General features: G+C 41.9%; 1 protein-coding gene and 3 non-coding genes across 6 annotated transcripts; 2 read left to right on the forward strand and 2 right to left on the reverse strand.

Moving 5' to 3' along the window:
* The first annotated feature begins 31,609 nt into the window (after positions 1-31,609).
* On the forward strand, positions 31,610-87,418 carry SNX6 (sorting nexin 6). 3 transcript variants are annotated; one of them, XM_059056531.2, is made up of 15 exons: positions 31,635-31,876; positions 32,030-32,077; positions 41,894-41,998; positions 42,619-42,729; positions 44,514-44,635; positions 46,596-46,719; positions 54,811-54,906; positions 57,208-57,313; positions 64,101-64,176; positions 65,677-65,716; positions 70,048-70,134; positions 80,529-80,688; positions 80,769-80,854; positions 81,715-81,771; positions 85,751-87,418. In XM_059056531.2, exons 1-15 carry the CDS (start codon positions 31,871-31,873, stop codon positions 85,802-85,804), a joined length of 1,278 nt encoding a protein of 425 aa, XP_058912514.1. In that variant the 5' UTR covers positions 31,635-31,870; the 3' UTR covers positions 85,805-87,418. The 3 variants fall into 3 exon arrangements, with proteins under 3 accessions (XP_058912512.1, XP_058912514.1, XP_066884686.1); XM_067028585.1 differs by lacking the exon at positions 85,751-87,418 and adding an exon at positions 82,316-82,377 and having other exon boundaries at positions 31,651-31,876; XM_059056529.2 differs by lacking the exon at positions 81,715-81,771 and having other exon boundaries at positions 31,610-31,876.
* Positions 87,419-90,377: 2,959 nt separating this feature from the next.
* Positions 90,378-90,541, reverse strand: LOC131754209 (U1 spliceosomal RNA). Its single transcript, XR_009335239.1, has one exon. It is a non-coding gene; the product is annotated as a U1 spliceosomal RNA (small nuclear RNA).
* A 6,234-nt stretch (positions 90,542-96,775) lies between these two features.
* Positions 96,776-96,939, forward strand: LOC131753874 (U1 spliceosomal RNA). The gene has a single exon (XR_009334943.1). It is a non-coding gene; the product is annotated as a U1 spliceosomal RNA (small nuclear RNA).
* Positions 96,940-101,695: 4,756 nt separating this feature from the next.
* On the reverse strand, positions 101,696-101,785 carry TRNAY-GUA (transfer RNA tyrosine (anticodon GUA)). The gene is given in 2 exon segments: positions 101,696-101,731; positions 101,749-101,785. It is a non-coding gene; the product is annotated as a tRNA-Tyr (tRNA).
* Positions 101,786-105,848: the final 4,063 nt, after the last annotated feature.

Genomic DNA, 105,848 nt, shown 5'->3' on the forward strand with positions numbered 1-105,848 from the left:
GGTAAACGATTAAGGCTTCTGGCAATCTTGGAGCTTTTTCTGCAGTCTTTGAGGCCTAGAGTGCCCTCTATTGGTTACCTTCCAGAAAGCCAGGCAGCTGATAGTTTCACAGAGGACTCAAATTATTGGAAACACCATAAATACAACACTTTATCTCTGTAACTTTCCCATTGAGCGACCTTTTTCCAAAGGCTTATCATCTGAAAGAGAGAGCGTAATGACTTTTTTTGGTACCAGCTTGATTCCTTAATCAGAAGTGTGTCTGACATACCATTTTAAATGTGATCAACTCTATTGGATCCTAAGTATTAAAGTAATCATCATTTCAGGGACTTCCCTGGTGGCGCAGTGGTTAGGAATCTGCCTGCCAATGCAGGGGACACAGATTCGAGCCCTGGTCCAGGAAGATCCCACATGCCCCAGAGCAACTAAGCCTGCGAGCCACAACTACTGAGGCTGCGAGCCACAACTACTGAAGCCTGCATGCCTAGAGCCTGTGCTCCGCAACAAGAGAAACCACTGCAATCAGAAGCCCGTGCACTGCAACAAAGAATAGCCCCCGCTCGCTGCAACTAGAGAAAGCCCGTGCACAGCAACGAAGACCCAACCCAAGGCTTCCCTGGTGGCACAGTGGTTAAGAATCAGCCTGCCGATGCAGGGGCGCCACAGCTGCTGAGCCTGCGTTCTGGAGCCCGCAAGCCACCTGTGCGCATAGAGCCTGCGCACCGCAGCGAAGAGTAGCCCCCCCGCTCTCTGCAACTAGAGAAAGCCTGAGCACAGCAATGAAGACCCAACGCAGCCTAATTATTTTTTTTAAAAAAAGAGTATTAGCATTTTTTTAAAATGTGCAACAACTGAAATTTTGATTTTTCTATTCTTTTTCTTTCCCTGCTCTCCTCTTGCTCGTGGCCAATAGCCCTTCCTGATAGTCCTTGAGGAACCTGCAAAGATCTAGCCAGAACAGGTATGCCCATGCTCATCGGCCATCAGAGTGAACCGGACTTCCAGTGTGAACTAGATTACTGCTTTTGTGTGTGTGTGTGTGTGGTACGCGGGCCTCTCACTGTTGTGGCCTCTCCCGTTGCGGAGCACAGGCTCCGGACGCGCAAGCTCAGCGGCCATGGCTCACGGGCCCAGCCGCTCCGCAGCATGTGAGATCTTCCCGGACCGGGGCACGAACCCGTGTCCCCTGCATCGGCAGGCAGACTCTCAACCACTGCGCCACCAAGGAAGCCCTAGATTACTGCTTTTCATACATGTGTTTAAAAGCAGAATTTTTATCTTCTAATGCAGTGTTACCCAGAATTTATCTTTTCATTTCAGAATTTACTTTTCATTCATCCATGCATTCATTTATTCCACAGTTATTGAGCACCTATTACGTGCTACACAGTAATGAATATATGTCGCTCCTACCAAATACGGGTCTAAAATTCAGTCACATTCCTTTTTTTTTTTTTTTTTTTTTTTTTTTTTTTTTTTTTGCGTTACGTAGGCCTCTCACTGTTGTGGCCTCTCCCGTAGCGGAGCACAGGCTCCGGACGCGCAGGCTCAACGGCCATGGCTCACGGGCCCAGCCGCTCCACGGCATGTGGGATCTTCCCGGACCGGGGTACGAACCCGTGTCCCCTGCATCGGCAGGCGGACTCTCAACCACTGTGCCACCAGGGAAGCCCAGTCACATTCCTTTTAACATTAAAACTAACCCCCCCCCCCACACACACACACCAATCCTAGGAAAATCGGTTTTTTTTTCCCTTCCCAGAATTCCTCTCAGTAATAAATCCATGAACATCAGAGGGTTGACTCAGGCTGGGACCCAGGCCTCCACTTGGCCTGCCTACTGGTCTCTGCTGGGAGTTTGGGGACTCAGATTTAGGCTGGTTTCCATCACCCCCAGCATTGCCTGGATTGTCCTCCACCTCAGATACCTGCAATGGGTCCTAGAAGAGGGAAGGAGGATGTTCTTCCCTACGCAGTGTTACTGCACACAAAGGGCAGAAATCCCAAACTTCTCTTTAAAAACACACGCACACACACACACACACATATGAAAACCCACCTTTCCCTAGAGGACCAGCTGCAGGAATACCCAGTTTTGCATCCATGACCTGAGAAATCTCCAGAGCAAAGTAGCCTGTCCTTGATTTGGACCCCTCAGTCATATCCTTGGTTATCTTGTTCCACATAAATCTGACAGCACAGCTGCCCTAGCTGGAGTAGAGATGGGGCTCTGTCTCTTTCCTCCTATCTTTCCTTTGCTTCTCTCGCCTCCCCTGCTGGTGGACATTGAAGTACCTCTGTGAAAGGGGGGGGGGGGTTGAAATACAAATTGAAAGCCACTGATCTGTTTTAAAACTCATACCTTATAGGTGAGAAAAATGAGGCCCAGAAGTGTTGTAAACTGCTGATCTGGAACTCAAACTGAGATCTCCTAATTTCAAACCTCTTGCTCTTTCTGTTGCTTTGTGTTGTTTCTTTTTTATCTCTATGAAGATTTATTTGTCCTAGCCCCACTACCATTGGGTAGTTATACCTTGTAAAGCAATCTCATAATTTATAATTGGATGTTTATGGCCAATAATAGCTTGGTAAATTGCTTCTATCAAGGAGTATCTGTCAAAGTCTCAGGAGGATGGCATGCTCAAATTAGGATAATTCAAGGTGGGTTTAATAAAGGTACTATTTACACAAGTGTGTGTGTTATGTAGGGAGAGACCACAAGGAACAGCAGTCCCAGGGCTATCCCCACCCCTAGTCCCAGAAGGATGAAGGGACGGAGCAGCTTCTCCAGAGAGACATGGAGCTTGCCAGAAGAGGAGCCGTGACCTTTGGTCAGGGGACCCCAGCAGCCCAAGGTGACCTTTCAGGGTTGAAGTTGGGCAGTTATAACAGCACCTTCAGGACTTCCCTGGTGGCGCAGTGGTTAAGAATCTGCCTGCCAATGCAGGGGACACAGGTTGGAGCCCTGTTCTGGGAAGATCCCACATGCCGCGGGGCAACTAAGCCTGTGTGCTGCAACTACTGAGCCTGTGCTCTAGAGCCCGAGAACCACAACTACTGAGCCGGCGTGCCACAACTACTGAAGCCCACGCACCTAGAGCCCGTGCTCCGCAACAAGAGAAGCCACCGCAGTGAGAAGCCCGCGCACCACAACAAAGAGTAGCCCCCACTCTCTGTAACTAGAGAAAGCCCATGCACAGCAACGAAGACCCAGTGCAGCCAAACATAAATAAATTTTTAAAAATAATAACAGCACCTTCACTGTCCACTCTTCCTCTGATTTCTCCTGGGGATCTTCATTGGTTGAACCCAACTAGAAGTCAAAAGCATTGAACTAGTCTGTACGGGTCAGCCACCCTACAAAGCAGGGTGAAGAAGGGTGGAGAATGAAGCTAGGAGGCAGTGGAAACTCCCTTTCTACAAGGTGATTAAATAACATTCATATTTTATGGCAAGATAAGAAAAATTTAAACATAAAATTTTTCTTTCCTGTTTGGGCAGCCTCCCTTCCCTTTGGTGCATGTTGTGCGTCTGCTTTGACCAGACTTCTTTAGGAGGTAACATTCTTTCTTAATCTCATAAACGAGATAAACTTCCTTCTTAATCTTGTAAAAAGGGCCAAGACCCATGTGTAAATCTGGATTGTGTAAACTGTCAATTGACTATAGCCCTTTGTCTCAAAGATAACTGTACTTTGACCTCTAAAGAGGAAAACAGTCCTCAGAGCTTTCTAAAAGACTGTCTTCCAGGTTATAATCCTCAGGTTGCCACCAATACAATTTTCCATTTTTTTCTTAGATCTACTACTGATTAATTTTTTCATTGACAAAGTCACATGCAATTTAGTAAGGGACTCCTGGAGTCCCTAATAATGATACACTGTGATATTGTTATTCATAATCAGAAATATATATTTGGTCATAGTCCCTTTTTCTAGCACAGAGCTCCTAAAACCCTTGGAATTTCCCAAGTGAAGAGAGTGACCAAGGTGTCTTTTGTGATGTTAATGGTGACCTTTGGACCTCACATCAGATTGAGGGCAGTAGGCCAGGAGAATATGGTTGATTCTCCTGGCCTACTCCTAGAGGGTTGGAACTTTCAGTCCCACGCCCCCATCTCCAGGGAGGAGAGGGGAGTTAGAAGCTGATCAGTCACCAGTGGCCAATGATTTAATCAATTGTGCCTAGGTAATGAAGTTTCCACAAAAACCCAAAAGGATGAGTTTTGGAGAACAAGAATGCTTCTAGGTTGGTGAACAAGAGTGCTTCCACATGCCACTGTGCTTGGCCCCAAACTCCATGGGGACAGAAGCTCCTTTGTTCGGCACCTCCCCTATATATCTCTATATCTGGCTGTTGATTCGAATCCTTTAATATCCTTTGTAATAAACAAGTAATCTAGTGAGTAAACTGGTATCTGAGTTCTGTGAGCTGCTCTAGAAAATTAATCGAACCCAGGAAGGGAGTCATGGAAACCTCTAATTTATAGCTGTTGGGTCAGAAGCACAGGTAACAACCTGGACTTGTGATTGGCATCTGAGAGGGACAGTCTTGCAGGACTGAGCCCTTAACCTGTGGGACCTGATGCTATCTTTGGGCAGATAGTGTCAGAATTGAGTTGAATTGCAGGACACTCAGCTGGTGTCGGAGAATTGCTTAGTGTGGTGGGGAGGGGGGGGGGGGACCCACCCATCAGAATTAGTGCCTGAATCAGGCTTATCTAATAATGGGATCCCAGTTTCCGTGGAAAAACAAAGGAAAAGCAGTCTCTGGAAGGGAGTTTTCCCAAGTGCCCCCAACTCATACCACACAGCTTATCCTGAAGTGAACCTTACTGTGGTCTATGCTCTATGTTTCTTTGAAATGATTCAAACACAGGGATTTTTTTTTTTTTTTTTTTTTTTTTTCTGCACTGCGTGGCTTGCAGGATCTTAGTTCCATGGACAGGGATCAAACCCCGGCCCTTGGCAGTAAAAGCACAGAGTCCTAACCACTGGGCCACCAGGGAATTCCCCACAGGGATATTTTTCTTTAATTTATTTTTATTCAAGTATAGTTGATTTACAATGTTGTGTTAATTTCTGCTGTACAGCAAAGTGATTCAGCTTTACATATATATATATTCTTTTTCACATTCTTTTCCATTATGGTCTAACTCAGGATACTGAATATATAGTTCCCTGTGCTATACAGTAGGATCTTGTTGTTTATCCATTCTCTATATAGTAGTGTGCATCTGCTCACCCCAAACTCCCACTCCATCCCTCCCCCACCCCCCCTCCCCCTGGGGAACCACAAGTCTGTTCTCTATGTCTGTGACTCTTTCTGTTTCATAGATAAGTGCTTTTGTGTCATATTTTAAATTCCACATATAAGTGATATCACATGATATTTGTCTTTTTCTTTCTGACTTAACTTCACTTAGTATGATAGTCTAGTTCCATCCATATTGCTGCAAATGGCATTATTTCATTATTTTTTTATGGCTGAGTAGTATTTCATTGTATATATGTACCACATCTTCTTTATCCATTCATCTGTCAATGGACATTTAAGTTGTTTCCATGTCTTGGCTATTCTGAATAGTGCTGCTATGAAAATAGGGGTTCATGTATCTTTTAAAATTATATGCCCATGGGTAGGATTGCTGGATTATACGGCAACTCTATTTTTAGTTTTTTGAGGAAACTCCATACTGTTTTCCATAGCGGCTGCACCAATTTACATTCCGTCAACAGTGTAGGAAAGTTCCCTTTTCTCCATGCCCTCTCCAGCATTTCTTATCTGTAGACTTTTTAATGATGGCCATTCTGACCAGCATGAGGTGGTACCTTATTGTACTTTTAATTTGCATTTCTCTAATAATTAGTGATGTTGAGCAGCTTTTCATGTGCCTGTTGGCCATCTGTATGTCTTCTTTGAGAAATGTCTATTTAGTCTTCTGCCCATTTTTCGATTGGGTTGTTTTCTTTGTTTGTTTTTGTTTTTATTGAGTTTTATGAGCTCAAACAGGGATTTTTATTTATTTTATTTTATTTTTATTTATTTTTTTTTTGGCTGTGTTGGGTCTTTGTTGATGTGTGCAGGCTTTCTCTCTAGTTGCAATGAATGGGGCTACTCTTCGTTGCGGTGTATGGGCTTCTCACCGGGGTGGCTTCTCTTGTTGCGGAGCACAGGCTCTAGGTGCACAGGCTTCAGTAGTTGTGGCACAAGGGCTTAGTAGTTGTGGCATGCAGGCTCCATAGTTGTGGCTTGTGGGCTCTAGAGCGCAGGCTCAGTAGTTGTGGTGCACGGGCTTAGTTGCTCCACAGCATGTGGGATCTTCCCAGACCATGGCTCAAATCCATGTCCCCTGCATTGGCAGGTGGATTCTTAACCACTGCGCCACTGAGGAAGCCCCAAACACGGGGATTTTTACAGGGAAGAGTTATAGTTTCTTAGGTTCACACAGGTAGCTAGAAAATCCCTCACAGTACTGCCTGAGCAAAGAAGGAGAGCCTTATTTAGTTTATTTTATTTTTAATATGCATTTATTTATTTATTTTGGCTACACTGGCTCTTAGTTGTGGCACTTGGGATCTTTAGTTGTGGCATGCAGGATCTTTTAGTTGTGACATACAGGCTCATAGTTGCAACACACAGGCTTCTTAGTTGGGGCATGCAAACTCTTAGTTGTAGCATGCATGCGGGATCTAGTTCCTCAACCAGGGATTGAACCTGAGGCTCCTGCATTGAGAGTGCGGAGTCTTACCCACTGGACCACCAGGGAAGTCCCCAGGAGAGCCTTGTTTGAGTCAAAGCCATAACGGGTCCAGAGGCATGCACTGGTTCCAAGGGCAGAGCCTGCGTTAAAATAGAAGAATTGCTAAACTTCCAATAAATGTTTCTTCAAAGTAAAAACTAGTTATTCCCAACAGATTTCTGCAAAGTTAAAAAGGAAACCTTTTTCAAAAAACAAAATCTCGGGGCTTCCCTGGTGGCACAGTGGTTGAGAGTCTGCCTGCCGATGCAGGGGACATGGGTTCATGGCCCGGTCTGGGAGGATCCCACATGCCGCGGAGCGGCTGGGCCTGTGAGCCATGGCCGCTGAGCCTGCGCATCCAGAGCCTGTGCTCCGCAAGGGGAGAGGCCACAGCAGTGAGAGGCCACCTTAGGAGATTAATGTTACTGTTTTTTCTTGGCTAATTTCTTAATGGGCATATGTTTAAGTTTTATTTATTTTTATTTATTTTTTTAACATCTTTATTTGAGTATAACTGTTTTACAATAGTGTGTTAGTTTCTCCTTTACAACAAAGTGAATCAGTTATACATATACATATGTTCCCATATCTCTTCCCTCTTGCATCACCCTCCCTCCCACCCTCCCTATCCCACCCCTCTAGGTGGTCACAAAGCACCCAGCTGATCTCCCTGTGCTCTGCGGCTGCTACCCCCAATAGCTATCTAATTTACATTTGGTAGTGTGTATATGCCCCTGCCACTCTCTCACTTCGTCACAGCCCACCCTTCCCCATCCCCATATCCTCAAGTCCATGCTCTAGTAGGTCTGTGTTTTATTCCCGTCCTACCACTAATCTCTTCATGACATTTTTTTATCTTAGATTCCATATATATGTGTTAGCATATGGTGTTTGTTTTTCTCCTTCTGACTTGCTTCACTCTGTATGACAGACTGTAGGTCCATCCACCTCACTACAAATAACTCAGTTTCATTTCTTTTCATGGCTGAGTAATATTCCATTGTATATATGTGCCACATCTTCTTTATCCATTCATCTGTCAATGGACACTTAAGTTGCTTCCATGTCCTGGCTATTGTAAACAGAACTGCAATGAACATTGTGGTACATGACTCTTTTTGAATTATGGTTTTCTCAGGGTATATGCCCAGTAGTGGGATTTCTGGGTAATATGGTAGTTCTATATTTAGTTTTTTAAGGAACCTCCATACTGTTCCCCATAGTGGTTGTATCAATTTACATTCCCACCAACAGTGCAAGAGGGTGGCCTTTTCTCCACATCCTCTCCAGCATTTATTGTTTGTAGATTTTTTTGATGATGGCCATTCTGACTGGTGTGAGATGATACATCATTGTAGTTTTGATTTGCATTTCTCTAATGATTAATGATGTTGAGCATCCTTTCATGTGTTTGTTGGCAATCTGTATATCTTCTTTGGAGAAATGTCTATTTAGTTCTTCTGCCCATTTTTGGATTGGGTTGTTTGTTTTTTTGTTATTGAGCTGCATGAGTTGCTTATAAGTTTTGGATATTAATCCTTTGTCAGTTGCTTCATTTGCAAATGTTTTCTCCCATTCTGAGGGTTGTCTTTTGGTCTTGTTTATGGTATCCTTTGCTGTGCCAAAGCTTTTAAGTTTCATTAGATCCCATTTGTTTAGTTTTGTTTTTATTTCCATTTCTCTAGGAGATGAGTCAAAAAGGATCTTGCTGTGCTTTATGTCATAGATTGTTCTGCCTATGTTTTCCTCTAAGAGTTTTAAGTTTTGATTTAAAGTAAGTCAATTGGCTCTTAAAACCAGATTACATCACTGATGTCTTAAAAATATTGTTTAAGTAGCTTAAAAGAACATATGAAATGCAGACTACATTTTTAGGGTTTCTTCAAATAAATAGAAAACCGCTGTTGTGAGAAAAATCTTGAAGAATGAAATATTTTAAAGAACACTTAGTTTAAGGAAAACACCCACATACCCCCTGAGTTATGGGAAGATATTTATAGCTAGTACTTATTATAAATCCACGAAGTGCAACTAGGTAAATACATTTATCTTGGATAAAAGAGTGAGACCTTCAAAGGGAGATTTCTGAGCTGAGATGCAGAAGTAGCATGAGACTGACTCTTTCTTCAGCAAGTAGTCAAAGCTGGGGAATCTATAAATATGGCAAGATTCTAGAAGAAAAGAAACAACACAGAAATCATTTTGGTCTCTACCTTTCCTGCCACAGGCGATCAGCCACTTAATGGAGGCAGTTCTATCTTTTATAAACACTGCTTGATCCCGATGACAAGTAGAAATTATAATGGAGTAATCGCAGTTCAGGCATACAAAAATGGAGTTGGGGAGCCATTGAGGATCTGGTCTCAGACAGTCTCTGCACCACTGAGAACCTGAACTTTACTGAACTATAGCAGACCCAAGGACACCAACAGCTGTCTTCAGAACAACACCTGCCAGCTGCAACGTTATGGTCTCAGGGTCTCCCCGAACTAAGACGCCATCCAATCCTTAATAAGCACCCTTACTTTTTTTTTTTTTTTAGGGGGGTACGCAGGCCTCTCACTGTTGTGGCCTCTCCCTTGCGGAGCACAGGCTCTGGACGCGCAGGCTCAGCGGCCACGGCTCACGGGCCCAGCCGCTCCGCGGCATGTGGGATCCTCCCAGACCGGGCCATGAACCCGTGTCCCCTGCATCGGCAGGCGGACTCTCCACCACTGCGCCACCAGGGAAGCCCCACACCCTTACTTCTTGCCAACTCCAAATTACAATTCTCGATAAAAACTCATGGGCTTCCCTGGTGGCGCAGCGGTTGATAATCCGCCTGCCGATGCAGGAGACACGGGTTCGTGCCCTGGTCCGGGAAGATCCCACATGCCGCGGAGCAACTGAGCCCGTGAGCCATGGCCACTGGGCCTGCGCGTCCGGAGCCTGTGTTCCACAACGGGAGAGGCCACAACAGTGAGAGGCCCGCATACCGCAAAAAAAAAAAAAAAAAAAAAACTCATTTAACTGACTGTAACCTTGCAGTTTTTGCCTTTATAAGCCGCACTTTGTTGTACAGCTAAACACAATTCAAGTGCTTCTAGAATCTGTGTCTCCCCGGATGCAGTCCTAACAAACCACAAATAAACACTTTTTATTTCAGTCAGGTCTCCACTTCTGAAGTTTTGGTTAACAATCTGTTTCTCTAACCTCCAGCTTGATTGCCATGCAGTTTCAGTCCGTACCACCTCATCCTTGGATGGTATGATCGCTCCCTCACTTGTGTCCTGCCTTTAGTTTCCCAGCATCCACCTCCTTCATCCAACTTCCACCTCGCAGGCAGAATTATTTCTAAGATGCTAGTCTGACCATTTACTTCTCTATTTAGTAACCTTCAATGACTTAACCTTACCTCAATACGTTCTGTATCAGTAATAAATTATACTAAAATGTAGTGGCCTCAAACAACTGCAATCACGTACGGGTCAGGAATTTGGAAAGGGCTTGGCCAGGAAACTCTTGCTTGGGGTCTTCCACGAGAAAGCAATCATATTTTGACTGGGGCAGCTGTTATCAGAGGCAAGGATCACTGGGGGCTGTCTTGGAAACTGACTAGTACACACACCTAGGATAACATCTAATCTTCAAATGTCCTTCAAGGCCATTCACCCTTATCATCAGGAACAAGGACCTGCCATGTCCTAGTACATCTCCAACTTTGCTATTTCAGAACTAAGGGTTAGTTTTTCATTTACTCCTAAGGCCCAGTAATTAGAGGTGAGAGCTCTACTCCAATTGGCTCATTTATTTTAATTTTCTTACGGAAGCAAGGGTGAGTACCACTTAAAAATAAAATATTCTTTGGTTAGTATTACTGACAAATACAAAATTATCCCAAAGTCATGTATATAAAACAGTATACATTAAATTAAGTATGTATATTTAGAGCAACATAATGTGCTTAATACCTAAAGTTTAATAATATTTGATAAGTATAGCAGTCAATATTTAAATACAAAGTTCAGTTAATAAAATTAAATGTACCCAAAATTTCTCATCTTCCTAAGACAAGATGGACACAACACTCTTCTTTATTTCTTCCTAACGCACTTTTCAGCCCAATTCTTAGCATACAGTAGGTGGTCATGAAATATTTGTTGGATTGGATTGAATAGTACCAGGAATAAGTAATCCCCCAGCCCCCTCTTTGTAGTTCCTTCTGAATTTCTTCAGAGCAGGAGACAGTACTGTGTTCCAGACACTATGCTAAGCACTTTACATATATTATTTCATTCAGTCTTCACACCAATCTTATGATGGTGGTACTTTAATTTATCCATTTTGTAGATGAGAAAACTAGGCTTAGAGAAGTTGGTCTCTACTATTCATAGCCTTACCAAATCTTTATATTCCATAGTTTGAGTCCAGAAAAAGACTATTCAATTAACCTTATGCCTAATTTTGAATGTACTGATTCTACCGTTTCTATTTGAAAGCCAATTTTGCATGTATTTAGCAACACTATTATTGAAATAACTTTTTCTTCAGGATATAGAATAATGTGCTGTAGAAGACCTAAACAAAAAGTACAATACTCCTTACTTCTAAGATACAGTTTTATTGTTCTCACTTTAAAGTTCCGAAATCAGGATGGATATAGCCTATTGCTAGTGTGAACATTTAATGCACTGCCGTTTTTGTTTCTCCCAAATGCTGTTGGTGTACCTTAGAATTGCAGAAATACATTATGTCAAAGATGTGGCCCATGCCTCTGCTTCCTCCTGATCTGTTAAAGAATGTGATACAGGGCTTCCCTGGTGGCACAGTGGTTAAAAATCTGCCTGCCAATACAGGGGACACAGGTGTGAGCCCTCATCCAGAATGATCCCACATGCCATGGAGTAACTAAGCCCATGGGCCAAAACTACTGAAGCCCGCACACAACTACTGAAGCCCGCGTGCCTAGAGCTCACACTCCACAACAAGAGAAGCCACCGCAATGAGAAGCCCACGCACCACAACAAAGAGTAGCCCCCACTCTCTGCAACTAGAGAAAGCCCGTGCACAGCAATGCAGCCAAAAATAAATAAATAAACAAATAATTTTTTAAAAAAGACAGTAATGCATTATTTTAAAAAAAGGAAAACTATGACAACTTGAAAATATAGAAAAAACAAAGAAGTGATGACAACATATGCTTCATAAAGCTGGGCTGACATCCTGTTGTCTTCCAGGAACTTTCTGGCTTTCTGCCATACTTATACATTTACAGAATGCATCTGCAGAGTTCAGCATTTTTAATTTTGAGAGCTTAAAGCACTTTAGAGACTCTGGTTTCTATTCTGTGGTAAACAGGGGTATAATATACAATCTCTTACACGTCAAAGAAAGGACCTTTGATTTTCCTGCAAAAGACCATTTTTCTCCTCATGTAATAACTTAAGCATATTTACCTAAGGGCTCTTGTCATTATCTGCATCATCACCATCACTGTCACCATCATAATAATGTGCACGTAGTGAGGGAAAAAAATTCAACACCCCAGTGTTCCTTTCAGAGTTATAATTATTAAAGTTGAAGAGCACATTTTTAAATTAATTATGAAGATGAGACCTTTGGGAATAACTTGGATGGCTTGGAGCCAGTAAAGAAAGAGCTAAACTGCTCTATAAGAAATGAATGAGAATCTGGGGGATTGAGGACCAGTAGGTTAGGGAAGGATGGGGGCTAAAGCAAGATGAGGGGGAAGCTAAGGCTGAAATCTGGCCCACTTTCTGCTGTCAAGCTGCATGTTGCAAAGCCTTCTGAAGAAGGGCTGCCTTTTTCTAAATGTGCACGAAGATGTCATATGGGCCAGCAGTGACCCCAAGAGGGACCCAGCACAACGTGGATGGAACAGGTACAGGGTGATTTCTCCATAAGAAAGAATGGATCAGGGATTTTTAAGTTCAGAAATGTTAAAATCCTGTTTAGGTCATTCTGCCCTAGAACATCATCTCCTCCATGGCTCTCTTCCTTTGATAATATATGCTTACATATAGTGTGGATGAGCGAGCGATGCTTCAGGGAGAAGAGATTGGGGCAGTCTCCAGGGACAAGGTGGGGAAAAGCAAGAAGAAACACTGAGTAGAAGGGCTCTAATGTTGCTGGAAGGAAGACCTCAACCAGAGGACACCAAGAAGAGACTAAGCCCCAGAGTATCCTCAGAGACACTGGGATTGGGTATTTGAACCAAATGTTATCTGAATTTCAAAGGGCTTGGGAATATCCATGGAGCTGACATTTATATTGTGCACATATAAATAACATTTAAAAGCATTTGAGTTTTCAACAAATGTTGCTGGAACAACTAGACATCCACATGCAAAAAAGTTACTCTAGACACAGACCTTACACCCTTCTCACGTACACACACAAAAACTCAAAATGGATCATAGACCTAAATGTAGAATGCAAAACTATAAAACTCATAAAGGATAGCATAGAAGAAAATCCAAATGACCTTGGGTTTGCTGATGACTTTTTAGATACAACACCAAAGGCCTGATCCATGAAAGAAAAAATTGGTAAATTGGACTTCATTAAAATTAAACTTTTCTGCTCTTAGAAAGATGCTGTCAAGAAAATGAAAAAAACAAGACATAGACTGGGAGAAAATATTTGCAAAAGACATATCTGATAAAGGACTGTTATCTGAAATATACCAAGAACTCCCTTTTTAAAAATAAATTTATTTATTTAATTTATTTTATTTTTGGCTGCGTTGGGTCTTCATTGCTGCACGGACTTTCTCTAGCTGCGGCGAGTGGGGGCTACTTTTCGTTGCAGTGCATGGGCTTCTTACCGTGGTGGCTTCTCTTGTTGCGGAGCATGGGCTCTAGGTGCATGGGCTTCAGTAGTTGTGGCTCATGGGCTCTAGAGCGCAGGCTCAGTAGTTGTGGCCCACGAGCTTAGGTGCTCCGCGGCATGCGGGATCTTCCTGGACCAGGGCTTGAACCCGTGACCCCTGAATTGGCAGGCGGTTTCTTAACCACTGTGCCACCAGGGAAGTCCTGAAATACATGAAGAACTCTTAAAAACTTAAAAATAAAAAAACAAACAGGGCTTCCCTGGTGGCACAGTGGTTGAGAATCTGCCTGCCGATGCAGGGGACACGGGTTCGTGCCCCAGTCTGGGAAGATCCCACATGCCGTGGAGCGGCTGGGCCCGTGAGCCATGGCCGCTGAGCCTGCGCGTCCGGAGCCTGTGCTCTGCAATGGGAGAGGCCACAACAGTGAGAGGCCCGCATACCGGAAAAAAAAGAAAAAGAAAACAAACAACCTGATCAAAAAATGGGCCGAAAACCTTAACAGATAACTTACCAAAGAAGACAGACAGATGGCAAATAAGTATATGAAAAGATGTTCCATATCATATGTCATCAGGAAAATGTGAATTAAAACAACAATAAGATACCATTACACACCTATTAGAATGGGCAAAATCCAGAACACTGACAGCAACCACATGCTGGTGAGGATGTAGAGCAACAGGAACTCTCATTCATTGCTGATAGGAATGCAAAATGGTACACCCACTTTGGAAACAGTTTGGCAGCTTTTTAAAAATAAACTAAACATACTCTTACCATACAATCCAGAAACCATGTGTCTTGGTTTTTACACAGAGGAGTTGAAAACTCATGTTCACACAAAAACCTACACACAGATATTTATAGCAACTTTATTCATAATTGCCAAAACCTGGGAGCAACCAAGATGTTCTTCAGTATGTAAATGGATAAATAAACTGTGATCATCCAGACAATGGAATATTATTCAATGCTAAAAAGAAGTAATCTCTCAAGCCATGAAAAGACATTGAAGAACCTTAAATGTATATTGCTAAGTGAAAGAAGCCAATCTGAAAAGGCTACATGCTGTGTGATTCCAACTATATGACATTCTGGAAAAGGCAAAACTATGGAGCTAGTAAAAAGATCAGTAGTTGCCAGAGTTTAGGATGGCAGGGAAAGCTAAAAAGGTGGAGTACAGAGGACTTTTAGGGTAGTGAAACTACTCTATGTGATACTATGGTAGATACCTGTCGTTATACATTTGTCCAAACCCATAGAATGTACAACACCAAGAATAAAGCCTAGGGTAAACTATGGACTCTAGGGGATAAAGATGAGTCAGTGTAAGTTCATCAGTTGTACCCAATGTACCACTCTGGTGGGAGATGTTGATAATGGGGAAGACTATTCATGTGTGGAGACAGGGGACATATGGAAAATCTCTGTACCTTCCACTCAATTTTGCTATGATCCTAAAACTGCTCTTAAAAAAACAGTCTAGAAACTGAAAGTGGGCGGCGGTGGCCTCAGCTATAGCCCTGGCAGAGACAGAGGAGGGAGCTGGGCCCAGAGGCACGGGGACAGGCCACGGGCCCTCAGAAAGAGTTTTTTTCTTTCTTTCTTTTTTTTCCTCCCTTTTATTCTGAGCCGTGTGGCTGACAGGGTCTTGGTGCTCTGGCCGGGTGTCAGGCCTGAGGCTCTGAGGTGGGAGAACCAAGTTCAGGACATTGGACCACCAGAGACCTCCAGGCCCCATGTAATATTACTTAGCAAGGGCTCTCCCAGAGATCTCCATCTCAATGCTAAGACCCAGCTCCACTCAACGGCCAGCAAGCTCCAGTGCTGGACACCTCATGCCAAACAACTAGCAAGACAGGAACACTACCCTACCCATTAGCAGACAGGCTGCCTAAAATCATACAAAGTTCACAGACACCCCAAAACGCACCACCAGACGCAGTCTTGCCCACCAGAAAGACAAGATCCAGCCTCCTCCACCAGAACCCAGGCACCAGTCCCCGCCACCGGGAAGCCTACACAACCCACTGAACCAACCTTACCCACTGGGGGCAGGCACCAAAAACAAAATGAACTACAAACCTGCAACCTGCTAAAAGGAGACCCCAAGCACAGTAAGTTAAGCAAAATGAGAAGACAGAGAAATATGCAGCAGATGCAGGAGCAGCATAAAAACCTACCAGACCAAACAAATGAAGCAAAAATAGGCAGTCCACCTGAAAAAGAATTCAGAGTAATGATAGTAAAGATGATCCAAAATCTTGGAAATAGAATGGAGAAAACACAAGAAACGTTTAACAAGGACCTAGAAGAACTAGAGAGCAAACAAACAATGATGAACAACACAATAAAGGAAATTTAAAATTCTCTAGAAGGGGCTTTCCTGGTGGTGCAGAGGTTAAGAATCCGTCTGCCAATGCAGGGGATATAGGTTCAGACCTTCGTCCAGGAAGATCTCACATGCAGCAGAGCAAGTAAGCCTGTGTGCCACAAGTACTGAAGACTGTGCACATGACTACTGAAGTCCGTGTGCCTAGAGCCCATGCTCCACAAAAAGAAACCACCATCATGAGAAGCCTGTGTACTGCAACGAGGAGTAGCCCCCACTTGCTGCAACAAGAGAAAGCCTGCGCACAGCAACAAAGACCAAACACAGTAAAAAAAAAAAAAAAAAAAAAAAAAAAAAAAACTGTAAAAAGAATCAATAGCAGAATAACTGAGGCAGAAGAACGGATAAGTGACCTGGAAGATAAAATAGTGGAAATAACTACTGCAGAGCAGAATAAAGAAAAAAGAATGAAAATAATTGAGGACAGTCTTAGAGACCTCTGGGACAACATTAAATGCACCAACATTCGAATTATAGGGGTCCCAGAAGAAGAAGAGAAAAAAAAGGGACTTAGAAAATATTTGAAGAGATGATAGTTGAAAACTTCCCTAATATGGGAAAGGAAATAGTTAATCAAGTCCAGGAAGCACAGAGAGTCCCATACAGGATAAATCCAAGGAGAAACTTGCCAAGACACATATTAATCAAACTATCAAAATTAAATACAAAGAAAAAATATTGAAAGCAGCAAGGGAAAAGCAACAAATAACATACAAGGGAATCCCCATAAGGTTAACAGCTGATCTTTCAGCAGAAACTCTGCAAGCCAGAAGGGAGTGGCAGGACATATTTAAAGTTATGAAAGGGAACAACCTACAACCAAGATTACTCTACCCAGCAAGGATCTCCCCTTCAGCTTTGACAGAGAAATTTAAAACTTTATAGACAAGCAAAAGCTAAGAGAATTCAGCACCACCAAACCAGCTTTACAACAAATGCTAAAGGAACTTCTCTGGGCAGGAAACACAAGAGAAGGAAGTGACCTACAAAAACAAACCCAGAACAATTAAGAAAATGGTAATAGGAATATTCATATCGATAATAACCTTAAATGTAAATGGATTAAATGCTCCAACCAAAAGACATAGACTGGCTGAATGGATACAAAAACAAGACGTGTAAATACACTATCTACAGGAAACCCACTTCAGACCTAGGGACACATACTGAAAGTGAGGGGATGGAAAAAGATATTCCATGCAAATGGAAATCAAAAGAAAGCTGGAGTAGCAATTCTCATATAGACAAAATAGACTTTAAAATAAAGACTATTACAAGAGACAAAAAAGGACACTATATAATGGTCAAGGGATCAAACCAAGAAGAAGACATAACAATTGTAAATATTTATGCACCCAACATAGGAGCACCTCAATACATAAGGCAAATGCTAACAGCCATAAAAGGGGAAATCGACAGTAACACAATAATAGTAGGGGACTTTAACACTGCACTTTCACCAATGGACAGATCAACCAAAATGAAAATATATAAGGAAACACAAGCTTTAAATGATACATTAAACAGGGTGGACTTCATTGATATTTATAGGACATTGCATCCAAAAAAACAGAATACACTTTCTTCTCAAGTGCTCATGGAACTTCTCCAGGATAGATAATATCTGGGTCACAAGTCAAGCCTTGGTAAATTTAAGAAAATTCATATTGTATCAAGTATGTTTTTTGACCACAATGCTATGAGGCTAGATATCAATTACAGGAAAAAAAAAAACTGTAAAAAATACAAACACATGGAGGCTAAACAATATGCTACTAAATAACCAAGATATCACTGAAGAAATCAAAGAGGAAATCAAAATATACCTAGAAACAATTGACAATGAAAACACGACAACCCAAAACCTATGGGATGCAGCAAAAGCAGTTCTAAGAGGGAAGTTTATAGAAATACAATCCTACCTCAAGAAACAAGAAAAATCTCAAATAAACAACCTAACCTTACACCTAAATCAATTAGAGAAAGTACAAAAAACCCCAAAAGTTAGCAGAAAGAAAGAAATCATAAAGATCAGATCAGAAGTAAATGAAAAAGCAATGAAAGAAATGATAGCAAAGATCAATAAAACTAAAAGCTGGTTCTTTGAGAAGACAAACAAAATTGATAAACCATTAGCCAGACTCATGAAGAAAAAAAGGGAGAAGACTCAAATCAACAGAATTAAAAATGAAAAAAGAGAAGTAACAACTGACACTGCAGAAATACAAAGGATCATGAGAGATTACTACAAGTAACTATATGCCAATAAAATAGACAACCTGGAAGAAATGGACAAATTCTTAGAAAAGCACAGCCTTTGGAGACTGAACCAGGAAGAAATAGAAAATATAAACATACCAATCACAAGCACTGAAATTGAAACTGTGATTAAAAATCTTCCAAAAAACAAAAGCCCAGGACCAGATGGCTTCACAGGCAAGTTCTATCAAACATTTATAGAAGAGCTAACACCTATCCTTCTCAAACTCTTCCAAAATATAGCAGAGAGAACACTCCCAAACTCATTCTACAAGGCCACCATCACCCTGATACCGAAAACAGACAAAGACGCCACAAAAAAAGAAAAATACAGGGCTTCCCTGGTGGTGCAGTGGTTGAGAATCTGCCTGCCGATGCAGGGGACACGAGTTCATGCCCCGGTCCAGGAAGATCCCACATGCCACGGAGCGGCTGGGCCCGTGAGCCATGGCCACTGAGCCTGTGCGTCCAGAGCCTGTGCTCTGCAACAGGAGAGGCCACAACAGTGAGAGGCCCGCGTACCACAAAAAAGAAAATAAAAGAAAACTACAGGTTAGTATAGCTGATGAAAATAGATGCAAAACTCCTCAACAAAGTACTAGCAAACAGAATCCAACAGCACATTAAAAGGATCATACACCACGATCAAGTGGGGTTTATCCCAGGAATGCAAGGTTTCCTCAATATATGAAATCAATCAATGTGATACATCATATTAACAAATTGAAGGAGAAAAAAACATGATAATCTCAATAGATGCAGAAAAAGCCTTCATCAAAATTCAACACTCATTTATGATAAAAACTCTCCAGACAGTAGGCATACAGGGAACTTACCTCAACATAATAAAGGCCATATATGACAAACCCACAGCCAACATCGTTCTCAGTGGTGAAAAACTGAACCATTTCCACTAAGATCAGGACAAGACAAGGTTGCCCACTCTCACCACTATTAAACATAGTTTTGGAAGTTTTAGCCACAGCAATCAAGAAGAAAAAGAAATAAAAGGAATCCAAATTGGAAAAGAAGTAAAACGATCACTGTTTTCAGGTGACATGTTACTATACATAGAGAATCCTAAAGATGCTACCAGAAAACTACTAAAGCTAATCAATGAATTTAGTAAAGTAGCAGGATACAAAATTCATGCACAGAAATCTCTTGCATTCCTATACACTAATGATGAAAAATCTGAAAGAGAAATTAAAGAAACACTCCCATTTACCACTGCAACAAACAGAGTAAAATACCTAGGAATAAACCTACCTAAAGAGACAAAAGACCTGTATGCAGAAAACTATAAGACACTGATGAAAGAAATTAAAGATGATACAAACAGATGGAGAGATATACCATGTTCTTGGATTGGAAGAATCAACAGTGTGAAAATGACTATATTACCCAAAGCAATCTACAGATTCAATGCAGTTCCTATCAAACTACCAATGGCATTTGTCACAGAACTAGAACAAAAGAATTTCACAATTTTATGGAAACACAAAAGACCCTGAATAGCCAAAGCAATCTTGAGAAAGTAAAACAGAGCTGGAGGAATCAGGCTCCCTGACTTCAGACTATACCACAAAGTTACAGTAATCAAGACAGTATGGTACTGCCACAAAAACAGAAATATAGATCAATGGAATAACCCAGAGATAAACCCATGTACATATGGTCACCTTATCTTTGATAAAGTAGGCAGGAATATACAATGGAGAAAAGACAGCTTCTTCAATAAGTGGTGCTGGGAAAACTGGACAGCTACATGTAAAAGAATGAAATTAGAACACTCTGTAACACCATATACAAAAATAAAATCAAAATTGATTAAAGACCTAAATGTAAGGTCGGCCACTATAAAACTCTTAAAGGAAAACATAGGCAGAACACCCTATAACATAAATCATAGCAAGGTCCTTTTTGACACACCTCCTAGAGTAATGGAAATAAAAACAAACAAACGGGACCTAAGGAAACTTAAAAACTTTTGCATAGCAATGGAAACCAAAAACAAGACAAAAAGACAACCCTCAGGGGTTTCCCTGGTGGCGCAGTGGTTGAGAGTCCGCCTGCTGATGCAGGGGGCGCGGGTTCATGTCCCGGTCCGGGAGGATCCCACATGCCGTGGAGCGGCTGGGCCCGTGAGCCATGGTCGCTGAGCCTGCGCATGCAGAGCCTGTGCTCCACAATGGGAGAGGCCACAACAGTGAGAGGCCCGCATACCGCAAAAAAAAAAAAAAAAAAAAAGACAACCCTCAGAATGGGAGTAAACATTTGCAAATAAAGCAACTGACAAAGGATTAATCTCCAAAATATACAAGCAGCTTATGCAGCTCAATATCAAAAAAATAAACAACCCAATCCAAAAATGGGCAGAAGAACTAAATAGACATTTCTCCAAAGAAGATATACAGATTACCAACAAACACATGAAAGGATGCTCAACATCACTAAATCATTAGAGAAATGCAAATCAAAACTACAATGAGATGTCACCTCACACCTGTCAGATTGGCCATCATCAAAAACTCTAGAAACAATAAATGCTGGAGAGGGTGTGGAGAAAAGGGAACCCTCTTGCACTGTTGGTGGGAATGTAAATTGATACAGCCACTATGGAGAACAGTATGGAGGTTCCTTAAAAAACTACAAATAGAACTACCATACGACCCCGCAATCCCACTACTAGGCATATACGCTGAGAAAACCATAATTCAAAAAGAGTCATGTACCAAAATGTTTATTGCAGCTCTATTTACGATAGCCAGGACATGGAAGCAACCTAAGTGTCCATCAACAGATGAATGGATAAAGAAGATGTGGCACATATATACAATGCAATATTACTCAGCCAAAAAAAAAGAAATGAAACTGAGTTATTTGTAATGAGGTGGATAGACCTGGAGTCTGTCATACAGAGTGAAGCAAGTCAGAAGGAGAAAAACAAATACCGTATGCTAATACATATATATGGAATCTAAGAAAAAAAAATGTCATGAAGAGATTAGTGGTAGGACAGGAATAAAACACAGACCTACTAGAGCATGGACTTGAGGATATGGGGAGGGGGAAGGGTAAGCTGTGATGATGTGAGAGAGTGGCAGGGACCTATACACACTACCAAATGTAAATTAGATAGCTAGTGGGAAGCTGCCGAATAGCACAGGGAGATCAGCTGGGTGCTTTGTGACCACCTAGAGGGGTGGGATAGGGAGGGTGGGAGGGAGGGTGACGCAAGAGGGAAGATATATGGGAACATATGTATATGTATAACTGATTCACTTTGTTGTAAAGGAGAAACTAACACACTATTGTAAAACAGTTATACTCCAATAAAGATGTTAAAAAAAAAAAAAAAAAAGGTGAAGGGACTTCCCTGGGTGATCCAGTGGTAAAGAATCCACCTTCCAATGCAGGGAATGCTGGTTCATTTCCAGGTCAGGGAACTAAGATCCCACATGCCGCAGGGCAACTAAGCCCGAGTGCTGCAAACTGCAGAGCCCTTGTGCCCTGAAGCCTGCGCGCCACAGGTAGAGAAGAGAAAACCCACACTCCACAACTAGAGAGAAGCCTGTGCACCACAACTAGACAGAAGCCCGTGCGCTGCAGCAAAAGATCCTGCAATGAAAATCCTGCATGGGCTTCCCTGGTGGCGCAGTGGTTGAGAGTCCGCCTGCCGATGCAGGGGACACGGGTTCGTGCCCCGGTCCGGGAAGATCCCACATGCCGTGGAGCGGCTGGGCCCGTGAGCCGTGGCCGCTGAGCCTGCGCGTCCGGAGGCTGTGCCCCGCAATGGGAGAGGCCACAACAGTGAGAGGCCCGCGTACCGCAAAACAAACAAACAAACAAACATAAAAACAAAGACTAATAGCTAATAAGTCAATAAAGGGGATAAGATGGAATCATAAAAATAGTGAATTGATCTAAAGGAGGCAGAAAAATAGGGAAAAGGAAAAAGAGAACAGATAGGACAAAGAGAAAACAAATAGCAGACTTCCCTGATGGTGTAGTGGTTAAGAATCCTCCTGCCAATGCAGGGGACACGGGTTCAATCCCTGGTCCAGGAAGATACCAGGTGTCACGGAGCAACTAAACCCATGTACCACAACTACTGAGCTTGCGCTCTACAGCCCACGAGCCACAGCTGTTGAGCCCATGTGTCACAACTACTGAAGCCCATGAGCCCCAGAGCCCATGTGCCACAACCCCTGAGCCCACATGCTGCAAGTACTGAAGCCCATGTGCGTAGGGCCCATGCTCTGCAACAAGAGAAGCCACCACGATGAGAAGCCCGCACACTACAACAAAGAGTAACCCCCACTCGCCGCAACTAGAGAAAGCCTGTGCACACCAAGGAAGACCCAACACAACCAAAATAAATAAATTTCTTCTAAAAAAAGAAAACAAAGAGGAAGATGATTGATTTAAATACAGCCCCATATCCCATATCAATAGTTAACATCATATATAAATGGCCTAAATACCTTAAAGAAAAGGAAGAGATTATCAGATGGGGTACAAAGCAAGACCCAACTACATGTTGCCTACAAAAAAACCCACTTCAAATATAAAGACACAAATAAGTTAAAATAATGGAAAAATATATACCAAGCTAACACTAGTCAAAGGAAAACTGCAGGGGCTACATCAATATCAGGCAAAGTAGATTGCAGAGCAAAGAATATTAAAAAGTATAAAAAGGTTCATTTCATAATGAAAAAGAGACCAGTTCCCCAAAGGATAATCTTAACTGTTTATGCACTTAGTAACAGAGTTTCAAAATACATGAAGCAAAAATGGATAGAATTGGAATGAGATATAGACAAATTCCACAATTATAGTCAGAGTCTTCAACATCTCTCTCAATAATTGATAAAACAAGTAGAAAAAAAGTCAGGAAGGCTATGGAAGACTTGAACAAACTATCAACAAATGTAACCTAATTGACACAGAATACTCTACCTAGCCAAAGCAGAATACACATTCTTACTTAAGGACACACAGAATATTTATCAAAATAGACAATATTCTGGGTCATAAAACAGGTCTCAATATATTTTAAAAGATTCAATAATACAAAGTATGTTTTATGACCAAATAAAATGAAACTAGAAGTCAATGACAGGACTTCCCTGGTGGCACAGTGGATAAGACTCCACGCTCCCAATACAGGGGGTCCAGGTTCGATCCCTGGTCAGGGAACTAGATCCCACATGCACGCTGCAACTCAGGGTTCACATGCCACAACTAAGGAAGCTATGTGCTGCAACTGAGGAGCCCACCTGCTGCAACTAAGACCCCATGCAACCAAATAAATAAATATATATATATTTTTTTAAAAAAAACTAGTAAGGGAGAAAGAGAGAGAGCCTACTAGCCAAATGGAGTCTTAAAAAAAAGAAGTCAATGACAAAAAAAATTTGAAAAATGCCCAAATATTTGGAAACCAAGCAACACCCTTCTAAGTAACTCATGGATCAAGGAAGAAATCAGAAAGAAATTATAACATGTGGCTTCTTAATTTACATTTCCATTCAGTGAAATAAATTTACTCCTCAAATGCTAATTTATTACACTTCTTAAAATGCTTTCTATTTTTCATATCCAATCATCATGTGGAAGCAATCTAGTCATGATTCTTTCAGGTTTAATGTATGTATTTTATTTCTGGAGATCTATTTTCTGTCCCTAGTGAGAAGGACAGTTTTATCATGAGGTATCTTTGTACAGTGGGTTTCAGGGAACTGAAATGCAACTCAAACCAGCTTAAGTAAAAAGGAGGGTTTGTTGGAAAAATCCTGGAATAGCTCACAGAATTGAGGAATGCCATGTATATTAGTTTCCTATTGCTTCTGTACCAAATCACCACAAATCTTAGTGGCTTAAAACAACACAAATTTATTATCTTAAAGTTTTGAAGGTCAGAAATGAAAAAGAGTCTCATGGAACTAAACTTTAGGTGTCAGTAGAGCTGCTTTCCTTCTGGAGGCTCTAGGGGAGAATCTGTTTCCTTGCCTTTTCCAGCTTCTAGAAACCAGACACATTCCTTGGGTCATGGTCCACTTCTGTCTTCAAAGACAGCACTGTTGGGCCAAGTCTTTCTCAGACTGCCATCTCTCTGGTTCCCCTCTTCTGCCTCTCTCTCCCACTTATAAGGACACTTGTGATTACATTGGGCCCACCCAATATAACCCAGAAAATCTTCCCATCTCAAGGTCAACTGATTAGCAAACTTAATTCTATCTGCAAACTTAATTCCCCTTTGCAATGTAGTAACATACACACAGGTTCCAGGGATTAGAACATGGATCTGTTTGGCGGCCATTATTCTGTCTACCACACCATGTAAACTGCTTGGATTTAGAAGTATGCCATGCAATGTCACCTATATTGGGGACAGGAAGCTGTAGTCTGTTTCTGAGCGCAGCTTTGAACAACTTTACTGGAAAATGAACTTGGTATCTTTAGGGTATCTTTAGAGCTGCAGAAAGAAGTAAGTTTTTGAGTACTTCCAGATCTTTTATAGGAGCACCCAAACAGCAGGCCCATTTATCCTAGGATTATCTTATCAGCAAACTTAATTTCTACAAAAGACATGCAGAATACTCTCATACTATTTCTTATTCGCTTAAAATTTATGAAACAGGAACTTCCCTGGTGGTCCAGTGGGTAAGACTCCGCGCTACCAATGTAGGGGGCCCGGGTTCGATCCCTGGTCAGGGAACTAGATCCCGCATGCGTGCCGCCACTATGAAGAAGTCCGCTTGCCGCAACTAAAAGATCTCTCATGCCACAATGAAGATTCCGCATGCCGCAACTAAGACCCAATGCAGCCAAAATAAATATTTATTTTTTAAATAAATATTTAAAAAATAAAATTTATGAAACAATGAAATAATGAGCCAGTTGATACAAAAGCCATTATCATATAAATGTGCTAGTGGAAGACACTTTTGCACTTGCATTTAATTTGGGCCTTATTGAGGTACCCAGCCAGTGCTACGGTTCTTTGGTCCACTCAGCAGAAGCGTTAATATAATCTCACAACACATATGGCTTAATGAAGGCTTCCCATCCCCGTAGACTTTTTCCTCTGCTGGGGGACTGAATCAGACAACTGTGATAAAGGACAGCTTATCTTTCCAAGATCTCACCTCCCAGTTACTACCTCACCTTCCTTTGTTTCCATACAAAAGGAGTTAGGAGGAGGTTTCCCACTCCCAGTAACTATTCACAGGGTCATTCTAGCAATTCCAAATTTTCTTTTTCCCATAATTACCTGGTGTTTAGCTTTCCAGTCTCAAGACAAGGTTCCCTGACTCAGTGGTGGCTTATGCACTTGGTTTGGAGCCTTCCCCTCCAACTTGAGTACTGTCATTATCTTTCATCTGCTCCTCTCCAGTGACCTTTGCCTCCATTTAGTTTTAGCCACTCCCTTTCATGGTCACACCCCGGGAACTGCTACCCAACTGGAACAATAGATTCCAATCCCCCACTTTCTGGCCACAGCATTCTAATCTTCCAGCTCCCTCACCCAGCCCCTGTTTTAGTCTAACTTCTGTAATAAACAAATTAAAATCTCTGTGATTCCATTAGTTAGTCATTGCTATGTAGTAAACCACTCTAAAATCTATTGCCTTAAAACAACAGTTATTCATTATGAACACAGATTTGTGGGTCAGCTGGAGTTTGGCTGATCTGGATGAGCTCACCGCAGTGGCAGAGACAAATGAGTGCAAGTGGAAGCACAAGCAATGTCTAAAAGCCTAGGCACACTGTCAAGTCACTTCCACTCACATGTTATGGGCCAAAGCAAGTCCCGTGGTCAAGCCCAACATCAAGGGGCCAGGAAGTACAAAGGGCCACAGCAAAAGTGTGGACCCAGGGAGGGTGGAAGCACTGGGACCAATAATCCAGTCAACCACAGTAATTTAACATAATAAAAGATTTTTCTCCCTTATTTCACAGTTCATACAGTGTGATCCGCAGGGAAACTCTGTCTACCCAGTCATTCAGCAACCCATCCTCCTTCTATTGTGTGGTTCTCTCATCTCTTTGGGCTTTATCATTCTCTGCATTCAGCTCGAAGATGTGGAAAGAGAGACAAAGTGTGTAGGAGCACTGTGGTAGGCTGAGTAATGGCCCCCAAGGATGCACGTCCTAATCTCTAGAATCTGTGAATGTTACATTATTTTGCAAAAGGAAGATGTGATAAGGGTCTTAAACTGGGGAAATTATCCTGATTGTCTGGGTGGGCCCTAAATGTAACCACTAGTGTCCTCATATTAGAGGGAGGCAAGAAGGTCAAAGGAGGAAGAAGTAAGTAGATGCGAAGATCAGAGATGTTGGAGTGATGTAAGGAAGGAGTCAGGAGCCAAGAAATGTAGCAGGTGGCCTCCAGAAGCTACAAATGGCAAGGAAATGGATTCCCCACCAGAGCTTCCAGAAAAAAACAGTCCTGATAACACCCTGACTTTAGCTAGTAAAACTGATTTGGGACTAATGGCCTCTAAAAATAAGAAAAAGTTTGTGTTGTTTTAAGTGACTAAGTTTGTGGTAATTTGTAACATAAGTAGTAGGAAACTAATACAATTACATAAGAGGCTCTTCAGGGGCAGATGTGCACATCATTTTCACTCATAGCTCATTGAATTTAATCACACAGCCACTCCCATATGATGGGGTCTGGGGAATGTAATCTCCTCGAATGGCCAGGGAAAAAAAAGAAAGAGGGTTTGGTGAATATCTGGCCAGTCTCCTCCATAGCCTTTCATGGAAGCTTCCAAACTATGTATCCCACCAGGCAAACTGAATATCTTTTAGCGCCTCAAGAGCACCACACCCCTGCCCCACATCGGACCGTTATGATTACTGCAGCCTCAGTCTCACAGTGAATCCTGTGGGGCGATGATGGTGGTTTTCACCTGAATTTCTGAGACCCTCCCATACCAAGTGAATACAATGGCTCCATTCAGTGAAATGCAAGAGGGCAAAAGAAACACCTTTAATGACTTAGAATTTAGTGTATGCTGCCAAGATGAGTTTAAAATTAGGATACGCATGTTCTGACTTTCCTTTTTAGAAACTGCAAGCAAGGCAAAGGAAATTGTGTAAATTGCAAGGTCAGAGAAGTGACTAAAGAAATGTGGTTGTAGAATATAAAAGAGTAAATAATTCAGTACCTTTTCTGAATCAGCAAAAGCAGAAGGAAACCTCAACAGGTCATTTAGCCCAACTCTCTGCTTCTGAGAAGGCCCAGATGGAAATCATCCCAGATGGGGTATGGGTGGGGATGGAGACAGGAAGGTATCATGTGTTCTGTTCCAAGATCTTTAAGCATGGAGAAGGTTGTCCAGACCTTTTCAAACTTTTGTCTGAGTCCTCATGGCCGACATACTCAGTACTAATATCTGCTAGGTAGGTGCCTTACCCATGAAAGACCTGCTGGCACCCAACTCAGCAATCTTCTGACTTTGAGGAAAGCCTAAGGGATGGGGAAGTTCTGGGTCTCGATCATATCCCAAGGAAAGCTAAACCTCAAGACTTCTCTCTTGCCTGGTGGGGCTGAACTGCTAGGTTAGCAAGGGGGCAGCCCTCTGAGCCCTCAAACTCAGCAAGAACATCTCCCTCCATCAGTGTGTGCTCCAGGCATCTGATACCCCCAATCTCTCCAGACCCAAAGTCTGAAGAGATGAAATCAAGACCCACGTGACAATCCACGCCCTCCTCTTCCCTCACTTCCCTTTCTCCCCATCAGGGCTAAGAGGGGCTGGCAATACTCTCTCCCTCTCCACTCCAGCCCCATGGGAAGGTCTTAGGAGCAGGTAAGAATATCAAGATATTGATATTCTTTTTTTTTTTTTCTTTTTTTTTTTTTTTTTTTTTTTTTCTTTTTTGCGGTATGCGGGCCTCTCACTGTTGCGGCCTCTCCCATTGCGGAGCACAGGCTCCGGACGCACAGGCCCAGCAGCCACGGCTCACGGGCCCAGCCGCTCCGCGGCATGTGGGATCCTCCCGGACCAGGGCACGAACCCGTGTCTCCTGCATCGGCAGGCGGACTCTCAACCACTGCGCCACCAGGGAAGCCCAAGATATTGATATTCTTAACCACTGATATTCTTAACCACTGGGCTGCCAGGGACTTCCCTTCACGGGCTCGAACCCGTGTCCCCTGCATTGGCAGGCGGATCTCAACCACTGTGCCACCAGGGAAGCCCACCCCTTATGTCTTGATTTTTTGTTGTGAGATAATGTTTCCTTACTGCTCAAGTTTATTTGAATTGGCAGTTTCTGTTACCTTCAACTAAAAACATCCTAATGATATAGTGTACCTTGGAAAAAAATAGCATAGTATAGTACAACAATCTTCGGTAGAGAATTTTGTTGTAGCATAAACTCCAGGGAGAAGGAGGGAAGAATTAGGACCTAAAGTTTGTCCAAAACCAAAAAGAATCTCCTAGAATTTGAGGAAGTGAGAAACTGGTAAAAATACATTTTGGTGAGGACTTCTTTGATCAGGACATGATAAAAGGAATTAGTTTTCTTCTCCATCTAATTAAATAATTACTGTTTCATGTTTTTTTTTTTTTTTTTTTTTTTTTTTTTTTTTTTTTTGCGGTATGCGGGCCTCTCACTGTTGTGGCCTCTCCCGTTGCGGAGCACAGGCTCCGGACGCGCAGGCCTGGCGGCCATGGCTCACGGGCTTAGTTGCTCTGCGGCATGTGGGATCTTCCCGGACCAGGGCACGAACCCATGTCTCCTGCATCGGCAGGCGGATTCTCAACCACTGCGCCACCAGGGAAGCCCTGTTTCATGTTTTTGAAGTTTTTCTTCTTAAAAAAAACCTTGACTTTTGTTTGGCAAATATGTTCAACATCAATCCAATTTTTGATTTCCAAAATTTTAAAGTAACTCATTCATTATTCTCTAAAATTTTACTCTTCTTTAAAATCTTCCAATGCATGTCTTTTGAAGTACACTATTGGGAAACTATTCACTATTACAACATTTTACTTTCCTATAGCTAAATCTATGAAGTAATAAAACTGTGATTCAACATAATTTGCTCATGAAATTTATATAAAGTAGGTAATTTCATAGAAATCTATCAAAACAAGATGAAAAATTGATTATTTGGTTAAAAGTATTAGAGAAGTGGTTTAGCTTTAATATCTTCTTGATTTATTTTACAAGTAGTAGAAAAATCAGTTATGTGAGCTTATCTTCTTTTCTTTTCATATTCCTTAACTTCTATAACTGGCTTTTTGATAGTTGTTAGTATCAGTTACTGATCACTCCTTTTTATCATTCACACAATATATCTTGAGACCTTTGGTCAGGAAGGAAGGCTCAGATATTAATGAGCAACTTTATTATTTCAAGGTTGGGTTCTCTACTCCTGTGAGTTTTCAGCTATTGATTTTAGCTACAGTAATTACTATATGTCTGTTTTTCAGAGCTAGTGATCTTAAAGTTTTGGCATTTGAGAATTTTAATGTTTCTGTACAATGTTCCTGGACTTGGCTTAAATATTGAAATTTAAAACACTTGGTTAATGATCAGAAACATTTGACGTTGTCCTATGTGGCACTTCTTGATCTTTGTCCACAAGGATACACCTGACCCTTGTACCGGGTGTGTACAAATCCCACTCATTAACTGTAACTCCCGCTCTTCTGTCTCCATCTAGGAAGTGTAACCTTATAGGCATTACCTTCAAACCAAAAACAAATTATTGGGAAATACTGGCACCTTTTATCAGCAACAAGTTACTGGAACATTCCTCCTGACACTTCATCACACTACATGGACTCCACATGATGCCTCATGACTCCCAGTGAAAAACATTACTCTAGTACTTACTACAGTGCACTGGGAAATAAGAAACAAAAGACCAAAAAAAAGTCGTCCCCCTCATGTTGGAGAATAACCCTTGCTGGCGCAATAACTTAACCTCTCTATGCCTAAGTTCTCCTTATGCACAAAATGAAAGCTACAAGTTCTCATGAAGATGTCTGGAAGTTTAACATTATTGTTTTGTGGGAATCCGCTGGCAGCCCAATGGTTAGGACTCCATGCTTTCACTGCAGAGGGCATAGGTTCAGTCCCTGGTTGGGGAACTAACATCCTGCAAGCCACACAGCATGGCCAAAACCCCCCCAAAAACAACAGCAAAAAACCCATTACTGTTTTGAGAGCTTCAATTCAATAAGATAGGATGGGAGGGCCTGGCAAAATAGGGAATCAAATGTGGAGGGCCTGGAATCACAGGCCGCGGAGTTGGACCTTCACGTAAGGGAGACTTGGGAAGATTACTGAACAGGGTAGTAGCATAATCATCAATACCTGTGTCTTAGGAGGAAAACTGGCAGCAGTGTATAGAATGGTGAGAGAGAGATGGAACTAAGAAAAGTTATGAGAGTATTGAAGAGGGCCAGACAAGGGTGGGGGGGGGGGATAAATTAGGAGTTTGGGATTAACATATATACAATACTATATATAAAATACATAAACAAGGGCCTACTGTATAGCACAGGGAACTCTATTCAGTCTCTTGTAGTAACCTATAATGGAAAAGAATCTGAAAAAGAATATATATATGTATATACATGTATATATATATAAAACTAAATCACTTTGCTGTACACCTGAAACTAATACAACATTGTAAATTAACTCTACTTCAGTTTTTTTTAATGGTTTTTAAAAAACGGGCCAGACAAGAGATGCTGAGGGTAATTGCTGTGAAAGGGGGTTGGGAGGAGGAATGAGACCAGTTTAAGAGGTAATAGCACATGATAAATTACAGATGTAATAGGATTTGGTTACTAGATGGTGTAACGAGTGAGGGAGAGGAAGGCAGGACTTGAATAGGACTTAGGTTTCTGACCTGAACATCTGAAGATACTGATGCCATTAACTGAATGGGAGTACAGGATTGCTTGTTTGTGCGTGTGTGTAATAGAAAAAGTGGGGCAGGGGGTAAGGAATGATTTTTGTCTTGTCTCAAGTGCCTGTGGACTCCCGTGTGGTGCTCTACAACTGGACAGTTAGAGTAGGTCTGGGGACATTTCTTGGTATAAAGAAAAGGAATACCCTTGTAATGTGAACAGCTCATTTACATAGTGCTCAACCATTTAGTGCCTCGCTAGCAGTAAAAGCTTGATTACAGCCCCTGACTGATGACGGTGTAAAGGGCCTGGGTTCCCACAACTTCTACAGGCAAAATATTAGTTGTCATTAATTATCGTGTGGCACTATACAAAGACTAGATGATTTTCTGTGGCTTCCGGAGGGCGCTTGCTTGGTTTTTCGCCGCAGCTCTCAGAGAACGGGAACTGGACAGCTCCCCAGATGGCCTTCGGCCCTTCTGGGATCAGAGCCGCCCAGCCGCGAGCTGTCTCCAGACACGTGAGCCTGGGCCTTCGGGCCCTCTCGGCCTAGTGTGCTTCGACCTTGGGCGGAGGACACTTCCTTCCTTCTTCCGCTCTCTCGGACCCCGGCCCCGTCGGGGCGGGCGGGGCGGGGCTGCTCCTCTCTGAGGCCCCGCCTCCGGCCCCGCCCCGCTTGCCAGCCGCCGCCGGCTCCCTCCGGCCCGCGGTGCGGTGCGCGCCTGCGCCAGCCTTCTCCTCGGAGCAGCCATGATGGTGGGTGTCCGCGGCGCCGAGCCCTGGGCGCGCGGTGGGGGCGGCGGGCGCGGGGCGGGTGCGGGGGCCGCGCCGGCCTGATACTAATGTCTCCCCTTGTGTCCCCCCCACTCCATCCTCTCCCCGGCGCGCCGGGCCCCGCCGACCTCGCAGGAAGGCCTGGACGACGGCCCCGACTTCCTCTCGGAGGAGGACCGCGGAGTAAGTTCTGCTTCCTTCTGGCTCGCGGGACCCTCCCTCCCCCGCCTTGGTCCAGGGGTGTGGCACGGGAGGGGGGGTCTCCGGCCGCGCGGCACCCCCTCCCCGCCGGCCTCCTTTCGATTTCCTCGCCGCACCGCGCCCCGCCCTCCTGCAGCCCTTCCTCCCTTGGGGCCGTTCGGTTCTGATTTCCCGGGGACCCGCGGCCGCTCTTGGCCCCCGCCGCGGCTCCGACTTTTCGGTTGACCGCCTTCCCCGCCCGGTCCGGGTGCAGGTGGGGAAGTGGAGGTGGAGGCCGGAGCTGGACACCCACCGCCACCACGTTGGGGGCTATGAAAACCCATTGTCAGATCTTCCTGCCGGCACCTTCAGTTTCCCCTTGGGGACCTCTCGAACCCGCCCTCGCCCACCTTTCTCTACCTCTAAAACATTATAGTACGGGCTTGTTCTAAATTACGCTTTTGCACGGGATTTTACAGTTGCCGAATCTAAACTCTTCTCCAGTATCCTACCAGATTTTGTAAAGTGCTGGTAGCCCACAGTACCTTTACTTTTCCTTATGTGCAAAAAAATACATCTTTTGCAGAGATCCCTTGGTGGTGAATTTGAGGCAGTGCATTTCAGTTCAGAAAGGGCCTTCAGGGCTGTGATTCCTCCCTCCCATTCTCTCTCCCCATTTACCTTGGCCGAAGGGTAGTAATCTGTATAGTGCCTTGTACAAGTGAGCACTTGAAAAATATTGGTACAGGATGACTGCAGCTCAGCAACGTTCCATGGTTCCTTCACATTTAACAGTTTACACTTTAGTTTTCCGTTTTGCTTTTACTTATTTATCTTAGACAATGTGAGAGATACATCTGTTAGTCGATTTGGGGCAGGTGATAAAATATTCTTATAGGATGTTATTCCTGTTTTTTTAAAATAAGAGATAAGGTAGTTAGTATTAACTGATGACCTTTATAAAGCTTTAAAATGGTAAGAAAGATGCAGAAGATGCTGCATATTTTTATAAACGATGAATTAATAAATTTCTCAGTTTACACAAAAGCATCATTTAGAATTACTAGTTAGCATGAGAGCATCATGTAGGATTTCTGATTATTTCTTAAAATTCTAGGTTCTAGTGAATTTTAAGACAAAGTGCATGTGTATGAATCTGTATATGTATCTTCCGGGGTAGGTGAATCATAGTAATAGTCATATCTGGGCACTGTGTTAGCACTGCATAAGCATTGTTTCATTATATCCTCTTATCATCCTTGTGAAGCTTTTCGTATCCCCCATTTACAGATGAGAAATCTGAACCTCAGAGAAACTAAGTAAGTAGTCTGAAGTCACACAGCCAGGGAGTGAGAGAGGTGGACTTTAAACCATGTTGCTGACATCGAAGCCAGTGCACATATTTCTCAAAGTCGCCTTGAAACACTTGCATAAGAATCACCTGGGGTGTTTGAAAAACTAAAGTCAAAAGTTTCTGGGCCCACCCTCTAGTAAATCAATCTCTTGAGGTAGGGAGGACAGATAACTACTTTGTTAACAAGCAAGAAGATTCCATTGTACACTGAAGTCTGATTATGGCTGCACAAAGTTATCCTGCTATTTTCTCATTGCAGGAACAGAAATTTCAGGCCTGTTTAAATTTCCTTATATTGTGTTTGTCCTCATAGAAATAGATTGCCATAAATAGATTAGAAGCTTTAGGCATTGCACTTTTAGTTTAGATTGTCTTGTTCAGCCTTTTAAGAAAGTCTTGATAGAGAAAAAGCATGAAGTACATATTTGATACAAATTGTAGGGGGGACATCACAGATTCAAAAATAATAGTGCAAGCATTTCATTCAAAGCAGCAGTAAGCAAAATTAAAGACAGCATTTTTAAATACATTTTTAAGCAGTCTTAAATTTTTCATTATGATATTTGGAACAGAAGAGAGTCTTACAGCCTTAAGAAAATACTGTTTCGTGAGAAACTTAAAAAGCAGACTTTAAGAATACACAATATTGAAAATTATTGGCCACTTTTTGATCTCTTCGGTTACACCTCTACATAATAGGGTATTTTATTCTTTCCCAAAGGAAGGACAGTAACATATTATTTAGTAAACAAATGAGCCCTTTGAACTGGACACATTTTGCTCTGATGTGCTTGTTAAATAGAGCAGTATGTGCCAGCATGATGGCATAATTCTCTTAGCATTTGATTTGAATTCTAAATAATACGTTTTTTGTTTTCAGAATTACTTCAGGTGAAGGAACTGCACCTCTCCTGGACTCCTAGCCTTGCTCTTCCCTCTTATTCCTTATCTTCATTAATGTCATTTCCAGTCCTTCATGCAAGAAGCTTCTGAATCATAACCTTCATCCCCATACCAGAACAGTCACTGAGGCCAGATAATTTCACCTCAGAAATGTTGTTAGCCCATCTTTCATTTACATGGCCGCAGTTAAGGTCCCTCTATCTCTTGCCTGGACTGTAGCAGTATCTGTCATTGGTTTGTCTCCAGGCTCTCTACTTCCTAGTCCAGACTGCACATGACTGGTAGTTACCTAACTGAAATGATTAGATCATATGGCACTAATAGTCACAAGGACTTACGGGGACCCAGTTCTTTTTGCAGTAAGGTCCAAACTCCTTATGCTAGCATTAAACACTGTTCATAACCCTTTCTGGCTGACTTCATTTCTCAAGATGCCCCTGCCCCATACACACACACACACAATAGGCATATTCTAGTCTACTTGTCATTGCCCAACCACCTCTACACTTTAATGTCTGCTTTATGCATGATTCTCAATGTTGTGGAGTGTTTATTTTTTTCCCTTACCTTTTTTTTCACATGAAATTTGACTTATCTTTTAAGACTTGGCCCAGATGTTTGCATTTTCTTTTGTACCTACTCAGCATTTAGCTTGAACACATACCACATTTATTGATAGTTATTTCCGATAAAAACGTGACATAGATTTTGCTGGCAAAGGATAAGATGAATGTTGGCAGAGGAAGAAGAGAAAGTTCCTGCCCTGGGGCCATGGCAGCGTAGTGAGGAGCTTACAAGTGAAGTGCCATGGGAGTACGAAGGAGAGTGAAGACATAATGATAGCTACACACTGATGAAGTGTTTGCTGCATACCAGGGACTTTCCACACATCAACTCAATTCTCAAATCCCTGTGAAGTAACTGCTACTATTATTCCTACTTTGGAAAGGAAAAGTGAGGTTCAGAGAGATTAAATAACTTGCCCTGGTTCATACAGCCAGTATGAGCTATATTCAAACTCAGGGAGTCTAGCTATAGGTACTGGGCTGTTAACCACTGTGCTGTTGCCTACAGGAGCTAAGCCTTAAATGTTGATTATATAGGCTCCCAGGGATGGGGAAGGCTTACCAGTAGGGAGGGTAACATGTATAGGTAGGTCATTAGGTTCTACCTGGAGCACTTTTTCTTACTGGAAGCAGGAGTAGATATGGGTAATACAGATAAAGTGCATAATGTGGGAAGTCCTGAGGGATCATCAGCTAGGAAGGACATATGCCCAGATGAAAATAGCATTGTAGATGACTCCGATGTGGAAGGTAGATTGCTTCTTCCTTGCAGAAAGCAGAGAAACCAGTTACTAGACTGTTGCGGCAGTCCAGATAAGAAATGTTAAAGTTAGAACTAAGGCAGTGGAAGAAGGGATGAAGGAGGGGACATAGCAGAGAGATGTTTAGGAGATAGAATGCACAGGGCATAGTGGCTGAATAAATACATGCGCTAGACAGAGGAGAAGGAGATGAGGAATATACGAGAGAATAGCGGAGTTAGCAGGTAGATAATAAGTTTGGTTTTCAGATATGTTGGATTTGAAGTGCCTGTGAAGTGTCTAATCCCTTCCCTGCCAAACTAGAAAGTAAGATCTGAAAGGGTGAAGATTGTGTCCTTTCATTGCTCTATCGTAAGCACAGCTGACAGTGGTTGGCACATTGAAGGCACTCAGTTGTTTAATAATACATCCAGGTAGATATGTCTAGTTAGTAACTTGAAATTATGATTGGAAACTTAGAATAAGAGATGTGAGTTGAAGGTATAAATTTTGGAGTTATTAGTCAAGAACGGCTGAGTTTGCCAACGCTAGATAGTACCCAGTGGGAAACAGCATTCACAGGCCAAGGAGAAGAAATGGACTAACTGATGGGGCTGAGATGAGTGGGGAGAAAATGAAAAGAGTCCCCAGAAGTTGAGAGAGTTTTAAGGACATGGTCAGAATGATCATTGAGGCAAAATACCGAAGAGAGATCAAGAAGACTGCAAAGTATTGGATTTGGAAATTAAGTCCTCAGTGTGTGGAGGTGTTGTGAGACCAGGGCTAACTTGACTAGAAGAGCAGTGTACGAGCAGGTTCTAGAGCAAACAGGAAGATTACCTGCTCAGGTAGCCGGAGAGCTCTGCTCTCCATGGGACACCACTCCTTCTGAGAATGCAGAGGAGATGGTGAGTACAGATCTATTTATAGAAAGGCTTATTGATGAGTCTGAGGGAAAACAGCTGCTAGTGTTTATTTCTTGGGGATGTGGGAGACAGGGTCACTTGTTGAGCGTAGGGGTGGAAATGCAGCCGAGGGTTGAGATAGTAAAGCTTTGGAGTGGTTGCTCAGGGAATTAGAAGGGGAGCTGAGCAGATCGGCCCTGGACTGTTGAATGGTTTTAAGAGTCTAATGCAGTTGGGAGAGCAATAATTTGTAGTGGACAAACACAGACAGTTGTGACTTTTCTCTAGCCATACTCAGCTCAAAAAAGCAAAGAAAGTTGATGATTGAATTGATCCTACATGTGGGAATTCGCAAGCCAAGTACGGCAAAAGAGCAATGGGAGTTGACAAGACCAGCAAGAAAGGCATTGGAGTGACATCATGCGACTCTAGTAATGTTTTGTTATTTCTGGTATGATGGATGAAAGGAAATCTAGTTTCTGGAAAGTTTATGTATAATCAACCATTGATTTGACTGCTGAGTATACAGAGTATCATAATGGAAATAATTTATTACAGGACTTCCAAAATCATAACTGGTTGTAAATCAACTGTACTTCAATAAAAAATTTTTTTAAAATCATAACTGGACTAGGAGTAAAATAGATTTAAATTTTGGCCTGAGTTAGTGAACTTAACAGAATTTCTGTCTGCCTCATGGGGTTTTTCACTGATTATACTGTTATTCACTAGAAATAGTTTCTTAGCTCTGTATGGTTCACGCGTTTCTTTCAGGGCTGCAGTGAGCCAGAAGAATAGGGCCTGGGGGGCCACTGTAAGGATTAGGCTTTTCTGTAAGTGGGAACCCCTTAGGTTTTGAGCAGATGAGTGATTTCTAGTTTAGTGGGATGGTTCCAGTGGCCATATAAGGAATATAGATTGAAGAGGGAAAGAGGCAGAAGCAAGAGACCAGTTGGGAGGCTGTTGGACTAATCAGTTATTTTCCTTCTTCCTTCCTCCTCCATCCATCCATCCATCCATCCATCTCTGTACATGTACTTTTCTGGTAAAAGATTAACAGTTAAGTTTTTAGGAGTGTCATAAGGTTGATATTTTAACATGTAAACACATCAGTGTAGTAAACTAGTTAGTAGAATGTCCTCTTTACTAAGTAATTATATGTGAAGAGTTAATCTGTCAGCAGTAGGGCAGTGTCTTTCGATTATTTTTCTAAGGATAGTGTGTTTGTGTTGCTTAATCATTTTCTCTGCCTGGGCTTTCTCTTGACCATGACACAAGTGTTTAACCTAGTCAGTCTTTGACAGAAGAAAGTACAAACTTTATTGGCCCAGATAAGGATTAAACTGGTGAATGTAGTCCAGTTAGAATTTCCTCAAACTGATCTCACTACTTGCACAGTTAATTAAATGTTGATGAATCACAAGTTGTTTGCTTTGACTCTTCCCCTTAACGAAAACTGTCTAAAATTATTGACTTTTCTGTAAACAAAGAAAAAAATCCACCTGGAAAATCTGTGGACATTTTATGTAATTAACACTAAATTTATAGGAATTCCCTGATGTCCAGTGGTTAGGACTCCGTGATTCCACTGCAGGGGGCCTGGGTTCCACCCCGGTTGGGGAACTAAGATCCTGCAAGCCACGCATCATGGCCAAAAAAACAAAAGCAAAAAAAACCACACACTAAATTTACAATATGATATTTTATTAAATCTAAGGTGCAGTTGGTTGGAAGACATATTTTCCAGTGCTTTAATATGCTTTAATAAGGCATACAAGAGAGAATTTATCAAAGAAAGTAGAAAGTAAGAAGTAGAGGAATAAAAGCAAAGGAGGGAACTTCTGGGGCTGATGGAAATGTTCTATATATTAATTATGGTGATGATTACAGGGGTGTAACCTACATATTTGTTTACACTGTTCAAACTATATACTTAAAATCTGCAGTTCATTATATGTAAACTATACCTAAAAAATAAAGTACAAGACCAAAAGTGGTAAATGTATAATACAGGAATATTTTTTATTGATAAGTTACAATTTTAAAAAGCCAGGTGTTTTACTATCAGACAAAACAAAGCAAAAAAAGGGGAATAGTGTATTTGGTATAAAAGGATAACGAAATGGAAGAGAAATACTTTAATAATCTAAAATAATCTTTAATTGGAAGAATAAATAACAGCCCTTCATATGTAGAAATCCTGAAAGGTGTGTTTCCAAATTGATGGCTCAACAGTTTAAAAAAAAGAAAATAAACCTGAAAATTAAAATATACTTAGAGATATGAAATCTGGCAGAAATATTTTATATAATCATTGAAGAGAAAATATTAGCAGTTGAGATGAAGTTTTGACAGAAGACAAAGACAACCTGGAAAATCTAGGCTGGTGTTCCCAAGTACGGTTTTTAAGGCTCATTCTGAAGATTCTGTTTTGATATGTCTGGGATAAGGCATGGGATTCTGTATTTTATTTTATTTTATTTTTTGCGGTACGTGGGCCTCTCACAGTTGTGGTCTCTCCCGTTGTGGAGCGCAGGCTCCGGATGCACAGGCTCAGCGGCCATGGCTCAGGGGCCTAGCTGCTCCACGGCATGTGGGATCTTCCCGAACCAGGGCACGAACCCGTGTCCCCTGCATCGGCGGGCGGACTCTCAACCACTGCGCCACCAGGGAAGCCCGGATTCTGTATTTTTTAACAAGCATCCAGGTTGAGTCTTATGAGTTGTGTCTGAAAAATCCTAGACTAGGCAGTGAAAACAAACGGAGAACTGCCAAGGTTATTATTCCAAAAACCATATGATAAATTTATGAGTTTCCTGTGGCTGCTATAACAAATTACCGCAAACGTGACGGGTTAACACAACAGAATTTATTCTCTCACAGTTCTGCAGGCCCGAAGTCTGAAATCATTATCACTGAGCTGAGATCAAGGTGTTGGCAGGGCCATGCTCCCTGAGGCTCTAGCGAAGAATTAGTTACTTGTCTCTTCCAGCTTTCTTGTGGCTGCCTGCAATCCTTGGCTTGTGGCTTTACCACTCTAATCTCTGCCTCCGTAGTTAAATTGCCTTCTTTTCTTTTGCCTGTGTCAAATCTCCCTCTGCCTCCTTATAAAGATACATGTAATTGTATTTAGGACCCACCTGGATAATCCAGGATAATCTCCCCATCTTTTTTACCATATTAAGATAACATCCACAGGGATTTGGATATGGATGTCTTTGGGGGAGCTGTAATTCATCCCACCACAATAAACATCTTAAGAGTGGCCTGAATGTGAGTAAAGAGAAATAAGGAAACAGATTTCCTAAATTAGAATTAAGATAAGGGGTTAGAGAACAGGTAGGAAGGACAGTTTGAAGACATAAGACTAAATAAAAGCAAGAAAACCAAAGAACAAAGTACTCTCTAATGTTTCCAGTACTTCAGAAGCAATGAAGATAGTTGGAAAATGAAAAAGAATACTTCTTTATAATTCAAAACAACCTTTAAGTTCATTTCTTTTATCAGACAGTGGGCTACATGTAGCATTGAGTACAATAGCAATTTTTTAAACATTTAAAAATATTTTTATGTAAGTTTATAGTATTAACTTTTAAAAATATGATTACTGATTGAAATTTATTTTAATATAAGCTTATTAAAGTTATCAATAAAGTTTTCATTAAGGGTCATGCAATTTAAATAGTGATTAATTTCTTCTGTGACTCTTAAGTTAGATTGTATGTAATGGTATTTATTTTTTTAAAACATGTCTAGTCAATACGGAACCAAAAGAGCAAAAAAGAAATAGTATGTTACTTTCATTACTAATAAACAACCCTATTTAATGGAAAACTTCACAAAATTCATATTTTAATAAATCACAAGATTTCTTAAAGTCTTATTTTTTTCCTATTTATAAAAGTAATATATGCATATTGTGGAAAGTTGGGAGAATAAAGGAATATACAAAGAAGCAAATCCACTGCAACTCACATTTTGTTGTCTTTCCTATAAGCCTTTTATGTATGCATTTTTTAACATCTTTATTAGAGTATAATTGCTTTACAATGGTGTGTTAGTTTCTGCTTTACATCAAAGTGAATCAGCTATATGTATACATATATCCCTATATCTCCTCCCTCTTGCATCTCCCTCGCACCCTCCCTATCCCACCCCTCTAGGTGGTCACAAAGCACCCAGCTGATCTCCCTGTGCTATGCAGCTGCTTCCCACTAGCTATCTATTTTACATTTGGTAGTGTATGTAAGTCCATGCCACTCTCTCACTTTGTCCCAGCTTACCCTTCCCCCTCCCTGTGTCCTCAAGTCCATTCTCTATGTCTGCGTCTTTATTCCTGTCCTGCCCCTAGGTTCTTCAGAACCATTTCTGCATTTTTTAAAATATAATTGAGATCATAGAATAAACAATTTTGCTTCCAGCATTTTTTCCATTTACATTGTAATTGAAATTTGAAACACTAATGACTAGGTAAGATTCCAAAGTCAGTCCTGGCTTTTACAACTAGAGTATTTGAAGCAAGCTACTTAGTTACACTTTAAATATTTCATATCTTTGCAGCTGGCTGAGACTTTATCTTTTAGTGTGTTTGCTTCTTTTGTAAATCTCCAAATTACCCAAAGATGTTAGAATGTTTATTTGTTTAAAGGGGAAGAAAAATGGATGAAATTTAAGAATTATAAGTAGAATTATGATTAGAATTATATGTGGAGAAGTCTTCTCATAAATGGGTAAATAGAAATGGGTGTATAGAGTAAAATTTAATTTAGAAGAATTAAAGAGTACTGTAGAGTAAAATTTAATTCATATCACAGGAGTTAATTATTGAGTATTTATTATATGTTATCATTTTTTAGCACTTTACATATACATAATATATGTAATATATTTAATTATCATTAATAGTTTTATTATATATTCCTGAATTAAAATAAGCAATAGAGTTTAAATGATTGGCCAATATTCTTTTTATTATTTTTCTTGTTCTTAAAGGTAGATACATTTTAGAACACTTGAACTTTTAAAGGACCATGTTCTTGGAAAATAGTTTACTTTTTGGGTGAAACTGTAATTATGTTTAGCACATTGACTCATACAAAGCAAAGTATAGTTGCATGGTGTAGAATGAAAATTGGTTAAGATAATAACATACCCAAAGCACCTCCCCCCAAATAGATGGATAGATAGATAGATACAGATATAGATATATAGAGTAAATGAACTTGAATACTTTTTAGATTTCAGATTCTTTTGTTTAGTTTTGTTTTTGCATTGTCTTATTGTCTGGGAGAAGAATTAAATTGTATAAAAGCCTACAGAATTTTCATTGAGTTATTATTTTCTTTTTCTAGCTTAAAGCAATAAATGTAGATCTTCAAAGTGATGCTGCTCTGCAGGTGGACATTTCTGATGCTCTTAGTGAGAGAGATAAAGTAAAATTCACCGTTCACACAAAGGTAAATGGGATTTTGTACTTCTGTTATTTTAGTTATTGTGCTCATGTTACATATGTATAATATATTGACTAGAATTTTGGTTTTGAACATAATTAGAAATTCTATTTTAGTTTATAATTCACTGCTGTTATTTTAACAAAATGTTTTAGGGAAATGTACTTTTTAAAGATTAACATTTGAGAATTAATCATAGAACTTAGACATAGTACAAATTTAATTTTCTCTAGACTTTTAATATCTTTTACCATTCTTGTTATTTTCGATTTTGTTACATTCCTTCAGTTAAATTACTGTTTTAACAGACTGTTTTCTTTTTAGATTTCAGTTCTCAGGCACATTTTCAGATTGTGATCTATTTTTCTTTGTTTGAATAGTTGAGTTTGATATATTTATAGGATAACTTTGTAATGGTAGAAGTACAATATAATAAGAGGCTGTCAGCTTATTTTCTCAAAGATCCCAGGATAATTTTGTCTGGGTGTCTCAGGGTTTTCATAATAGAGTGTAAAAGCACTGAGAATCTTTTATAAAAGACTAATTTTTAAAAATAAGGTATAAAATGTTAAAAGCGTTTTTAGTGTAACTTCGATTTTTATTTGAGAGAATCTCTTTCTTTGCAGAGTTCGTTGCCAAATTTTAAACAAAATGAGTTTTCAGTTGTTCGACAACATGAGGAATTTATCTGGCTTCACGATTCCTTCGTTGAAAATGAAGACTATGCAGGTTACATTGTAAGTGTTGCGGTTCCATTTTAATCCCATTTTCTAGGAGCTTTTTAGATACTTTATTGTGTGTTGAAATCTTATTTTGCACTTCTAGTCAACTGAGGTAATTTTTTTAAATTGCCAGCTACAAAACATAATTGGCTACCACTTTTATCCTGAGTTGTCTTGTTTGGGAGTGTGGGGATATGGATATGTTATTCTCCCTCATTTAAACTTAAATTCTTACTGTTTATTAGAATAGAAATGGGCTTGTCCTAGGGGGTAGCTAAGGGGGTATTACAAACCATACTGGTCTTGAACCCTTAGGTAGACATGTTTAGAGTTGGAGGGCTCCTTAAGAGATTATCTAATATAAATATGCACTGGGTGTTGTGCCTCAGCTGTTGACCACAGTCAGTTTTCTGAAGTTTAGTTTCATTTGATTTCCTTGAAATCATCCTGACCTCACCTGATTCCATCTTTATCCTTGTGGCCCCTCCTTCTCAGTCATTCGTTTTTTTTTCTTTCTACAAGTTGAGTTTGGTGGACAACTGGCAGTGCTTTTTCTTTTTCTTTTTTCTTTTTGGTTAATTACCAGTTTATATAAAGGATACAACTCAGGAACAGCCAAATGGAAGAAGAGATGCATAGGATGAGGTATTGGGGTGGGGGGTTGACACAGAATTTTCATGACCTTTCCAGGACGTACCACCTTCCATTTTCCTAGCGTGTCAATGTGTTTACCAGCCTGGAAGCTCCTCCTGTTTCCACCTTTTTTTCCCTCATCTTGTGTGATGACATCTTCTTACTACATTTTTCTCCCATAGACTAAACACTCCTCAAAGATCAAGACCATGTCTTATTTATCTTTATATGCCAGTTGTTCAGTATCATGCTTGGCACATAGTAGATGCTGTGTGTGGGCATCAATGAATGTGTGCTGATCTGTATTTGATGCTTCCTTCCCTATTGCTTTCCTTGGTATAATCCTTTTCTTCAGGTCATTGTTATTTTTACTTCCCACTACTTCCCTTTTCTTCCTCTAACTTGCTTTCCATCATTTCCCCTTAACAGTTCTTACTTGTAGGCTCTTCCTCCTATGACAAACTTTTTCTTATATCCTTCCCTTGAATGATATGTCTCTTCTAGATCTTATATTTTTATTTAAGGTAAGTGCTTACTTACCCACTTACTGTGGGTGAATAAGATGAGGTTAGTCGTTAGTCTGTATCTTGTTCTCTTGTTTTCAAGTCAGTGCTTTCTGCCTCTGGTACACTCTAATCATACCATTTACATACTTTTGAAAAATAGTATACATATTTGCTACACATTTATTTAGTGTGTACTCAAAGCTTAACGCATATAGACATTTTGAGGACTCTAGGTTGCCACATCTAGAACCTGCAGACTAAAGTTCGGGTACAACTGTTCTAACACCAGAACATAGTGCTCTGCTCTTGTTTCTTCCTTGGTGTAAAGGATCTCAAGGATCTTAATTTCTAGACTTAATCAAATTCTCTAACCTTAATCAGGATATTCCTGGTATCCAGTTCATTCAGGATGACTTTAGCTCTCTCAGACAACACTCTTTTATTGTGGCAGTAGTACAATTGCTGCAAGAAATTAAAGTCTTTAAAACTAGTGATTTGGGGGACTTCCCTGGTGGCCCAGTGGTTAAGACTCCGTGCTTCCACTGCATGGGACATGGGTTTGATCCCTGGTCAGGGAACTAAGATCCTGCATGCCGTGCAGTGCGGTCAAAAAACAACAGCAAAAAAAAAAAAACCAACAGTGATTTGGTTCCATTACAGATCCCTCCAGCACCACCAAGACCTGATTTTGATGCCTCAAGGGAAAAACTACAGAAACTTGGAGAAGGAGAAGGGTCTATGACAAAGGAAGAATTCACAAAGATGAAACAGGAGCTGGAGGCGTATGTGATTTTTGTTGTTAATTGTGCTTGTTTTAATGCCCTTTTTGTTTTGTTTTTGTTTTTTTTGCTCTCTGATATCCCATCCTTTCAATTATTTCACCATATTGACCCTTTCTGGAAGATACAGGTTTAAGCCATACAATCAGTGTTAATGATCATGATCAGAGCCTACAGGAAAATTATAGAGTAATTGTCTGCATTGTAAAATTCTTTAAATTACAGTTTTAAATAGACTCTGAAAATTGAAAACAGAGGATCCAAAAGTTTATAAAAAATAGTAGAAAGGGAAATAATGACTTTTTTAAAGCACGGTGTAAATCGTTTCATTTTTTATTTACAAGGCCTTAGTCACTACTCACCTGGTTCTCTTTTTGTGACAAGTGCATACTACCAAGACTTCTGTTTCTCATAGAAGTGTGCACTGAGCAACTCTGAATATATTCTGCTTTCTTTTTCAAAAAGTGTGTGTGTGTGTGTGTGTGTGTGTGTGTGTGTGTGTGTGTGTGTGTGTGTGTGTAATTTTCCCCCTCCTCTTTTCTCTGCCTGTGGCTTCTGGCTAAAGGGAAAAGAATAGGAGCAAAGTAACGAGAGAATAGTTTTTTAATGTTTTTTATTAAATGATTACTAGTTTCATATATACTAGACATATTAAATCCTTGAAAAAATTGAGATAATTTCTATTTCATTTTTAGCATATTTGCTGAAAATACAGTTTTTCCTCTTTTATTAAACATTCGAAATAATTTTGGATTTGCTATATATTGTTTTTCTGTATTTTGAGAGTTATACAAGGAAATAACTTTCCTTGCATTATCATCCCCTTCATCACTCTTTTTCTGGTCATTTCTCCCCTTTGTGCATTTCCTTTTCTCTTCTTGCACTGAATTTCAGTTTTTAAGCATATTTTCACAGTGCTACTAGACTCCTTCAGATGCTAAACTCTTGACAAGGTAGATTAACAAAGTAGGTCTTCTTTGTTAAAGTGTAAGTGACAGATATTTTAAGAATTCTGTCCATACTGAGTGCAAGCAGTAGTCTGATAGCAGACAGATATATAATTCTATAGTTTATAAGACTGAAAGCTGGAAATTAGCAGAGCACATTAATATTGAAAGAATCAGTGGTTTTCCAGTGGCCCTGATCATGATTCTTTTGTGGTCTGGTTAGGGGTTGGATAACAGAGAACCTTGGGTTTATTCTCCTGCTACCTCCATCCTCTGCATCCTTCTTTTTTGTCTTCACTGAATGACTACCCTCACAGAGATCAAACTTCTCCCAACATTGGTCCTGCTGGTTTGCTGGTATGTAAAACTTATCCTCCTTGCACGTAGTTGAAGCAAGAATATTGGACCTTTTCCTTGAGTGTTTTTTCGAAACTGACATGTATTACTATATGATCGCTGTGATTCACTGATGATAGTAAAATATTTTAAACACAGTTCTTCAATTGTAATGGCAAAAATTAGTCTCTCCATGGTGTGTTTCTTTCTTGTGTGCTTGGGTCATTAGATGAAAATAGTTATTAATGTTGAAAATATGATTACTGAGGTTTGGTTTCCTATTTTTTTTTGTATGAAGGTGTTTAAAAGCAGTAATTATCTAGAAATTGAATTATTAAAGTTGTACAGTATAATTTGTAGTATACTTTCTCTGAAGCTAAAAACAAAAACCCCTATAGTTACCTTTAACATCAACATGCATAGGAAGAAAGGTTCATAAAACCTAAAAATGTTAACATTTAAATGTAATAAATACTATTAACTAGCGTGAAATCTTTTCAGAGCTGGGTTTTATATATTGAATATTTCATTAACAGTTCAACTACAAGCTTTGTTTACATGGATTATATCTTTGTATCTCTAATTTTGCATTTAGAATAATTCAAAGAGTATTTGCTGAAAAAATTGTTGCAGATGTTTTTCTGCAGTATTTTACCTTTAATTTTGTGTATTGTTTCTAGTGAATATTTGGCAATATTCAAGAAGACCGTTGCGATGCATGAAGTGTTCCTGTGTCGTGTGGCAGCACATCCTATTTTGAGGAAAGATTTAAATTTCCATGTCTTCCTGGAGTATAATCAAGATGTGAGTATTGATCAAAGTAGTGATCAAGGTTTATTTTTAAAGTGTCATTGGAAAGAGTAGGGAGTTGTTAGAAAAGGTTTAAGGCCTTATAAAAACATTTTATAAAATATTCTTATTTTTCAAGCAGTTTAAAATGACTTTTTCATGGGACCTCTCTCATCAATATATTCTCCAATGAGATTCATGATTCTGCCCAAGGTCTCAGGGCCAACAGGAATTTTGACTGGTGCACCAGAATCCAGGACTTTGTGGCCTCTAAACAAGCCTTCCGTCCATGGCAGTGGTCTTTGCTGTGCTTTCACCCAAATGCTGGGCCACCTCCAAAACCAGCCTGGTCTCCCTGCCTTGCACTTCCAGGGCGTTTAGGATGGGTGGCAGTCCCTCATCAAATTGGACATCCACCGCTACACCAATGACCACGACAATGTGCCCAGTGGCGGTGCCTGCCTTTGGCGAGGGAGATGTTTAAGTGGCATTGTCTCTGGCAGGCTGGAGCGGCTCCCGGTAAGAGCTAGGCTTGGGGCAGCGGCACTGAAGGGCTGAGTCCCTGAAAGGCCCCAGAGGCCGGGGCAACGGCCACACTACCCACAAGACCCAACATGGCGGAGCACAGGGTGGGGCTGGAATTAAGAGCATATGACTTTAACACCTCACCTCCCAGTCAAGTGAGAAAAATCCCTGCTAGGTTCATCATCTCAGAAAAGAGTCTTTTGGATTCAACACAAAATGTGATGCTATCGTCTGGAGCAGAATGCCATCCCTAAGTCCCTCACATCTCTAGGTAGAGCTGAGATGCTGGGCAAATTCACGACTCTCACTGATGTGTTAAGGGCTTAGATCTTGATCAATCATCTTAAGTTATTAGTTGTAGAACAGTGTATTTATGCTGTTGCACTATATAAATCTGATTTCTTTATTCTGGTGTGTAAAAATTATTTGTTGGTATAAATAATTGGTTATATCAATTTGCTGGTTTTACTCATCTGTAAATCCCATCTCTAGAAAAATATATATATACATAAAATTTATTTGATGCAAAACAAAAGATTCTTTTTCAGCGATAATGCACTGTTTCAGTAGAACTTGAGTGGATTAATTTTTTAGATGATGGTATATTATGTTATTACTGGGATATTGATTTTCATCCTGAATTGTGAACTTCTTAAGAAGTAGGGTTATTGGGCTTCCCTGGTTGCACAGTGATTAAGAATCTGCCTGCCAACGCAGGGGACATGGGTTCAAGCCCTGGTCCGGGAAGATCCCACATGCCGCGGAGCAACTAAGCCCATGAGCCGCAACTACCGAGCCTGCACTCCAGAGCCCACGAGCCACAACTCCTGAAGCCTGCATGCCACAACTACTGAAGCCCATGCTCCTAGAGCCCGTGCTCCTCAACAAGAGAAGCCACCATAATGAGAAGCCCACGCACTGAAACAAAGAGTAGCCCCCACTCAACTGCAACTAGAGAAAACCCACATGCAGCCAAAAATAAATAAATAAATATTTTTTAAAAAAGAAGAAGAAGAAAAAGAAATAGGGTTATTAGGACTTCCCTGGTGGCTCAGTGGTTGAGAATCCTCCTGCCAATGCAGGGGACACGGGTTCGAGCCCTGGTCCTGGAAGATCACACATGCTGTGGAGCAACTAAGCCTGTGCGCCACAACTACTGAGCCTGTGCTCTAGAGCCCACGCTCTAGAGCCCGCACGCCACAACTACTGAAGCCCGCGCACGTAGAGCCCATGCTCCACAAGAGAGGCCACCACCATGAGAAGCCGTCACACCACAACGAAGAGTAGCCCCCACTCGCTACAACTAGAGAAAGCCTGTGCACAGCAACGAAGACCCAACGCAGTCAAAAATAAATAAATGAAATAAAATTTTTTTTAAATTAATTTAAAAAATAAATAGGGTTATTAAATTTATTAATGTTCTTAAATTTGAGTTTGGAGCCTTCTGAAGCCTTATGGAGAATTCCAGAGAAGTACTTGAGCTAAAGAATTCAATACTACTTTTGGGTTAATCATTGACTCTTGATCTGTTTAACCTGCCTTCTTCAGTGCTGATTGCTCCTACTTTTCCTTCCTCCTTCCCTCCCTGCCTGAAACCTCTGTTATAATGCAAAAAGAGATTTGAGGTGGTTGAACTTTGAAAGTTTCTTCATTTGTGGTGCTGGAAAAACTCTTCAGTGGATGGGTGATACAGGTCTTGGGATCTATATTTGGATGACAAGATTAACTCATAATTTTAGTAGAAAACAAATGTAAACATAGTGGTTTGTTTGCTTACAAGTCAACATCAAGATCAAAGAATTTCGTGTATACAAATTTTCCCTCTTGGTTTGGTTTTAGTAGCTGTGACAATAAAATGACCTAAGTCTAGCAGTAGAGAAAACTTTTAAAAGGGTATGAAAGTGTAACTCAAAATGTAGCACTTTAGCATGGGTACTCTCATAAGCATAAGTGTAGTATGTGGTACTGGCCTGTGGTCACTTAATAACTAGAAATTGTAAAGAATGCTGGCTATATTGTGAATTTTAAGAGTCTAAAAATGATTCATTAATAGAGTTGCTAACAAACACATGATAGAATGCTGTCATCACTTTTTTACCTTTATGAGTTTGTTTATGTTGGCCCTTATTATGGCCTGGGCTAAAACCTTAACAATAATTTGGTAGAGCAACATAGGTGTAAAGTGAGGCATGGTGGTACCAGCATAAGGCCACCTTAGTACTCAGGTTCCAAGTACTCTATCCGATTGCCACCGCCCTTAGTACTATCTGAAATTATATATCTGTATTTATTTATTTGGCTGCATTGGGTCTTCATTGCAGTTTGCATGCTTTTCTCTAGTTGTGGAGAGCAGGGGCTACTTTTCGTTGCGGCGCATCGGCTTCTCATTGCAGTGGCTTCTCTTGTTGTGGAGCATGGGCTCTAGGTGTGTAGGCTTCAGTAGTTGTGGCTCACAGGCTCTAGAGCGCAGGCTCAGTAGTTGAGGTGCACGGGCCTAGTTGCTCCGTGGCATGTGGGATCTTCCCAGACAGGGGCAGGCTAGTCTTAACCACTGCACCACCAGGGAAGTCCCTATATCTGTATTTTAAAAATTTGTTTATATATCCATTGTCTATCTCCCCCTACTAAAAAGTAAGCTCTCTGACTTGAATTTTTCACCATTGTATCCTCACTATTTTAGAATTGTGCCTGACCATTAAGATGTAAAATTAATATTTGTTAAAATAATAAGTGAAAGATATTAAGTGTTTAGTTCAGCTTTATAAATAGCTTTCATAAATCCTAGGATTTCATAATTTTTTCCCCACCAAGGTAGATTTATTTTTTCCTTACAAATTTTTAAAATATATTTGTTGTTGTTTTTATTTATTTGTTTGTTTATGCTTGCACCAGGTCTTAGTTATGGCACGCGGGATCTTTTTAGTTGTGGCATGTGGACTCTTAGTTGTGGCATGCGAACTCTCTAGTTGTGACATGCATGCTGGATCTCGTTCCCTGACCAGGGATCGAACCTGGGCCCCCTGTATTGGGAGCGCGGTGTCTTAACCTCTAGACCACCAGGGAAGTCCCTCTTCCTTACAAATTAATATGTGCTTAATAGAGATGATGATGGTGATGCATTTTAGTAACCCTTTTAATATCAGCAAATGGTTGTTTTGGAGAAAGCCTAGAAAGATGGACTGGAAAGTGTTTTGCAAATATTTTTAAATTAATTAATAACAAGGATGTTAACAGGTTGTAGAAGATCATAGGCCCAAAATTAAAAGGTTTTTCTCAACCTTGTCTGTAATGCTGTTTCTCAGATCTTTACTCTGTTCAGTGGTGCTGGAAAAGAAATCTGTCTGTGCTATTCTACTGTCTGAGCTTCAGAGGGTCATGGGACTGATGAGATGCTGAAATAGAAAGTGTCTTGAAGTCTGAAAAGGCTGGGGGCATCTGGAAGGCCTAGAAAATCTTGTTCCAGCATTTAGTCTTATGAGAAATGGTCACTGCTGCAAGGAATGATTACCTGTAGTATTGCTTTCCTTATGTAGCTCTGCCCCTTCTGTTTCCAGTACCTATAGCTTTAGTCTGCTTAGCAGTAGATTAAATATTTAACCTATTCAACACCCTAATCTTCATTCATTTCTTCCTGCCACATCAGTGACTACACCCAGGACCTTGTCTCACCTCTGAGTTCTTTTTTTCTTTTTTTTTTTAAATAAATTTATTTGTTTATTTTTGGCTGCATTGGGTCTTCCTTGCTGCACGCAAGCTTTCTCTAGTTGTGGCGAGCTGGGGCTACTCTTTGTTGCAGTGTGTGGGCTTCTCATTGCAGTGGCTTCTCTTGTGGAGCACGGGCTCTAGGCACGTGGCTCAGTAGTTGTGGCTTGCGGCCTCTAGAGCACAGGCTCAGTAGTTGTGGCGCTCAGGTCTATTTGCTCCGAGGCATGTGGGATCTTCCTGGACCAGGGCTCAAACCTGTGTCCCCTGCATTGGCAGGCGGATTCTTAACCACTGCACCACCAGGGAAGCCCCACCTCTGAGTTCTTAAGCCCTAATATTATAGACTCCAAACATAGCCTTCTGTCCTCACAGCTCCCTCTTTCCCTGTTCCCCTTATAGTAGTTCTTTGACTCACTGCTGCATCTAGACCCTTGACCTCTCCTGCACTTTGACCCTGTCAGTAGCCCTTTTGTCTTTCTCATCTCACCTAAAGTGCCTGCTCTGTTCCTTATAACAAGGTTATGACTTTAGACAGGTCTCTCCCATTTTCCATTAAAGCTGATTTCAGTAATTCTTCTTGATCAGATAGTGGCCTTGTTCACAGGGTGGGGTCACCAGTCAGAAATCAAATCCCTGAACCACCTGCATCCCCTCAGCCTTCAACCACCTTGGTGGCCACACTCATTTAATAGCTTCTTTTCTTTTTTCTTTCTCCTTTCCAATCTCAATTCCTTTTTTTCCTTTGCTTGCATAACTGCCCCAACTAGAACCTCCAGTACAGTATTAAATGGAAGTGACAAGAGCAGACATCCTTGTTTTGTCCCTGATCTTAGGGAAAAAGCATTCACTGTTTCACTGTCAGGTATGATGTTAACGGTGGGTTTTTTCATAGATGCCATTTGTCAGCTTAAAGAAGTTCTTTTCTATTCCTAGTTTGTTGAGTGGTTTTATAATGAAAAAGTACATCTATTGAGGTGATCATGCGGTTTTTCTCCTTTATTCTATTAATATGGTGAAATATATCATGCTTTTCCATGTTGACTAAAATATCTTTCTAGCTATGCTGGCTCCCATGTACTTGTGGATCTATGGGAGTCTCTCTTGATGTGTTTTCGTCTTAACTCTAAAGCTACTTCCCAGTCTCTTTCATGGGCTTTATCCTCCATATATCCATTCATTTAAATCTGATTCTTCCAAGGTTCCTCACTGAGTTCTCTAGAAGTCTAAAAGTTCCTCTAGACTTCTAATTCTGTAAATTCTAAGTCATATCATCTACTCCTGTGGCTCCATCTACTCTAATATGCTCTTAAGTTAGAAATCGATGGGAACTCCCTGGAAGTCCAGTGGTTAGGACTCTACGCTTCCACTGCAGGGGGCACGGGTTTGATCCCTGGTTGGGGAACTAAGATCCTGCAAGCTGTGTGGCACAGCGAAAGGAAGGAAGGGAGGGAGGAAGGAATCTATATCACCCCTGGGTCCCCTTGGCATTTTACCCTCAGCTGCACTCTTTTTACATTCATGCCTCCTTTTGTATTCTCTGTATATCTCAAAGAAGGTATCACTACCTCCCAGTCCCTTACACTGTGAAAATTACTCAGGATTCCTACTGTCTATTCAGGAGTCACCAAGTTCTCTCTGTTTTATGGATATTTTTTTTTTTTTTTTTTTTTTTTTTTTATGGTACGCGGGCCTCTCACTGTTGTGGCCTCTCCCGTCGCGGAGCGCAGGCTCAGTGGCCATGGCTCACGGGCCCAGCCGCTCCGCGGCATGTGGGATCTTCCCGAACCGGGGCACGAACCCGTGTCCCCTGCATCAGCAGGCGGATTTTCAACCACTGCGCCACCAGGGAAGCCCTCTCTCTGTTTTATTTTACTATATTGGGAATGTGTCTGCGTCCTTCCATCACTAGACCTAAAGGTTAGTCGTGACTTTCATAATCTTTGCCTGGGTTTTCGAAGCAGTCCCTGACTGGTCATTCAACCTCCAGTCTTATCTTTCTCAACCCCTCAGTCTGTATTAAGTTCCTTGGGTGCTCCCCTAATGCCCCATGGATATCTTTAACACTGTACTCCTCACACTAAATGTAATTATATGTTTACTTCTCTGTTCCTCCTCTGCACCATAAGTTACTTTAAGAATAGGGACCATCTCTTAATCATCTTAATATTCCTAACACCCAGTAACAGTGCATGGTTATAGTATACATGCATTATGGTTTGTTAAATGAGCGAATTAGTGAAATAATTAATATCAAAAATTCAGTAAAAAAAAAAAAAAAAAAAAAAAAACCTAGAGTGCTTTGGGAGGCCTATGATAGAGCAGTAAATTCTAACTGGGAATTTGAAAGGGTTACATGAAGAGATGCCTTTTAATTTGAATGTTAAAGCCTGAATAGAATTTTTGGTGGGGGAATTCCCTGGTGGTCCAGTGATTAGGACTCCAAGCTTCCAATGCCAGGGGCCCACGTTCGATCCTGGTTAGGGAACTAAGATCCCGCAAGCTGTGCAGCATGGCCATTTGAAAAAAGAATTTTTGGTGAAAGAGGTATCATTTCAGATGCAGAGGAACCTAAAAGCTCAGAGCTTCTTTAGACAACAGTTTGGAACATAAGGCTCTCTAGGGGTAGAGTGGTAGGTGGAAAGGTAAGTTGAACCAGATTTTTCAAAGTATTGAGTACCGTGCTAAGGAGATTGGCCTTCATTCTCTGAACATTATGAAACTTTGTAAACTTACTAAGTTTCCAAAGTATGATGTTGGAAAGTTATCACAAGCAGCAGAATGGATTGGATGGAGGAGATGAGGGATGTTAACTAGTAGTCCAATGTAGTAGTCTAGGCAAAAGATAATGAGGACTTTACAGAACAGTGGGAGTGGAAAGGGACAGATTTCAGAAATTTGCTGGTAGAATTTGAGTTGTGAGAGAAAGAAAAATTGTAGATTACTTCAAGATTTTTAATGAAAGGTACGGGGCTTTAGGGAACATACGAGAATCTGAGAGACTGGTTGGATGGGGCGGGGGTGTGGTGCATGAATAGGGAACCAGGAAGAGGGAAAACTTGTAGATTAGACTATAATGAGTACTCTTTTTAAGATTTTTCTAATGTGGGGTTAGCAGAATCTTTGTGTAAGGATATGATGTAGGCAATTGGAAATAGGATCTAAGATTCAGGAAAGAGCTTAGGGCTAGTGAGAGAGATTTGTGAGTCACTTAGGTAAAGGTGGGCATTGAAGCCATGGCAGTAGATAAGGAAATTAGATGGGATGTTCCTTCATGGGGTCCCTGATGCAGCAAGTAGTAAAGTCAAAGAGCTAGCTGCTTCTCACTTTTGCCTTTAGATATACCCTTCATGCCAGGCAGAGTCATCTTTTGTGTCCTTTGTATCATGAGTTGCTGACCCCAAAACAGGTGAAGAGATGATATTTGGATGGGTTTGGAGTGAAGAATTTGCAAAATGTATTTTCAGAGCTTTTACAGAATCATATAATGGTATATTGTACTCCAGTAAATTTTGCATGTTCAAAGGAACTCCTTCTTGAGTTAATATTTAGTTGACTTTGTATGTTATAGTAGTGTTTGACAAAGTATGAAGAGAAGGTTACTTACAACAAAATTATCAAATATACTTATCAAATTTGGGAAAGCTAGGCCTTATTGTAGATCAGCTGAACCTGAATCTTTGGGAGTGAGGCCATATTCCTCTTTAATGTCCCAGAATTTGAAAATCACTGATATACATGATGAAATTGCCACTTTATTAAGTTTAAAAACTGGAGTCCTTTTGAGATTGCTATTTTGATATCAGAGAATAAAGGAGGCATTAACTTCTCATTTGTAATCGTAAAAGAAATGCTGACTTAAATTAACCTTTCTTTCAGTTGAGTGTGCGAGGAAAAAATAAAAAAGAGAAACTTGAAGATTTCTTTAAAAACATGGTTAAATCAGCAGATGGAGTAATTGTTTCTGGAGTAAAGGTAAGACTTTATTTAATTAACAGAGGTGTTGGTTTTAGAATTTACTTCTTCTAAGAGGGAGATAGATTGAGATTTCAGATGTGCGGATGATTATACTAGAGTAAAAGAGAAGTTTGGATAGTAGACTTCTTAGGCCTGAGAAAGTTGGCCCCTCGCCCTGGGTTCCTCAAGAGCTCCCTTCTCTAAGGCGTAATAGGTCTGCAGGTCCAAGTGGATTTGCCCACCCAGAGCCCATGCCCCTTTCCTCCAAACCAGACCATTCTCCAGGTATCTAGAATCCCATATTTCCCTGCTCAAATCCCAAGCCTTCTTTCAGGTCTTGCATGGGCTTTTTCCTTGAGTTCATCTGCCGGTGGGTAGACTGGGCCGCTGGTGGCTGTCCTCTACAGGTGGTCAAGGAGTAGAGGGAAGGCACGGGGCAGAAGGTCAGTATGCAGGGTGGAATGAACGTCCAGCCACGTGCACATGAGGTGCCTTACAGAGTCACAGGGTGGGGCACAGAGGGTCTGCCTCCATTTGTACACTTACCCAATTGGCCTTACAAATGTTAGGGGCAGACCTGGGTTCAGATTTGGAGTTAGAAGAGCTCAGTTGAGGTTTGGGGTTTGTCTCATAGTAGCTACATGACCTTGGAAAAAGTCACTTTCTTTCTCTGAATCTGTTTTCCCATTTTCAAAATTTGGTTAGTAATGCCACCTAGCTCACAGGATTGTTAGAAAGATTGAATGAGATAATATGTGTGAATATACTTACAAAGTTAATTATTTACCAAGGTAACACCTAAATTTTTCTTAATGATGTTCTGAAAATGGTACAAAAATGGATTTTTCTGAAAACTCTAACCATTAAAATATGAGAAAAATGTTTATATTACATTATTAAGTAAATACTAATAAGAGATAATGCTTTGTCATCATTGCCTGTTTTTATAAATACATCTATAGTAAAACTTGGGTGTAAAGTACTATTTGATTTATACTGTAATTTTGCAGAGACAGGTCATTTGATATGTTGACAGTGCATGTGCTGTCACTTTCTAATAAAGACTACTTTCTAATAAAGACTCAGCATGGGAATTCCCTGGCAGTCCAGTGGTTAGGACTTTCAGCAGATCCCAAAACCACGCGTTGTGGCCAGAAAAAAAGAGCTTACTTCCATTTTGATACTTCTGCATTAATGTTGAACTTTTTTCTTTTTTTTTTCTTATTTATTTATTTGTTTGCTTATTTATTTATTTAGGCCATGCTGGGTCTTAGTTACAGCACACAGGATCTTCACTGTGGCATGTGGGATCTTTAGTTGCAGCATGCAGACTTCTTAGTTGAGGCATGCATGTGGGATCTAGATCGCTGACCAGGGATCAAACCCCAGCCCTGAGTGTTACCCACTGCACCACCAGGGAAGTCCCTGAATTGTTTTCTTAACATTAAGTATAAACCACTATATTGATTATGATTTTGATAATTTTATTGAATTAACAGCTGACATTTTTTGAACATTTACAGTGTGGTGTTTGGTAGCCCACATTCATTAATCTTCACTACAGCTCTGAAAGTTAGTTTATCTCCACTTTTACATTTAAGAAAACTGGTACACATGAATTAGCAGATTTTAAATGACATTTTATCAGTACTAAGTTTTGCTTCTGTGTACTGTTGATGTCGGTCTCAAATTACATCATTTCAGCTGGTGCTTTTTCAATAAACAATTGCTGTTTTAGAAGGGAGGAAAGTACTGTTAATAGTTTTTTTAAAAAATATGTATAGTTTTGTTCCAGAAAAGATTGAAAACAGTGTTTAATATGAAAATTGCTCCCAGATAGCTAGTTTGGCCAGGTTCCCCAAAGCAGTCAGAGAGGGCCCTAATGACTAAGGGATTCAGGAACAGCATTCAGGAACGGCCCATAGAATAGCATAACAGACCAAGAGAAACAGATTTTCACTTGTCTGCCAGGCTTTTTTCCCTCGCAAATGATCACTCACACTGGCAGAAGTATATCTGTTGGAGAACAGGACTATAGAGGCAGAGCACAAGTAGGAACACATTTGAGTACAACATGTGAGCCTGAACCATAATGGGTAGCTCTAAACCTTCAGCTGCAAAACTGTAGAGATTTCTTACTTGATTGATAGAAACACGTTTTTAAAGTCTGAACTTGTTGATGAAATCAATATAATGTCTGATTATTAGAGCTATGCTGTTTTACTGATGATCCTTTATGATTATAAGGATAACAAAGTGATTTATGTGTTAGACTAAAGCAAATAAGTGAAAAAAACTCATTTTCTTTTGATCCCATAGGATGTAGATGATTTCTTTGAGCATGAACGAACATTCCTTTTAGAATATCATAACCGAGTTAAGGATGCATCTGCTAAATCTGATAGAATGACAAGATCCCACAAAAGTAAGGTTTTTCTCTGTGGCTAAAGTTTACATTGTTTAATGGAATATTTATAAAGTTATTATGTTATTTACAGTTTGTAAAAGTCTTGATATAGGGCAGTGGTTCTCAAACTGTGGTCTATGAAGCTTTGATCCTAAGGCCCTTTTAAGCAAGTCTGTGAGGTCAGAACTACTTTCATAATAAAACTATGATGCTTTTTGTCTTTTTCACCATGTTGACATTTACACCGATGTTGCAAACGCTGTGGTGGATAAACTGCTGGTGTGTTAGCACAAATCAAGGCAGTGGCACCAAACTGTACTAATAGTCATTGTATTCTTTCCCACAGTGCATTTGCAATTTACAATTTCGTTTAAGAATGTGCTTGATGGTATAGCACAGGGGAACTATTACATTCAATATTCTGTAATAACCTATAGGGGAAAAGAATCTGAAAAAGAATGGATACATGTATATGTGTAGCTAATCACTTTGCTGTATACCTTCAGCTAACACAATATTGTAAATCAACTATACTCCAGTATAAAATTAAAATTAAATTAAAAAAAAGAATGTCCTTGATGAAGCAGTGAAACTTATTACTTGTGGAAAGTCTCCTCCCTTGAGTATACTTTTTTTAATATTCTGAGTGATGAAATGGGAGGTATGCAATAAAGCACTTTGCGTATGGATGTATGATGGTTCTCTCTAGAAAATCATTTGAGTGAATGAGTTGCAACTGAACTAGCTGCTTTTTTTCATAAAATACCATTTTTACTTGAAAGAACAACTGACAGACAAACTGTGATTATTGAAACTTGAGTATTTGGTAGACATTTTATTAAAAATTAATTAAATGGGCCTGACGCTTCATGGAAAACAGCTGACAGTGTTTGTTGACAATGATAAAGGTCAGGCTTTCCAGCAATAATTAGAATTTTGGAAAACTTGTATCAATCACCATGAGTTTGCTTTTCAGTAATTAAAGACTTAAGATGAGGAGATTGATGATAATATTAGTGTGATATTTTTGATATTATATACTGAGGTGTGCCATCATTTGGAGGATCTGTGTGATTCATTGAACTAGTATTTTCTTAATGATCAGAATTATGTAAAAGATCTATTTAAAGTACAAGATAGATTAAAATGGGGTTTTTTTAACGGCTTTATTGAGATATAGTTGATATCAATAAGCGGCAATATTCAAAGTATACAGTTGGGTAAGTTTTGACATATGTATGATATCATCACTACAGTCAACATAATGAACATATCCATCACCACCAAAAGTTTCCTTGTGGCCCTTTGCAATTGCTCCCTCCTGTGTCTGTCCCCAGGCCACCGCTGATCTGCTTTCTGTCTCTATAGGTTAGCTTGCATTTTCTAGAGTTGTATATAAATGGAATCATACAGTATGTACTCTTTATGGTCTGGCTTTGAAATTCAACAAAATTATTTTGAGATTCATCCATGTTGTATGTATCAATAGTTCATTCTTTTTATTGCTGAGTAGTATTCCACTGAATGGATATACCACAGTTGTTTATCCATTCAGCTGTTGGTGGACATTTGGGTTGTTGCTGGCTTGTGACCATTTGAAATAAAGCTGACATAAACCATCTGTATGTAAGTCTTTGTATGGACATGTGCTTTCATTTCTCTTGGGTAATACCTAGAAGTAGAATGGCTGGGTCAAGTGTAAGTGTATAATTAACTTTTTTTAAAAAACTGCCAAACTTTTTTCCAAAATGATTGTATCATTTTAGATTCCAACCAGCTGTGCACGAGAGTTCCAGTGGCTTCACACCCTTGCCAATAAAGATAATCAGTCTTTTAAATTTTATCCATTCTGCTAGGCCAGTGTGGTTTTAATTTGCATTTCATGATTGATGACATTGAACATCTTTTCTTGTATAAGTCCTCCAACTTTATTCTTCTTTATCAAAGTCATTTTGGCCCCTCTGGTTTCTTTACATTTTCATATGGATTTTAGAATTAGTTTGTCACTTTCTACAAAAATGCCTGCTGGGATTTTGATTGGGATTGTACAGAATCTGTAGATCAATTTGGGGAGGATTGACATCTTAACATTATTGGTTCTTCTGATACATGAACATGGTATATCTCTCTATTTAATTGGGTCTTCTCTCAGCAATGTTTTATAGTTTCCTTTGTACAGATCTTATACATCTTTAGTTAGATCCGTAATTATTTTTTGATGCTATTGTAAATGTTGTGTTTTTTACATTTCAGTCTCCAGTTGTTTTTTGCCAATATATAGAGATACATTGTATTTTCAGTTTTGAGCTAATATCTTGCAACCTTATTAAATCAACTCACTTATTAGCTTTATTAACTATTTTGTAGATTCCTTAGGATTTTCTGCATAGATGATCATCTGCTAATAAAAACAGTTACACTTCTTCCTTTCCAATTTGAATTCTGTTTATTTCTTTTCCTTGCCCCATTAATACTGTAGCTATACTCTCCAGTACAGTGTTGATGGAAGTGGTGAAGGCAAGCAACTTGGCCTTGTTTCTTATCTTATGAGGAAAGCATCAGTCTTAAGCCGTTAATTATGATGATAGGTGTAGATTTTTCCTAGATGCCTTTTTTTTTTTTCTAGATGCCTTTTAAGTCAGGAATGAATGTTGGATTTTGTCAAATGCTCTTTTTGTAACAATTGAGATAACCATATGGTTTTTCTTTATTAGTCTATTAATGTGGTTAATGATGTTGATTGATTTTCAAATATTAAACCAACCTTATATTCTTGGGATAAATATTACTTATATCATTAGATTTAATGTAATAGAGTACACAGAGTTCATTGATAGGATTTTAGATTCCCCACAGGAACTAACCCTTAAACTTTTTTTTTTTTTTTTTGCGGTACGCGGGCCTCTCACCGCTGCGGCCCCTCCCGCCGCGGAGCACAGGCTCCGGACGCGCAGGCCCAGCAGCCATGGCTCACAGGCCCAGCCACTCCGTAGCACGTGGGATCCTCCCAGACCGGGGCACGAACCCGTGTCCCCTGCATCGGCAGGAGGACCCCCAACTACTGCGCCACCAGGGAAGCCCCTAGCCCTTAAACTTAAACTGCTTGTTAAGTAGAGTATCCACAATTTTCTGAAAATATTAGTAAAATGCCTCCTCCTTTTCCAATGACACATCTGGTTGAGGCTAGAGTTTCTCCCGATACTTGAACAAAAAACGTATCACAGTAGAGTGAATGCAGAGCAGATAAGAGAATGGAGCTGTTCTATTATTATTATTCTATTAATCCAGACACAAAAGAGATTTGCAAAAATCTAACAGTGTCACTGTGCTCACTAATTTTAAAATATATAAATAGTTATTTTTCATTTAAAATGTTATGTTAACATATAATGGTTTATGGGACTTCCCTGGCAGTCCAGTGGTTAGAGCTCCGTGCTTCCAATGCAGGGGGCACAGGTTCTATCCCTGGTCGGCTAACTAAGATCCCTTGTGCCCCACGGCCAAAAAAAAAAAAAAAAAGTATTAATGGTTTTAATACTGTTATTTTAAAATAGTAAATATTTAAATTTTTTGTTTTACTTAAAAAAAAATACACATTGATAGATGTAACCCGCATAAACAAAAGCTCTTTAGGGTCCTCAGTAATTTCTAAGAGTGTAAAGGAGTCTTAAAACCAAAAAGTTTCAGAGCCTCTGATATACAGACAAGTCAGTAGGTACCTAGAAGTAAGAACCTCCATTTTGGGGTATTGTTACATACCCTAATAGAAAGGAAGAAGTAAAGAAGTCTCAGGCCTGGTAACTTCTATTCTTGTGTCATTCTTTTGAGAGAGTTAAGAATTTTTTTGTATTTTATTTTCCTATATCTTTGTGAGTTGCAGATTCATTCTAATGAAGTAGTAGTTCTTAGTTGCCTGTTCAGTAGTTAAGAACTATATAGTCAAAGTGTGGGAAATTTGAATTCTTCCTAAATTCATTACTGATTTGCTTTAGAACCTTGGGCAAGTCACATAATTAGTCTTGTGTTGGTTTCCTTGTTTATAAAATGACATTAAGGATAAAATATCTCATACTTTCACTCCTCTGTTAAGAAAAACTTTGTCCCAACCCATCCTCTCCTGGCCCCTCCATCAGGACCCACACTACTCCCTACTCCCCCCACACACCCAGAGTCATACAGTGCACCCTGAGGGCTCCAGTGGCACCCTGTGTGCCTTCCTAGGAAACCCCACACTCCACCCACCCCCACTAGGCCCTGGCCACAGCCTGTAGGCACACCCCCTCCCCCCAACAAAGAAAAACTTTGTAAATACGAAATGGTACATACTAGTGTTGATTGTAATAATTAGGAATACCTTTAGATTTGATGATTTAAAAATGGAAGCCTACTATATATACTTTTTAAATTTCTTTAAAAGTTATTTAATTCATAAACATTGGCATATCTATTATGTGCCAGCCATCATGTTAGACATTGATGATTTCAAGATGAAGAAAATAAGTCTTTGCCATTAAGGAATTAATAATTTTGCAGGTGAGATAAACACTAAAAGCAAAAAATTACAATATATTGTAATTAATCCTATCATAGAGGTGTATATTAGTGCCATGGAAGTATAAAGAACTATAGGAATCATCTGTTAAGAAAACAGAATATTAGTGATTCTTACTGATTCTGTTTGACCAAGTGGAATGGTGTTTTAGGGGAGATGATAGTGATCCTGTTTTACAAAAATACGATTGTTACATATAATTAATCACCTTACATATATAGTGGATCCTTGAACAACACAGGTTTGAGCTATGTGGGTCCACTTATATGCAGATTTTTCTTCAGTAAATATGTAGTATTGTAAAAGTACTACACAGTCCGAGGTTGGTTGAATCTGCAGGTGCAGAACCATGGATACAGGGGCAACTGTAAAGTTAAAACCGGGATTTTTCACTGCGGGGAGGGTTGGCACCTGTAACCCCTGCATTGTTCAAGGGTCAACTGTAATAAAATTTTACAAAATTATAAGGTAAAAACTATTTTTTCATAATTAATGAACTTAGCCTGGATTATGAAAAATTAAGCTTTTCAACTTAATAATTTTATAAGTCACTGTGATTTATAAAATCAGGACAGTTTGTATATTTTTCGTGATCACATAATGCTGTAATAACTGAAGAGGGTAGTGTTCTCAAAGCCTAATGTTAGTTAGAATACAGGAATTTCTTGCTCCAAAAAATAATTTCAGTGTCAGCCTAAGCATAAATTATTAATGTATTCAATATTAAACACAAAAACCATTTTTGATTCCTACCTCTCTAAACCAACCTTTAAGTGATTTTTGAGTATTTTTTTTTTAACTTAACCTGTTAGGGTGTAGTGAAGAGTCTTATATATAAGTTACTGTTCATAGTCTGAAGTTTGTACTTGAAGTTTCTTTATAAAAGATATCAGGATAGAAGATTTGGGTAACAATAAGTAAATAGTCACCAAATTTCAGCCATATCAGTTGAATGTAATTTTGTGCAAAATAAGAAAGTATAATGTAAGCATTACTGTTTTGTTAGGGGATAAACACATAAAAGCCTCGTAAAAATACTGCTAATATAAGTGGGAATACAAAGTAGGCATGTCTAGGATTTCATTAATAATAGCAAACATTTGTATAGTACTGTATACACTATGTGCCAAGTTTATAGTAATGTTTACTAACTCATTTAGTTCTCCAAATAATTATGTGAATTGGGTACCATTATTATCCCTATTTCCAGATGAGGAAACTGAGGCACAGGCAGGTTAAGTGATATGCCCAAGGTCATACAGCTGGTAAATTGGGAAGCTGGGAATGGACATTTTGGTTCCAGGTCCATGCTCTTAACCATTGCACTATGCTATTCCTTTTCTGAAATTATAATCTTTTCTCAACAAGGGCATGGTCCTGTGGGGCAAGCCCTAGGAGGAGTACTGTGCTGACGTTGAGTACTTTGCTTCCTAGCACCCAAGGGTGGTGGTACTACCATTCATCTAGCTTCCCAAGCTCCTGCCTCAGGTCTACTGTTTGTAAATCCTACCTATTAAATTTCCTAAATATCTTCCAGCTTTGTTAGTTCCTCTCTGCTCTTAATGTTTCCACTACCTTGATCCTGACCCTCAGCATCTGACACAGCAGTTTCCTGGTTGGTCAGTGTGCCTTCTGTGTCTCTCCACTATTGGTCTTTATTCAAGGCAACAGAATTTTTTAATCTAAAATCCTTATCAGGTTGATTTCACCACTACAAGGATTTTAAAATGTTTAATAACACCCATTCCCACAAGATCAGGTCCAAACTTCATCATGGCTTACAAAACCTTTCTTTCCCCCAAGATGCTTGGAAGAAAAATAAATTGATTTTTCCATCTTCAACCCTCTCCAATCCCCTCTGTACTCTGCAGTGCCATAGTCCCAGAAGGCTCTCTGAATATACTTTGCTCTTTTATGTCTCCCTGGCCTTTTTCCATGCTCCTCCCTTTATCCAGAATGCACTCTCTTCCTCTTTGCCTAGTAAAGATTTGCTCATCCTGCGAGCTCCAACTCCTGTAATGTCTGTAAATCCTTCCCTGACCACCTCAGGTGAAATCATCTGTTTCCCCTGCTCCCGATGTAGTTTATACCTACTTCTAATATAAATTCATCATTTTGTATTATAGTTTTTGTCATTTCTTTCACTAGACTTTGGGCATCTCATATTACATACACAATTTTTGACAGGTAGGTATTCAATAACTTTTTGAATCAATGATTAAATATATTAAGTTCTTAAAACTTTTTCCGTAGGTGCTGCAGACGATTACAATAGAATTGGTTCTTCATTATATGCTTTAGGAACTCAGGATTCTACAGATATATGCAAGTAAGCATTCTGATTTAAAACATTAAATATAAGTAAAACAAAATTTTTGTTGGCAGCTCAGGCACACACAATACTTCTGACCCAGCAGGCATTTTGGAATATTTTTGTCAAAACACGTTGATAATATAGAGCTTCTTTATAAACTTGGGTCAGTGTCATTCTTCTCTTCCCTTTCCCTCCTTTTTTTTTTAAATCTGAGAAATAAAAATCGACCTTAGTATATATAACTTTAACATTTACAGTGTTTTATTTGATGAAAAATTGCCGATTTGTGTGTGTGAGACAGAATTATGTTTAAATGTTCTTAGATTTTATAATGTTTATTATAAATAAGAAATGCTGTTTGGGAATTAGAATATATATACACACACACATATATATATACACACACACATATATATACATATATACATATATACACACACACACACACACATACATATATATATATTTCATTGGAGGCCAGATTTCAATGTAGCCATAAATAATCTTAGTTGCTCCTATAATGTTTAAACCCAACTCTCTATTGAAAAATAATTCAAACACATTTAAAAAATTTTAAGTGGAAAAACTATTTTCATAGTCCATGCCTTTCTCTAAACCACATCCTTGAATTTTTCTGTAGTATATCCTGTCTCAGTAGACATGTCAGATCCAGTTTTTCAGCAAAACACTAATTAACATGCTGCTTTCCCAAAGAGTTAGTTCTTAAGTATTTGATAAGAAGGAAAAACGTCAACCTTGCCATGTGTTATCTTTCATAAGCCTCTCAAAGCAAGTTCTTTTTAGTAATGTGAAGTTCATAAAATTCATTTTAGCTTTCAGTGGTATTTGCCCTAATCCAAATATAATGTCATTGATAATTACATATTTTACAGGATACCATTTAATAGTTTGGCATGGGGATATTTTTTTAGTTGGTGTCAGCGTTTGAGAGATGGGCTTTTTAATTAAAAGTGAAAGTGGGGGCTTCACTGGTGGCCTAGTGATGAGGACCCTGGGCTCTCACTGCAGTGGCCGGGCTCAATCCCTGGTTGCAGAAGATCCTGCAAGCTGCCCGGTGCGGCCAAAAAACAAAGTGAAAGTGAGCTCTGACGTAGAGATTGGCTGTTCATTTGTGTTGTTTTCCAAAACAAAGCAGCTCCATTTGGAAGTATTTAAGACATAACTCTTTGGATGTCATTGCCCTGTACTTCGGTAATAATTTGAAGGCATGGTTTTATTTAATATTATGTGGCATATTACCAAAGGATATTGAGACAGATTTTTTAAGTTTTTAACATATGGCTTAGAACTCCACCTTGAAATGGGAAGATTTTCTGTAATCGTATGTCAAAAGGAATCTGTCACATGGGTGGACTAAATGAAGTCTTCAGTGAACAAGACAATTAAATATTATTGTAATGAGGTAAGAATGTTCATTATTAATCTGGTTTGGGGGATATTCTCTGAACATTTGAAATAGAAAATTACTTACGATGAAATATTTTTCCCTTCCAGGTTTTTTCTTAAAGTTTCAGAACTTTTTGATAAAACAAGAGTAAGTACTAATAATTAACCTTTGGGAGTCTAAATCTCTGCAAACGGTAGTGTTTAACTTGTTGGGCTGTGTTTAACTTTATTGAGGAAGATGAGTTATACTTCAGAAGGTTGAAGAGGCAGATTTAAATTTGGAAATAATGAGAGTTTTTCAGGAAATTTAGTTTTTGTTATGGTCTTCTGGTATATGTGTAAAAGTTCATATTCTCAGTCAGAAAACATGTTCATTAGGAGGCTGGGTTTATTTTTATGAAAGATCATTATTTTCCTGGGGCTTTGTAAGGTAGAAGAAAATCTTAGATTCACTATAACTTTACCAAGATTATTGCTTTTGATCCCCCATGACACACTGCTTTAAAAAAGAGTTGTATCAATATAAGACAAATATATAACTGCAGAAAGTTTTCATTCATAGTAGTAATAATTTAATACTGATATAGTCTTGGTTTTCAGGGGTCATGTTAATTTATGATCATTCTGTCTATCAGTTGATAGTGAAAATGTTTATTAAGTTTGTAATGGTACTTAGCTGAGTGAGAGTCGTGGTGGCTAGTCCATTGTACAAATCAGATTTCATCATGACCTTGGCAGTTGAGTTGTGTAGTAGAGACAAGTTGAAGAAAAGGAGATACTCTGTCACAAAGGAAAAAGTTCTTACATATGTAAGAACTTATGTAAGTAAATGTTATACTGGGGTCCATATAGCTCATTATTTCTGCTTTGATATTTGTACCAGTGAGCATTTTCTGGGAAGATATAGTTGTTTCTGTTTGCATGTGCATTTGTATCAATAGAATAGGAATCTATCACAAAACAGCCTTATGTGTCAATTCTTTTGGAAGCAGATGTCAAGGTGGGATTAAATGTACAAGAGATTTGTGAAAAACAAAGAGGAACGAGCAGGAGTAGACAGGAGGGGAGCGTTCCGATAACAGTTGCAGGTCTACACCTGCAAAAAGAGAGAGAGAGGAAGGAGGACTGGGTAGGAGGAGTTTCAGACTATAGCACAGTTCTAAGAAAGCTTTGTCCACATCAGAGGGGAGTGCCTGAGCCAGAGCTGCCCATTAGAGGAGTTCTACATCAGGCAAGAATGGGTTGGGTGGGGAGGATGGAACATAACTTTCATATGAACATGGTTCCAGATCCAGAGATACTGCAGTTGGGGCTATCAGTCAGCTGTGCTCCTTGCAGCAGGCATTTCTCTTGGAGATCTGGGTGACACATTTCCATAGCCCCTAAATTCTTATTTCCTTTAGCATTTGCACATTGTTCTGGTTATTATTGCTGTGTAACAAACCATCCTAAAATCAGTAGCTTTAAACAGCAACCGTTTTAGTATGCCAGTGAACTCTTTGGTTCAGGAATTCAGAAAGGGCACAGCAGGGTTGGCTTGCCCTCTGCTCCATGATGTCTGGGGCCTCAACAGGGAAGATATGAAGGCCAGGGCCTGGAATCATCTTAAGGCTCTTTTACTCATATGTCTGGGGGTTGATACTGGCTATCAGCAGGAACTTCTGCTAGGGCTGTTGGCTGTAACACCTACATGTGGCTTTCCCATGGAGCTGCGTAGGCTTCTTCGCAGCATGGTAAAGAGGTTCCAAAACTGAGTATCCCAAATTATGGGAAGTAGAAGCTGCTAGTTTCGTAAGGTCTGGGCTTGGAAACTGGCGCAGCATCATTCCTGTATTGGGCAAGCAGTCTGAGAGCCCAGATTCAAGGGGAGAAGATACATACCCTACTTCTTAATGGAAGGAGAAAAGCTCTATTTAAAAGCACTGAACATCATCTAGCACGTCAAGAAGTTCTGTTAAGTTTGTTTCTCCATAAAGAAACTTCAAGTTTTTTTCAAAACTTTTTATTAAAGTGTATTATAGAGCTTCCCTGGTGGCGCAGTGGTTGAGAGTCAGCCTGCCAATGCAGGGGACACGGGTTCGTGCCCTGATCCGGGAAGATCCCACGTGCCGCGGAGCGGCTAGGCCCGTGAGCCATGGCCGCTGAGCCTGCGCGTCCAGAGCCTGTGCTCCGCAACAGGAGAGGCCACAACTGTGAGAGGCCCACGTACCGCAAAAAAAAAAAAAGTGTATTATACATGTAGAAAAAACCACGTAACAGAAGTGTACAGCTCAGTGAAATGTCACAGTTTAACACACTTATGTAATGAACACCCAGATCAAGAAATGGAACATTACCAGCAACTCAGATGCCCTGTTCCCCTTCAGCTGCCTTCTGAGTCACCACCTCGGCTGCAAGGCTAGCCAGTGTCCTAGCTTCTAACAGCAAAAATTAATTTTATTTTCATATTTTATGTAAATGCATTATGCAGTATATATCCTTATGTCTGGTTTCTTTTACTCAATATTACATACATAAGATTCATTGGTGTATTGCGTGTCGGTATAGCTCCTTCATTCTTATTGCTGTATAGTTTTCCATTGCAAAAATATACCTAATTTTATTATCTTTTCTACTGGTAGGCATTTGGATAGTTGGCTAGTTTGGGGCTCTTCACAAAGAGTTCTGCTAAGACCATTCTTATTTATCTTCAGCTGAACATAAGTATGCATTTCTGTTGAATGTATGTAACTAGGAGAGGAAGTGATGGTTCATAGGATATCCACGTGAAAAGTTTTTGTAGGTACTGCCAAACTGTTTCCCAAAGTGATTGTAACAACTTACATTCCCACCAGAATGAATGTGAGCATCTCGCTGCTGCACGAGGTTGTAATAGTTGGTATTTTAGCTGTTCTGGTGGATGTGTAGGATTTTTTTATTTTAACAACGATTTCAGAGTCGCAAAAAAGTTGCAAGAATAGTACAAAGAATTCCTGTACATGTGTCACCCAGATTTTCTTAATGTTAACATTTTCTACATTACTTAAAGTTCTTTTATTCCCAGAAGTCCGTGTTTATTGTGTTTTGCCCTTTGTGCACATTTCTCTCTCTTTTTTAAAGATAAGAATCAATTTTAAGCACTGGCTATAAAAAAAAAAAAGAATTAATTTTAATGTACTAGGACTTCCCTGGTGGTACAATGGGTAAGACTCCACGCTCCCAATTCAAGGGGCTGGGGTTCAGTCCCTGGTCTGGGAACTAGATCCCACATGCCATAACTTAAGAGTTTGCATGCCTCAAGTAAAAATCCTGCACTTGGCAAAAAAGATCCTGCATAATGCAACTAAGACCTGGCACAGCCAAATAAATAAATATTTTTAGAAAAATTTTTTAATGTACCAATACGATTATCAGTGATTCTCTGTACTGTCATCAATATCTAGTATAGAAATGTTCCCAGTTGTCTCATAAATGGCTTTTTATTGTGGACTTCATTTGAATCGGGATCCAAACAAGGTTCCCATATTGTATTTGGTTGACATAATACATTCTTCTTTATTCTGTGTCTCTCCAGACTGAATGAAGAGTTCTCATCTTTTTGTTTTTAATTTTTCTTTTCTCTTCTTTTTTTAAAATCATCCTTGTTTTTTTATATTTATTTATTTTTGGCTGCGTTGGGTCTTGGTTGCGGCACACAGGATCTTTTGTTGCGGTATGTGGGCTCCTTGTAGCAGCAGGCCAGCTTCTCTCTAGTTGTAGCGCATGGGCTTCTTGTTCACTGTGGTGCCTTGGGCTCCAGGGCACGTGGGCTCTTCGTTATGGTGCACAGGTTTCTCTCTAGTTGTGGCATGTGGGCTTGTTTCTAGTTATGATACACAGAATTCTCTCTAGTTGTGTGGCACACGGGCTCCAGAGCGTGTGGGCTCTGTAGTTGTGGCACGCGGGCTTAGTTGCCCCGCGGCATGTGGGATCTTAGTTCCCCACCCAGGGATTGAACCCTTGTCCCCTGCATTGGAAGGCAGATTCTTAACCACTGGACCACCAGGGAAGTCCCGAGTTCTCATGTTTTTAGTCAGACTTAATGTTTTAAAATTGTTTTCTGGTTGTCCACAGCAGAAGGATTGGTTTGAATTACCTAGTCTACTGCTGTTGCCAGCCTCTATTACTTTATAATCATGTGTACGTATCAATTGCCATTGAAATAAATAGAGAGAAAAGTACAGGTGAACCTGAAATATGATATTGAAACTCATTACAGACAAGAACTTGAGTTAAATATAGAATCCTTCCATAAATTCACTAATCTGTTCATTTTTTTGTCAGTTACAAAAAAAAAAACTAACAGGCTAACAGAAAAGAGAAGGAAAGGAAACTGAGTTTAAATAGGAATTGATACTGTAGTTATTTACAACTTTAATTTTTTTACAATAATTAAGAAAGAAAACACTGAGTATGGAATGTAAGTACTGATTAAATACCCAATGTTTTTCCCTTTTTCAGAAAATAGAAGCACGAGTGTCAGCTGATGAGGACCTCAAACTTTCTGACCTTTTAAAATATTACTTAAGAGAATCTCAAGCTGCTAAGGTAACTTTTTTTTTTTAATGGACTGCTTTACAAAAAGCCATCATCTCCTTAGAGGTTGTTAGACTTAAGATTGCTAAAGATGACTTATCTCTTGATTTTAAATTATATATATATATATATATATATATTTTTTTTTTTTTTTTTTTTTTTGCGGGACACGGGCCTCTCACTGTTGTGGCCTCTCCCGTTGCGGAGCACAGGCTCAGCGGCCATGGCTCACAGGCCCAGCCGCTCCGCGGCATGTGGGATCTTCCCGGACCGGGGCACGAACCCACGTCCCCTGCATTGGCAGGCGGACTCTCAACCACTGCGCCACCAGGGAAACCCTATATTTTTAAGTATGAATTTTTTTTCTCCTTTTATAAATTGTAGGTCAGGGAACCCCACATAAAAGTTTCCTCTATAAACTCCTGATAGAATTTGTCTAGAATTTTTTTTTAATTGAATTTGGTATATTTAGTCAGGTGAAATACCTGCAAAGACAAAAGTAAAACCCACAAATAACAGTTGTACAGCTAAAGGATTCCTAATTTTGTCTATCTAAGTCCTCTACTGAGGGTGAGAGAGCCATAAAACAGGAGTATGTTTTATTTTAAGGCATCTCAAGTTCCCTTTTGGAAATCTATGTGCAAAACTAAAATTCTTACTAATCAAAAAAAAAAGTTTAACAAAAACATCTAAAAAGCACTGAAAACTTAGTGGCTCAGATACTCCAAATTCCGTGTTAATTTATGAATTGAGATGTTATACAGAAAATTCCCATCTAATCATTGGTGCTTTGAACACCCTTCTTATACTCCTTATCAAATTATAAATAACCTTCTTAACTTTGAGGACTTAAGTACTTACAGATAACACTGTCCATATCAAATTTATTTTAAATCAGATTGTATCTTGTGAACTATTTACAATGGATGGGCAGGGATAAAATAAACTGTTCAGTTTTGAAGACTTTATTATTTTATTATAATGTATAATTGTTAATAGATAACTTTTTAGAACATGGCCTTAAAGGAAAATCCAAATGTTTTAGTAACCACAGGAAAAAATTGAAATTTAATTGTGAGAAAACTACAATGAGGTATTATTACACACCTTAATTAGAATGACTAAAATGAAACATTCTGACAAAAATTACAGCAACTGAAGTTTTCACACACTGTTAGTGGGACTATGGTACAATACTTTGGAAAAGTTTGGCAGTTTCTTAAAAAGTTAAACATACATCTACCCCATAATCCAGTCATTTCAGTCCTGGTATGAAAACATATGTCCCCACAGGTGTTTGCAGCAGCTTTATTTGTAATAGCCGAAAACTGGCAAAAACCCAAGTGTCCACCAACAAGCAGGTGAATGGATAAACAGATACTGGTATATTAGTAAAATGGAATGCTACTCAGCAAATAAAAAGGAATAAGCTATGCATATGTGCCACAAAATGGATCACTCTCAAAATAATTTTGCTGAGTGAAAGAAGCCCAGCAATAAAGACCATAGCTTACATTAACGTTACTCTTGGTGTTGTACATTCTGTGGGTTTGGACAAATGTCTAAGTTTTTTTTTTTTTTTTTTTTGCGGTACATGGGCCTCTCACTGTTGTGGCCTTTCTGTTGTGGAGCACAGGCTCCGGACGCGCAGGCTCAGCAGCCATGGCTCATGGGCCTAGCTGCTCCACAGCATGTGGAATCTTCCCAGACCGGGGCACAAACCCATGTCCCCTGCATCGGCAGGCGGACTCTCAACCACTGCGCTACCAGGGAAGCCCCAGAATATATGTATATTTTTTTACATTTTTATTGGAATGTAATTGCTTTACAATGATGTGTTAGTTTCTGTTGTATAACAGACTGAATCAGCTATATGTATACATATATCCCCATATCCCCTGCCTCTTGAGCCTCCCTCCCACCCCCTAGGTGGTCACAAAGCACCGAGCTGATCTCCCTGTGCTATGCAGCTGCCTGCCACTGGTAATCTATTTTATATGTGTTAGTGTATATATGTAAGGGTTACTCTCTCACTTCGTCCCAGCTCCCATCTCCCATGTCCTGAAGTCGTTTTTCTATGTCTGCATCATTATTCGTGTCCTAGGTTCATCAGAACCATTTTTGTTTTTAGATTCCATATATATGTGTTAGCATACGGTATTTGTTATTCTCTTTCTGATTTACTTCACTCTGTGTGACAGACTTTAGGTCCATCCACCTCACTACAAATAACTCAATTTCGTTTCTTTTTATGGCTGAATAATATTCCATTGCCTATATGTGCCACATCTTCTTTATACCTTCATCTGTTGATGGATGCTTAGGTTGCTTCCATGTCCTGGCTGTTGTAAATAGAGCTGCAGTGAACACTGTGGTACATGACTCTTTTTGAATTATGGTTTTCTCAGGGTATATGCCCAGGAGTGGGATTGCTGGGTCATATGGTAGTTCTACTTTTAGTTTTTTAAGGAACCTCCATACTGCTCTCCATAGTGGCTGTATTAATTTACATTCCCACCAGCAGTGCAAGAGTGTTCTCTTTTCTCCACACCCTCTCCAGCATTTATTGTTTGTAGATTTTTTTGATGATGGCCATTCTGACCAGTATGAGGCTATACCTCACTGTGGTTTTGATTTGCATTTCTCTAATGATTAGTGATGTTGAGCATCCTTTCATGTGTTTGTTGGCAATCTGTATATCTTCTTTGGAGAAATGTCTGTTTAGGTCTTCTGCCCATTTTTGGATTGGGTTTTTTGTTTTTCTTTTGATATTGAGCTGCATGAGCTGCTTGTATATTTTGGAGATTAATCCTTTGTCACTTGCTTCGTTTGCAAATATTTTCTCGCATTCCAAGGGTTGCCTTTTCATCTTGTTTATGGTTTCCTTTGCTGTGCAAAAGCTTTTAAGTTTCATTAGATCCCATTTTTGTTTTTATTTCCATTTCTCTAAGAGGTGGGTCAGAAAGGATCTTGCCATGATTTATGTCATAGAGTGTTCTGCCTATATTTTCCTCTAAGAGTTTTATAGTGTCTGGCCTTACATTTAGGTCTTTAATCCATTTTGAGTTTATTTTTGTGTATGGTGTTAGGAAGTGTTCTAATTCCATTGTTTTACCTGTAGCTGTCCAGTTTTCCCAGCACCATTTATTGAAGAGGCTGTCTTTTCACCATTGTATATGTTCTTGCCTCCTTTGTCAAAGATAAGTGACCATATGTGAGTGGGTTTATCTCTGGGCTTTCTATCCTGTTCCATTGATCTATGGTTTCTGTTTTTGTGCCAGTACCATACTGTCTTGATTACTGTAGCTTTGTGGTATAGTCTGAAGTCAGGGAGCCTTATTCCTCCAGCTCTGTTTTTTTTTCTCAGGATTGCCTTGGCTATTCAGGGTCTTCTGTGGTTCCATACAAATTGTAAAATTTTTTGTTCTACTTCTGTGAAAAATGCCATTGGTAGTTTGATAGGGATTGCATTGAATCTGTAGATTGCTTTGGGTAATATAGTCATTTTCACGATGTTGATTCTTCCAATCCAAGAATGTGGTATATCTCTCCATCTGTTTGTATCGTCCTTGATTTCTTTAATCAGTGTCTTATAGTTTTCTGAGTACAAGTCTTTTGCCTCCTTAGGTAGGTTTATTCCTAGGTATTTTATTCTTTTTGTTGCAGTGGTAAATGGGAGTGTTTCCTTAATTTCTCTTTCAGATTTTTCATCATTAGTGTGTAGGAATGCAAGAGATTTCTGTACATTAATTTTGTATCCTGCTACTTTACGAAATTCATTGATTAGTTCTAGTGATTTTCTGGTAGCATCTTTAGGATTCTCTGTGTATAGTATCATGTCATCTGCAAACAGTGAGTTTTGCTTCTTCTTTTCCGATTTGTATTCCTTTTTCTTCTCTGATTGCCATGCCTAAAACTTCCAAAACTATGTTGAATAATAGAGGTGAGAGTGGGCTCCCTTGTCTTTTTTTTTTAAGTGAAATGTGATTTATTTCAGTGTTTTTTTGTGTGTTTTTTGTTTTGTTTTGTTTTTAAACGTGTTGGGTCTCATTTCTGTGCGAGGGCTTTCTCTAGTTGTGGCAAGCGGGGGACCACTCTTCATCACAGTGCATGGGCCTCTCACTATTGTGACCTCTCGTTGCGGAGCAAAGGGTCCAGACGCGCGGGCTCAGTAGTTGTGGCTCATGGGCCTAGTTGCTCCACGGCATGTGGGATTTTCCCAGACCAGGTCTCAAACCCATGTCCCCTGCATTGGCAGGCAGATTCTCAACCACTGCACCACCAGGGAAGCCCACTGTTGAGGATTTTTGCATCTATGTTCATCAGTGACATTGGCCTGTAGTTTTTTTGTGTGACATCTTTGGTTTTGGTATCAGGGTGATGGTGACCTTGTAGAATGAGTTTGGGAGTGTTCCTCCTTCTACTGTATTTTGAGAGAGTTAATCAGTTTCAGTTTCAGTGCTTGTGATTGGTCTGTTGATATTTTCTATTTCTTCCTGGTTCAGTCTTGGGAGCTTGTACTTTTATAAGAATTTGTCCATTTCTTCCAGGTTGTCTATTTTATTGGCATACAGTTGCTTGTAATAGTCTCTCATGATCCTTTGTATTTCTGCAGTGTCAGTTGGTACTTCTCCTTTTTCATTTCTGACTCTGTTGATTTGAGTCTTCCTTTTTTTCTTGATGAGTCTGGCTAATGGTTTATCAATTTTGTTTATATTCTCAAAGAACCAGCTTTTAGTTTTATTGATCTTTGGTATTTCCTTCATTTCTTTTTCATTTATTTCTTATCTAATCTTTATGAATTCTTTCCTTCTGCTAACTTTGGGGGTTTTTTGTTCTTCTTTTCTCTATTTGCTTTAAGTGTAAGTTTAGGTTGTTTATTTGAGGTTTTTCTTGTTTCTTGAGGTAAGATTGTATTGCTATAAATTTCTCTCTTAGAACTGCTTTTGCTGCATCCCATAGGTTTGGGGTCGTCATGTTTTCATTGTCATTTGTTTCTAGGTATTTTTTGATTTCCTGTTTGATTTCCTCAGTGATTTCTTGGTTATTTAGTAGCGTATTATTTAGCCTCCATGTGTTTTTATTTTTTACAGTTTTTCTCCTGTAATTGATATCTGGTCTCATAGTGTTGTGGTCAGAAAAGATACTTGATACAATTTCAATTTTCTTTTAGCTGTTTTTTCTTTCAATTTTCTTAAATTTACCGAGGCTTGATTTTACAGAATAATTTTACTGCCCCAGAAATCCTGTGTTCCATCTATTCACTTGCCTTCCTCCTAACCCCTGTTTTTTTTTTAATTGCCTTCATAGTTTTGCCTTTTCCAAAATGTCATATAGTTGGGTCTTTTCATATTGGCTTCTTCACTTAGTAATGTGCATTTAAGTTTCCTCTATGTGTTTTCATGGCTTGATAGCTCATTTCTCTTTAGCACTGAATAACATTCTGTTGCCTTGATATATCAAGTTTATTTATCCACTGACCTACTGAAGGACATCTTGGTTGCTTCTAAGTTTTGGCAGTTATCAGTACAGCTGCTGTAAACGTCCATGTGCAGGTTTTTGTGTGAACATAAGTTTTCAACTCCTTTGAGTAATAAATAACAAGGAGCGCAATCACTAGATCGTATGATAAGAGTATGTTTAGTTCTGTCAAACTGTCTTCCAAAGTGCCTATATCATTGCATTCTCACCAGCAAAGAATGAGAGTTCCTATTGCTTAACATCCTCACCAGCATTTGGTATTGTCAGAATTGTAGAGTTTGGCCATTCTTTTTTTTTTTTTTTTTTTTTTTTTCGGTACGCGGGCCTCTCACCGCTGTGGCCTCTCCCGTTGCGGAGCACAGGCGCAGTGGCCACGGCTCACGGGCCCAGCCGCTCCGCGGCACGTGGGATCTTCCCGGACCAGGGCACGAACCCGCGTCTCCTGCATCGGCAGGCGGACTCTCAACCACTGTGCCACCAGGGAAGCCCTCTTTTTTTTTTTTTAAATTTTATTTTATTTATTTATTTTTGGCTGCATTGGGTCTTCATTGCTGTGTGTGGGCTTTCTCTAGTTGTGGCAAGTGGGGGTACTCTTCATTGTGGTTCATGGCTTCTCATTGCAGTGGCTTCTCTTGTTGCGGAGCATGGGCTCCAGGACGGGCTTCAGTAGTTGTGGCACGTGGCCCCTAGAGCGCAGGCTCAGTAGTTGTGGTGCACGGACTTAGTTGCTCCGTGGCATGTGGGATCTTCCCGGACCAGGGCTCGAGCCCGTGTCCCCTGCATTGGCAGGCGGATTCTTACCACTGCACCACCAGGGAAGCCCGAGTTTGGCCATTCTAACAAGGTGTGTAGTGGTATGTCATTTTAATTTGCATTTCCGTGATGACATTTGATGTGAAGCATCTTTTCACAAGCTTATTGTATGCCACCTCTTTGTCTTCTTTGGTGAGGTGACTGTCTTGGGAAAAAAAGGTCTTTGGCCGATTCTTGGGTGGTTAAGTTTTAAGAGTTCTTTGTGTACTTTGGATAGCAGTGCTTTTTATCAAATATCTTGTAAAAAATTTTTCTTGGTCTGGTGGCTTGTCTTCTTGATACTGTCTTTTGCTGAGCAGACATTTTAAATTTTATTTTATTTTCTTTTAATTTTATTTATTTATTTATTTTTAGCTGCGTTGTGTCTTCGTTGCTGCATGCAGGGTTTCTCTAGTTGTGGCAAGCGGGGGCTACTCTTTGTTGCAGTGCACGGGCTTCTCATTGCGGTAGTGTCTCTTGTTGCAGAACAAGAGCTCTAGGTGCACGGGCTTCAGTAGTTGCAGCACACAGACTCAGTAGTTGCAGCACGCGGGCCCTAGAGTGCGCAGGCTTCAGTAGTGGCACATGGGCTCAGTAGTCATGACACGCGGGCTCTAGGACGCATGGGCTCAGTAGTTGTGGCTCACAGGCTGTAGAGCACAGGCTCAGTAGTTGTGGCACACAGGCTTAGTTGCTCTGCGGCATGTAGGATCTTCCCGGACCAGGTCTCGAACCCGTGTCTCCTGCCTTGGCAGGCGGGTTCCCAACCACTGTGCCACCAGGGAAGCCCAGGAATAACTCTTTTTAAAGAACATTCAAGAGTGGTATGTAAAAAACTATAAAGCTTCACTGAAAAATAAATGCCACCAGGGAAGTCCCAGAAATCTTTAATTTTAAGGAAGTCCAACTTACCAATTATTTCTTTCTTGGATCATTCCTTTGGTGTTGTATCTAAAATGTCACCACCAAGCCCAAGGTCATATGGATTTTCTCCTGTGTTTTGCATTTTACATTTAGGTCTATGATCCATTGAGTTAATTTTCATGAAGGGTGTAAGGGCTGTATATAAATTCGTTTCTTTGCGTGTGGATATCCAGGTTTCCCAGCACCATTTGTTGAAAAGATTATCTTTTCTCCATTGTATTGCTTTTGCTCCTCTGTCAAAAGATCAGTTGGCTCTTTTTGTGTGAGTCTAGTGCTAGTGTCTCTATTCTGTTGTATTGATCTATTTGTTTGTTCTTGACCAGTACCACACTGTCTAGATTACTGTAGCTTTATAGAAAGGTTTAAAGTAGGTAGTGTCAGTCCTCTGACTTTGTTCTTCTCCTTCACTGTTGTGTTATTCTGTGTCTTGCCTTTCCACACAAACTGTAGAATCAGTTGGTTGATGTCTACAAAATAACTTGCCAGGATTTTGATTGGGATTATGTTGAATCCATAGATCAATTTGGAAAGAACTGATTTTGACAATATTGAGTCTCCCTATCCGTGGACTATCCATGGATATCCATGGACTATCTCTCCATTTATTTAGTTCTTTGATTTCTTTTATCAGAGTTTTATAGTTTTCCTCAAAAGTTGTACATGATTTGTTAGATTAATACCTAAGTATTTCATTCTCTGGAGTGCTAATTAATGTAAATCGTATTGTGTTTTTAATTTCCAATTTCACTTGTTCATTGCTGGTATAGAAGAAAGCAATCTACTGTTGTATACTGATGTTGTCTCGTAAAACTTTATTATACTCATTTATTAATTCCAGGAGTTTTTTTATATATAAACAATCTTGTTATCTGTCATCTGTAAACAAAAGATAGTTTTGTTTCTTCCTTTCCAATCTGTATACTTTTTTTTTTTTTTTTCTTATTGTATTAGCTAGGACCTACAGTACAATATTGAGAAAGAGTGGTGAGATGGGACATCCGTGTGTTGTTCCTTATATTAGTGGGAAAGCTTTTAGTTTTTCACTATTAAGTATGATGTTAGCTGTAGGTTTTTTGTAGATGTTCTTTATCAAGTTGAGGGCGTTACTTCTATTCCTATGTTGCTGACAAAACAGTCAATTGATTTTTGACAGAGTGCTAAGACTATATAGTGAGGAAAATAATAGACTTTCAACAGAAGGTACTGGGACAACTGAATGGTCATGTGAAAAAGAGTAAAGTTGGACCTTCCTCACATCATGGATAGAAAATTTACTCAAAATGATTCAAAGATCTAAATGTAAGAGCTAAAACTATAACATTTTTAGAAGAAAACATAAACATAAATCTTCTTGATTTCCTTAATTAGGCATTGATTTCTTAGATATAACCAGAAGCACACCAACCAAATAAAAATAATAAATTGGACTTTATTAAAATTTTAAAAACTTTTGTTTAAAGTTTTTTGTATCAAAAACACTATCGAGAAAAATGAAAAAACCCACAGACTAGGAGAAAATATCGGGTTGACCAGAAAGTTCATTCTGGCTTTTGCATAAGATGTTAGGAACAAACTTTCTGACCAACCCAATATTTGGAAATCATGTAAGTCCCTAATAAGCGACTGGTATTCAAAATATATAAAGGACTCTTATAACAGTAAAAAGACAGAGTCCAATTAAAAAGTGGGCAAAAGTCAAAGGAGATATACAAATGGCCAATAAATACATAAAAAGATGCTCAACATCTTTAGCCCTCAGGGAAATGCACATTAAAACCACAGTGCTATATCACTTTACACCTACTAGGCGGCTGTAATAAAAAAGACATAACAGTATTGACAAGGATCTGGAGAAATTGGACCCCTCATATAGTTTTGGTGGGAAAATGTAAAATGGTGCAGTCACTTTGGATATAGTCTGGCAATTTCTCAAAAGATTCAACATAGCGTTACAATGTGACCCAGTAATTCCACTCCTAAGTAATGAGATATGAGAGAGAAATGAAACGTGAAAACATGTCCACACAAAAACTTGTACACACATGTTCATAACAGCATTATTATGAAATAGCCAAAAAGTGGAAACAAACCAAATGTCTGTCAGCTGACGAATGGATAAATCAATGTGGTATGTCCATACAATGAAATAGGATTTAGCAATAAAAGGAATGAAGTACTGATTCATGCTATAAAATGGATGAACTTGAAACTTTATGCTAAGTGAAAAAGCCAGACATGGGAATTCCTTGGCGATCCGGTGTTTAGGACTCTACACTTTCACTGATAACAGCCCAGGTTCAATCCCTGGTCAGGGAACTAAGATCCCGCAAGCTGCAGCACAGCCAAAAAGGAAAAAAGAAAACAACAACCAGATACAAAAGGCCACATATTATATGATTCCTTTTTTAAATATTTATTTATTTGGTTGCGAAGGGTCTTAGTTGTGGCAGGCGGGCTCCTTAGTTGTGGCATGCGAACTCTTAGTTGTGGCATGCACATGGGATCTAGTTCCCTGACCAGGGATCGAACCCAGGCCCCCTGCATTGGGAGCGTGGAGCCTTATCCACTGCGCCACCAGGGAAGTCCCTGATTCCTTTTTTAATGAAATGTCCAAAATAAGCAAATCTATAGAGACAGAAAGCAGATTCATGGTTGTCCATGGCTGGAGGTGGGGGGTGTGGAAGGAAATGGAGAGTGACTGCTAAAGGACCTGGTTTCTTTTTGGGTGACGAAAATGTTCTAAGATTGAGGCTAGTGCTGGTTACATAACTCTGTGAGCATACTACAAGCCATTGAATCGTGCACTTATATGAGTGAGTTAGGGACTCCCCTGGTGGTACAGTGGTTAAGACTCTGAGCTCCCAATGCAGGGGGCCCAGGTTCAATCCCTGGTCAGGGAACTAGATCCCACATGCATGCCACAACTAAGAGTTCACATGCCACAACTAAGGAGCTGGTGAGCCGCAACTAAGGAGCCCGCCTGCTGCAACTAAGATCTGGCACAACCAAATAAATAAATTTTAAAAATAAATAAATGAGTGAGTTATGTGGTGATTTGAATTATATCTCAATAAAGCTGTTACCAAAATAATTTAGAAGAATGACATGGCATTCACTGTGTGTTAGCTCTGGTGATGGGGGTGGCGGTGGCTGCGGGCAGCTACTAGAAACATGCAACATACATTACCATGAAGCATTCTGTTTTATAGGATCTCCTGTATCGAAGATCTAGGTCACTAGTGGATTATGAAAATGCTAATAAAGCACTGGATAAAGCAAGAGCAAAAAATAAAGATGTTCTGCAGGCTGAAACGTCCCAACAGTTATGTTGTCAGAAATTTGAAAAAATATCTGAATCTGCAAAACAAGGTACTCTTATATTAACCTTTAATCATAACGTATGTTTTAGACTATCATAAATAGTTAATCCTAATTTGTTTTGTTCACAGAGCTTATAGATTTTAAGACAAGAAGAGTTGCTGCATTCAGAAAAAATTTAGTGGAACTGGCAGAGTTAGAACTGAAGCATGCAAAGGTAGTATCATATTAAAGATTTAATAATTTAAGTGACTTATAATTTAGAAATGAGTCAGTTATGAAACTTTATACTAATTTTAAAAATAGAGAATCTTAGGATTGAGAGGGATTTTAAAGGTTATCTAACTTAAACAAGAAAAATATCTATAATGTCTCTAACGGTCAGCTTTGCAAGACTCTAGTACCTAATATGGAAAAACAGTATCATTTTTTGACTAGTTGTTAAAAAAAAAATCTTACATCACTTAAAATTTTATTTAACATTTGCCATCTTCAAAGGGACTGAAAATTTTAAATGTATTCAAAATTCCCCAAACTATAAACATTAAAGAAATTTTAAAAAACTTTTACATGGTATTTCATGATAAATTTATACCATTTATAAGTCTAAAGTTATTAAAGCTTAAAACTACACTGAAAAAAAAAAAAACTACACTGAGATTTTTTGTATACTCTAATGAGCACGAATTTACTTCTGTGTAACTTTGACATAAGTTTAATTCCTCTTTCACAGTTTACCCTTCAGATATTTAAATCCTTCATATTCTCGATATATCTTCTCTTCTCCATGCCAGACATCCTTTGGCTAAATATTTTTCATCCCATACACCTCAACAAGATTTTTATTGTATTATTGCCCTACTGTCATTGCTCTTTTAAAACATTATACCTGAAAATGGAAACACATTTACATACATAGAATGATTATTGTTCACATTTCTTCTTACAGCATGTTTTATTCTATTTTTTTTTAACTAATTTATTTTTTATTGAAGTATAGTTGATTTACAATGTGTTGGTTTCAGTGTACAGCAAAGTGATTCAGTTATACATATATATGTATATATTCTTTTTCAGATTCTTTTCCCATACAGGTTATTACAGAATATTGAGTATAGTTCCCTGTGCTATACAGTAGGTCCTTGTTGTTTATCTGTTTTATATATAGTAGTGAGTATGTTACTCCCAAATTCCTAATTTATCCCTTCCCTCCAAGCATGTTTTATATATATAAGATATGGGTTTTTTTAACTGCCATATTGCACCAGCTTGATTTGGCTATAATCACACTTATTTTCTCTCTTTCTAAGTCACTTCTTGAACCTCCGCCCTGTGGTTGTGTGTTTAATTTTTTTAGTAATTATTTTTGTGGTAACACATAACAAAATTTACCATCTTAACCATTTTTAAGTGTACAGTTAAGTAGTATTAAGTATATTCGTGTTGTTGTACAGTGGCTCTCTAGAACTTTTTCATTTATTGAGCACTTATTTATAAAATGTAATTGCAGGCCACGTTTATGTCTTTAAATTTAAGCTTGCTCGTCTTAGCCCAGCGCATTGAGATCTTTTGGAAACTTGGGTTTGATCATATAGTATTTGACTATTATACTAGTTTATCCTGTCAAGTGATGGACATTTGTAATTTGTATGAACTCCCTTTTTTGTCTTCATCTAAGTTTTGATTTAAAAGGTTGATCAGGATTAAAGGAATCAATATTTGTTAACCTACCTTTTGAAAGTAAGTGGCACCAAAAAAAGTTTAGTTCCTTTCTTTCTATACTAATTGATATTAACTTATTAATTAATATTCTTTGGTTATATTTATTTGGATAGTTACAAATTCTTTTATACTATTAACCATTATTTTTCCCATTTTATCTGTGAAGGACATAAGGAGTATCAAGTTACTCATTAAAATCAAGATATACATTGTCTGATTTGCTGGGCTAATAACCCTGTCAGAAGAAAATGCGTGGACCTCCCTGGTGGTCCAATGGTTAAGACTCTGCATTTCCCCTTCAGGGGGCGTGGGTTCGATCCCTGATCGGGGAACTAAGATCCCGCATGCCATGCAGTGTGGCCCAAAAAAAAGGAAAAAAATGAAAATGTTTTGATAAGCCTGGCATAATTTATTCTTATTGAGCCTGTGTTGTTTTCCAGTGCTCACTGTTTTTGTTCTTTTTAAAGAGGTTATAAACTATCAAGGATTTTGTTATAGATTAAGGAGGGGTTGACAAACTACAACCTATTTTGTACAGCCTGTGAGCCAGGAATGGCATTCATATTTTTAAATGATTATAAAAAGATCAAAAGAATAATATTTCATGACATGTGATAATTGTATGAAACTCAAATTTAACCTATTAAGGTTTATTGGAATACAGCCAAGCATATTTGCTTAAGTTTATTCACTTATGCTTTGTCTATGATTGCTTTCATGCTACTACAGCAAAGTTGAGTAGTTGAAACAGAGACCAAATGTCTCTCAAAGTCTAAAATGTTTACTGTTTAATAACCCTTTACAAAAAACGTTTGCTGACCCTGCTTTAGATTGATGTCAGCCTCTGGTTTCCAGATTCTGTACTTTTTCAAATTCTTCCTGAAATGTGTTCTCTGTGTTCAAATTTCTGATAGCTCTTCTAGTCCAGTGGTTCTTAACTGGTGGTGATTTTGCCCCCCAGGAGACATTTAGCAATTTCTGGAGACATTTGTGGTTGTTGCATCTGGGGGTGGGGGGGTCACTGCTGGTGTGTAGTGGGTAGAGGCCAGGAGTGCTGCTCAACATCCTACGATACACGGACAGCCCCCACGAGGAAGGATTGCACAGCCCAAATGTCGGGAGTGCTGAGGTTGGGCAACTCTACTCTGTTGTCTGAGATTTCTTAATGACTTTGTAAATCTGAACAAGTCACATTTTGGTCCCAGGATCCACATAAATTATTCCAAAAAGAGTAGATAATAGTTAAATGTACAGCAAGATGGTTTGAAACTACTTTGGATTTTATTTATTGTAACTGGTATATATGTCTTTGCCACATAATTGAAATCTAGTTAACCTAGGTAGTTAGGTCACTTTTGTGTCCTTGAAAATAGGCTCAAAAAAAAAGAAAATAGGCTCAGATTCTTTATTAAGGAAGTAAAAAATGTGTGATAAGGGCAGTTTAAAAAAAAAGTGATGAGCCGACTGTGAGGGTGTGATGTGAGTCCCTGTGTACCCCGTTGTAGTTGCAGAGTTAGGTCCACCTTTGACAGGGCAGTTTGGCAAGTGTCAGCCTGCAGAATGTGCATCCTGTGACTCAGTGGTCCCACTTGAGGAATATACCTGTGAGAAGTATATCTAAGAAGGTAATTTCATAACTATAGACAGGCTCAAAGTCATTTGTCACAGTTCTGTTCTTATACTGGCCAAAAATTGACAGTAACTTGAACACCTAAAAATGTTTGATGTTTATTTGTCACTTAATTTTAGATTTTCAGGAACATTGCAAGGAAAGTACAAAGAATTCCTGGATACTCTTAACCCAGATTCCCCAAATGTGCATATTATCGCATCTGTTTTGTCCTTTTCCCTCCCTTCCTCCCCGTTTCTCTTTACACACACACACACACTCATACTCTCACACACACCCCTATACACACCTGTTTTTGTCTTAAACCATATGAATAAGCTGCAGATATGATGCTGCTTCCCTCTTATACATTTAAGTGTGAATTTCCTAAACTCAAGTAATTAAATACTCAGTACAGTTATAAAGTTGAGGAAATTTATATCAACATAATTCTGTTATCTAATCCAGAGGCCTTTATTCACATTTCCCCAGTTGTCCCAATAATGTCCTAATGGCAAAAGGAAATTCAAGAGAATGTGTTGCATTCAGTGCACGTGTCTTCTTAGACTTCTGTAATCTGGAAAAGTTGCTGAATCTTTGTATTTCATAACGTTGGACACTGTTAAAGCACAGGCCTATAGAATGCCCCTCACTTTGGGTTTGTCTAATTAGTGGATTTAGGTTGTGCACTTTGGACGGGAATTCCATCCAGAAGTGATGTCAGATCTTCTTGGTGCATCACACAGGAGGAGGCACATGCTATTGATCAGTTGCCTTACTGGCAATGTACAACTTTGATCATTTGCTTAAAGTGATGTCTGCAGGCTTCACAGTGGCAGTTGATATTTTATACTTTAGATTAAGAAGTATTCTTTGGGGAGGTACCCGAGACTGTTAAATACCCCATCACTTAACCAGCACCGACCAATAAAACTTTGTGCCATGGTGGGAATATTCTGTAATCAGCACTGTCCAGTGTGGTTGGCACTAGTCATGTGTGGCTATTGAAGACTTGAAATGTGAGTAATGCAACTGAGGAACTAAGTTTTTATTTAATTTTAATTAACAGAAATTTTAATTATGCAGCTGCACATAGCTTATGGCTACAGTATTGGCATTTTAGTCCCATACTGCTTTTGGCGTCCATTCATGATTTTTGCTTGAGTCAATTATGATGATGATGATCGCCAAATGGTCATTTTCTAATTCCATCATTCTTTTATACATTTTAGTTGACTTTCTACTCTAAGGAGGAGGTTTTCCTTCATTCCTGTTTATATATTAATGTAACCTAAATATACTTAAATTTGCCTTTATATGTCTCTAAATGTGGATGCCAGTTCACATGTTTTACAAATGGGCATTTAGGTATGAATTTTATAGAATACTTCTGTATGTAATCTTACTATTTTTATGAAAGGTGCTATAAATCTAATGCTATATTTTAATGGTAAAGGAATGTGATAAGAATCTGTCTTAAAATCAGAACATACTCAGTGGTTTAATCTGCATACAAAGGGCATATTTTATAACTCTCACTAGAGCATGCCAAATATTAATATTGGTCTAGATGGAAATTTACTGAACAATCTGGTATGTGGAAAATATTGTGCATGGAACAAATTCTGTAATTTTACATCTTTAAACCTTTATTTGTATATAATAAATGACTTCAAAATCCTGATATCTTAAATGTAAAGTTATGTGATTTCTCATACTGTATATTTTCAGTAAGAGTCTTTCACACTGTTTGAACTTCATTTATTTTCCCTCCCTTTTTAGGGTAACCTACAGTTGCTGCAGAACTGCCTGGCAGTGTTAAATGGAGACACATAAGCCACACTCTGCTTCCAGTTAAAAAGGGCTGCCTTCCATCAGATTTTATTTTTTTTCTTAATGATGCTAGACATTTACTGCTCACTGGAAACAAAAGAAACAGCTGACAAAGTGCATCTACTCTCCCTTTTTCTGAGAAACAATGGCGCGGTGCCGCCCTCGGGTGCTGTGGGCTGCACGATGGGACCTGCGCGCCTGCGACGCGGACAGTTGATGATCATCGCGCCCTCCTCCTCTTCAGAAGCCCAAAGTACTGCCTTTTTTAAAGTAGCCTCTAGAACTATGTTTATTTTATGAATAGTATTCCTTATGGCTGCCAATCTTATTTACCTTTAAGTAATTTCTGAAGTTTAACCCTTTCAAAATACATTCTGTAAACAAGATAAGGATTGCCGTTACCTTTTTTGAATTTTGTTTTAAAAAAACATTGTACACCTCCTTAGTTCACTCTTGTATCCTGGTAAAGCATCTTAATGAGACTTATTTTTAATTAATGAACGTTTCTTAGAAGTTTTGGGACACACTTTACATAATCTTTATAAGTATGATTTCTGAAGAAAAGCAAATGCATTAGTATGTTTGCCTTAAACTTGTAGACTAAACGAACTATTGTCAAATAAACAGTGATAACAGTAATAGTTTTTAACTCTGGTCACTCTAAAATTTGGAGTAGCTATAATCTACTCCTATATTATGCTTTTACAGTGCAGGTCTTAGTTTCTTATTTCTTTTAAAATGGCGTATCGAACCAAGTTCACCACTTTACAAAAGAATGAACTTCTCTTTGTGCTTTTAGCACTTCATATAAGATGGAATTGGGCAGAGACAGGTTAGACAGCTGTTTCTAAAACAGGAACAGAGAGTATGGTCTGTGTGCTTTCCAGGATTCCACCCCTAGTTCAGCTAATTAACCGTGCAACATACACCAGTGTATAGACTGGTATGTAGAGAGAAAGAGGCGTGCTACAGGGAACAACACTTGTCAGTGGGGGAAAGTTAGAATATTTGGAATAAAAGTTGCAGTACAAAAAGGATACTGTCAGTAGCTACATTACAGATATTATTGGCCTTTCTAATGTGAACGAACATTGTTATTCCTAGTTTAAAATTAGATTGCGTGGTTGGATTTTTCCACACTCTCTAAGTTGTTTCCCATGTGGAAACCACAGGCATTTGGGTTGGTCACCCTTCCACCGCGTTCCTAGTTTGTTTTCCCAAACCGTTTTTAAGAACACCTGCCTGGTTCTCAGGACTAGTCGCTATGATTCCAGCCTTTTCTGCTGCATGTCTCTTGCCTCACTGGTGTGCTGGGTCAGTGTTTCTCTCTTATTGACGTTCCTCAGTGCGTTTGAACTGTTGATGTTTGTGTTGCTTGAGAGATTGTTTTGTCCTCCATGTCCCCTTCACTGGTGAGAATATGCCCCTGCGATGCCCACCAGTGGATGAACGTGGGGTGGAGGGCCGTAGCTTCTGGATTCGGGAGCAGTCCCTTCAGTGGCTGCCCTTGTGGCCTCAGACCACAAGGTTCACTCGACCTCTACCATAAAAGACATATTGACCTACCTCACAGGGGTGTTGTGAGGATTAATAAATGTTGGTACAGTGCTTTGGAAATGTGAAGATCCTGTGTAAATGCTAAAAAACTAGCAAGTTCAGAGCAAAAAGGTACACAGTTTTTCACACATCCGTCAGCTAATGTGTTTCTACCGAGGTGGCCTTTTTCTGGGAAAGAAGTACAGTGGAAAGTACATCCCTTGGCCCTTTGGTTTACTGACGGGGTGGGCGTAGACAGGAAGCAGCAATTGTGTGCTGCACGTGAGTGTGGGGAGGTGAGGGGTGCTTGCTAAACACATGTATTAATGAGTTGATGACTGTCCGAGGGTCTTCTCACTAACAAAACGTACAGATAAGGGAAAGAATGTGTGTTACTCCGTCGAGGTCATACGGGAGAGATTTACTTTGTACGTCCAGAACAATTGAAAGGTTTATTCCATAGCTCACTGCTAGTCCCTGATAAAAATAGCCAGCCCTGGTGAGTTGTGGCATTCATAAAACTTCTTAACCATCTCCTGCCTGAGGGCCTCAAAGGTGCGACGGGAAGACGCCTAGTGGCAGAGTCAAGCCAGCAATGGACAGTCTGGGGTTTCCCTCGCATGGTGCTTTATGCTCTGAGACGGAGGAGGAGGAGCAACCCAGGCTGTGGGAATGGCCTGGGGAGTCAGCGTTGGTTGCGGTGGGAAGCAAGGGACTGAGGGATTAGGAGTTGATGCGGTGAGAGTGGAGGATGGCAGGAGAGGAAATTTGTGAGAAGAAAGAAAGTGTGTCAAGCCTACCTGTAGGTCAGTGAGTCTCCAACTGGGTGAGAAAGTGTATACAATATTCTTAATGTTACGTAGTACAACTATGTAAGTTGAGGTCAAAATGAAGTTTTTCTTCCGGTGGGGAGGGGGTGTTTAAAAGGAAAACTGCCGAGATAAGAAGTGAGGGTCTTCCCCGGTGGCGCAGTGGTTCAGAATCCGCCAGCCAAGGCAGGGGACACGGGTTCGAGCCCTGGACCGGGAAGATCGCACCTGCTGCGGAGCAACTAAGCCCGAGCGCCGCAACTACGGAGCCCGCGCGCCTAGAGCCGGTGCTGCCCAACAAGAGAAGCCACCGCAATGAGAAGCCCCCGCTCGCTGCAACTAGAGAAAGCCCGCGTGCAGCAACGACGACCCGACGCAGCCAAAAATAAATAAATGAATTTATTTTTGAAAATAAGTGAGGGGGCTTCCCTGGTGGCGCAGTGGTTGAGAATCCGCCTGCCGATGCAGGGGACATGGGTTTGTGCCCCGGTCCGGGAAGATCCCACATGCCGCGGAGCGGCTGGACCTGTGAGCCATGGCCGCTGAGCCTGCGCGTCCAGAGCCTGTGCTCCGCAACGCGAGAGGACACAACAGAGAGAGGCCCGCGTAGCACCAAAAAAAAAAAAAAAAAAAAAAAAAAAAATTAAGTGAAATTCTGTGTTTTGCTGCTTCTGGATAGAAGAGTATCAGTATCAGCTCACCAGCCCTGGGCTTGGACATTCCCGATGACGTTATAGAAAAAGTGGAGCCCTGGTTGGAGCCCTGGTCGGGGAAGATCCCACATGCCACGGAGCAACTAAGCCCGTGCGCCGCAACTACTGAGCCTGAGCGCTAGAGCCCGCGAGCCACAACTGCTGAGCCCACGTGCCTGCCTAGAGCCCATGCTCCGCAACAAGGGAAAACACTTCAATGAGAAGCCCCCGCTCCCCACAACTAGAGAAGGCTCGCGCGCAATAACGAAGACCCAACGCAGCGAAAATAGTATCTATAAACTCACTTTCATACATTAGCTACATAGAGCAAATTGGTGGGTTGCCAAGGGTGGAGACTGTGGGAAATGGATAAAATTTGTGGTAGGGCATGTGAAAAGGTACAAATCCCGCTCATAAGTCATGAGGACATAATACACAGCAGGGTAACTAAGATTTAAAAATAAATAAAATAAGTAAACCTACGAAAAAACAGCACAAACGCAGTCCCCCGCTGCCATAAACTGTGCAGTTGCCTTTCCCACACTTGGGGAAATCACAACGGTCAACATCCGCAGGGCAATGAATAAGCTTCGCTCTGGGTATGACTACTCGAAACGTACCTGGAGTCAAAGCGAAAACCTGCTGAGAAAATCTGTTTTGTTTTTTGTTTTTAAACCGGAGATCAGTAACTTCCCCACATATGTGTGCATGCGCATATATATTCGTATGTGCGCCTTTGTCCGTGCCCGTCGGCTAGCGCAACCCTCGTTTCCCGACCGCAGACTGAAAACAGGCCTAGGCAGTGAAAGCAATGAGTCGTAACTGCTGGGCCCTCAGGGAACACCGTGCTTCTTTTATTCTACTCATGAAACGAGGGGATTCTCAACGCTGCATCAGTTTCAGGTGTACAGCTTCAGATCGTGCTCCGTTATGCGTTACTTCAAGATACCGAATGTAATGTGCTCTGCACAGTAAACACTCTTTACTTATCGATTTTACAGATAGTGTTTCGTACCGCTTAGTCCCACACCCTGCTCTGAACTTTGTTCCCAATGGCTGCGGGTGTTTCTCAAAGTTGGCAGAACTATGCCACTTCCCGGATATCGCAGGGCGGCGTAACGACGTTTACCCTTACGCGATATCCGTACTAAGATAGCCTGCTTTCGCTCATATTATCGCAAACAACAGTACGTACCACCACTGCCACTCTGCGTGCTTTCCCAGCTCCTTCCCCTACTTACCACATTCAGGCTCAGACTACCGGTTAAAACAGCAAAGTAAGTAGAGCAGGCAGTAGCGACAAAGCAGAAAGTTACGCGACTGAACAGACAGTAACCGGCTGTGGAACTCCACTTTGGAATGCAGCCCAGCGTACACGCCCGTCTTTCTACAAAGCCGTGAGAGCGAACCCTACTGCAGTGTCACGGCCGCAGCTCCGGGTACCGACCGCAGCACCCCAAGCGCAACGATAAACGCTCCGTTCACTCCTTACTCGCCAAAGAACGCGCTCAATGTCTGTTAGTCAACCGAACAACATGTCAGGGGAAAGCGCGAACGCAGTCCCCCACTACCACAAATTATGCAGTCGAGTTTCCCACATTTGGGGAAATCGCAGGGGTCAGCACATCCGGAGTGCAATGGATAAGCCTCGCCCTGGGAAAACCACCTTCGTGATCATGGTATCTCCCCTGCCAGGTAAGTATGAGTTGTTCTCCCCTCCTCGCCCCACACCCTCGCGATCGCCCTCCTCTTCACGCACGCTCACTTCCCTCACGCCCTCTCCGCGCCCTCCGCCCCTGCATGCCCCTCGCTCCGGCCTCACCCACCCCGGGAACAACCTCGAGAGTCCTCGGCTGTCCACACGCAGGACGCGGAAGCCCAGCCGGTGTGGGACCAGCAGCTTCTGCGCGCCTCCATATCTGCATACGCCACGCCCCTCTCCGGAAGTCCCGCGCCTCTAGTCTTTCCCCAAGCCCGCTGAGGACGGCAGGGAGACCGCCGGAGGGATCTGCCCAGAGTCTTCGACTTAGAATGAACATTAGGTTCTCGTTTAAAGTTAGGTGGAGGGGTTTCACTTTTCGCACCGTCTATGTCTAACCTTTTCCCCAGTGGGAAATCGCTACGTTTGGGGGCAGTTAGCCCTCAGGCGGCTTTCTAGTCTGTTACTTTCTCTTTGGCTTGTGTGGCCTCGAGGAGCCTAGGGCAGGTTTCCTTGACCTCCAGGTTTCTCTAGATGGGACCCAGGCGGAGTGGGACCAGCAGCCTCTGTGCACCTCCTCATCTACACACGCCACGCCCCTGCCGGGACCTTTTCGGCGCCCCGTTCTTTCCCGCGGGAGATACGGACCTACTAATTCCCGACCGAGATACGCCGGTGTCTCCGGAGGGAGGGCGTGGGCGAGCGGCGACGAGTCGGGACCTGGAGGGGAGACCCGGGAAGACAGGAGCTCGCGGCGCCCGGCGCCCTGCAGTTCAGGAGCAGGTCGGAGCTCGGGTGTGGTCTCACCTTCCTTTCAGTGAAAATGACACGGAACAGAATATGTCAATCGAATGTTAAATAGTAAGATCAGAGTTTCGTCGTCAGTTTAACGTGAAATTGTTTTAGTCCTCATCCATGATCTTTCGTTCAGATTGTGTAGTAATCGAATCTTGCAGCAGCAAAGAAAAGCCAACAGAGACTATCAGGGCAAAGCGTTCCTGCAAGGGGTAGATGTGTGGGCCGGGAACGGGTGTTGAATGCTTTCCGAAAATCGAATGCACGGAAATGTCACGTTTTCGTCCTGAGGGACTAGGCTGCCTCTTTCAGCCGCCTGGATTTGTCTTTTCCTCTTCCATACATGAAGATTCTTTCTCGAGATCAAGTGGATCCTCCCCAGACGTGAACAAAATGGTTCAACTATTGTGTGTCGACTTCCAGTGGACCTTGGGCTGCATTATACTACTGTGGTCGGTGCTACGGAGCAAAGCGAGGCTAGACACAGGACTGGACACTATAGGGTCAGGGAAGGTTTCCTGAGGTCCTAACTGCGAAAAGATCAGAGGAAACGTATTGTAGCACCCTTTTTTCTTTTTTGGCTGCGCCGTGGGGCATGCGGGATCTTAGTTCCCCAACCAGGGATGGAACCCACGCCCAGCTGCAGTGGAAGCGGGGAGGCTTAACCACACCGCTGGACCGCCAGGGAAGTCCCAAGCACCCTTTTTTGATTACTGGTTGTCTCAGGAAGTTTCCTTTCTTAGTGTGTGTTTCCTAAAAATAGAGCATTTTCTTATCTAACCCCAGGATAATTACAAAAATCAAGAAATTAACATGGATGCGATATTATTATTTACTCTAGAAACGTTACTCCATTTCTGTCAATTGTCTCAAGAATGTCCTTTATAGCAAAGGAAAATTCAAAATCACATGTTGCATTCTGTATCCTGTCTCTTTAACCCATTTTAATCTGAAATAATCCCCAGGCCCATCGTTTTATTTCATTATGCAGGCATTTTTGAAAATTACAGGCCAGTTATTTTGTAGACTATCCTTGGTTTTTAGGTTGTCTTGTATTTCCTCATAATTACATTCAAGTGTGCATTTTTGACACGTAGACGACATAAATGGTACTGTATCTGTTTACATGTTGACTTATGTCCCTCCCCCCACCCCGAAAAAAAATGCTGAAATCCTAACCCCTGGTACCTATGAATGCGACCTTATTGGGAAATAGAATCTTTGCACATACAATCAAGTTAAGGTGAGGTCAGTAGAGTGGGCCCTAATCCAATATGAACATCGTCCTTATAAGAGGAAAATGCCATGTAAGGACCGAGACACGTAGGGATAACGCCATGTGACAACAAAGCACAGACTGGAGTGATGTAGCTGCAAGTTAAGGATCGACTGTCACCACTAGAAGCGAGGAAGAAGCAAGGAAAGGTTCTACCCAGACTCTCAGAGGGAGCATGGCCCTGCTGACTCCTTGAGTTTGGACTTGTAGCTTCCAGAACTGTGAGAAAAATAAATCTCCGTTGTTTTAAACCACCCAGATTGTGGTACTTTATTATGACAGCCCTATCAGATTAATCCAGTGTCCTCCTCTGGGCATCACACTGCAGGCACGCGAAGTCAGTTTGTTCAGTTATTGGTGGTGTTAACATTGATTACTTGGTTAAGGTGGTGTATCAGTTATCCACTGCCGTGTAACAAACTACCCTAAAGCTTAGTGATTTAAAATAGTGACCATGTTATTTGCTCACCATTCTTTGCGTCAGCAACTGCAGCTGGGCTGAGCCGGGCAGTTCTGCGGCTCTGATGTAGGACCGCTTGTGCAGCTGCAGTCAGCTCGTGGGACAGTGGGGCGGGTCAGTCTGAGGGCCCTCGGTTGACATGATTCATCTTCACTCCCATAATTTCATCCTCCAGTAGGCTAAGTCAGGCTTCTTCTCATGGTGGTCTCAGGACAGCAAGTGAGAGCAACTCCCAACGAGCAACTGTTTTTCAGTCTTCTGCTTCCATCGCATTTACTAATGTTCCATTAGCCAAAGCAAGTCACATAGCCAAGCCCAGAGTCAACATGGGAGGGTGCTGCAGAAGAACATGGTACCGGGGCCAGTATTGCAACCCTCTGCCACTGGGGGTGTTCACCAGGTTTGCCCCTTGTAATTATTAAGTAATTTGTGTGGAGATAATTGAGGGTATGTAAATATCCATCACAAAACCTTAACCCAATAGTTTTTAGTATCCACTGTTGACTTGCATTATGGTTGCCAAATGTTGATTTTCTGATTCTGTCATCCATTCTACATTTCTTAGTTGGCATTCTGTTGTAAGGAAGAATTTTCCTTCCTTCCCTATGTAATCAACATGAACTCATGGTTGTGTTTAGTCGTTTATAATCCATGACTGTTTTCATTTATTTTGATGTTTGGTTGTTCTCATACTGGGCCTATGAAAGACCCTTCAGGTTGGCTACTGTGTCCTTCTGACATGTCCATATAAGTTTCGGAGCATTTTCTGGCACAAGATAGTCCAGGCTCATCTTGTACCTTCCCTGACTCCTGAAAATCATCTGCTTCTCCAAAGAGCCCTGGTTCTTTTCAGTGGAGAATGACATTTAGAAAGCAAGATCAGGACAGTGGGTTTCCCTACACATATCTATATCTATTAAAAATAATGGGGGCTTCCCTGGTGGCGCAGTGGTCGAGAGTCCGCCTGCCGATGCAGGGGACGCGGGTTCGTGCCCCGGTCCGAGGATCCCGCATGCCGCGGTGCCACTGGGCCTGTGCCTCCGGAGCCTGTGCTCCGCAGTGGGAGAGGCCACAACAGTGAGAGGCCCGCGTACCGCAAAAACACCTCACTAAATCCCCCCAAGTGGGGACACAAAGTTTTAAAAAAGGGGGGGAAGGGGCAGGAATAATGACGCAGACGTAGACCCTGGACTTGAGGACATGGGGAGGGGGAGGGTAAGCTGGGACGAAGTGAGAGAGTGGCATGGACATATATACACCACCAAAAGTAAAATAGATAGCTAGTGGGAAGCAGCCGCATCGCACGGGGAGATCACCTCGGTGCTTTGTGTCCACCTAGAGGGGTGGGATAGGGAGGGTGGGAGGGAGACGCAAGAGGGAGGAGATACGGGGATATATGTATATGTACAGCTGATTCACTTCGTTATACAGCAGAAACTAACACACCACTGTAAAGCGACTATACTCCAATAAAGATGTTAAAACAAAACAAAAAAAGGCGGCCCAGGTACTTCCCTGGTGGCACAGTGGTCAAGAATCCGCCTGCCACTTCAGGGTACACGGGCTCGAGCCCTGGTCCGGGAAGATCCCACATGCCTCGCAGCGACTAAGCTCTTGCGCCACACCTACTGAGCCTGCGCTCTAGAGCCCGCGAGCCACAACTACTGAGCCCGTGAGCCACAACTACTGAGCCCGCGAGCCACAACTACTGGGCCCGCGAGCCACAACTACTAAAGCCTGCGTGCCACAACTACTGAAGCCCGCGCGCTTAGAGCTAGTGCTCCGCAACAAGAGAAGCCACCGCGATGTGAAGCCCGCTCACCTCAATGAAGAGTAGCCCCCACTCTCGCCGCAGTTAGAGAAAGCCGGCGCGCAGCAACGAAGACCCAATGCAGCCAAAAATAAATTAATTAATTAAAACAAATAATAATGGGCCTATACTGATATATGTTCAATTCCAATTTTCAACTTAACACCACATGGTTCCTCCTCGCCCTCCTCCATTCTGTATTTGTATCTCCCTTTCAACAGTGAGAACCATGACTCCCAGCCTCCATTTACTCATTAGCTCAATCCTACAACACAACAGCATTGGTACAAAACTGTTACGACCACATAGCTATGAAATACCAACCTACTAGGGGACACTTCAGTATTGGCAGTTCTTGTCTTTAGAGTTGAAAACGGTTGTGGCCAACGTACTGTGTTCAAAAGTCATTTCGGTTGGTTATTTCTACTCCAGTGCGGTTACACTAGTCATCTGAGATACAGTTAGGTTCATTTGTACTTATATCCAATTTTAGGGTCTTTTCCCCCTGTATCTTTTAAAAAAATGTTATTTATCTTTGGCTGCGCTGGGTCTTCGTCGCTGCGCGTGGGCTTTCTTTCGTCGCGGCAAGCGGCGGCTACTGTTCGTTGCGGTGCGCGGGCTTCTCATTGCGGTGGCTTCTCTTGCTGCGGAGCCCTGGCTCTGAGCGGGCGGACTTCAGTAGTTGTGGCTCGCGGCCTCTAGAGCGCAGGCTCAGAAGTAGTTGCGGCGCTCGGGCTTAGTTGCCCCGCGCGGCCTGTGAGATCTTCCCGGACCTAGGGCTCGAACCCGTGTCCCCTGCATTGGCAGGAGGATTCTTAACCATCGCGCCACCAGGGAAGTACTCCCCCTGTGTTTTTTTTTTTTTTTTTTTTAAGCAGCAGTTTTTCTTTCTTTCCTTCCTCCTTCCTTCCTTTATTTTGGCTGTGCCGGGTCTTAGTTGAGGCACGTGGGATCTTTAGTTGTGGCCTGTGGGATCTTTAGTTGCGGCATGTGACCCCTTAGTTGCGGCACGCATGCAGGGTCTAGTTCCGTGACCAGGGACCGAACCCCGGCCCCCTGCATTGGAAGTGCGGAGTCTTACCCGTTGGACCACGAGGGAAGTTTCCCCCCCCCCCCCCGTGTTTTAAAAACATATCCAACATGTTAACAGGGTTCCCCAAATAATTACATAGAAAGGTACGCTGAGAAAACTCTCACTCTCTCCTTGCACTCACCCATATAGGCAATTTCATCAGTTCTGGTTTAACACTCCTGGGTTTCTTTTTGACAGACGGTGTATAATTTTCTTTTTTTCACATTTTTCATAGACAAAGGGTAGCATACTACATATATGCGTGCACTTTATTTTTTTCACTTAACATCGTCAATGCGTCCTATCTAGAGAAACCTGGAGGTCTAGGAAACCTGCCCTAAGCTCCTCAGGCCAAAGAGAAAGTAACAGACTAGAAAGCCGCCTGAGGGCTAACTGCCCCCAAACGTAGCGATTTCCCACTGGGGAAAAGGTTAGACATAGACGGTGCGAAAAGTGAAACCCCTCCACCTAACTTTAAACGAGAACCTAATGTTCATTCTAAGTCGAAGACTCTGGGCAGATCCCTCCGGCGGTCTCCCTGCCGTCCTCAGCGGGCTTGGGGAAAGACTAGAGGCGCGGGACTTCCGGAGAGGGGCGTGGCGTATGCAGATATGGAGGCGCGCAGAGGCTGCTGGTCCCACACCGGCTGGGCTTCCGCGTCCTGCGTGTGGACAGCCGAGGACTCTCGAGGTTGTTCTCGGCGTGGGTGAGGCCGGAGCGAGGGGCATGCAGGGGCGGAGGGCGCGGAGAGGGCGTGAGGGAAGTGAGCGTGCGTGAAGAGGAGGGCGATCGCGAGGGTGTGGGGCGAGGAGGGGAGAACAACTCATACTTACCTGGCAGGGGAGATACCATGATCACGAAGGTGGTTTTCCCAGGGCGAGGCTTATTCATTGCACTCCGGATGTGCTGACCCCTGCGATTTCCCCAAATGTGGGAAACTCGACTGCATAATTTGTGGTAGTGGGGGACTGCGTTCGCGCTTTCCCCTGACGTTTGACCTGGTGGAAGAGTAGAGACGTTTGTTGGTTTGTTTCTTTTGTTTTTATGTGCGGTGGTCGTTTGTACTGTCGTCTCAGCGTCTCCGTGCGTTGAATGCTTCACGGGCTTTACCAGCAGCCGGTGAGCCCACTTTAGCACTCGTGTAACGTTGTAATACTTTGCAGTACTGTGCTGTGAATTCCGCCGGTGTTCCTGTACGCTGAACTCAAAACGAGCTTTGGTTTGTTTCTCTGAGAGCCCCGTTTTCCTTCTTTGCACAAGTCTTCTGTGGGTTTGTCTTTCTGTGTGGCAGTTTACCAGCCGCGTCCGCGTTGCCTGACAGGGGAACCCAGGAACCTACGTCTGAGGAAGATATAGCGTCTGCGGAAATACTGCTGTTCGCACCAGCAAGACTTACAGAATAGCCGTACAGTCACAGAAACGGAAAACAAAGCTATGAAGAAAGGTAAGTTAGGAGTACGGGGTTGATTGAATATGGAGTTGCTGTATATATAAAACAACGAAAGTTGTGTGTGTAGAGCGTTGAACTTTATTCAGCATCCTGAAGTAACGTATAATGAAAGACGATCCGAAGTTCTACTACACCTGGAGCTAGCACATATTGTAAGTCACCTAGTTTAGTAAGTAAAATGAAGAGAAACAAAGAAAAAGTACGGAGGGGATTTCCTCCTTGTCCGTGGTTAGAACCCCGTGCTTTCACTACCACGGCCCTGGGTGCAGTCCCTGGTCTGGGAACTGCGATTCCCCAAGCCGACGGGCTTAGTCAAAAAACCCTAGATATGTATAATACATACATACACATAAACACGCGTACACATAAATAATACACACACACACACACACACACACACACACACACACACACACATTATATATCACATGGATCTCAGGTGTCAAAAAAACCAAAACGGAAACGGTGCCCCAGCAGGTTCTAGTTCTGAGTCCAGGTAAGATGAATAAATACTGTGTCCTTCGTACAGAAAAATCACAGAACACTCCCTCTTCAGCTTCAGCAGCAATATCTCTGAACACCATTTGCGTGAGTCCCAGGGTGAGAGCTACTAAGGACAAAACCAAAAACCCAGAGTCCCTGAGCCCTGGGAGAGAACGCACCAGGCCACGCCATCAGCCTCCAGCCTGGCCTCTTTCAGCTCCTTATCACTTTAGGAGAATGTGATCATTTTTACAGACAGCAGGAAAAATGCAAGTCCAGTGTAAGCACCTTATTTTTCTCACCTGCCCCTTCTCTTCATCTACTGCTTCTGCTGATTCAAGCTGTAGGAGAGCCAAAACTTTACTTTTTACCCTTTGAGGGTCTCTGGCAGGGCCTGAGTACGAAATGGATATAAAACAGGAGGCGGGGGGGAGTTCCCTGGGGGTGCAGTGATTAAGAATCCGCTTGCCAATGCGGGGGACACGCATTGCCCCTGGCCGGGGCAGATCCCACATGCCGCGGAGCAACTAGTGAGCTTGTGCTCTAGAGCCCACGAGCCACAACAACTGAGCCCGCGCGCCTAGAGCCCGTGCTCTGCGGCAAGAGAAGCCACCGCAGTGAGAAGCCCGCACACCGCAACGAAGACTAGCCCCCGGTCGCCGCAACTAGAGAAAGCTCTTGCAGAGCGATTAATTTTAAAAAATAATTTTTTTAAACGGGAGGAAAACATGCAGATTTTTACATGTATGTAGATGAAAACCCAAAGAAGTGGTTAAGTGGGTCTCCGAGGAACCCTGGTTCCTTTTTTTTTTTTTTTTTTTTAAAAAAATTTATTTTTATTTTTGGCTGCGTTGGGTTTTCGTTGCGCTGCGCGGGCTTCTCATTGCAGTGGCTTCTCTCATTGCGGAGCACGGCGCGCGGGCTTCAGAGTTGTGGCGCCCGGGCATGTGGGATGGGCCCGGGCCAGGTCTCGAACCCGTGTCCCCTGCATTAGCAGGCGGATTCTTAACCACCGCGCCACCAGGGAAGCCCACCCTGGTCCCTTTTATTGGCCCTGGTTCCTTTTGTTGGAGAATGATACTTAGAGACCAAAAACTGGTGTGTCATTGCTGTTAGGCCCTGTATCTATTTTACTCAGTGGATTATATTCCGTTATTATCATTACCTTGATTTGGCAGTGGGAACCCTTTCGAATTGGCTCTTGTGTGCTTGACATGCCACCGAATCAGTCACTGTACATTCCTTTACTTTGGGGCACAGTTGCATGTTCCAGGCTTGTATTTTCCCCACCTAAGAGCCTCGCCTCCCCTGGGGGCTGATATGCCCCTCCGCCCTCCTGCCCACAATGACTTTCTGTCGCAGTGAGGTTTACTGGGGAGCGATGGAGAAGGACCATCAGGCTTCTCAGGAGAGAGCACATCCAGGGCTCCACAAGGCCCATGGATATCCAGCCTTGGCTCCCCTCCTTCACCCACCTACCCCGATTCCTTTGGCAGAGGTGGCTGCTTCCTGAGAGAGGTCAAGGTTCTGCGGACTTCCTGGAGAGGCACTGGAGTCCAGAGGGAGGGGGAGAGGGCACAGGTGTCCAGGTTGGACTCCTTACAAACGTTTCTGATCCCACCTGGTGTGTGCCCACCCCCCAAGACCGCTGACCCACCCAGCAAAAGTCCCACAGAGGCCCGGCAAGCCACACCAAAGTGGCCTTCCCTCAGCTGGGTGTGTCGCCGCACCTCTGCCCCTTGGAGGGTGAGGGGCAGTGCCTCAGAGGTCCCCTGCTACTCTCTGTGACACCCAGACAAGAAGAGTTGGCCGTGCTGAGACTCACACTCCCCTGTGCCGGTCACCCAAACCCACACACCCCGCCCACTCCCCCAAAGCCGGGTTCCCAAGGGTTCCACACCTCCACATCCCGTCGGGGGTATATCCAACGAAGGCCTGAGGTTCTCTCTTTGGTCCTCATCCGCTGGTCTCTGCAGATGGTGACATTTGAGGCTGAGGTCTTTCTGTAGCTGCAGAGCAATAGACTCTTCCTGAAGGTCACCTGTCAGACTGCAGTGGCACGGCCTCCCAGGCCCACGGAGACTCCACAGACTCCAGGTCAGCCCATCTTAGTCAGCAGTGGGACCGTGAGGAGGGCTGAGACCGCAGCGCGGGGGCAACCATAGGAGCTTGCCAGGAGAGGAAGACGGGTGGGGAAACGCAGTCTCCGGTTTGAGAGGCAGAACCAGAACCGGAAAAGGGCTTGTGGGCTCAGGGGTCAGGGGAGGGCAGCGCTGGACCCCCGAGGTTTCAGAGAGCCACGTTCCCATCGGGGTTCTGCTGTGACTCCCCTCGGTGAGTCTCCGGCGTTTCCTTCCCACAGGAAGGGAGGGGCAAGGACCACCCGCGGCGTTCTTCTCAGCCGGCTCCCACACATCCCACCCCAACCAGGCTCTGTCCGCAAGGTGAAGCTGCTCCTTCTTGCTGAAAGCCCGGCCCATTGCCTCCTGGGTGCTCTCTGCTTGGGCCTCAGCAGCTTCCTCTTGGCCCCGCCAATTCAGCCTTAAGGACCCAATAAAGGTAGCCAGCTGGTCAGAAGCCACAGGCCAGTGGTTTGTGCAAGGAGGTGAAGTTGAGCACCCCTCCATGATGGCAGCTCCCCACCTGCCCACCACTCCACCCTCCACCCTTCTGCTCCCTGCCATCAGCCCCCATTGCCCCTGGCTCTCAGGGCTCTCTGAGCTCTGCCTGTGCTTTTGCTGTCCATCTTCCTTTCTCTCTCTTTCTCCCACCCCACCCCCTTTCTTTCTTTCTATCTATCTATCTATCTATCTATCTATCTATCTATCTACCTATCATCTATCTATATGCATCAGATGTAGCAGAAGAATGGGTGCGGGCGTTTTCCCACCCTTGTACAGAGTGTGAGCGATCTTTGCTCTTTCGGCGGGAACTCAACCCTTCCAGCGGCTACCAGAATAGGTGCGAAGGCATATGAAAGCTGAGGTTTCCAGGGGGCCACACCATCCTCCCTCCCCCGCCCTGTCCTCAGACTGACAGGACACCTGGAAGGTTCTCATCGGCACTGTCAAGGCCCACTGAGAGCCCTGCTGCGTTTTGCTCAGCTGTCGGCTTCCGCGCAGGTACACAATTGGCAGCGTCTTGGAGGGTGGCAGAATGTGGCTTGGAAGATCTCGGGGTGGCAGTTCTGCCCCACAAATAGATTAAGACGGTTGGGAAGGTTCTCTGTCTCCCTGGGTCTGTACCTGTATAGACCATGGGAAAGACAGGGAAGGAGAGAGAGAGAGAGGTTGGGAGATTGAAAGGCTGTGACTGGGAGAGACAGAGACAGTGACCTTCCTTTGGGGGGCAGAGCTGGGGACTGAGCCCGGGAGTGAGAGGGGGTTTCCAGGAAGGGTGCCGTGGTTGTCCCTGACCGTGTGATGGCCTGTGTGCTTGTCGGCCTCCAGGGCTTTTGGTGGGCAGCTCCTGCGTGCCCACCTGTTGGGCAGGGATGTGCGCGTGTCGAGCAGAGCGGGGGCGGTGGGTGAATAAAAGTGGAGAGGGCGCGGGCCGCGGTGGGGCCGGCGGGGCTGCGCGCTAAGGCGGGAGCAACCGGGCTGCGGGCGGGCGTGTGGCCTGCGGGCGGGAGGAAGGCGCAGGCGTGTTCCCTGGCCACGGCCCCCACGTGGCTGTGCGGGCGTCCCCCAAAAAAGGCTTTCCCGCCTCTGGCCGGGGAGAGAGGATGCTGCGCTGCCTCAGGGCCTTGGGCGGGGCTTGGCCCCGGGGGGCGGGGGGGTGCCCTTCACGAGGGCGCAAAAGCGACGGGCACCTCCTTCGAGCCGGAATCGAACCAGCGACCTAAGGATGTCCACACGTGTCGGGTCTACAGTCCTCCGCTCTACCAGCTGAGCTATCGAAGGGTGCGCGCCGCCAGGCCCGGGCCCTTAACTTTTTCTGGAAATGCCGGAGCACGGCACTGGGACGCCCGAGGTGAGACAGGCCCAGGGCTGGTTGGGAGCCCCTTTGAAGAGAGCGGTGCACGCGCCGCCACGCCGCCCGGTGCGGCCGGGAGGACGGGGCGATCCTGCGGCGTGGCTGCGGCCGGGCCCTGGTGGTGGCCGGCATCGGGGCGGCGACTTTCAAGATGCCTGGGCCCCCGCGCTCACCTGTGGCCTCCTTTCCCCTCCCCACGCCCCTCCCCTTTCTATAGGTGGGGGACCACGGCGGTCCGCGGCCAGAACGCGGGGAAGAGGGCGAGGGGAGGGGCGTTGGCGAAATGGATGCGCCCGTGGGGAGGAGGAGGCCTGGCAGAACGAGAGGGGAACCCACAGGGAGGCGCACTGGGCAGCCGGCTGCCAACCGCCTAGCCACCCGGTGCTTTTGAAGCGCCTTTAGTTCAAAATAGTCCTTTGGCCAAAATGGCTTTTTTTGGTGTGGCACATTCTGCCACCCTTCAAAGCCGACATCGTCTTGCCTGGCTTTCGCAAGTCTCCTGTTGATCTCCTTGCTTTCGCCCTGCCACCTTTACAGCCACAGTGATTTTCTTTCCTTTTCGCGGGGTGGGGGGCGGGATGGGGGTGGGTGCTTAGATCAAGCCACTCCTCTTCTCGAAACCTTTTGGTTCACTCAGACTTAACTCCTTACAAAGGTCTACAAGACCCTCAGTTCTTAACCCCACCCAAGAAGGGGCCAGGAGCCAGGGTTTGTCCAGGGGGAAGGTGCAGCGTTATCTTGCGTGATCACAAAACAGAGAATTTCTTCACTGGAGAACTGCAGAAGTCTCCGCAGGTAACAACCCATCCAAACCATTTCCTGCGCTAAGAGACTTGACCAGACTACAATTTGGCCTCCAGTAGCATAAGGTCCTGTCCCTGGGCTTGACCTCCTCCCCCATTAAAATGCCTGCCTGAGGGACTTCCCCGGTGGTCCAGTGCAGAGGGCCGGGCTTCGATCCCTGGTCTGGGAACTAGATCCCGCATGCATGCCCCACGCTACTAGGAGTCCGTGTGCCTCACCTAAGAAGCCCGCATGCTGCACCTAAAAAAGAGCACGCGTGGGGCTTCCCTGGTAGCGCAGTGGTTGAGAATCCGCCTGCCGATGCAGGGGACGCGGGTTCGTGTCCCGGTTTGGGAAGATCCCACACGCCGCGGAGCGGCTGGGCCCGTGAGCCATGGCCGCTGAGCCTGCGCGTCCGGAGCCTGTGCTCCGCAACGGGAGAGACCACAACAGTGAGAGGCCCGCGTAACACACACACACACACACACACACACACACACACACAAGATCATGCGTGCCGCAACTAAGACCCGGCGCAGCCTAAGTAAGTAAATATTTTTTAAAAACAACAACAAAAAAAGCAAGCCTGCCTGAGAAAGTTCAACACCTGACACAGGCGCCTGACCTCCCCTCCTTAGAGCATTTGTTGAAAAGGGCCTACAGTTGTGAATATGGTTCTCTTACAACCCCAAAGTGTCTCTCTCAAGAACTGGGAGCCATTCCTTTGAAGTGTAATCAGGAAGGATAGGGCCTCTGTCTCCCAGTTTCTGTGCCTTGAGTCATCCTAACTTCAGTAACTGCCCGCTGACAAACACAAAAGACCTGCGTCTATACTGACCAACCCTTTGTAGTTTTTCGCTTCTGACCCTACTGAGCCCCCTCCCTCTCATTCTCCCTTTAAAACACCCAGATCCGCTCGCCCAATTCTGAATGGAGCTCAGTCATTGCTTTCCCCTGTTATCAGTACTTACTGAATCAAATCTGTTTTCACCACTTTCAATACTGTCTCCTGTGTTTTTCTTTGACGGAATCCAAATCGGAAAGGACCTGAGGACACTTTGGGGGCCGCCCTGTGTGCGCGCTGGGGCCGCAGGAGGGGGCGAGGCCGGAGGGCAAGGGCGCCTGACCCTGAGCACTGCGCTCCGGGACCCCCCGCCTGGCTGCGATGGAGAGGACCGCTCGGCGCTTTCATCTGGTTTTCTCTCTCGGCAACAGAATGCCGGGTTTTCGTCGCAGCGCCACTAGGTTAGGCTACATATCCTGAAGCAATTTGGTCACTTTTCCTTAGAAAGGCACCACGAAGAAACATTACCACGCTTTCTTATTAAGGCGGCTTTAGAGCTTAACGTCAACCGGCAAAGACTCCTTTCCTGAGTTTTCGATTACTAGGAGATGACTTCGAACAGGAGAGGGCAAAAATGGGCTGAAACTTTCTTTTTGCTGAAAGCAAGGCGAGACCGGACCCGAGCCCCGACCCACTCCTTCAACTGCGGGGCGCCGCACGCCGCGAGCTCCAGTCTTCCCGGGTTCCCCCTCCAGGTCTCGATTCGTCGCCGCGCGCACACGCCCCCCCGCCACGAGACACTGGTTCCGGTGTACCCCACGGGGAAGAACTAGGCGCCGGGAACGTCGCGCTAGGGGCGTGGCGTATGTAGATGAGGAAGGGCGCAGAGGCTGCTGGTCCCACTCCGCCTGGGCCTCCGCGTCCTGCGTGTGGATACGCAGGGGCTGCCCAGTTGTTCTCCTGATGGGCGAAGCCGGGACTAGGGGCGTGCAGTGGCGGAGGGAGCGGAGGCGGCGTGAGCGAAGTGACCGTGCGTGCAGAGTGGGGCGGGCGCGTGGATGTGGGGCGAAGGAAAAGAGCATTTTCGTGTTTGTCTGAAAGGAGATAGCCAGAAGATGGTTTCTTTTTTTTTTAATAGTAAAACTGTTGCTACGTTCACCTTATGTTATTATTTTTATTTTGCGGTACGTGGGCCTTTCACTGTTGTGGTCTCTCCCGTTGCAGAGCACAGGCTCTGGACGCGCAGGCTCAGCGGCCATGGCTCACGGGCCCAGCCGCTCCACGGCATGTGGGATCTTCCCGGACCGGGGCACGAACCCGTGTCCCCTGCATCGGCAGGCGGACTTTCAACCGCTGCGACACCAGGGAAGCCCTATGTTTCTTTCTGAAACATCAAGTTAGTAAGCATAGACTGCAACACGGTTGGTTTTCTTTTTTGTGTCTTCGTGTTTCTAATTTTAGCTGGGTTACATTAAGCTCAGCGGTTGTGCACTAGATCTGATTTTTTTGTTTTTGGAAGAGTGTTTCATCAAGGAGATTTTTCGGTGACTTTACGTATCAAAAAGACAGGGCTGTAGATGAACGTGAACGTAAGTAGTGTAGTAGAAAAAGCAAGAAACTCGTCTGTGGGGAGCAAGAATCGGCGGCGCTGATGTGAGGTCGCCGGTGTCCTGGTTGTGAGGCTTCGGAAGATGTGTTAGGTAGGGCTGTTAGGAGTGGTCGGTTTTGTTGGATCTATCTGCCAGTTGCTTGACCTGGAGGTTTTGAGGGTAGCGAGAGTGTCTAATATACCAGCAGTAGGCAGACTCTAGGCTTTTTGCGCTGTGACGGGGTCACCCCACTTGAAGTAGATGTAAGCATAGGGTGACGGCGCACGCCTGTTTATGACTCCCTTCCAGAAATGGGGACTTATGCCACACTCTGGCTGATTGGTAAGGCCGTCCTTGAATGCTGTATGGAGAAAGTCTCCTGATTGCTTAACATGTGCCCGGGAAGAAACAAGAGACTGCGGTTGTATTTTATGAGATGGACCTTTCCTCGAGTGATAATGTTGCCGTTTCACCATCCGAAGTCCCTTATGTTCAGACCTCCCTTGAGCTCATCGGCACTGGGACAAGTGTGATGTGAAAGTGATTACGAAATGGGAAGGAAAAAACGAATTTCCCCTCGGTGCCAAAAGGGAAAGGTATTTCTTCCTCATTCTTAGAAAATTTGCAAATACTGGTTCTCTCCCTCCGCTTGAGATATATATGTAAATGTTATCAACAGCGAAATGTATCTCTTGCCAGTTTTACAACCTGAGGATGTCTGGAGGGCCTTGAAACCATCTTTTTGAAATGTGAACATTAAGGAAGGTAGTGCCCCATCTCCCTCTACCTCTGGGAGTTTAGCTTAGGTGGCTGGCTCCAGGTCGTAACCACTTG

This window comes from Kogia breviceps, chromosome 3 (assembly GCF_026419965.1).
Source record: "Kogia breviceps isolate mKogBre1 chromosome 3, mKogBre1 haplotype 1, whole genome shotgun sequence".
In the NCBI taxonomy this organism is placed as follows: Eukaryota; Metazoa; Chordata; class Mammalia; order Artiodactyla; family Physeteridae; genus Kogia; species Kogia breviceps.

Excerpts from the sequence above, each read along its gene's own strand:
- SNX6 (XM_059056531.2), top strand. Across the intron at positions 64,177-65,676 it reads GATTCTACAGATATATGCAA|GTTTTTTCTTAAAGTTTCAG; the intron begins GTAAGCATTCTG and ends TTTCCCTTCCAG. Across the intron at positions 80,855-81,714 it reads TAGAACTGAAGCATGCAAAG|ATTCTTTTCCCATACAGGTT; the intron begins GTAGTATCATAT and ends ATTCTTTTTCAG.